Source organism: Panthera tigris, chromosome B2 (genome assembly GCF_018350195.1).
Source record: "Panthera tigris isolate Pti1 chromosome B2, P.tigris_Pti1_mat1.1, whole genome shotgun sequence".
Classification (NCBI taxonomy): domain Eukaryota; kingdom Metazoa; phylum Chordata; class Mammalia; order Carnivora; family Felidae; genus Panthera; species Panthera tigris.
The window spans coordinates 139,698,562-139,842,740 of record NC_056664.1 but is presented as its reverse complement, the minus strand read 5'-3'; the positions used below and the strand labels follow the sequence as shown (position 1 = coordinate 139,842,740).

The window sequence follows — 144,179 nt, the reverse complement described above, 5'->3', positions numbered from 1 at the left end:
GACTGGGCTCCCTTGTAGCTGTGGCACTGAAGTCTCCATTTCCTTGCTGGCGGTCAGTTGGGGGCTGCTGTTGGTTCCTAGGGGCCTTTCCCTGGTTCTTGCACTTGGCCCCTACATCTCAGAAACAGCAATGGTGTGTTGAAGGCTTTTGTGCTGAGAATTTCACCTGCTTCTCTCTTGCCTCCTCTTTCTGACTGGCTAGATAAGGGTCTCTGCTTTTAGGAGTATGTGATTAGACTGGGCCCGCCTGGATGTCCCAAGATAATCTCCCTGAGGTTTCCCACGGAGTGGTAGGGCCAGGCCTTACTTGTACACTCTATACCTGCAGAATCTAACGCCCAAAGCATTAGGGTGTAGATGCCCAGAGCCCAGGGTTTAGATGGGGAAGTCATTTAGCATGCAAGTGAGGGTCGTTCCTGAGGACATGTAGGGCATCCCTCTGGCTCCGTGTGTAGGGCAGACTCTTGGCCTCACTGCCTGACAGGTGGAGCCCAGCAGGGAGCGCTGGGTGGTCGGTCCCACGGTGGGGACACCTGAGACAGGCCTTTTCAGCCACACGTAGAGCTCGCTGTCCTTGGGCTCGTTCTCGCTGGGCACGGTTCTCAGCTCCCTTCTTTCCATTTCTCCAAAACTTATTTGCAAATTAAGATACTCTTCTGACATTCCTCACCATTTACCAGGCACCAGAGATATATCCCCTCTCAGAGAATGAGCCCCAGTCTTTCTGAGATAATAGTCTCAGTTACGGAAAACTGGGTGTCTTTGTTATGTAGAGCTTTATCACAGCCGCAGCAAGAATGAGTACAAAATACCATTAAATATCAGAATACAAAAGTGTTTCCTGGATTCATATTCTCCAACAAAACACAATTCTGTTCCTCCCTAAAATAGTGATACTTATTTTGTATCTTTTCTGAAATAGACTGTTTTGCATTTTTCCTTATCTAGAAAACAGCCAGTTTCTGTCTCCTGTGCCATTTGCTTAATCTAAGTGACCCACTGCTCTCTGGGAGTTTCAAATTGTGTGTGTGAATGGTATGTGTGTGCATGCGTGTGTTTATGGCTGGCTATCTCGGTGATCGGTGGGGGTCTGGAAACTGACCCTCTTTAAATGAGTTGTGTAACCCATGAAAACGCTGCCCCTCCCCATTGTCAGTTTGTGTCGTGTGGGGGTTATTCTAAGCCCCGACGTAGTGGCTGTCATTTAGCGTTTACACCTAACAATGCTCAAACACTTCCCCATCTCTAATAAGGCACAGCTCTACACATCATCCATGTGCGGAAGAGAAATGCACACATGCCCTTTTGGTTATAGGTGCGAGTTGTTTTTTTTTTTTTTAATGTTTTTATTTTTGAGACAGAGAGAGACAGAGCATGAGCAGGGAAGGGGCAGAGAGAGAGGGAGACACAGAATCGGAAGCAGGTTCCAGGCTCTGAGCTATCAGCACAGAGCCCGATGTGGGGCTCGAACTCACAGACTGTGAGATCGTGACCTGAGCTGAAGTCGGACGCTCAACCGACTGAGCCACCCAGGTGCCCCTAGGTGCGAGTTTTACCAACACCATGAACTTGCTGGGGTCCATCTCACACATCTACCTGAAGATGCACCTTAGAGACAGAAACTAAAATTCAGTGAACGCGGTCCTTTCGGTTCAGTGGTTTCATGAGCGGATTAATTCTGAGATGTATTTAACCGGCTTGGCGTATCAGAGATTTTGGTAGATAAGAATAGGAACTCTAAAAGGATCCTTTCAGGGGCGCCTGGGTGGCGCAGTCGGTTGGGCGTCCGACTTCAGCTCAGGTCACGATCTCGCGGTCCTTGAGTTCGAGCCCCGCGTCAGGCTCTGGGCTGATGGCTCAGAGCCTGGAGCCTGTTTCCGATTCTGTGTCTCCCTCTCTCTCTGCCCCTCCCCCGTTCATGCTCTGTCTCTCTCTGTCCCCAAAATAAATAAATGTTGAAAAAAAATATTAAAAAAAAAAAATAAAAGGATCCTTTCGTAAATGAAGATTGTTTTTGTCCTCCGACAGAGCCATTCATCCGCACGTTTAGGCTTCCACCTCCGTGGCCACACCATCCTTTGGATAGATTGCCTTATAGCACTTTGAAAATCCCAAGCACTGGGACTCAATGTGCTTTCTTCCCCCCTTTCGACCTGATTTGTCCTCAGAGCCGCCCCGACTGCTCTTCTCTCGCGCTGTGAAGAGCGATATGTGGAAGAGAAACTCCATCAGGCCAATGGGGATTTTTGCCCAGGGTCCCAAATGTTCCCGAGTAGAGACAATGCAGAGAATGCCAAGTGAATGATGTGTTTGTGGTTCGGTTTCTGTCGAGACGCATTTACGGACTTATTAGTGAATAGCCAGGTGCCCCCATCTTTGGGTGGAATGAATCTGGGGGGAGGGGGGCACCCTGGTGTGCTCAGCTGCCCTGTGCATGTCGCCTAATGTCCTGGGCTCTGCAGAACATTCAAAAAATTAACACGCTCACCAAATATGTTTTTCTTGCTCATTAACTCGATAAAGCCCACTGGTTTTTTAGAATCACAGCAGCAAGTTGTAAATGATGTATGAAATGAAAAATCTTTTCTCGCCCAGTGAGCAGGGAGAGACAACTGACAATGCTTTCTCACTGTGGCAGCTTACAATCACTTCTAAACACAGACATGGCCACATAGCAGCGGTGACCTCAGGAGGCGTCCAGGAGGAGCACGCAGTGAGCTCACGGTCAGACTCGTGCTCCCGCAGCATCCCCTCCTCCTTCGCATCCTCTGCTGGAGGTCAAAGGGAATGTGGTGGAAAGAAATCCAGAAAGTGACCTGCTTGTCTACCCTCTGAGGACAGGGACAGACCGGGTTCTGTTCAGAAGTCAGGACCGTCCCTGGTATTGGAGCCACTGGCATTGGAGGCCTTGGCTGTGGGCTTCCCATGTCAAGGCTCTTTGGTTTATGTCACGTGGCTGTAGTCAGCTGCAACGTGTAGTTTACTCACTTGATAATCTAACACCTACTTGTGAACTCCTACCCACAGCTGGGCCAGGCCTTGTGGAGGACAAAATGAACCTAAAACATAAATACAGAAAATATAAAAACTCAGCATTTGCCCTCAAACTGCCTGCCCTCAAAGTTCACAAGATGGGAAACTCACTTATTAACATTTCTCTCCCAAAGGAAATAGTTTTATTCTTTTTTTTATTAAAAAAAATTTTTTTTAATGTTTACTTATTTTTGAGACAGAGAGAGACAGAGCATGAACGGGGGAGGGGCAGAGAGAGAGGGAGACACGGAATCGGAAGCAGGCTCCAGGCTCTGAGCCGTCAGCCCAGAGCCCGACGCGGGGCTCGAACTCACTGACCGCGGGATCGTGACCTGAGCCGAAGTCAGACATCCAACCGACTGAGCCACCCAGGCTCCCCGAAATAACTTTATTCTTAATGTCGGCACTTTGTGGTGCTATCACAGTGACTCATATATAATAATTGGTAATGTGTTATATGTTGGCCCACTTTTGTAAATAGCCTGAGTTCATTGTTTTGAGAAACGGGCGAGGACTGAAAATGGAGGAAGAGAGTTGTCATCGGCTCTGTCTCCTGGGGATGGACACATATTCACCAAACTCAAAAAAGGCTGAATTATAGATCAGAATCCTAATTTACTGTTTTGAAATGTGCTTGTGACCTGTGAAGGCACATTACGGTGGAAAGATTGCGGCGAGCACGGACTTCTAACAAATGCCCAGGTCAAGGGATTTGAATGCTTACTGGCATCGGGTTCTGAGAGCCAGCTCTTGTCATTTCTCTCAGAGAAGCCGACCTGCCCTTGGGACTTGATATTGTGCCCCAGGGCCTGGCAGCCCTCCCCTCTCAGTCGAACCTCTAGCCAGTTCTCTCCATGTTTCTATGATTGTCCCTCCCTCCCGACTAATGCGTTTTGTCTTTGGACACTTAACCTAATCAACCAGATGACTGTCATGTCCTACAAAATGATGCTTCTTTCTTTCTCTAATTTTAGGAGGCTTTGTGATCTCTTTGGTTTATAGATATTAATTTTATCATTTGACTACAAGAGGCAAAGCTGTCTCCAAATTTGTGTGCACTATTTTGTCCCTGTTACCCTCTCTTGCATGGGAATGGTCACGGCTCATGCCCAGAGCTATAACAGAGTAGACAACGTCAACTTTGGAAGTCTAGAAGTCCACCAGCACCGGAAGACCAAAGAGCTATAGATTTTCAGTTTGGCTTTGGTATGGGCTTGGGGTTCATTTCGGGGAGTTTATCTTTATCCGTTTAATCTGGCTGCTTTAATGATGTCCACTGAATGGCTTGGGGGTACACAAGTGTGAACGTATTAATGTCTTTCTGGGGAAGGATACAGGGCACATCTCTGGAGCACAAGGACCAGGTCTTGGCTCGGCTCTCCTGGCCTTTCATCCATCTTAGTGACCACTGCGTATTGCTACACCATTAAGGGTTTTCATGGTGCTATCCTGTCTCTCAGTGATGGAAAAGTAGCTGAAATGCCTGGGTCGACTGCCGATGTTTATTTTGGTGGCTGTGTGTGTGTGTGTGTGTGTGTGTGTATATGTTTTGACTCCCTTTTTTATTTAAAAATTTTTTTAATGTGTATTCATTTTTGAGAGATGGAGAGAGACAGAGGGCATGAGTGGGGGAGGGGCAGAGAGAGAGACACACACACACACAGAATCCGAAGCAGGCTCCAGGCTCCGAGCTGTCAGCACAGAGCCCGACGCGGGGCCCAAACTCACGAACCGTGAGATCGTGACCTGAGCCGAAGTCAGGTGCTTAAGTGACTGAGCCACCCAGGCGCCCCTGTTCTGACTCCTCTTAATAAAAATATACTGATAGATTAAAAGCCCCCACCAGCTTTTGTCATTACATTGAATGTATACTGAGAAAGACTACCTTCTAGGTAGGGTGAGAGGTCCGTCACTGACGGCGGTCGCCCTGCAGATGCCAGGAAGGCAGTAATGTTGGGCATTAGGTGTACCCATATTTGCAGAAGACAGAATTTCCACATTTCAATATGCACAGAGATTACTCCATTGTCCCCCCCCCCCCACATACCAATGCTTTGGAGCCCATTTTATTTTGCACAAAGATTAGCAAACACCAGTCTGAATCCATGCAGACATTTATATAATTACCGCAAAAGAAATAGCATTTTTAGACAATGAAAATCTGGATAATCCTTAAAACGAAGTTACATCAGTAGCCGTAGACTTCAGGCAGCTTTGAAACACCGTGTTCACTGAGGATTTCGCAACGACAGATGGGGGAGGTTTAGGGAGGTAGAGAACCCGGAGGAAGAAAGAGGTGGGCACAGTGGCGGGGGCCAAAACAACACCCCTTCGCAACCTAAACACTTGAGGGAATGATGCGAACCTCTCTCGGGGTCCCTTTACAACCACAAGAAGAGTGCAAATGGAATGTGGGCTGTAGAGGCTTAAAGAATGTGGCAGAATGAATAGAAGACAAAAGTGATATGTCAGCTGTAGAAAAAAACCCTCAGATCTGACCAGCGGTTTATCCCTAGGAATGTCTGTGGTGTTTAGGTGGCTCCTATCACCTGAAATGGGTAGCTCCTGCATTTCCTTTTCCCTCTGGAAGAAATTCGGAACATCCTGTGTTCAGAATCTGCCTCTGTAGGCCGGGTCAGCCTGAGAAAAGCACATTGGATTTTGCTGTTTACATATCTTGACAAACCCAGCCTCGGAGGCGATGCATCTAGAAAGAGCTGTGAGGACATTAAAATGAAAAGCTGGCGTCTTCCCTGTTCACTGAAATATTCACTTCAAGGCAAACTCACCGCTCAGCCTGAATGTAAAAGCTGCTGCTTGAAAGCGGGTTGGAGTTAGTTTGAAAGTTAGTTCACTGCAGAATGCCCTGGAATCAAAGGGGACATTGCCCCTTAAATTTTGAGAGAGTCAGACATGCACCCCACCCAGCAGGATGAACTGATGACAGAGAATAAAATACACATGCATATTTATGACGCTTACCTAGTGTTTCTAGACAGCCTTTCTTTTAGGAACTCAAAAGCTTTACAAGTCTCACCTCAGGGACTTCTGGTGCTGGGGGAGTCCCCCAAGACCCCCCGGTTCACCTCTTTGCCTCCAGGCAGGCCTGATCTAGGCAGGTTCGAGCCTTTCCTCCTCCTGCAAGTCTCCTGGGGAAGGGAGCTCACAACCTTTATGAAAACCCATCTAATAATGAGATTCCTCCTGTTACCCTTGAAGCCCATTTGTTCTTCTTTAAAAGAGACTTTAATAGTCTGATCACAATTTATATACTCAGGCTGTTTTAAAGTCACCTTCTCAGCATGCTACGGCTCACTTAAATCTTACAAACCATTTTTCTCAGGTCCTATGTTTGTCTACTTGATTTCCTTGCTTCCCTCTACTTTGGGTTGGGGTCCGGGGTTGAGGGGCGGGTAGGAGATGGGTGTTTAAGGGGCAGGGCATCTGGGCTCAAACAGCCGTCAGTCTGAGTGTGTGAGTCTCAGCTCCAGTATTTCCTGGCTGTGATTTGGGACAAATTACTTGGGCCCTTTAAGCTTTGGTTTCTTCGTCTGCAAAATGGGGATGATGGAGTTGTGACTCCCTGAGTTGGTGACTGTCTGCGTGAGATGTTTGTGTCAGCCGTCATGCCATGTTGGGTGCAGAGCTGTTTCCTCGCCGTGTTATTTCAGACACGGTTTTCCTTATGCTCCGAAGCAGATGTGCTTTTGAGAAGCTGCATACAAGTTCCAGTTTGGTGAAGGCAGGACTGGAATATGGATCATTTGTGTCTGGCCCCTGTTCTGGTTGGCTTGATTTCTTTCTTTAAAAATTTTTTTTTTAATGTTTATTTATTTTTGAGAGAGAGAGAGAGAGAGAGAGAGAGAGAGAATCTGAAGGAGGCTTCAGGCTCTGAGCTGCCAGCACAGAGCCTGACGCGGGGCTTGAATTCATGAACCCCGAGATCATGACCTGAGCCGAAGTCGGATGCCTAACCGACTGAGCCACCCAGGTGCCCCTAAAATAGTAAATTTTGTGTTACGTGTATGTTACCACAATGAGAAAAGAATAGGTAGTGAGTAATTTCATTTCTGCAAAGAGAAACTCTTTTGATCCTGTAAGTGATGGGTTCTTGAGTTTTACGGAGGCACAGTTTCACATATTAGGCAATCCAGTAGCCAACCAAGAATGTATTTCATACTTTATCATACATAGGGTGTGTCAGAGAATCATAAAACTGCTGTAAGACCATTCTCTTGTCTGGTTGGGTTAAGGATACATTTAGACAAAGAGAAGGCACAATGGAAGTCGGTCTCTGTTACGTGATCGATCCCAAGGAAGAGGCAGGGGATGAATGCGCAGGAGGCAATGAGGGAGAAGTGGGGAAGAAAAGGAGGCCAGCAGGGCAGGGGGTGAGCTGTCTCACTGCCATGCGGAACCAAGTGGGAGAATTAGGGGCTTTCCCAGGGCCTTTTAAGCAAGGCACTGGCCTTCCGAGTTAAATCAGCAAGGAGCCAGTTTTAGAAACTGTTTTTTTAAAGTCCATTTATTTTTGAGAGAGGGAGAGAGCGGGCAGGAGAGGGGCAGAGACAGAGGGAGAGAGAGAATCCCAAGCAAACTCCACACCATCAGTGTGGAGCCCCATGTGGGGCTCGAACGCACGAACCGTGAGATCATGACCTGAGCCGAAACCAAGAGTCAGACGCTTAACCTACTGAGCCGCCCAGGCGCCCCAACAAGGAGCCAGTTTTAAACTGGAGAAAGCAAGCAGTGTTGAGGAAATGTTTGTCAGTGGCCAGGAATGGACTTGAGGGAAGGAACCAGAAATGCCAGCAGCCCATCTTGTTTTCTCTCCGTGGCTGCGTTGCTTTTCCGGACTGAAGCAATTCTTTTGTATAGATGGCCCCTACCCCGATTGGGGTTCCTGTGCCTGGAGAGCTTGCTCAGCCCACCTCCCCCCTCCACGTGGTTCCCCTCCCAACTTCCCTCCCTCTGTTTTGGCAACGCGTTTCAGACACACACACACTCGAAATACTAATGTTGTCTTGGCCTCCTGCCTTTCCCTCAATCTGCATATTGTAGACATCAAATCATTTTCCTTTTTTCTCTTGACGGAGGCCTGGTTACGAGGATAGGCAGGCTCATGCTATGGAAACTAAGGGGAATAGGAACTTAGAAGGAGCCGGCGGATTTGGCAATGAGGTGATCCCTGGCTACTCTTTCGGAATTGTTTTTAGTGTAATGGTTAACAGTGGGTCTGGGATTATAAACGGCCAAGTAGGGAATTTGGTAAGCAACACGTGGCTGGGAAGGTTATAGTGCCTTGCGTAGATTTGTTTCTGGTAGGAAGTATGTCCGTATTAAGGGCAAGAAACCCAGGAAGGTTCTTCTCATCCAAGCTTGCAGCCCAGAATCCTGGCCTTTCCCCTCATTCCTTTGGTTTTCCCTGGATGGTGGTGATGGGTGGCTTCACCCTCCCAAACTGTCTACAGTGGAGCAAAGCACACCTGCACTTCACCATTGCACGGAGAAATGTGTGCTACTGATCTGGCTGTAAGCCTAGCAGGAGTTTGGCGTTACACACACTCCAGATATAAAGAATAATGCAATTTCCCCCTCCATCCGAAGCCGGCTCCAGGCTCTGAGCTGTCAGCAAAGAGCCCAGCGCGGGGCCCAAACTCACATAGATGTGAGCTCATGACTTGAGCCCAAGTTGGTCGCTCAACCGACCGAGCCACCCAGGTGCCCCTAGATAATACACCTTCTTGAACGAAATAATTGATGACTTTTAAAGCATTACTGAGTTCACTATGTGTTTCTTTTTAGCCCGTTGTTATCAAAACCACAACTATTAATGACCCAAGAGAGTAAAAGAGAAAAACTAAAACTTGGATTTCTGTAAAATATAATTCGCATGGCTGTTTAGATGATCTGTTTTCGCTCAGTCCCTCCCTGCTGTTGGGCAGTGCACCAAAGGGAACCATTAACAACAGTGCCTCCTTTAGCCGAGTGCCCCCACCGCTCCATGTTTCCCCCCAATTTCTGTTCTTGCTCTGCTGAGCCTGGGCTGTGGGACTCATGGCTGCACACTGGGCCTCCCGAGGTTTGCCACCTTTGGCTTCTTGGGTAGAAGCTTCTGGTCACTCTGCTCTCCTATCCCTGGCGTTGGCCTTTCTCAGAGGTCTCCAGCCTGGTCTTGACCCAGAGAAAACCACCGTCTGGGCTGGGCCTTGCCTGGTTTTCTCTGGGTAGAAGGTGAAGGTCAGGATGTGGTGGGATTCAATCATTTATAGATGTGACATCATTTTTAAAAAATCAACAAAACCGAAGTCAGATTGTATAACTTACCGGCTTAGCATTGTTCCCAGGGACTCTCAGCTTCTCCTCTCTGAACTCCTTCATTCTTGTCACTCTGACTTGTTCTCAGTGGTCTAAGTCTGTCAGTCTGTTCCCTGTCACCATAGAACCTTTGCAAGCAACCACCCACCCCTGCTACCACCCTGGAAGGTCCCCAAAGCATGGAAGACCAGTGTAGAGGAAAGACATCACATGGGGCCAGACCATGCAATTCAGACTGATGAAGCCAACTGGTGTTCCAGAAGGACTGTTCCTGGGGAAGAGAACAAAGTCTGGGCCCAAGTATATGGCAGGGAGTCTGGTCTGGCCGCAAGAAGGATCTTAAAGATAAGCTCTAGGAATTGTTTCCCAAGTTTCCAGCCTTTGGCCACAGAACTCTGATGAGAGTGCTGCATTATCACAAGGGGTTTGTGAATCCATTCAAAACACTGCCTATAGAATGAAGAAGTGTTTCACACATAACTTTTTCAAATGTATATTGATATGGTCATTAATAACGTACATGCAAATATGGCTGAGTTCACAGTTGCTTTTTTTTTTAACATTATGGCGTCTTCTCTCATATAATGGCTACTAAAATGATAATTTCCAAGCAAGCGTATTCATATTTTCAGTAAATTAGGTTCAAATCCTAGCTTCAACCTTGTGTGATGTTTCTTAACCTTTTCTCTCCATTACTTCACCTACTGAATAAGGTTTATGATACCAGAATCATCACATTATTAAATGACATAATATATATGGCAGGTTATGAATATGCTCTACAACACTTGAATACAAGAAATATGTGAGGTTCCTTGCGTGTGTTTTAAATCTGTTTTTAAACAGATTTAGCAGAGAGGTGTACCTTGCACCAAAATTCAGTGAGAGAATTCGGTGCTATGCCTGCTGCCGGATGTTAAAAGCTGGAGCTCTGAGTATACTTTTGACTTTTGCTGGTCGATATTTTTATTTGCATGAATGAGTTACAGGACAGTAAAATAATGAAGATGTGTTTCAGAAGCGCACTAGTTTGTAAGGTCGCTAGATGTATCTCCTTTACTGAATTGGATAATAGTTCTAAATATTGGAAGAATATTTCTTTAATTTTTTACGCCACTTGCAAACACGACTACGGTCCACAGACACAACACATTTTTAAGCTTGATCTGCATTATTTGCATTTTCTCCATCGCTTTTTAAAAAACAGTGAGACGTAATTGACGTATACCATTATATTGGTTTCAGATGTTCAATATAATGAATGATTCACTATTTGAATATATTGTGAAATGATCACCACAATTCTCCATCACTTTCTTAAATCTGGATCAGGGGTCAGCACCATTTTTCTGTAAAGGAACAGATAATAAATATTTTAGGCTTTGCAGGTCATACAGTCTCTGTTTTCACTATTCTATCCCACCATCGTAGAGAGAAGGCAGCAAAGGCAGTAAAAACTTTCACGGCTAGGTAAGGCATACATGAATGGGCATGGTTGTGTTCAAGTAAAACTTTATAGAAACAGGTGGTGAACTATATTTGGCCCGTGGGCCACAGTTTGCTGACTCCTAGTCTAGAGCAATACATTGAGCCCTGATCTGTAGTGTTTGCCAATTTCTGTGGTATAAATACTCCCATCCAGGTATAGTGAACATAGATGCCTTCAAGATGCCATCGAGAACATAGATTATAGTAAAATGTAGTCAAATGGGTAGGAAATAGGGAGTTTTTAAAGCAAAAAAAAATTTAACGTTTATTTTTGAGAGAGAGAGAGAGAGAGAGAGAGAGAGAGCTCAAATAGGGGAGGGGCAGAGAGACAGAGGGAGACACAGAATCAGAAGCAGGCTCTAGGCTCCGACGCGGGTCTTGAACTCACCAACCGCGAGATCATGACCTGAGCCGAAGTCAGACGCTTAACCGACTGAGCCACCCAGTCGCCCCTATTTTTAACAATGACCGTGTTTCATAATTGGCTCACAAAATTCCTCAAAATTTAACAATCGACTCTTGTGAGCCAGTAGGCCGGCTGCAGCAGGATCCTGGTTGCCTTCCCCCATTAAAAACTCATATAAAATTCCACCATATAAGGTGCTAGAGAACAGAAGAGGAGTTTGTTCCAAGAAAAGCCTTCCACTCAACGTTGCCAATGATATATCCTGGCCCAGGCTGGCGGTTCCGTTCTCTTTACGGTCAGGGGAGCATAGAGATCTTACGCCAGCTCTTCAGGCATCCGCCTCTCCAGGACCTACGTTCAGCCCCATCGGAGTTGTGCACGGGCCCTGGCTCCTTATGGAATCCACCTTCTCAATCCTCTCCCCTTTCCCCTTACGTAGACCTTCCCCTGCCCCCCAGGTACAACCCCCTGTCTCCAGCTGCCTCACCTGGAGAGTCCTCTCCTCTCAGGCCTGCATTTGCAGATGAAAGCCTGGGAGCTGGGGGGCTCATTTGGACTTGTGTTTCTTTGTGCCTCAAACGGGAGGGATGTTAGAGCCCCCTGTACTCTACCCCCCTCCATGTCCAGGCAGACTGGAAAGAGGAAGGAAAAAATAATACCTCTCATTCTTTTGAGATTCCACCTGCAATGAGAATAAAAGAGGAATTACTCAAAGAATTCACTGGCTACCTGTTTCTCTTGTTTCGAGCAGTGTTAGCTATAATTGTTAACAAATGTTAGCTATCCACGGACACTTAGGTTGCTTCTGTATCTCGGCTGTTATAAGTAATTGCAATAAACAGAAGAGTATGGATACATTTCGAATTAGTGTTTTTGTTCTCTTTGGGTAAATACCCAGTAGTGGAATGATTGGATCATATGGTATTTCTATTTTCAATTAAAAAATTTTTAATGTTTATTTATTTTTGAGAGAGAGAGAGAATAAGGGGGGGGGAAGGGGCAGAGAGAGAGAGGAGACAGAATCTGAAGCAGGCTCCAGGCTCTGAGCTGTCAGCACAGAGCCGGATGCGGGTCTCGAACCCACAAACCACTCGAACTCGTGAACCCTGAAATCATGACCTGAGCCAGAGTTGGAGGCTTAACCGGCAGCCACCCAGGTGCCCTGGTGATGTATTGACAATGATGATGGCCTAGCCTATACAGCGTGTAAGAAAATCAGAAAACCAGTAGGCAGGTGACAGCCTTTTAAATTGCTGCCTTTTAGGGGCGCCTGGGTGGCTCAGTCGGTTGGGTGGCCGACTTCGGCTCAGGTCATGATCTCGTGGTCTGTGAGTTCGAGCCCCGCGTCGGGCTCTGTGCTGACAGCTCAGAGTCTGTTTCAGACTCTGTGTCTCCCTCTCTCTGACCCTCCCCGTTCATGCTCTGTCTCTCTCTGTCTCAAAAATAAATAAACGTTAAAAAAAAATAAATTGCTGCCTTTTAAATTTGGGGGATGTGGCAAAATTTGGTCTTCAACTTCACCAGTAAACAGGCATGTTCCTTATTTCATTTTTTGTCTCTTAATATAAGTATCGGTGTCTGGGCCAAAGGAAGGTAGGTATTAAGTCTGCAACTCTTCCAAATAACTTAGGGAGGCATAGTTTTTCTTCCTTTCTTCTGACGTGAGCTCATTGACGATTATCATTGCCCTATGAAAGGTGCACAGCAAAACAGCACCGCTCCTGGTTCTGAACATTTGCATCCCTGGGTCAGTGAACCAGCCTGGAGAACGTTATGTACAATGCACGGGGCGCCCAACTGCTAATCTTTGTGGCTTGCGTTGACCTTTAATACCCCAGCAACAGAGTTTTGCACTGTTTTTTCTTTCCTATCTGGATTCTTTCTTGGCGTCTAAGTTAAAATGACTTCCGTCTTACCTTTATTTTTAGAGCAGTTTTTGGTTTGTAGAAAAATCGAGTAGAGAGCCCCGAGCCCCCCTGTATGTTGCCTATTGTTATCTTGCTACAATCGACGAACCGATATGGGTACATTTTTATTAGTCAAGTCCACAGTTTGATTGGGGTTCCCTCTTTGTGTTGTGCAGTTCTGTGAATTTTGACAGAAGCACAATGTCTCACGTATCGGTGAGAATAATTTCATCTGTCCTCTATCCGTGTGGCCTCCCTTTTGCTTCCCTTTGCCTTTGTTTAATTCTATTTTTTGTTTTCTGGCTAGGTTCTTCCTGCTACTTGGAAAGGCCACTTTGTCTTACTTCGTTTGCCACCTCCATTCCAAAATTCAGTCCTCCACGAATTGGTTTCACTGTTACAAATTTAGTAGATAAGCCAGGGAGTTCTATATAGAGGAAAACACTTAAATCCTTTGAAATCTACTGTGGTTTTCTGTGCCTTTTAGGAAGCTTTTTCCTTAAATATCCCACAATTTCAATTAGGTCTGATACAGCATGTCCAAGTTGGGAGGCAGACCTGAATCAAATCTATTTTGCAAGCCCATTTTCTCCTTTAATTATCTTGAGCCAAATGTTTCTAGTGCCTAAATTATGCTCCTACTCCCCATAAATGTGGCCCTCTGGAAGATGTATTCTCTCTCTCTCTCTCTCTCTCTCTGAGGTTCCCAAAGTATTGTTTACTGTGCTACAGCTTTAGTTAATGGAAAGCATCTTACTTGGATCTTGGAGCTGACGGCTTATTCGACGCCCATCTGCCTAAAGTGAGTTATACTTAAAGGATAGCAGTCTGTAAGTGTGATTAAGTCGTATGTAAATAGCAGTAATCCCCTTTATTTGGGCTGTTAGATCTGGTGCAGTTGAGACTCCCAGTGAGAGTTCCTTACGTAAATATACAGTCTTGAGAGTAGCCACATAGACAGAAATGTTATATGAAGCAGTATGCCATATTTAATTTTGATATTAGTTTATGAGATTAGCAGTGATGAAATTTATCTTGGGAAAGAGAACTGACAAAGGTCACCCTAAAGGAAAAAAAAAATCTCTTTGATTTTCAAATTTTGCATAGAAAAGAATTCCCTCTTGTCTTTCTTCTTCCTTCCCTCCCTGCCGTCAGAGATCCCAGGTTCTCCCTTAAGCCCTTCTAGCTGGTGCCAGTTCTCTTTGAGACATACCCTGGGAATTGGCTTTCTTTATAAAGAAACAGAGTTCAGGAATGAAGTTCAAGATGTTTTGCCCATGACTATTACTTGGGGCATTTTTCGATCTCTATTGCCTTGTTCTCAGTCAATGGGACCTTAATCTCTCTCTTTAGAAATTTTTAACAGTACGTATTTTGTGTTTGGTAGGTATCCTGATGGAGTTCAATAAAGCCCTCAGATCTGAGAAACCAGATTGGCCTGGGGCATTTGTTTTTCCTTGCCTCGGTTGACCTCCAGTCTTATTTAATTCATTTATTTGCCATAGTTTTAACTGATCTTCTGTATTATAAGCACTGAAAATACAACTCCTATTACCATCATAGTGAATCCATTAAATAAACATCTCGTGTGCTTCTCCTGGTACGGCAAACCAGAGAAGTTTCTGGAATGTAACAGCATAACGCCACTGTCTATCCACACACATGGGAGCAAAACCCCACGAGTTATTTTCGGAGTTCAGATGGCTTCAGTCTCTTTCTTCCTTTGCCTCAGTGGGCTGGGGAGTTTCTGCTTTTGGTGGTGGTTCAAAATAAGTTAACTTAATGCACCGCATTCGTGAACCCTCGACCCGCTCTAGTTTCTAAGTGAGGTACCTTGGGAAGGTTGGTGTGAAAGTGCCGTAACGGTAAGCAGTTGAGCCCATTGGCTTTTATTTACAGTTTGCAAATACTTTCCCATACCTAGAAATGCAAGAGTACTGATTCTACAAAACACAATAACAACAACAAAAAAACACATGGTCACAACAAATCCATCTATTTTTAGGCTGAGAATATTATGTTGCTTCTTCCCACATAGCATCAAACATTTTCTCATCCTATTTATACCCCAACTCCAAGAAGATTTACAGCCTTGGTTGCTTGTGGAATTTGAAGTACAGGAAATGTTTTAGTGTATGTCTACAGTGTCTGGAAAGTGCTGTCATGGGCATGAATGATGTCGACTAAAATGTAACGGCGTGTCAGCTGTGTGCTAGGCTCTGGGTGTGCGGGCACCTGTTTCATTTACTGTAACAGTAACAATGGCTCGACATTAATGCCAACAGTGGTTAAATGTTCGTCCAGAGGGAGGAGGGTGGCTGGGTGGGAGAAGAAAATCTCCGTCAGGTCGCTGTTCACTAGCCTTCTTTCCCTGTTGCCGTGGCCATGTGGCAGTCCCCTGCGGGCTGAACCCTGTCCTTGACTTGGGAAACCATGCTGAGGGCCTGTGAAGAGCCCGATTCAGGCATCCAGATAAAACTCACCATCAGATCAAGTTGGATTTACTGCTCGTGATTCTTCAATCTTCTACCAAGTTCTGGTAACTAGGCCTCTGGGCTGGTCCTGTAACCACACCATGATGCCACGCCCAGATCTAGGGGCTGGACTCTCGTCATGACCCACATATCTGCATATCCTGCCAGGACCTGGCTTCCAACCATGACCTGGCTCCTGCCAGTACTCCTTCTCCCCCCGGAAGTGAGCCTACCTTCCTGTACTTCCCTCTATTTGCCTTCTCTCAGAGTCTTCAGGGTCCTGGCTGCAAGGCATTGTGATTCTTTGTTTATGTCTATCTCCTTGAATAGACTATGAGCTGCTTAAGGGCAGTTACTGGGCCATTTCTCCATCCATCCAGACATATGGCCACCCGTCCATCTGTCATCTGCATTTATTGAGCACCTATCATGTGGAAGGTGTTTAACACTAAGAACCAGGCAATGAGTAAGAGATCGTTTTCCTGTCCCCTTTGTAGCCTTAGCATCAAGCAGGACACTGTAACTAGTGACTGGTAAATAAACGTTGGTTGAATGAATGGATGAGCCGGGGACTTATTGGAAGTTACTCATGATGCAGTGATCTGGCTTCTTACATGGATTTCCTCTCCTTGTCTACAGCAGGGTGGGCTCCTTGGAGCTGGTGTCTCTACAGGGCATGCCCAGTTTCCTGTCTCTGTCTTTCTTGATCCGATGTGTCCAAGGTCAACAGAGTTCCAGAACTCTAGTTGGATCCAAATTTTGGTTGCAGCTCAGCCAGTGGATTGGCAGTGACTGGCATCTTAGAAGGTGATTTTGCTGTGGGTTAATGAAGGCGGGAGCAAAATCCCCCTCCCTCCTCTATCCCTCCACTGTTGTGCTGGTGCCCTTTGAGAACCTGAAGTGACGAGTGCTTGATGCAGAGAAGTGCTAGTCAATTTCTCCTCCTCCTCCTCTCCCTCCCCCCTTCTTCTTCTCCTCCTTCTTCTCTTTCTCCTCCTCCTCCCTCCTTCTTTCTTCTTTTTCCTCGTCCTTCTTCTTTTCCATCTCCTCTTCCCCCTTTACCTCCTTTTTTTTTTCTTTCTTTCTTAAACTGAGTGGCTCAGTTGGTTAAGCACCCGACTCTTGATTTCATGTAAGGTCATGACCTCATAGTTCCTGAGATTGAGCCCTGTGTCAGGCTCTGTGCTGGGATTCTCTCTTGGGATCTCTCTCTCCCTCTCCCTCCCTCTCCCCTTCTCCTGCTCGTGTACATGCACTCTCTCTCAAAATAAATAAAATAAACTTAAAAATAAACCCCCAAAAACCTCAGTGTAGAGGACTGGGTTTCCCTGGGACTCTTTCCAAGGGGTCCACAAAGTCCAGATCATTATCACAATAAAACTAAGATGTTACTTGCCATTTTCACTCTCATTCTCTCATGAATTGACAGTGGAATTTTCCAAAGGCTACATGGCATGTAACACTGAAGTAAATTAAGCACAAAAGCAGATATATAGGTATATAGTTCTTTTCTGTTAACCTAGACATGAAAAGATTTTCAGAAAGATAAAATAATACCATTTTTCTCACTACAATTTTTTTTTTTTTGGTTTTGGAAATAGAGTTATTTTAATAAAAGTGTATTATTTGTATTAACATGTAATGGGTTTTCATTGTTATTTTTAGATGAATTAAGCATTTCTCAGCTTTAAACATTATGAATGGTATTATTACATATATCAATAGCAATAATCTGCATAAACAACATTCCTTTGGGGGTTTCAATAGCGTAAAAGGATCCAATACCAGAAAGTTTGGTAATCTCTGATATGACTGATGGTTAAATGTGTACATTTGGCAATCACAGGGCCCGGGTTTGCCTACGTCACTTACAGCTTACTGGCCACACCAATTACTACTGCATGACCTTGGGTAAGTTACTAACCCTTCCCGGGCCTTCGATTTTTTTTTTTTTTAACGTTTATTCATTTTTGAGAGACACAGAGAGACAAAGCTTGAGTGGGGGAGGGGCAGAGAGAGAGGGAGACCACAGAATCCGAGGCAGGTTCCAGGCTGTGAGCTGTCAGCACAGAGCGGAGCCTGATGTGGGGCTCAAACTCACTGACCACGAGATCATGACCTGAGCCGAAGTCAGACGCTTAACCGACTGAGCCACCCAGGCGCCCCTCCTGGGCCTTAGATTTTGAATTGGTAAAATGAGAAGAATAACAATCATTATCTAGCTCGCAGATTTACTGAGAGAATTAAATGACATAATACATACTAGAGATTTTGAATAGCCCTTGGCACAGAGCAAGCACTGATTGGTTATTAACTCATGGTAGTGTTTTCAACGTAACATATATTTATTTCAGAAAATTTAGGAAATATGGCGAACTATTGGGGAAAAAGTGAAAGTCATCCATGATCCAACTACTCAGAAATAGCTGTTGTTTACCTTTTAGTGCATTTCTTTCCACTTAGTGTGTTTGTGTGTCTGTGTATTTCGTCTGCTTACAAAATTGCGTTCCATACACTGTGTAACATATTTTCAGCGATCCGTTATATAGTCTCATGAAGCATGAATTTTCACGGCTCTATTATATTACTTATATTCCATTATATCATCAATATGTGCCATAATACATTTAACTCTTCTCTGTTTAGACTGGGCCCAATTTTTCACCATTATAAATAATGCATAATTAACACTCCTATACATAAATCTCTGTCTATATCTGTGATTATTTTCTTAGGGTAAATTTGCAGAAGTGTAACTACTGGGCAAAAACTTTCCATGCATATTTCCAAGTTGCTATTTGGAAAGTTTGTATCCGTTACATTCTTTTCAACCGTGTATGAGAATGTCCGTTTTATGGCATGCGCATTGGCCAGCATTTAAAATTATTGTTTTATTTCACAATTAATTACTTTTTGCCAGCCTGATAGGGTAAAGTGGCACACAATTTGAAAATTTTTTGCATGCTCATTGATCACTAATGAGTATAGTTTTTGGAAATTTGAACTTGTTTTTTTTCCATGCAATGTTGATTTATCCCATGACTTGCGACACTAACTCTGACCACTTGGTAAATGTGGTGTCTGCCTGGCTTCCCCTATTTAAAAAAATTTAATTTTAATTTTTTTAAGGTATAATTGACGCACAACGTTATATTAGTTTCAGGCATACAACATAATGATTCTATATCTGTATACACTGTGAAATGACAACCACAATAAGTCTGGTTAACATCTGTCACCATACATAATTACAGAATTTTTTTTTCTTGTGATGAGAAATTTTAAGATCTACTCTCGGCAACTTTCAAATATGCAATATACTATTATTAACTATGGTTGCCATGCTGTACATTACGTCGTCATGACTTATTTATTTTGTAACTGGAAGTTTGGACTTTTCGACCCCTTCACCCATTTTCCCCCCTTCCCCCTCCCCCCCCCCCCCAGTAACCATTAGTCTATTCTCTATATTCATGAGCTTGTTTTTTTTGTTTTGTTTTGTTCTCTAGGTTTCACGTATAAGTGAGGTCATACAGTGTTTGTCTTTCATGTCTGGCTTATTCCCCTTAGCATAGTGCTTTTAAGATCCATCCATATTGCAAATGGCAAGATTTCCTTCTATTTTATGACAATATTCCATTGTGTGTGTAGGTGTGTATGTATGTATGTATGTATCTGTTCCACATCTTCTTTATCCACGCATCCACTGATGGACACTTAGGTTGTTTCCATGTCTTGGTTATTGTTAATAATCCTGCTATGAACATAGGCGTGCCGATATATTTTGAGTTACGGTTTTGCTTTCTTTGGTTAAATACCCAGAAATGGAATTGCTATATCATACGGTAGTTCTGTTTTTAATTTTTTTCAACGTTTATTTCTTTTTGAGAGAGAGAGAGAGAGAGAAAGGTAGAGAGAAAGAGGGAGACAGAGGATCTGAAGTGGCTCTCTGCTGACTGCAGAGAGACCCATGTGGGGCTCGAACCCATGAACCGTGAGATCATGACCTGAGCTGAAGTTGGACGCTCAACCGACTGAGCCACCCAAGCGCCCCACCTTTGTTGAAAATCAAATGACCATCTGTTCATGGGTTTATTTTGGGGCTTCCCATTCTATTTCATTAATTTATGTACCTGTTTTTACCACAATACTGTATTGTTTTAATTACTGTAGCTTTGTAACATATTTTGAAATCAGAAAGCATGATGCCACCAACTTTACTCTTCTTTCTCAAGATTGCTTAGAATGTTTCAGATCTTTTGTGGTTCCATATAAATGTTCGGAGTATGTGTTCTATTCCTGTGAAAAATGCCGTTGGAATTTTGACAGGGATTGCACCGAATCTGTATATTGCTTTGGGTAGTATGGACGTTTTAACAATATTAATTCTTCCGGCCCATGAGCACAGAATATCTTTCCATTTATTTGTGTCTTCTTCAACTTCTCTTGTCATTGTCTTTCAGTTTTCAGTGCACAGGTGTTTCATCTCCTTGGTTAAATTTATTCCTGGGTATCTTATTCTTTTTGATGCAAGTGTAAATATGATTGTTTTGTAAATTTCTCTTTCTGATAGCTCGTTATTGGTGTATACAAATGGAACGGATTTTTGTCTATTGATTTTATATCCTTCAATCTCACTGAAGTTTGAATTTTCATTCTATGACTTGCTGTTCATTTCCTTTGAATCTAAAAAAGGAATGCACTAGTATTTTTCCTACTGACTTTTAAGAGGTTTGCAACTTTTGTCTATTAAACTTGTGGGAAATTTTTTTCCTGGTTGGTTGATTGACATTTTTTTTCAGTTTAAAAATTATGCTGAAAATATTTTGTGAAAAGTTTTACATGGTTATAACTACTTACTTATAAATTTTTTCATTGCCTTTCTGTTTGACTTTAATGGCATTTGTGACTTCTGTTTTCTCATCTCTCCCCACCCTTTCCCCTGATTTTCTTTCCTTCTTTTCTCTTCTCTCCCTCTTTCTGTCGTAGTGACCTGCTACTCATTCAATTCTTTTATGTTTACCAGGGAAGGTTTGAATTTCCTTCACACAAACACTACACATCTGTTGTCACGATTATTTCTTGGATTTTTCTGTGAATGATTTTCCATTTCCTTTAGAGGCTCTGTTTATTGCTATTATGTACACAAGCTATTGATTGTATATTTATCAATATACAATAAGAGCTGTTATATTAACAGCTCTTGAGTGTTGCTATTTTCAGAGTTTACATAAGCATCTCTTGGTATATTTAGATGTGTAATCATATTATATCACTGTAATTTGTTAATTGTTTATTAATGTCATCTACTCTTATATAAAAACATTATCTATAACGTTATGTATTATGTTATACAAAATATCTATTATATTATATATTATTTGTTTTATGTCATATTGGTTAATTCGAATTTACAGCAGGCTGTTAAGTAGTTACCGTGGTAGCAGATGTTCGTATCTGGGGTCATCTAGTATTTTGCAGTTAAATGCTGGCTGATGATGTGAGACAACCAGTCTTTATTATAGTGGCTATATGTCCTTCCACTATTCCTCCTTCTCCCTTCCTCCCTGTCTCCCCCCACCGCGCCCCCATCCTTCTCTCCCTCCCTCCTTTCTTTCCTTTTTTTTTTTTTTCCTAATAAGACACAGGCAGGATCTTACCAAATGGCTTTTGGCATTGACTGTACTTAGTGAAGTTTTTCCTATGTGATCTCTTAAAAATTTTTGTAAATTAAAAAATATTTTTTATGTGATCTTTGATATGATGTGTCAACATCATGGAGTCCCTAATAGTAAGCCATCCTTGCATGGCCAGGGTAAACCCATCTGGCCAGGTTTTAATTCCTTCTGAGGTTGTAGGATTCCCTCATCTTCCAGAGATTAAAGATGAGGGAGTTTGACTAATTTTGTAGGTATTGGTAATACCTTTAAAGATGCTTTAAAGATGCAAGTGTTTACAAACTTTCTAAATTCAGTGGTAAAATTTATTCCAGAAATTACTTTTTAGGTTTGAAAATAATACCACCTTTTTTTTCCTGTGCAAAAGCCACTTTGTAAACGATATTTCTCACCAGTAAAGGTGTCCTTCCTCATCCTTTTCCCTCTTTTTCTTTTTAATTTGACTTGTACCTCACGTGTTAGCAGTAGTTTGAGAGTTGTAATCCTAATCCAATTACAGAAAATGGTTATACTGCATTAAAAATGCATTAAGGATTTCATTCCTTCATTATTTACGTCACTCTACAGAAAACAGGGACTATAGGGCTAAAATATGGGTGGTTGAGAGACCAAATGTGGAATAGATTAAAGTGTCTATAATAATAACTAAACTATAATACTTCAATTATTTAACATGAATATGTTGTTAGTGTATTGGAATTTAGAAACATTATTTTTCGCGCTACTGACTGAGATTACATTTATATCTCCAAAATAAAAAGGATTATAGTAGGTTACCTCAAAAGAATTTTTTCCCTCATTTTAGTCTTAGAAATTACTTTTTTTATTCTAGCTGCCAGTGGGATCAAAACCAAATAATTATGACTTCAATTAAAATTAGTGAACTATAAAAGAAGCCTCAAACTTTTAAAGAAAACACAGAATTGAGAAAGTTTCTTTCTAGTAGATTCACTTTTGGATTGGAGTCGGCTCGGCAGCCCTGAGTCATTTCTTCAGCCAAGTAAGGACGGTTGTCTAAGTGTTAAGTCTTGTTATCACCGCATTTAGAACATATGAGAACTGCTTTCACTGTCTCTACAACTTGTCAGGCTTCAGCTGGCTCCCGCGGACACTGGGGTGCTTAACTGCCCGGGTCCTCTCTCTCCAGGATGCAGGGTGGTCCCTCAATTCCCCCCATCTCAGCTTTGCCAAGGGGCATCACCTATCTTCAGGCGTTGGAGACGATTCCTCAAAGTGGCTCCCACAACCGCAGAATACTGGGCTTTGGTCCTCGGAAGGGGGTTTTAGTCGTGGTTCCATGAACAAGATCAACACTTGAATCCATTTGCTTCATACTGGCCCTAGAGGAAACTGGAAAGGAAAGTCCTGTCTCTGGCACCGCGTTAGCCCAGCTGAGGGGAGCGGGAGTGACTGAATGTCCCGAGTACTTGTCCGTGTAGATGCTGCCTATGTCTAATTGGACATTCACAGTTAAGTATTAAACTCCTACTATGGGCCAGGCACTGTGTTAGGCTCTGGGGCTAAAAACATCAGGGTGGCATTGTTCCTTAAAGTACCTAAAACATTGTTCTATGTTACTCACGTGCCTAAGAAATGCTTGTTGGGTATCTTCTGCATATTTGGAGTTTAAGGGAGGGCAGGCTATTGGTCAGATGGCAAGACATAACTGGGCTCCTTGGTTTTATGTAGAGGAGACCGTTGACAGGTCTGTGCCGACCTAAGTCAGACAGTTGGTCTGACAGTAAGTAACACGATTAATGTTACAGATTCAATTCCTTGGACGAAATGAGGATGAAAAGTAATTCCTAGTCAGCTTCGTGTCTGGCTCAGCAAAATAGTATGCTCAGTTTCAAAATTAATATTGCAGAAAATATCAAAGTGTGATTATTTATACTAATTGTTCAAAGCTATTAACCTTAAAAGATTATTTTTCTTGTTTTTATATCTCATGTTTATATCTTGGTTGTAGCAAAACCAAGATAATCAGCACTGGCAAGAGAGCCTAAAGGCTTTAAAATCATGGAGGGAAGAATCTATTTTTAGACTGTTAGCGAATATATTTGGTTTTGAATTTTCAATCGGACACACTTCATTAATATATATAGTGTAGCGATGTCAAGGAGCAGAGAGATGGGGTGGCTTTCGCTGTAACTCAGCATCTTGTTGGCTTGTTTTGAAGAATCTGTACAAGTGGCCTCCGCGGCTGGAGTCCCAGAGATGTCTAACGGTGTACATGGGACACGCCAGGGCTCTTCCGAGGGGCTTGCGCGTGGAAGCTGACCATTCCCGGCCATGCAGGCTTCGAAGTATCCTTTCCTTTTGGCATAACTGGAAAAGATGCTGGTAATGGGAAGGTGGCAGGATGGCGTGTCCGGGTTGGAGAGGGAGATGTAGATACAAAAAAATGCCCAAAGCACCTGTGTGCGGCCAGCAGGTGCACAGCATCCTGCCGGGGAAGAGCACAGGGGTGGTTCAGGAAAGCCCCACGGGGGGCAGGACCTCCAGGGTCTGGGATGCACTTCCTTCCACACACACCAGGAAGTCCTGGGAGGGCAACAGAGGGACTCTTGAGGGAACTGGGGTCGGGCTCCTTCTCTCCAGTGGCACAGCCACCGGGGTCAGAGGACTCACCCCCCTGGCGGGACTCCTCGAGCCCTCAGCCTTGTCACAGTGGCACCCTTCCCGGGTTTATCTCTCGGCCGATTCTTTGGGACCTCTGTAAGGTGCAACATGCCCCACACCACCACCCTCTAAAATCCACATTCTTCAGAAGGGCCTATAAGGACGTGAGCCCTGGGACGTAGCCCACTGGCTTTCTGCCAGCTCCGTGGAACAATGGGACTGGTACCACCTAGTGACCGCCTTGTGGGGAGTGAGTCCCAAACCGGCTTTGGGGAAGGTGGCAGAGCATTAGCAATGCAGCCAAGGCTGTTCTGAGGTGTTGTCTATGAGAAACAGTTAAGTTCAAGAACATCTGGGGGAGATTTGGGAATAGGTGAAAATGGGGAGATGGGGAGAGGGAAGGGGGAGGGGGGAGGGAGGAGAGAGGGAAAGAGGGAGAGAGAGATCGGTGGATCTAGGTCACAGCTGCTGAGGAGTTAGGAGGGACGAGACAGACACTCTGGCATCACGTTGCTTCGAAGTGAAATCGGGATCGGCCAAGACTGAACAGCCCTTTAAAGGGAAAAGAGACTCCAAACCAGTACTGTGATAGATCTGTTATTTTTAAGGAACATCCTTTAAATTTATGCACACACACAAATAGAGAGACAGGGAAATGATGAACATATACCCTTTCCTCAGTGAAATCAGGTTAGGAATTGTAACGCATTATCGTTTAACTGTTTAAAAAATATCCTTTATTGGTTATAAGCACTAAGAGTTTGAGAGGAAGTTTTATCGGGGTTCAGAATCTTGTCACCAAGTTGGAGTTTTGTCATTTAAAGACCCGAGAAGCTAAAATATTAGAATAGTTTATTAACTTCTGTTTCTTTTGCTCTAGATCTTTACCTATAAGAAGATGAGAAATAATTGTATTTTTATCCAGAGAACTCATATGCCTCGGGGGGGGAAAACCCCTTTCTGTTTCTAGGATGGGTTTGAAAGTCAGTTGGCACCGGGGGGTGGGAGCCGGGGCCTTGGCCGCCCTCCAGGGGCTCTCCGTGACGTAGACAGTTCCAGTGTGGGCCTGTCTGAGGTTCAAGGGGAAAGGAGTGAGGATAAATGGAGTTTTCCTTTGAAGTTAATAACCTCCTGCAAAGGCTTTTAGTAGAAGAGCAGACACCTGAAACAGCACTTAACGTCCCCCTTTCTTTCCCTGAGATGGTCAAACTCCGTTCGAGAACGCGTGGTCTTTGAGAGGTGGGTGTTGGCCAATCACCGGGTCTGTGTGCCAGGCACACCCTGGGCAGGACCCAGGACCGGGTGGTTTATGCCCCTTCTCAGCCTCACATGTGGCTTCTCCTCAGCTGGGGGCCCCGCACAGAACAAAGAAATGCTTGGCTCTCCTGAATGCCTCTTTCCCCCAGCCCAGGCAGGAAGGAAGCCAAGAGAAATGTCTGAGTGGCCGAGGTTTCTCTTTTCCGTTCTATTGTAGGAGGCAGGAGACCCTTTTTGAATTAGCTCGGTTTTCTTGTTCAAAGGCACACTCTCCAGACGGCATTTGCAGAAGTCTGTCTGTAACAGTCTGTGTCTTCTTATGCCTGGGACTTATTTGGGGAGTGAGAATCTTTCCAGGATGGATTCTGCTGGCCATTTTGGGCCACTTTTGAAAATGCTGTGGGGACACGTATTCTCAGATATGTTCCACCTGGGGCGACACGTGGATGCTTCACAAGGAGCACAACCAAACAAAACATCACGGTGACCTCACGCTCAGACAACACGCCAGTGGGGGCCGGACGTCGTGTGTACATGAGGGTGAAGTACATGCTGGTGGGGACGTAGGATGGGGGAAGATGAACTCTGAGCGTTTGTAGGCTGTCGCACGCGCATCATCTCATTCAATCTCCCCAAAGACCATTGTGCGGTGAGATATTTCAGACTCCTATTTTACCCATAAGGAGACAGAATCAGGGAGGTGAAGCCACTTGTCCGTATCATAGCTAGTATGTGCTATAGCTGGATGGGGTTTGTGCCCAGCTCCCAGCTCTGGTCACAGCTTCTCTGTGCTCCTTCCCTCCCTGTGGTTAGTGGTACAGGCGGTGGCCTGGAGGATGTCCCAGGGTCTCAGCCGGATTTAGGGTGGTTCGTTGGGTCCCCTCAGATTCAGATGCTTCTGCCGTAAGAACATCCAGATGGCACCCTTTAACCCAGAACTCTTGGAAGCAAAGTTCCAGAACAGAACCTGAGAACAATAGAAGGAGAACCAGAACAACAACCTGAGTTAACACGATGCAGGTTTCCTCGACAGCTACGTGAGAGAGTACAGAGAATCGGGCTTTGGTCACAGAGGACATAGGTTGGAATCTAATGGCATGATCTCGGCCAAGCTACACAACCTCTGAATTCAGTTCTCCTCTGGCTTATAATCGTTTGTACCTCAGAGAAGTGTGCGTGAAGGAGGTAATGCAAGGAAGTACTTAGCACAGTGCCTGATGCACCGTGAGAGCTATGTGGAGTGCGGTGTTAGCATTATGTATAACTAGTTGAGTTAATTGGACAGATCTGACTTTTTTCCAGTTGTCGCATCACTTGGGTTGGATTTTGTCTCACCACTGGTATCTAACAGGCCACCTTTCCATGTCAGTTCCTTTATTCTCACTCTAAGTACAAGCTTATGTGTTGATTATTCATAGGATATAGGAATCACCTGGATGGGTGTTAGAGGAAATAAATAAACTTCTGAAGAGAAAGCCCAGTGAAGAAAAGCATTCATTAGGCCCGCAGTAGTGTAAACGTGACCAAGTATTGCTGCATGGACCCATATTTATTTTCCAGTAAACATTGCCACTTGTAGTTTGGGGGTTTTAGGATCTTGGTATATTTATGCTATATCTCTCCTGTGGTTGGTTGGCTGTGGGTGTACAGGCTTCTCCTTAACGTGCCAATGCTCTGTGAAAGAAGACCTCAGCGTCAAGAGTGATCTCGGGGTATACAACACGGTTCTAATGTGGGCGTGTCTTGCTGTTTTCCCTAGCTTCGAAGGACTAATGTACTTACAGAGTATATATTCTGGTAGTCCACAAGCTTTTAAGAAACCATGCTTGGGGCGCCTGGGTGGCTCAGTCGGTTAGGCGGCCGACTTCGGCTCAGGTCATGATCTCGCGGTCCGTGAGTTCTAGCCCCGCGTCGGGCTCTGTGCTGACAGCTCAGAGCCTGGAGCCTGCTTCATATTCTGTGTCTCCCTCTCTTTGACCCTCCCCTGTTCATGCTCTGTCTCTCCCTGTCTCAAAAATAAATAACTGTTAAAAAAAATTAAAAAAAAAGAAACCATGCTTAAACCTGAGTTTAGAAAGTCTTAAAATCCCCACTGTCTTAGTTCTGGCTGCTGAAACAAAATACGTGGCTTATCAACAACAGAAACTTACTTATCGCCGTTCTGGGGGCTGGAAATCTGAGACCAGGGAGCCAGCGTGGTCAGGGTCTGGTGAGAGCCCACTTGCGGGTTGCAGACCCCTGACTTCCTGTTGTAGCCTCACCTGGAAAAGAGCAGAGAGGAAGTAAGCTCTCTGTGATTCCGAGAAGGGCGCTAATCCCAATCATAGGGGCTCCACCCTCGTGAACCATCCAACCCTGACCACCTCCCAAAGGTCCCACCCCCTAATACCATCACATGAAGAGGGGTTAGGGTTTCAACATACGAATTTGGGGGGAGGTACCAGCATTCCGTGTACAGCACCCACCCACGCCCTCTTGTTTCAGGCTGAGTCTGAAGGTCAGTTGCGATTTCTTGCTGACCCTGTGCTGCTTTTATCGGCAAGGAGTCTGCTTCACTCATCTGTTACCGCCCGTCCTCTGTGGGTAGTTACGTGGGTGACCTCCATTCTTGTCACCTCATCAGGCAAACCTCCTTTCTGACTTCCCTTTCGTATAACCCAACTGCCCTTTTCTGTATTCCCTCCCCTCCCGCCTGGATTACCGCTCGCGTTCTCTGGTGGATATCCCATCTCTTTCACTGGAAAAAAAAAATTCCGCTCTGGATTCCTCCACGGATCCTCCTGAAGTTTTCACTGACTAATCCTACATGGTTTCAGCCCTGCTGATTATTCCAACAGACACTCAACAAGGAGGGAGAGAGAGGAAAGAGAAAAAAATGATAAAACTAGTATTTATTGAATACTTAGTAGATAGCTGGAACTTTTAGGTTCTGTCGTTATCTTTTGAAAGCAGAAATTGAGGTTCAGAGAGGTCAGAGATCCCACAGTTTTATTTGTGGCAAAGTAGGACCTACATCTAGACCTGTCTGATTCAAAGGCTCACATTCTTTACATAATAATAGTGTTTATACCCTTTTTTCTGGGATTATGGTTGTCTTTTAACCTTGGTCATTGCAAAACAGAACACAGATAGAGAAAACCACATACAACAAATATGTAGCCTAGTGGAATTTTATGAAGTGAACAAACACCCTTGTAAATGCCTTGCAAGTCAAGAAATAGAACTTTGCCAGACACCCGAGGGGCCTTTATGTGCCTTATCTCTGTCACTGTCCACTCCCTCCCAAGGCAGCCACTACCCTGACTTTTTCTGCTTCTTCTTATTTTTTTTTAATGTTTATTTTATTTTGGGAGAGAGAGAGAGAGAGGGAGAGAGAGAATCTCAAGCAGGCTCCGTGCTGTTGGTGCAGAGCCTGATGTGGAGCCTGATCTCGCAAACCATGAGATCGTGACCTGAGCTGAAATCAAGAGTCAGAGGCTCAACGGACTGAGCCACACAGGCGCCCCTACCCTGACTTCTTTACAGTAGTCATTTCCTTGCATTTTAAAATGGTTTTGCCATTCAACTATGCATCCGAGACAGCATTTATTTGACATATATATTTTTAATTTTGTAATTATAGATTGCCCTATATCCCTTTATTTTCTTTAAAACTTATATGTTAAGGAACTTGGCCATTTGAATTTCCCAGAGTTAAGGTTTGGTGCTTGTAGATGCATGGGACGTTTTGATATGTGTTTCTATCCTGTGTGTTCTCTGCACATTGGCAGCTGAATACGGAGGCTGGTTGAGACTCTGGTTTGCTCTCTTCGACAAGACTATTGGTGACCTTGTGATTTTCATCAGGAGGAACACAATGCCCGCTTTTCACTTTTTTTTGATGTTAGCAACTGCTCATCTTCAATGCCTAGATCCATTAATTTATAGTGCTTGCCGAATGGTGGTGTTCTAATTCTACCATTTTATTTTTATATATTAGCTGGAATAATTTTATAGCATAACTCCCCCCATCCCAACTGCTATTGGTTACCCAGAGGTATCATTCAGACAGAGAAGACAGTATAAGTTCTTGATTTTGTCCTTTTATTTACCCAGTTTTTGAGATTATGCATTGGTTCTCTGCCATCTTCAGAAAGTGACCACTTAAAAAATTATTCTAATAGTGTGGATTTAAATATGTATGTTAAATTTCAATCCATTGCAATTCTAATTCTTACTAAAGCTCAAACAGGCCTTGAATGTATTCTTGATATCTGGTATGTTAGGATATACTAGACTTATCTTCTTATCCTTACATTTCTTGTCCCACCCACTGCCCCAAGAAGCCCTCCCCCCATCTTTTCATTTTTATTTTATTTTTTAATGTTTTTTTCTAACTGAAGTATAGTGGACTGATGATATTACATTGGTTTCAGGCACCCCTCCCCTTCCACTTTTTAAATGATGGGAAATGACATTTCAAGGCTGCCATCTAGGAACCCACAATACTCATTGTTACTGGATTGCTCATTTTTTCCCTAGGCTTTTCCAGTGGATAGATCTAGGAAATAAACACAAGCGTATGCATATTTAAAAATAAAATACCTCATGATTAAAAATAAAATACCACTGATACCTCCAATTCAAATTTAGTACTATGGGATTTTTACCTAAGCAGGATGTACATTGTATCTGTATCTTCTTTCTTTTATGTCAAGAAGGACACAGAATGAGGGAATTAGAAGATCCCATAATTACTTGTTTGCTTAATCTCATATCACCCACACACAAAGTATAGGAGTAACAATGCTAATAGTATGTCACCAATTTTTTTTTAATTAAAATTTTTTTTAAACGTTTATTCATTTTTGAGAGAGAGAGAGAGAGAGAGAGAGAGAGAGAGAGCACAAGCAGGGAAGGGGCAGAGAGAGACAGGGACACAGAACTCAAAGCGGGCTCCAGGCTCTGAGCTGTCAGCACAGAGCCTGACACAGGCCTCGAACTCATGAGCTATGAAATCATGACCTGGGCTTAAGTCAGATGCTAACCGACTGAGCCACCCAGGCACCCCAGTATATCACCAATTTTGATTAATAAAAATAAGTAAAATTATTAAAAGTAGGTAAAGTATTTTCTTAATGTTTATTTATTTTTGAGAGAGAGGGACAGAACACAGGTGGGAGAGGGGCAGAGAGAGACAGAGACAGAATCTGAAGCAGGCTCCAGGCTCTGAGCTGTCAGCACAAAGGCCAACACAGGGCTGGAACTCATAAGCCACGAGATCATGACCTGAGTTGAAGATGGATGCTTAACTGACTGAGTCACCCAGGTGCCCCAGTAGAAATATTAAATAAAGTTTTTATTAAAAAGAACAAAAAAAGCAGGCAGACATTGTATTCTTCCTAATGAAAGAATGGAAGAGCACCTATAATTTTTCAAAGGAATCAATCCTGAGTTTTCGCAGGTCTCTGAATGCAGAGACTTATAAATTTCTTCCAGTTTATAGGAAATATGCTATCTTCACTCCTCTCCCATTTTAAAAATGACTGTGCTATATCCATACTACCATATCATTTAGCTATTACATATTATAATCTCTCCCTTTTATTTTTTTTAGCCTTAGTTCTACAGTTAACTATGTATTTAATACTCATCACAATTCTTTTTGTTGATGCCCTTCTAGTCATTTTGTCTGTCTGAATTCATTAGAAATAATGGATTCCTTAGGATAGGTTCATGGAAACAAAGCTCTCTGAGTTTTGCATGTTAACAAGAGTTTGAGCACTTTTTACCTGAAGGCCAGGTGTGCTGGGTATAAAATTTTGAGCTCATATTTTCTTTCCCTGAGTATCTGAAATATATTTCCTTATTTTCTTTTGGAACAAGAGTTGGTATTTAATAGTCTACTGAAAACCCACTTTCATTCTTTTATAAATCACAAGTTCTTTTTATCCAATGTCCAAATGATTTTTTTTCTTTTTTCTTTAAAGTCCAGTATTTTTTTTAGAATACATGTTGGTGTTGATCATTCTGGGGTAGTCTCAAGGATACAAGAATTCAAAGAGCGCTTTCAATATGTGGTCTGACACTTTTTTTCTTTTAATTTGAGAAAAGTTTTGCTTTTCTTGTTTTTGTTTTTGTTTTTTTTTTTAGTTATAATTTTTATGATTTGTTCTGCTCCCTTGATTCAGTTTTCTTTTTCAGGGACTACTATATCGATATGTTAGATTTTCTTTGCTTATCTCCAATATTTGTCATTTTCTCTTGATCCTATTAAAATCTTTTTACAAATTTATTTTTTTAAATTCCTTCCTTTTTACTGTCTGAAGTCACTATGTTATTACCTTTATTTGCTCTTGTGTTCCTTATAATTTAGTCTTCTAGTGATTATTTTATGTGTAAGTTTTTCTTAAGTTTTGTCCCCACATTTTTGAGTTTTTCTAATTCTAATTCGTTGCTCTTTCCTGTCTCATATCATTTTCTTAAAGCCTTTAGTTTGTTTTGAAAGAGTATATTGCAAGGTTGTGTGTGTGTGTGTGTGTGTGTGTGTGTGTGTGTGTGTGTGTGTTTAATATGTCTTTCTGGGATGTTTTTGTTGTTTGTAGTGATGTTCTGATACATATTTTATTTTTTGATAGTCACTTTGTATGGGAATTGACCTATATATATTTTTTATTCCTCATTTTAATGCGAATTTAGTTCTCTTGAATTTTTAGATGGAGGCTGAGTTCATAGAGTTTTGCTTACTTTGTGGAGCTCCCTCTTATGGTGTTTTTATATAATGTTAAAAACACAGTGACAGCTTGCTTCCTGAGATTTCACAATTCTCTTCCCTTCATCTCTGTCCCACTTTTCTCTGTATCTTATCTTTTCTTTGCCTCTATCATCCCTATCCTGCTCAGTTTTGGTTACATTCCTGACTGTCTCCTCATGGGGCCCCTTCCTGGAAGGAGACTTTGTTAGTTTGCTAGTCAGTTTGGAGGGTTCAGAGGGACCAGATGGCTGGAGAATCTTCAACCTTCTAGTCACAGATTCAGCTGCTCTTCTCATATTTGTCCACCACACTTTCCCGGATACACCTGTCGGTTATTTTTGTTTTCACTTTCGTTTTTGTTTTCATTTTTGTTTTGTTTTGTTTTTCTTCTCCTGCTCACAGGCTTGCTCTAAATCCTTCCCTTGGATTCTACCTCGCAGTTGCCAGTAACGCTCAGGTATTGGGGCATTAAGTACTTTAGCAATATCCACTTATATTTTGGGACTTGTAAAGAAATCTTGTTGCCTACTTTTGTCACAGATGTGGTCCATGTGTTTCAGTTGTGCCATCTACATGCTCTGTTTTACGTCACAATTCTGGAAGGTCCAAAACTGTGCCATTGACACCACAGCCATCCTCCCAGAATTCCTCTACTAACTGGTTTCGCAGGACTTTACATCTGTGTTCCGTGTGATATTATACAAATTGGGCTGAGCCCACCAGTTGTTCCCCTGAGGCTGAAGGGCACCCAAGGACAGGAACCATGCTCTTCTTCCTTCTACTAATGCTTGTCACTGGACAGAATTGTGCTCTGAATGGTAACGATGGGCCTGCCTCCCCATGACCGCTTGTGTGGTAAGCAACAACTGGTTAACATTTCCTTATTCAAATTCAAGAGGAAACCAGCCTTTGTCCTTTCATTTTTCTCATATTCTCTAGAATTAGCAGTAACATCTGCAGCCGGATCCCTAGAATACGCCTTAACATGTCCACGTTTCTCTATTCTAACCCCAGAAGATGGACTGTGAGCCAAGATTTAGAGTTAACATTGACCCTCCCTTTTATTATTTTTTTTGGCCTATACAACATTTACTTGGTCTCCGTGTAAAATGTGCTGTTATAAAAGCACAAGGGCATACGTGTCTGAAATAACCTTAAGTGAAAAGAAGTAAATTAATTAGCATCCAGTAGATTCTTATTGTTAAGTGGGAATGTAGCCCTTCCTGTGGGGATTGCTGTTAAACAAGATGATTGATAAATTGTTATATTCGCACAGTGTCGCTCAGTGATATAATCATGCCTTTTGTAAATATTTAGTCAAGAGAGCAATCCAGCTGTTCCCAGTCAGGTTTCATCCAGTGTCAGCCAATGCTCTGTGCCTCTGATTTATCTCTCGTGCTGTTTAAGCATTGAGGAAGCTCACATTTTTATGAGCCTCTAAATACCCATAATAGTAAATAGTGAAAATGATGGCTACAATAGCAATAGCCCAAGTAATTATAAAGAAGGATATCTGTGATGGCCAGAAATAAGAATAAGGAAGAGGCTATTTTTTTTTCTTTCTTTGTGTAGAAATAAATGTCACTACCTCTACCTTTAGAGCCACTGTTAATACCAAGAAGCCCATCACCCCTCCTTAACAGGGTCATAAAAGACCCATGGATGAGACTAGAAAGTTCTGGTGAACTGAATTTCTAACCTTTGACCATTTGTTGGCTGAAGAATAGAAAAACGTTCTAGAATGTACTTTTCCATTGTCTTTTTTTGAGTTGTTCAGAACGAATCAGTGCTTGTTTTAGGAGTTTAGAGTGATGGCATTGGAAGAGGCAGAATTATTCTTCCTGAGCCCTTCAGGCTGCCCTGTGGAGGTGGGAGCAGAGAGGAAAGCCCCATATGGAGCAGGAGATGTCCTCTGCAGACACTTGTCCTACCAGAGGAGAGTGGGCTGGTGGGCTGGAGCCATGGTGGGAGAGGCCCCTGGAGGCAGGCACCTCACAAGTCTGGGAGTGTGAGGACTGAGATCTCCACCGCAGGCAGACACAAGAGTAACAGAATGCAGGAGGGTCAGGCAGTGGCTATCGCTGTATGAATTAGCAGATTTATTAGTCCAAGGGCCAACAGATGGAACAGAAGTAGAGGTGTAAGATACACCTATTGCTCATGTTGTCTCCTGCTGTATTTCATGATTTGTCCAATTCCCTGTCATTTGGAATCAAAGACATAAAGAACTTCAGAGGTACCGATATTGAGAGGCCTTGCATTTCATCACCATTGTTTTCTGGGTTATGGCAGCCAGTCGCTCTACTATAAAGGTAGAATTATGGCAATCAGGGTAACAACGGGGAAAAATACACTAAAAATATGCAAGTTACATTTTGTTTTTTTACCTAGAAAAGGTCTTTGTTGCATGAGCTTCAGTTAAAGCTTATATGGTTGACTATTATTTAAATTAAAAGAAAGAGTGTATTCATTTTTGAGAGAGAGAGAAAAAGAGAGAAAGAGAGGGGAAGAGAATGACTCTGAAGCAGGCTCCATGCTATCAGCGCAAAGCCCCAGGTAGTGCTCGAACCCCCGAACCATGAGATCATGACCCGAGTCAAAGTCGGTCACTCAACTGACTGAGCCACCCAGGCACCGCGTGCTTGATCATTATTTAGAGGTTTGGGCTATGTTTCCATTTATGCAGTGAGCCACTGAACTTAGTATCTACTTTTTTTCCTAGAGGCTAAACTGATTCATGGAGAGGCATCGAGAACCCCAGTAATAATTGTAATTCAGGTGGATGATATTAAAAGAGTCAGTGTTGTCGGTGTCTGCCCACCTCAGAGGAAAATCTTGTAAGAAATGTGAGCCAAAAGTGGAGCGGTTCACCATCAAATGAAAGGCCCACTACAAAAAGCTTTCCCAAAGATCCTGGCCAAGAGCTAGGCCATATTTTATGGGTGTGGTCAGCACAGTGGGAAGAATGGGGAAACTCAGCCGGGCCCATTATACATCTTACAACAGCCCCACCATTAATTAAGGATCTTTCTTGAAGGTAATATGACATTCTAAAGTCATAGCTTTAGAGAACCTTTTTAGAATTTGATAAGCGCTTCCTTGCCTAATGACTACCTTAGTTCCACAAGCAATAGGAACCGCAGTGAAAGACCCATTATTTACATTATTCCAATTGATATTTCCTCATAAATTACACTTTTGTTTTCCAGACCCATTACATTTCCTGTGTGGCTAATTATATTAGGCAGTTCCTTTAATTTACACACTGTTTCCTGCAATTTACACTCATTTCTCAGAAAATGCTGGGTAAGCATCCCCATTCTTTGCTTTCAAAGAGCAGACCAAGGTTATTGCAAGCATCCTACCAGTGTTTAACACCTTCCTTAAAGACCGATCACTTTCTTCTAACGTTTTCAGAAGGTGATCCAAGAGCAGATACTTTGATGTGACGGACTAATAAATAGGAACCGAGACTATGGGTAAATATGCAGATGTGAACAAATTGGGAGAGATAAAAAAAATAGCATTGATAAGGGGTGGTCTACCATAGGGGATGGGCAGGGCAGCCCGGGAACTTGTAGATAATTTATAAGGAGACAGCACGTTCTAGAAGAGATTTAAATTTCACACCCTGGTGGTTTTTTTGTTTTTCCTTTCCTCTGATCTTCTCTTGATGGTTTTGTCTATTCACTCCATACCTGAATTGATGAAGTGAGGACCTGGTTATCAGTGACACTGTGCTCTAAATCCTACAAAGATGCTTCTACGGAGCAGTGTTTCTCAAACTTCTACAGTGGAACCCCTTCTTATCAGAGTTCCCAGCAGAAGCATGAAAGAGAAAGGGTGGGTTGTTTGCTTGAAGCAGAGGTGTCTTGCCCCCGCCCTTCTAATTCTGGTCCTGGTTATTCAATTTATTGATTCACTAATAAGCATTTATGCTGCACAAATCATGACCAGGGTGCTATGGACAAGACTGGCTACAGGTTGTAAGCAACTTGGACGATCACCCAGGGCCCAGCACTTGGTTTATTGCTCTGCTGTCATGCTCTTGTAATTCTTAATTTTTGAACCAGCAGCCCTGTGTTTTCATTTTGAAGTGGGCCCTACATATGATTTATCTGGTCCTGATATAGCAGATACTAGAGGGGAAAAACACTAAACCCAATAGGGATCCTGACCCTAAGGAATTTACACTATACATCTGTTCTAGTTACTTAAAATCTAAGCCCTGTGGCTTTCCCTTCTGGAATATCCTCAAGAAAATTGCAAGGAGTATCATGGTGGTCCCAAGGCCGATGGTCATTGGGTTGATGTTGCTTAGCGATGGCCACTCTGGCGGGAAAGTCCCCTCCCTCTGGGCTGGAACATCAGTGGCTGCCACGTGATACAGAGGTTCCAAGAGCAGATTCTGGACACTCTTTGTTGGCCTCAAATGGGTAGAGTCTTTCTATATTTAGCCGTTGTTTGTGAATCAGACCGAAATTAGGACTGAGGGGTTCATCCAGTTTTCCCATGTCTAGGTTTTGGAAGCTGTTTTGATTTAACCAGGAAGCGTATACAAAGGCAACCTTCTCAGGTATTTACCGGATGATTGGCCTGGGCTGTGAATGGGAAGAGGGAAACATGACAGGATCATGAAACATTCCTGCTGCGCTCAGGGGACTGTTCGACTGGAAAATCCCTTTGCTGCTTGACTCAAAGCAACCAAAATAAGCAGACGCAACTCTCTTGGCCCTTCCGAGTTTCTCTCCCTGTGGCCTACAGAAAGAAGTCCATGATTTGGACTGTTGCCTAGCATGAGGGACTTTCCTCTGTTGTGAACAGGACATCAAGAAAGAAAAAGGAAACACAAGGAGACTCTGAAATAAGTAGCATGGTTGTGAGACCTCATTTCCTTACATTTCTTTCTTTTTTGCGGGCCAACAAGCTCTTTGTAGGATTGCATGAGGTTGACTAATTTCACCGGTGTAGTCCTGCAAGGCAGCTGGCTGGCTCTGGGGTGGGGTCAGTGCCCCACACTGTGTCACTTAGGAATCTTCGGTGGCCAATGACAGAAAGTGAACTCAAACTACCATAAACAAAATGGGGATTTATTGGAAAGGTTTTGACCGACTTTTGGGACCCAAGGAGAAGAACGTGGCTTATCTAAGGAAAACGGGGACAGGAGTCTTGAGCCTTCGGGATGCTCTTAGTCTGTTGCCTGGTGCCTCCCTGCCTTTCTATTTCTGTCTTCTCTCTCCTTGCTGGGGGTGGGGGCGTCCCCATGGCCCACATGGCTGAAAACATGGCAGGTCACAGTTTCCAAGCACCTTATCTTGGGCCCAGTCACCAAAGAGAGATTAGTCTCTCTGCCTCAGTTTTGGCCTTAACTCCTGTAGAAAAAATGCTATGGGCTCAGCTTGGGGCAGTTGACCAATTGGACTTAGAAGCTGAGGGTGTGGGATCACACTGACTGTGTGAAAACAATGGAAATGGCATGGGAGGGAGAGAGATAGTTTCCGGAAGGGGTTGGTAAGCCCATTCAGGAGTTTGCTCTATATACACAAACTGTAATTCAGTAATTCATATAGTGGTAAATTTCTTTCTTTTCCGGATAAGGTGACAAGACTTGATATATTTCAGGGCACTATTACGTGATAGGTCTGGACTTTATTAAGGGCTTTGACAAAGTTTCCTGTAATATTTGTGCAGATAAAATGAAGCTGTGAGGTGACAGACTAGCTTCAGGGAGAAGGGACGTCATAAGAGGGCAAAGGGAATAATGGAGGAAAGTCAGCTGGTTTCAGGGGAATCTATAGCAGGCAAGTTGGTCCTTTGGGATTGGAACCAGGAGCATCCAAGCTCAGAGGAAAGTCTGATGAGTGGGAGGGACGGCAGGCTTTAGTTGGAAGCGGGAATACCGACCAGGGCCCTTAAAGGGGAAGCCAGCCCATGAGGCGGGGGCCACAAAGCAGCAAAGGGGGCGGTAAAGTAGCCGATCCAGGGGGATTTTGCATAGTTTCTCTCTCTTGTCCTTCAAATAGCTATTGCCTGCAGCCGAGCCTAGAGCAGTGCCTGACCGGAAGCGTGTGAACTGAATACCAGCCGAAGAAATCCACTTCTCTTTGGATGACCAAAGGGAGTAGATCAATGAGCTAACACCAACCAGCGGGCACTCGCCATGGCCTGCTTTAGGGCTGTACTCTAGGCTCCAGTCCTTGAACTGATTAATACTTTGAAGGAAGGCACAGAAAGTCCGACTTAGACATCCAGGCAGGATAAACAGTGTGCTAGAAGGTAGAGTCAGGAGTCGTAACAACTTGGTAGGCTGAAGTCATGGGTGTGAATACAGAGAGCACTGAATATTTGTAAATGTGAAGTCCTTCACTGAGGTAATTAACGGCACAGGCACAGAATGGGGGTTTGGTGGCTGGAAAATCTGGCAGTGTCTGTGAAGTGACTTTGAGGAGGTCACTTGGAGTCCATGGTGTGAATGGAGATTCCCATCAAAGCAAGCAGAATAGTCTCCAGAAACTGGTCTCCAGAATAGTCTCCAGAAACTCCAGAACTAGTCTTAGCGTCTCATGACGTCAGATGGTATTTGGGATAATGTAAAAGTGAAGTGCTATTCTTCTGAGGGGTTGGACTCATCATCCAGAAACTTGCCTATGGAGACGCTACGGAGGGGATTCCTGTTCGAGGTGGAAGCTTCAGCTACGAAACCTCTCATCTTCCTCGTGACTAAGAATCCAGGAGACCAGGTTCCCTTCTGAGCCCTGCCAATAAACAGGCGAAGATTTGGGGTAAGTCACTTGCACTCTCCGAGCCCCCGTAAAATGGGGTTAATAATTCCTGCCCCCTCTCTCTCCGAGGATCGTCACAAAGTGCAAATGAGAGAAAAAGAAAAAAACCCAGGTGAAAGGAGATTGAAAAGTGGAAATCATTCTCCCCTTGTAAGATTTTATTTCGACTCTTCCCTTTGTGGAGTTTTCCACAGCTGCCAACCTCCACAAGCCCTGCTTCCTGCAACCTCGCTCTCTTGACGTTTCATCCTCTGGAAAGTTTTGTTCAGGGGTTTACACTCGTGGCTTTGAAGCCATCTATCAAAACTCCTCTGCCAGGAACTGCATTAAGATGTTGGCAGCAGGTGGCTTATTCTCCCCAAATGTGCTGCTTGTTCCAACGAAGGAACGTTGGAGAAGGGTGGAGAGTGGGTTTTCTCCTCCTTCTGCCAAACCACATATATTACGATGCCATCTAAAATCTAAAGAGGCGGCTTCTTCCTCAGGAACTTTCCACAAGATTAGAGTGGGCTAACTTCATCGCACTCATTATTACTTTCTCTTCTTTAATAAATACACGAGTTACCATTGAATGGGCACCCCCGCGACTACGGTGTCAGGTGGCCCTCACACTTCCCGCACTCACCCCTTCGGGAGGGCTCCCCAGGAGCAGAACAGTGATCTGTACGCAGCAAAGGACGAAGGCAGTTTGTAATTCCATAAAACACTTTGAGGCTTTCAGAGGGTGCTGTATACATCAATAAATAATAATAATTTTCACTCTCTCTTCTTTGTAATACTCCCTTAGAAGGTTGAAAATAAAATTTCTTTTGCTATTGATTTTGTCCTTCTACATTTGGCAAACATTGATTTTTCCCTTTCCTAATGGAGCAGAAGCCAACAGAGCTGTATTTCATTTACCTCGCTCTCTGAACTCGGCATCACGGCTGATGTGAGCAGGACCGCAAGCGGCAACCAGGGACACCAAAGGCACTTGTTTAACTGGAGGGCACGGGGTCTCAGAAGACGTCGCCTTGCGTATCGTGCGTAGTGAGTTCCTGGTAAATGCTTGACTTCAGTGTAAGCCGGAATATTGTGACTGATGCAGGAAGGAAAAGAGCTTTGAAACGTGGAGCTGCACGGGGGGGGGAATGTTGTTAGCAGCTGGAAAAAGAGGAATGCGGGGCTAGGACGGGGTAAGGTGGGTGGGAGATGAGAACGTGTCCGTCTTAGGCTGCTGGCGTTGCCATAACACAATACCACGGGCTGAGGGGCTCAGTCAACAGACACTTAGTTGTGACAGTTCTGGAGGCTGCAGGTTCAGGCTCAGGGCGCCAAGCATGGCCAGGTTCCTGGTTAGGGTCTCTTCCTGGCTTGCTGTGTCCTCACGTGGCAGAGATAGAGAACGAGTTCTCTGGCGTCTCTTCTTACAAGGGCGCTGATGCCACCCTGAGGGCCCCACCCCATGGTCTCATCTCAACCCGGTCACCTCGGCTGGCTCCCTAGCCATCGCACCGGGGATTAGGGCTGCCGCGTAGGAATTTGGGAAGACGCGTTTCGTTCCGTAGCGGTATCCTTCCCACATTGTCGATTTTGTGCCGGTCGTTTGGAGAGTTCTGCGCACAAGCATCACCTAATTTAATCCTCACGCCAGTGTCACTCCCCCTGCAGTGTGGCGAGCAGGTGCGCCTGGCACTTTGTGTTGCGTGCCAGATCTGTTAGGTGGAGGTGCGGGAGCCAGGTTCAGAGGTCCCGCTGTGTCTCAATGAGCTCCGTCCCAGCATGACCTGGGAGCCAGCTGCAGGTAAGAGAAATGCCCCGGGTGCCCATGTTTATTTCCATCTCACCGTGCTGAGCTAAGTAGGTTAAGCAGAGGATGCCAAGTTAGCAGGCGCACAGTCGATAGCGTTACCTAGAAATGGAGCTCTCGGTTTTCTGAGGGGAGGAAGGAGGGACTCAGGGTGAGGCTCGAGCAACTTCTCAGGAAGGGCAAAGTCCGGGGCAAGGAGCAAGTACATCAAGGTCAGGCTTTCAAGCGAGATCGTTGCTGAGGGTCCTTGCGGTGTGGTGACGGTGGTGATGGTCACCACTGCCTCTGGGACATGTGCCACGTGCCGGAGAATCTGCCCCCTGTGGCCACAGCTCAGGAGCGCGTAGGTGCCGGGAGACACAACCAGGAGCTGGGTGCTGTGCACACATTTGCTTAATTGAGAAGGCGAGCGCTGGGCTGCGAAACTCTTCTCATCAAACACTGAGCACAGTCCTGTGCTGAGCACTGGGAGAGAAAGTACATAATATGGGAAGACCCTCTAGGGTTATCGTTTTCTTCTCGCACACCGTTCAACCAACTTTTGTCTCTCTGGCGGGAAGAGGGAGGCGATTACCAGATTTATTCGGAAGAAAACAAAATACGCTCTAGCATGCGTGGAGGCAGTGGGCCCTGAATTCCCTAAAACTGACCTTTGGGTTTCCAAGAAAATCCAAGGGAGTCTGAGCGCACTGCCGGGTGATGTGACATCCCGGCATTAACGACTTCGGTAAAGATGTCTCTTTGGCGAACTCCTGTAAACTAAACTGTTAAGAATCAACATCGTCTTTTGAAGGCGTGCTCTTCACGTGCTCGCTTACTGTTTTGTGAAAGCCTGCTGCTTCCGAAAAAGGTTTGAGGAAGCTCCTTGCTCTGGGGATTGAAACTTTATGGTTTCCATGATATGTACAAAGGGTGGGGGTCAAGGCAATTATCCTGATAAGGAAGGTTAAAAAGCCTTTCTCCTGAAAACCCGGATAATTGAAACTATCGTCTATTTCGGCTTCGTAGGCCGGATAATAGCTTCAGGTCTATACTTTGCACACCTAGACTCTCCAAGCAGAAACTGACGCAGTTTACAGGTTGGAACATCAGGAAATCTGACTGCAGCGTTAATGACAGGCCGGCGGCTGCGCTGCCAACGAAGAGAAAAGGAACAAACACGGATCAACAGCCGTCTCATTCTTGTTCTTTTAAGCGATGTTAACCCACACGCTCAATGAAAACCGGAATGCACTGATGCAGAATTCCTGGAGCTCATGGAATTTTTGAGCAGTGTTTAACTTCTATATCCACTTTTCGGGAGGCGGTCTGGGGAGAAATTAACAAGCGAAAATTGCTCGGCTCTATAAACGTGAAGAAGTGGGCATGGGGGATGGATGGTCCTCATTTGCTAAATATACAGCTCCTTCCTCGGAGACATAAATAAGAACACCGCCTAAGTAGGTCAGATTTGAGCTTGGGTGGGCCTTTCAGAAGCCTTGAAAGCTGCACCGTGAATATGCACTTCAAAGCCAGAATCCATTTTTTGTGTGCACATTTTGTTCCCGAGAAGTTTTCCATCTGTTCTCATGTCATGGCTGTGCCACCGTGGCGTGTCCTCAGACTCTGAATTTCTGGCAAGCCACGGAGTTGATTTGCAAGCGTGGCAGGTAGAGGGGATCACTGGGAGACCCTCGCGGCCGGCGCGGGGAGGGTGGGGGCTTCCGAGGAACGAAGGGGAGGTGCGGATGCTCGCGGGGCAACATCGCTGTCAGGGTCTCTTTCTGGGCTGCAGGACGTTGGAAGAGAGGAGGGAGGGGTCGCAAATGCCTCCCCGGCGGGGGTGGGGGGTGGGGGTGGGGGGCTGCCTGGAATGCAAAAAAAAAAAACCCAAAAAAACAAAAAAAACCACCCAGCCTGACAAAGGTTAGTGAAGCTCTGCTGTTCTGAATTCGGGATTCTGACAGATTTAAACGCTTTTTCATCAGCGCCAGTGCTACGTGATCCGCCTGTCACTTTCCCAAGTGCCATCTCCCCGACTCCTTTTTCGAGGAGCCCCGCGAGGGGAGGGAACTTTCTCACTAACATGTCACTCAATCCACCCACCCAGACACCCACGGCTCGTGGAGACTGGCAAAAAAGAAAAAAAAAAATCTGGATTTTGTACCAACTTGAGAAAATGCTTCAAGCCTTCCTCCCATACGTGTGATTTATGGGATGTGACACGACTCTGTAGTATTGTTATCAAAAAGCTCGAGGTTTTAGGTGAGGGAGGGCATGAAGGAACTCTGTTATTTTCCCAAGCTATAGTCTCACGAATAAGAGGAGAATGCACGTTTCCGGTACCGGGATTGGCTGGCATCGGCAGAATTCTGATGGTGCTGTTAGGAGCCATGTATGAGAATTGCTTTTGTCTGCCCTTTGAAATGAAACAGTTTTCTCTGCTGGCCGCTCACTGGTTCCATCCACTGCCCATCAGCTTCCAGTGCCCATCTGATCTCTTGGTGTTGCAGCCAGTAGATCTCAAGTGGCACCCAGCCTCTCCCATTAGAAGGCACAGAACTCCAGGATCAGGTCCTACCAGCTCCCTCCAGCCAGGAGATCGTGACAATAAACGCCAGGGGAACAGAGGGCTTCCAACAGGGGAGCCACGGCTGAGGGAGCCCCTAGTAGCTTTGCAGCACCCACATCTTGGAACACAAGGGGATACCTGAACCAGAGGGCACAGGTTCTCCTCCCAGTCCCATGGCCTCTGAGATTACAGGCCCTGGCTTTGTTTCTTTATCTGTAAAAGGAGAAGGTTGAATTGATGGTGTCTCCTGACTCACAGAGTTCTGGGATGCTTTTATTCCGTGGGTAGATTTGGGGATAATTGGTATTCACAGAGTTAGAAGTGCCTTATTAGAATTCGTCTGGTTCAAGGGATATTAACTTGGGCTTTATGAATTGATAACAGGCTCGAAGATAACTTGGGTAGGTTAGATGGATCCCTTAGGAGTGTACATAACGCTTGAGGTGTTTGTGCATTATCTCTGGGAAGAGTGACCATAGCATGCGTTGGAGTTTTCAAAGGAGTCTAAAATCTGGAAAGGTCAAGATCTACCTTGAGCAGGATCCTCTGGTCCAAATTCCCTATTTTGCAGTGAGGAAAGAGGGTGGGAAGGTACATGGCTTGCATAAACTCTTGGTGCCACAGCTAGAAGTTAAACAGGGGTTTCTGCTTTCTGGTGTCTGCTCCCTCAGCCCTACTGTGGTGTGCTCTGGGGGATGGTGGCGGTGGTGGTGAGAAGGGACTTCTACGGTGACCAGGGCTCATCTACATCTGGCTGGGCATGTCCGAAAAGAGGTCCAAGAGATCACTTATAGCACCAAAGCCACAAAACACACTCAGAACCCAGAGTGGCCATCTTCTCCCACACCCGGGTCTAGTCTCGGTTGTCCTAACTAGCAGCTCGGAACCTCTTCCGCTGACGTGACCTTCCCTTTGGAGACAGCAATCCAAACTCTCACCTAATTTTTATAATTTAACCTTTCCCTTCACTGTCTGCTTGGGCTCATTTCAGCTGTCTCTTATTTTCCCTATAAAATGGAGCGGAAGGGAAGAGGCAGTCCAGGGAAAGAGGCAGGGCGAGAGAGAAGTAGGAGTGAATGTGTTGCATCCTGCCTAATTTGCTAAGTAGAAGGATACTGAACCTAATGTGGGGGGGGGGGATCGAAAGAGAACTAAAATTTGAATGGAAAACAGCACAGTTTGCTCCTTTTCTATGGCAAATTGAAATAGTTCGGATACTATAGGATGGAATATGAATATCATTGTTGGACTCTCCCAGGAGAAGAAGATGATTTGATGGCATTCTGCTCATCCCTCGGATTATAAGACCTGGAAAAAGGATCTCTCAACTCCACTGAAACATGCGATTTTTATGAGAAGTGTGGAGAAGGAAGTCTAGGATCTGTGCTGTCATTATTCTTATTTGTTCCTGATGTTCTGTGTGTCTCTCTGATCGTATTTATGGATGGATAATATGCAAGGTAATTGAGGCGTTTTTCTTTCAGTTTTGTGTGTGGCCCCTCTAAGGCCACCATTATACAACCACTATTTTCTGAGTAACCTAGCTTCAAACTCCATCTTCCCTCCAAGTGAGAGATAGTCTTTGGGTTGACGCCGAGAGGTGGTATAATATACTGGCAAGGGTCTAGATGCCGAGTTGGAAAATCTGGATTAGTGTTGACCCCACTACCTCTTTGGATTTCTATGTCATTCCTCTGTTGTTGGAACTGCCTCCCTTCCCAGTCTCTGCTGAAGGGTAGGCCTGGTCAGTCCACGGATCCTGGTCACGGTTGATTGTATCATACTTGACCTCTGGCCCCAAGATGAGCCAGTGAAATCCACAATTTGTAGACCGTGGAGAAGGTGGTTAGAAGGGGTTGGGCTTCGAAAGTGGAAGGTCATATGCAGGTGGGATCAGATTTGGGTACCATGGCAGCCCAAAGCCACATGCAAGCTGGAGTCACAAGGGACAGGAATGAAGACCGTGGCAGATATGAGAAGGGGGCAGACGTGTAGGAAGAAGCAGAAACAGGAGGCAGTGGCTTTCCATTTCCGGCAACCCCCCAACTGGATTCTGTGAGAGTCCCCTGGACTCTTATAATAATAAATCTCCCTTTACTGAATTAAGCTAGCCTTGAGCGGGTCTGTCTTTCTTGCAACGCAAGCTTCCCTTACCAAGAGATTGTGCTACCTAGTCAAGCCACTCTTCTTCTCTGGTCCCCGTTCCATCTTATGTAAAATGAAGTGGTTGAATTAGATAGCCTCTAAACTCCCTTTAGATTTCAGGAATCTGTACTTTTAATGATCTCTGCTGGCTGTGCATGAGGCTTTAAAAACCAGGGGTGCTGGGAAACTCTGCCCTTCTCTTTGTCCTGTGTAGGCTGGGTATGCGATGTACTTAGTCCAAAGTACCTTCCAGTGCCAATCAAGGTTATGTCTGAATGGAAAGGTGCTGGCTAGGGGGAGAGGCGCTCCTGCCAAATGGTACGTGATGGGCCGGATTAAAGGCTTCCTCGGGCCCAGCCTCTCCTGAGTCCCCAGTAGACTCAGGCACCGCGAGAAAGATGTTGGCAGCTCCTGAACATTCTCACTCTACATGAGCTGTATAAATAAGCACAGCCTTGTTGATTGTACATCAACTTGATGGACTAACTATGGAACAGTAATTAAGCCAAAGAGAACATTCAGAAGTACTTATTGCTATTTGCTGTCTGTTCAATCCCCAGAGTGCTGCAATAAATAGAACCATAAGTTTAATTAATACCTGCAGGTCTGATTACCCATTTAGGATAGGCTGTAGTGGACCAGAGGTTACAAAGACATCCCGCTGTGAGCGATGTTGAAAATGTCTGTCTTCGCCTGGAGAAGAAGTTTGCTGTGCCCTGCAGAGTCCTTCGGGGTCCAACGGAGGTGGCCCCCAGTCGAAAGGAGGAGACCACGATCAGGCAGTCCAGGACCGCAGCACCACCCGACTGGCTTCCACTGGGCTCTGAAGGCCTCGAGACTTTTCGTATCCTCCCCTGGTCTTCTGAGGTGGCGCCGCATTTCTGTTGGCGGATGTGAGGCCGCCGCGCCCCTCCCCAGTGCATCCCAAATCTAGGTTCCACAGGATGAAGCAGGTAGAGGGGCCTGCCAGGTGGCTGAGACAGCCACTGGCCCTGCAGTGGAGAAATGATAGCCGGGGGAGGACCATCTCCTCCGTCGTGACTGTGTCTGGCCCGCAGCCCGTGCTGGTCAGGGCTCAGCTATCTGGATTGTGGGTGTGAGTAGGATCTTCCTTGGAGCGCTGACTCGGGTGTTCATTTGTCTCCTTTCGAAGATGTGGATGATGGCACGTGGGGCCCGTAGCGTTGCCACGAGGCGATGCAGTGTAAGTGGTTCGCTCACTGCTTGGCACGTGGAAGTGTTCACTAAACAGCTGCCATACGCGGGTTCGTATTTGTCAGGCACCGTGCGAAGGGCTTCTCTTTAGCAATTGCCTCATTCAGTGTTTATTACAGCGACGATTATGATTATCCCCCTTTTACAGAAGAGGAAACTAAGACCCTGAGGATTTACGTAACTTGCTGAAGAGCACAGAGCTGGTTCCGGTGAGGTTTATCCGACCCTGGAGTCTATGCCCTTAACAATCATGCATAATGACTAGGAAGATTGGGAGTGTGTGAGGCTGATGCCCTTTGGGAGCTGAAGTGAGGGCCCAGGAACTGGGAAGTGCTCTCTCTTAGCAGGTAGAGGTGTGTTTGAATTACAGGAGGAGCATTCCTGGCTAGAGGCTGGTGACTTATAGAGCCTTTCTCCTCTCCTCTCCTCCCCTCCCCTCCCTTCCCCTCCCCTCTGCTCTCCTTTTCCCCCCTCCCCTCTCCTCTTCCCTCTTCTCTCCTCTCCTCCCCTCTTTGTCCCTTCCCTTCCCTTCCCTTCCCTTCCCTTCCCTTCCCTTCCCTTCCCTTCCCTTCCCTTCCCTTCCCTTCCTTTCCCTTCCCTTTCCTTCCTTTCCCTTCCCTTCCCTTCCTTTCCCTTCCCTTCTTTGTCTTTTATCCCTCCAGCTTTACTGAGATATAATCAACACATAAAATGGTGGGATATTTAAAGTTTACATGTTGACTTGAAATACATATACATTTGAAAGGATTCTCCCATTGATTCCATTCACACATCCAGAAGACCCCAAATAGCCAAGGCAATGTTTAGAAAAGCTGGAGGTATCACACTTGTTCATTTCAAATTTTACCACAAAGCTATAGTAATCAGAACAGTGTGGTATTGGCATAAAAGCAGACATATGGATCAGTGTAATAGAACAAAAAGCCCAGAAATAAGCCCACGCATATATGGCCAACTAATTTTCAGCAAAGGATCCAAGAACATAATGGAGAGAGAGAGCAGTCGCTTCAGGAAACGATCTTGGGAAAACTGGACCCCTATCTTACACCATACACAAAACTCAACCCCAAATGGATTGAAGGCTGGAATAGCCTTTCTGACGTAGAGCAAGGGGCTTGAGAGCTTTCTTATGTGTGGCAGGGTTTTGTTTCTAAAGAGAAAATTCAAGGAAAAATAGTATATTGAGGGTAACGAACAAAGAAGTAATAATTGAAAAGAAAAATAATGTGTTTATAATGAAAAGAAAGAAAGGTAGGAAATAAAGGAAAGACAAAAAAAAAAAGAAATGAAATTAAAAATAAATACAGACAGCGCGTCTGGGTGACTCAGTTGGTTAAGCATCCGACTTCAACTCAGGTCATGATCTCCCTGTTCATGAGTTCAAGCCCCACATGGGGTGCTCTGATGTCAGCACAGAGCCTGCTTCAGATCCTCTGTCTCCCTCTTTCTGCCTCTCCCCTGCTTGCTCTCTCGTGCACTCTCTCTCTCTCAAAAATAAACATTTAAAAATTAAAAAAAAATTCCTCATTTAACTCAGTTGCAAACCAAAAGGCTCTATAGTCCACATGAAACCAATTATACTATATAGTTTGATGAATAATGAGTTTGCATTATAATGGGGTCTTAAAAACGCAGTTAAGATTTCTTTTCTTTTCTTTTCTTTTCCTTTCCTTTCCTTTCCTTTCCTTTCCTTTCCTTTCCTTTCCTTTCCTTTCCTTTCTTTTCTTTTATTATTTTTCATGTTTATTTTTGAGAGAGAGAGCGAGAGAGCATGAGTGGGTGAGGCGCAGGGAGAGGGAGAGACAGAATCCGAAGCAGGCTCCAGGCTCTGAGCCGTCAGCACAGAACCTGACGTGGGGCTTTGAACTCACAAACTGTGACATCATGACCTGAGCCGAAGTCGGATGCTCAGCCATTTGAACTGCCCAGGCACCCCCAAAATAAATTAAAAAAAAATGGGGCCATAGGGGGCAATGAATAATGAGAAATTTAGGGTAAAGAAATAAGAGGTGAAAACTGTTGGACAGTGAATCCATCTACTGGACACAGACGCCGTGTAGACATTATCAGCATCAATATTTAAGAACTCAGCCCCCTGCTGGGCAGGCCTGATTCTGATTCAGGAATCACGCCATGTTTAATAAAGCCAGAGAAGGGACAGCAAGCCACGTCCTGCGTCTGGGTGAGAAGCGCTTGACATTCTATAAGAAATGCTTCTTCTGAGTCCACAGTGATGGCTGTGTTACAGAGAGGGAGTCTCTGGACCAGGCAGCTTTCCTGCTTATGTCTTGCGAGTGCTTAGTTAGTGAAGGAAAATTACTCAGAAACGATAACATGGGGATTTTCCATGAATTATATAGCAACAAGAGTGAAGAGATAGGGTGTAATATTTGTGACAACATTGAGCATTTAGAAACACTTTCACATAATGAGAATATCTACATCCCTCCTCAGAGACGTAAATGGATGCAAACAGGAATCTATGTTTTTTTGGGAGATTGGCTTGAAAAAAAATTCCTGATATACTCGTGGAAGCTAAGCTCACTAAATTGGGACAAGGCACGTGGTGGTGACTCAAAGCCATTTCTGAATCCAAGACCAAACTTCAGATACAGAATTTATAATGGGTCCAAGGCCAGTCAACTTTTTATTGGCTTTCAGAAGAAGCTTGTAAGCATTCTTACGTCATCTCGTGTCCAGTTTCTCCAAAATTAAGTTGAGATCTTACTGATTTATAAACAGACAGGCCAACCTTGTTAATAAAATATACTAGTTGGCGAGAATACTGCTCGTTGCTTTGAAATAACCGGGCCACCTGGCTCTGGCAGCTAGAGTGAAGGGAGCGGAGGTCAAAGCCAGTATGGCTGGTCCAGTCTTTTTTCTTTCTCTTTCTTAAGAAATCAGATCAATGCACGGTTGATACAGTTCAGCGTCACAGAATCAATTGAAAAATGAAGGCAAAGGCACAAATACCTTGTTGATCGTGCTATAGTGATATAGTTTCATTATGTAGATGTGGTCTGAGTCTGCACAAGTAAACGTAGTGAAAAGTGAGGAGGAAAATTGAGGCAATTTCATGAATTATTCAAGGAGAAAAAAATCCCTTTGCCTCAATTATCCATAGAGTACTTTCCTTTGAAAGTGAGAAAGTGGGAGAAAAAGGGAAGAGAAAAGAAAGCAAGCTTGATTGCCTTAATTCTCCATTTTGTAGATTAAGGCACATCCATAGATGTTATTATTCCTCCCTGTGCACTGCAGTTTACTTCTTGACAAAATATTTCTTTGCCATTGTGTTTATGCAGATTTTACGCACCCTTCATTTTTCTCTAGTTAAATGGTGAGAACTTGAACTGATTCTGTTCTTGTTTCCCATAAATGGGGTGCCTATTCAAAAGACTAATTTCCCAGTAATCCAACTTATTCCAAACATTCCACCCACAGGGCAACAAGTTATAGAACAGGATTCTGCCTGAAGACGTAAGTCATAATTACCATCAAAAGATTTATCCCACCTTCATTTCCTTGGTGATGGGAAATAACAGTGTTTGGACCTAGAGTAGAAATTTTTGTGCAAAAAATACAAATGTCCTCAAAGTTTATCTGCTAGGGGCCACCGTCTGTGGTTTGCATGGGCCAACTGGGAGCTGTGTGTGTGTATGTGTGTGTGTGTGTGTGTGTGTGTAAAATCTGCCAGTCGCATTACAGATATTATGCCGTTGTATATTAGGACAAATTTCTGTCAGCAGTAACTCGTCCCAACAAAACTAGTATTTGTGACAATTTTCCACGAGATGGAAGTAAAGTGTCTTGAGGAAGGTGTGCTTTCAAGTTCACATAAAGTCACCGTGTGGACTGATGGAAGCTCTGGTTGCCAATTATCTCAAGATTGAGAGAATGTGGAGAGGGTCTAGAGGAAAGCAGTGGAAATAATTAGTTTGGGAAATAAACCTTAGGAGGAGATGCTGCTGGAACAGGGTTACAGAACCAGGAAAAAAGAATGTTAAATAGGGAATTGGTATTGGTCTTCTAGAACAGGAGGACGTGACATGTACACATGGGCTAATGGCTCTTCTCGGTGTCTACCAAAGGGAATGTGAAATGGTGCGGGCTTAAATCGGATGGATTTAAAGTATATCTGGGGCGCCTGGGTGGCTCTGTCGATTAAGTGTCCGTCTCGTGATTTCGGCTCCGGTCATGATCTCACTCAGTTCGTGAGTTTGAGCCCCGCATTGGGTTCTGCGCTGACAGCACAGAGCCTCCTTGGGATTTTCTCTCTCCCTCCCTCTCTGCCTCTCTCTCTCTCTCTCAAATAAATAAACAAACTTAAAAAATAAAGTATATCTAACTTAAGTTAAATATAGTTGCTTGATTGGAGTTCGCTACGAAAAAGTTCCCGTGTGGCACTAATTTCATAACAAAGTACGTCCTTCTTAAAGGAGGGATTTTTACTGTTAGCATCTATGACCTGATGTACCTTGTAGGCTGTGAGACACTTGGAGAACAGCTCAGTGCACTCACCATGTGTGTGTGTGACCAGAGGCTTTTCAGCTGATTCTTGTTAGCTTGTAAAATGTGCTTCTTCAAGGGTGTGGTGAACTTGGGGCTCTCATTAACAATGCTGGTTTCTGCTTCCCACCTCTGGCTTGCTGAATCAGAATCCTTGGTGGGTGGGACCCTGGATGCTCCATTTTCTCATATATATTTGTTCTAGAATTACTAAGTTAAACAATGAGCTATTTGGTGACAGGCATCAGATATTATTCATTTTAAAATGCGCAGTATTTTGTGTTATCAGGCTCTCAAGAAATGAATCTCTTAATTGTTAATGCAATGCAATGAACTGTGCTAACAGTATAGCAAATGATAAGGTTATGATATTTAAATAATTTTACAGTAGCAACTCTGATTTTGTGAAGGTTTCAGGATTATTACATAAAATCACTTTGCGGGTTTCTGAAAGATTGGAAAATTATAAAGCTTATTAATAAAAATGTACTCTAACCTCTTGATGACTGTATTTAGCATAAACAAGTCTTAGTCTGGGTGAAACTGCGTGTGAAGTCTTACTTCCAAGCATTCTTTTCTTATGTTGATAAGTGCCTTTTCTATATCAAAATGGAAGGAAGGAATCAAGAGATTTGTCTGTAGGTAAATGAGACATACCGAGTCCCGGCAGGTGGTATACAGCTGATCAAAAATTCTGAACTTGTACTTGTGATAATATTAAAAAGGTAAAAAAAAATAATGTTTTAAAGTGGAATAAAATAATAGAGCCTATGTCAGCCACTGGCTGGAAGGAAGCTGCCTGCTTTCCTGCCTGTGTGCTCTCTCCTTCTCCTCTAATTAACTATCTAGAATAGAATTCAGCAGTGATCCACCAATTGGTGTTTTTTGCTGTAAAAGGAGAGGACAGATTTCATTATAACAAGAGCATCCCGAGAATGTATCCTGAACAAATTATGCAGGCTGTGTAATCTTGAACTTCTCTGTCCATCTCTCCCTGCCTTTCGCCACGTGACTCCATACAGATGTGCCATAACTTTGGTCCCGGTCTTTGCCCCCTCCTTTAGTTCTTTTCCCATCCATCGTGCAGTAGAAATGCACTTTGTTGATAATGTCAACCTTTGGCTGCATAGCCACAAGGCAGAGATGGCCAGGGTAATACATTCAATGAACCCTTGAATCTCTTGGTAATTCAACCATTCAACTGTCGCTCAACTAAAAGTTTCAACTGTGGTAGCCAAACCAATTGTCTAAAGTCTTTTCTAACTGGTTTCCTGGCTTCCTGTTCTCTGCTGATGGCCACAAACACCTGGGTGGGTCGGGAGAGGGGGAATCATGGAATTATTGCCAAGGGGTTTTGAACCAGCCGCTCGGTCATTTCCTCAGCCCACTCCCACTGCTGTGCAATGAGTCCTTACCCCGCACTGGCTCTGCGAAGGAAGCTGCCATTTTTGTACGTCAAAGGCAATTGTAGATAAGCAGTTTCCTATGACTCAGCCTAATAAGTGTTATCTTGCTTAATCTTTGAGGTAACTTTATGAGATGAGTATTACTACTCTCATTTTCCAGTTGAAGAAAGATGAGGCTCGGAGTGATCACAGTGACCCAGCCAGGATGTAGATAGAGTGTGGAATGATGCCGTCATCTGCCAGCTCCCTTGGGCCCCACCACTGGGCTGGCTGACTACTCTGTGTGCATCAAACATTGTTCATCATGTGAATTACTACATTTCTGGCATCAGACGTATGTTATCAATCTTGGATGTTTTGTGATTAATAAAATTTAAAGTATCTTCTAAATTCATGGTGTTGTTTTGAAATTAGGTATCTTGTCAATCAAAGGGTGTGCAGAAAGGGGTGCCTGGGTGGCTCAGTGGGTTAAGCGTCTAACTCTTGATTTCAGCTCAGGTCATGATCTTGCAGTTCGTGAGTTTGAACCCTTCATTGGGCTCTGTGCTGACAGTTCAGAGCCTGCTTGGGAATGTCTGTCATCTCTGTCTGACTCTCTCCCTCCCCCACTCATCTCATGCTTTCTTTCTCTCTCTCTCTCTCAAAAATAAATAACTTAAAAAAATGTGTTCAGAGAAATTGCCCCAGTGTTCCATGGGTATACAACATTGATTCTGCTTCAAATCTAACCCTCCGAATAATCATTAAGCCCTTTCTTTCTTGGGAGGAGTTTGGAACTTGTTCCCTGGACCCCATTTACCAAGGTGTGTCAGCTCATACCTCTCAATGTCTTCCTTCCCTTTGAGCTGCTTTGAGTCTTTGTACCGTTGAAAAGATTCTGAGGTGTGGACATAATCCATATGGAGAGATCGGTGACACGCTCAGCCCAATGCCTGTAACAGAGTAAACACTTGGTGAATGAACATTGTTGTTAGTGTTATGTGGGCATTCTCATGACTCAAGAGCTCAATCTGTCAATACTTTTGAGTTGACTTGTAATATATTTAGGCTTTTTGATTCTTCTTTTAGCCATGTGCCTCTCATCTGTTAATTCCATCTAAAAATATTTCTAGATATTATCTATTATCCATCTATCCATCTTTCAGTCAATCTTTATCATCATCATCATCATCATCATCATCATCTATATCTTCCATCATCCCTCCTTCCCTCCCTCCCTCCCTCCCTCCCTCCCTCTCTCCCTCCATTCATCTATCTATCTATCTATCTATCTATCTATCTATCTGTCATCTATCATCTATCTATCTATCTATCTATCTATCTCATCTATATCTTCTATCATCCACTCCAATCTTATAGGCTTAACCTGCATATCACTTTCAAGTTCTCTTATTCTAGGTCCCCTTCTCTAATTTTGTTCTAGACTGGAGTTATATCATTTTTACAAGTGCCATGCTTAGATGTGTCAAAAATGGCAAGAGGTTGTATGTGTGCAGTGGGCAGATTACGGATGTACAGTTTTGTTAATAAACATATCAGTTTACATATGTTGCTTCCAAGCATTTGAGGAGGGCTTTCAGGTACTGACCCAAGCCACTGAGGCTGAGCACCTAAAGGAGGCAACAGGGCATCGTGGCGTGATGGCTATTTTGTGATACTAGAATCACAGGCTCTGAGTAGTTTGCTTGAGAGTGGGTAGAAGGAAGTATTAATTATCAGGTTTCAGTTTCTACCATTCGAGGAGAAATGGAAATAGATGTGAAATAACTTGCAGGTATTGCCAGTGTAAAGTGAATGATGGCAGTCAGTTGATTTTATAATATGGTGGCATTTGAATTGGATATGCTAGCATTGAATCACCCAAAATATGTATTTATGCATGAGATTGGTTCAAAATTCATGGTGCAGTTTTATTTTTAACAAGAAATAAATGGTGCTTCTGACTTTTGTCCTTAGGTTGTTCATGACAGTGATTCAGTGTGGCCCTGTACTAAATGGGATTCAGGTAGGAGATAAACACACTTAGAAACTAGTTTGAAAGAAGCCATTCATTGAGGCAAGAAAAAACAAACCCTGCTTGAATAGACAGGACTTATTACGTTTCATCACCCTCAGCAAAGATTTATACAGCACCTACTATGTGCTTAGTTATAATTCAAGTAACTTTGGTATGGGCTTAGCAAGGAAATGGTTTTAGTCGAATGTTAAAATGAAGGGCCATTTATGGATCGTGTTCATTATGTACACTTATGGGGAGTGTATTATTTGTCCCTGTTCATAGGTTATTGGCTATTATATATGTATTTATGTGTTCGGTTGTGCTTTATGTATTGAACATGTTTCAAATAGCCGTGTGCATAACTTTTTAGTCAACTAAACTGGAAGTTTTCTCAAGAGAGTTCTCGCTGCCATATGAGTTTTGTGTAGCACCTGTGCACAAATACTTAATGTTTTCCTTCAGAAACTGCACTTCCGTGAGGGAATTAGCTCATGGCATTAAGTGGAGCCAAAACTCAATGAGGATAGTGTTTTAGACACCTGTAATTTCAGTTTTTAAAGGGTGTTATGTACACTCGTTAATCATCGGATGGCATCGACTGCGCTTTTGCTAAATGGAACGTATTATTCTGGCAACCTCATCGAATCCTGTCAGTCACCCTACGTGGAAGGCACCGTTGTCACCCTCATTTCACAGATGAGGAAACTGAAGCATCCAGGTGCTGAGCGGAAGAGCCAGGATTTGAATTCGGGTGTTTCGGCTATAGAGCTGCTGGTCTCGATTCTTCCGCTGTTCTTGCTCCCACTTAGCTTGGTTTTAAAGATTGGCACTGAGTGTAGTTTATTCTTTGAAGGCTGAAGGTAGAATGCAGGAGAGCAGAGCAGCACAGAAATGGAGCAAACAGCTGGGTTATCTGTCTAATGTTCATCCGACTGTGTTAATGCAACCTAACGGCCCTATTTGCAGGAACCATCCAGCATTGCTTTCTTCTCCTTCCCTCCCCCCGCTTCAGCCCAGGCCCCCCCTCCCCTTTCCCGGATTCATTTCCCCTCATCCTCTACTTCATTCCTTTGAATTGCCCCTTTCCACACCACTCCGAATATTTCCCAACACTCAGCAGTCTATCAGTCCATGCATACCCGGTCTATTGCAGTCTGAACTTGGTCAGAGGGTGACAAAGATGTGATTTGATGTGTTGGGGGTGTAGTTCAAATACTGTCAGTCCTTGTTTTATTTTATTTTATTTTATTTTATTTTATTTTATTTTATTTTATTTTATTTTATTTTATTTTATTTTATTTATTTATTTATTTATTTATTTATTTATTTATGACTTTCCCAGTCCTATCCCTTAATTGCATAATTGCATCCTGGGCAGATTTCTTGGATTTCTGATCTCTTTCAGTTAAGAATCCACACTAGTTCATTTGAGACCGTGTTCTTCCCCCTCTCTCTCATCTAAGCCCTATGCCCCCTCAGCCTAGGCCCAGCGTTTTCAGTGGGCAGGGGTGGGGCCCCTCTGGCACTCTTGTGACCCCCTTCCTCTGGAATGGGGGTGGAGGAAGACAGGAGAGCCCTCAAGGGCCCTCTTGGATTTCTGGCTCTGCTGGTCTGGGCTACTGCTGATCCCACAGGCTAAAACTGGCTTTTTTTTTTTTTTTTCTAACCCTGTGTGCTCCCTTTAGGGGTGTGTATTCTGCAGACAGCTCTGCCCCCACTGCACAGATTTTTGGAGGTCATTTCTTTCTTGACCCCTTAGAGCCCTCCCTCAGCTCCTGCCTCCGTGGAACACCCCACGGTGTCTGGCTGAGAGTGGAAGTCGCCTGGGTGGTCAGGCTAGCCCCTCGCACGTCGCATCTGCAGTGTGGCTCAGGTGTGTCCCCTTCTCTGGGGCCAGGACAGGGAGAATCATGCATCCACCCACACACACTGGTGGGGAACAGATTGCCCCTCTGGCTGGTCCCACTTCTTGCCTTGCTGTTGTCTTTCCAATTCTTGCCCCACCCACAGAGGGCAGCTTGGTGAACTCACTGCATGAACAGATGCCCAACCAGGGTAAGATGAAGCCTGTTTTCCCCTTTTGAAGGCAAACCCAACATTAATGAGACATTATCTTGGTCCCCTTTTTTTATGGAGGGAATAGTCATGGTACTCTTCCAACCTAGGTAGACTATGCATTTCTTTCTCAGCCTTCTCTACCCTCACTAGTCTTTTATTTTATTTTATTTTATTTTATTTTTTATTATTATAATTTTTTTCTTGACAGAAAAAGTGTGTGTGCTCATGTGAGCAGGGGAGGGGTGGGGGGAGAGAGAGAGAGAGAGAGAGAGAGAGAGAGAGAGAAAGAGAAAGAGAGAGAATATCTCAAGCAGGCTCCCCAATGTCAGTGCAGAGCCCAACACGGGGCCCAAACTTGGGAATCATGAGATCATGACCTGAGCTGAAATCAAGAGTCTGACACTCAACCGACGAGACACCCAGGCGTCCCTATTTTATTTTTATTTTTAAAAAAACTAGGCTGACTGATTCTAAATAAGCCCTGAGGATTTATCTGGTTCAATTTCAGCTCTGTGTGTGTGTGTGTGTGTGTGTGTGTGTGTGTGTGTGTGTGTGGCTTATCTTTGTCCTTAGCCTTAAGTCCAGCAAAAGTCATTTAAAATACCTACTACCTTGACAATTACATGTTTAACATACATTAACATGCATTGAATGTAGTGCAGTACTCTGTAATCCGTTTCTTCTTGAGTTGCTGTAGGTGAGAAGTGTGGGATGGGAGTGTAATCAACAGGAAGGCAACACTGATTGAAGTGTCAGGGATAACATGGTTTAAGCCAGATTACAGAGATCACCACCATTTGCCCCATACCTTCAGTATTCCATTTTTGGTGGAAGGTGTTTGTGAGGAATAAATAATATGCGGAGTATTTGTAAATATGATGGGATACATAAAACCTTGGATTGTGAGTAACTTGTTCCGTGAGTGTTCCGCAAAATGAACAAACTTTTTTTTTTAATTTTTATTTATTTGTTTGTTTTGAGAGAGAGAGAGAGAGCGAGGGAGGGGCAGAGAGAGGGAGTGAGAGAATCCCAAGCAGGCTCCGCACTGTCAGCGCGGAGCCCAGTGTGGGGCTGAAACTCACGAACTGTGAGATCATGACCTGAGCCGAAACCGAGAGTTGGACACGTAACCGATTGACCCATCCAGGTGCCCAGATGAACAAACGTTTCTAATAAATTTTAATTCGATACATGAGCGGTGTCTTGCAATACAAGTGGTAGGTGATGCCGAATGTCAGTCACTTGATCACAGCTGAGCCAATGGTTCTTGAAATTCACTTTGATATACAAGAGCTTTGGATTACAAGCTTGTTTCTGGAATGAATTATGCTCACAAACCAAGGTTTTACTGTACTTTATGCCAGAATTAACTATCAGTTAGCTACTGGGATAGGGTAAAAACAGAATGAATACATAAAATCAATATGTTACCATAAAATTAAAATATCTAATATTTTCAATTCCTATTCATGTCAAACTCCTTAGTAAAATTCCAATAATTATGTTTAATTTCCTTTCCCTTTTTTCTGCCCATATTCTGGGAACTGTCCTATTAATAATGAAATGGGAGATAGTAGAAAGATAAGAGAATCAAAAGGGTTGCTTATTCTTTCCTTAATTCTTTCCTTTGATTAATCAAGGAGTCATTAATAATATTTGAAGAATATAATATAATGTCATTAACAACAAAATATTAGAAATATGTGTAGCAAACCAATATATGCAAAAGTTTCTTCATTAGGAAAGAGTTTAGACTTCACACTTAAGATTAAAGTTCGCTGAATTTAAATTATAGTACAAAAAGAGATTAATTCCATTAATATTTTTGCAGAAATTTCCAGGGCTTAAACATAGTGTGGCAGTTTTCATCTATGCCATTAGGTCCTTCCTCCACATATGATACTGCCCCTTTCTCCCTGGCGTCCCCCGTTCCCCAACTGCACTCCTGCAAAATGATTCTTTTCCTCCCCACTCCACCCCAAATCATCAATGTGAATTAGCCATAGTGAATTTCACAAATAATCAAGCTACAGGCTGGGATCCATTATGGAACAATGCAAAATATTGGCAATTGTCCTAGGGTATTTCTCCTTGGCTGTGTAGAGGTCTCTGGTGATGTGGGGAAATGTTGTCGAACTCTGAAGACAATTCCTCGTCAATATAACTTGTTTGTTTTTAAAATTTTAATTCTTTTCTGCATCTAAATTTAAGGAACATTAACTTAATTCAACTTAATATTTATTAACGGCGACCTTAAAAGCAGCGAGGATGCTCCGTTAAAAAAAATATACCTTGAATTAATTTATTTTTAAAAAATTGTTTATAACGTAGAGGGTGCCTAGGTGGCTCAGTTGGTTAAGCGTCCGACTTCGGCTCAGGTCATGATCTTGTGGTTTGTGAGTTCAAGCCCTGCGTCGGGCTCTGTTGCTGACAGCTGGGGACCTAGAGCCTGCTTTGTGGATTCTGTCTCCCTCTCTCTTTGCCCCTCCCCTGCTCGTACTCTGTCTCTCTCTTTCTTTAAAAAATAAATAAAGCATTAAAAAATTTTTTTTTTAATTATGATAGATTTCAAGCACACACACACATGATAGGAGTTAGTGTAAAGAATACATATATACCTGTCACACGTCTTTATTAAGCCTTAATGTTATATTACTTACTGCAGATATATTTTTCAGTTATATAAAACATTAAGATGAACACTGGGTGTTGTACATAAGTGATGAATCACTGAATTCTACATCTGAAAGTAATAATACACTCTATGTTAACTAACGGGAATTTAAATAAAAACTTGAGAAAGAAAAAAAAAAGATACAGTTGAGCCCCCTTATAAACTCCTCCTTAATCTTATTTCTTTTCCTTCCTAAACTATTATCATGAATTCAGGATTTATCATTTCCCTGCATATGTTTGTACTTTTACTATAGTATAATAATAAAACATATGATACTATTTAGCATAGTATAGTATTGTTTTCAAAAGTTTAAATGTTTTTTTAGTGGTATAATACTCTACTTATTCTTCTGCAAACTGGTTTTTTTGTTCGACATTATGTTGTTAAGAATTATTCATGTTGATGGATATAGCTTTAGTTCATTCAGCATTAAATGCTTGTCTATTGTTGCATTGAATGAATGTACATTATTTTATTTATCCATTCTCCTGTTGACAGACATTTGGATCATTTCCAATTTGTTTGTTATACAAATAATGCAGAACCGATTATGCCTGCTGGTTCACATGCATGAGTTTTCCTAGGGCAGAGGTTCTCAAAGTGTGGTCCGTGGGCACCCTGGGCTCCATGTTACCTTTTTCAGGGGGTCTTCAAGGTTGAAACCATTTTCATAATAATACAGAGATGTTATTTGCCTTTTTGACTGTGTGGATGTGTGCACTGGTGGGGGAAAAGCGATGATTGGTCAAACCATTGAAACCTTAGCACGAATCAAAATAATGGCACACACAGCTATTTTCTTCTTCACTCCCATACCTTTGCAGAAAGAAGCCATTCATTTAAGAATGTCTTTAGTGAAGGACTTAGTAAGTGCTTAATAAAATGATTTTAACATTTAAGAAAATTTTGGTTACATTTCAACTCGAGTACACGTCTTCTTAAATTTACGTGTGGCACAACGGGGAGTGTACAGGAAGCACTTCTGTGAGATACAGTTTAAGTTACAAACTGAACTAGCTACATTTTCATGGAACACCATTTTTACTTGAAAGAATGATGGGAAGATAAACTATTGGGAATCTAGTAGACATTTCCTCAAAAATGAATGAAGCAATCCTTTTACTTCAAGGAAAACAACTGGCCATGTTTGTTTTCAATGATACAATTTTAGTTTGCAAGCAACAATTAGGATTTTGGAAAATTTGTGACAATGAGCTTAACATTTCCTAATAGCTAAAGACTTAGGAGATTGGTGATCATGTTAACAAAGAACATTATTTTTTGATGTTGTGTAATGAAGTATGACCACATTTGGAAGATCTGTGTAACTCGGCACACCAGTATTTTCCAAATGATCAACCCACGATGTTGCAAAATTATTCATGGATAAATGATTTATTCTAAGTGCAAGGCTAAAATTTCTATGCATATTTCAACCAAAACAATGTAATTGTATGGACCGTGCAGAAGAAAATCTGAGAATCCAGCTATGCTAAGCCAGATACTAAAGAGATTTGCAGAAATCTGACTAATATTTTCTGGTTTTGGAAAATATAGTTAATAGGTATGTTATTGAAGAATTAATAAATATTGAAAATTTTATCATTTATATTTTCTAAACATTTATAGATATAACACATATATAAAAGCTCTTGGGACCTTCGACAATTTTAAGAATGTAAAGGGGTTCTGAGGTAAACAAAAATTTGGGCACTACTATTTATTTTAGGGCATAGCTATAAGTGGGATTTCTGGGTCATGGGTGTGGATATCCTCAAAGGTGGATAAGAATTTACATTCTCACCAGTAGAATATGAGAGCCCCGTTTTCCCACATCCTCACCAGAATTTTGTTTGTCAGACTAAAATGTCTGCCAATCTGAGGTATGTGAGATGATATCAATGTTATTTTTATTTTGTATCCCTCTGACGACTAGTGAGTTTGACATGATTATACACATTTATCGGCCTTTTGGTTTTCTTCTCTGTGAATTACCTATTCATATCCTTTGTTCAGTTTCCATTCCTAACATCCCATTAAATTGTCTTTTTTTTAATTTGTTTTCTTAACGAATTTTTAGGAGTTCTTTATATTTGTTAGTTTCTCATCATCTGTCAGTTATATGTTGCAAATGTTTTCTCTCACACTGTGGCTTGTCTTTTAATTTCGCTTATCATGTCATGGTTTTGTTGAACAGAAGTTTTAATTTTAATACAATTGGGTATGTCAGTTTTTTGATTCATTCTTTTGGTTTTGTATTAAAATTTTTTTTTTAACGTTTTTATGTTTGAGAGAGAGACACACAGAGTACGAGTGGGGGAGGGACAGAGAGAGAGAGGGAAACACAGAATCCAAAGCAGGCTCCAGGCTCTGAACTGTCAGCACAGAGCCGGACCTGAGACTTGAACTCATGAACCATGAGATCACAACTTGAGCCGAAGTTGGACGCTTAACTGACTGAGCCACCAAAGTGCCCCTGGTTTTGTATTTTTTATGTTGTCTAAGAAATTCTTCTCTACCCCGAGCCCATGCATGTCTCCATGTAATAAATGACTTTGATATATATATTTTTTGATGGTGAACAAATCAATGAATTGTCTGCTATTGAGCCATCTTTGAATTCTTGGAATTAAATCTAACTGGACATGATACTTTAAAAATTATTAATAATTATTTTATATGCTGCTGAAATTTATTTTTGGATATTTTATTTGGGATTTTGCCACCCATGCTTATTGAAGTGATTAATTTATAACTTTCATTTTTATGGTAACTTACCAGTTTGGTATTCTGATCTTACCAACTTTATAAAAAATGTTGGATAATTTGCTCTCCTTTTCTGTTTTCAGTATCTGCTTGGATGATAAAGCTATTGTTGTTTCCTTGTTCTTTGAAAGTTTGAATAAATTCACTTGTAAAATATTCTGGCTCTAGTGTCTTTATTTGAGGGACTTTTGATTACCAATTCAATTTCTCCAGTTATTATTTGTTTATTCGTCTTTTTTGTTCCCTCTTGGGCCAGTTTTAGAAATTTATATTTTTCTAAAATATGTTTCTTTTAAGTTTTCAAATTCATTACATAATATTCATAGCATTCTTTTATGATGTTTAACTTCTACTGTATATTTTTGTGTACCTTTTTATTGCTTTCTTCTTTTATTTTTGATCAGGTTTGCTAAAACTCTCCCTACTTATTAGTTTTCTTTAAAAGAATCTCCTTTCGGGGCGCCTGGGTGGCTCAGTTGGTTGAGTGTCCGACTTCAGCTCAGGTCAAGATCTCACAGTCCGTGAGTTCAAGCCCCACGTCGGGCTCTGGGCTGATGGCTCAGAGCCTGGAGCCTGCTTCCGATTCTGTGTCTTCCTCTCTCTCTGCCCCTCCCCTGTTCATGCTCTGTCTCTCTCTGTCTCAAAAATAAATAAACGTTTAAAAAAAAATTAAAAAAAAAAATAAAAGAATCTCCTTTCAATTTTATCCTTTCTATTGTTGCTTTGTTTCTGTTTCTTTATGACAATCTTATTTTCTTATTATTATTTTCTTTAGGCTTACTTTTCAGTTATTCTAGATTCTTGAATTGAACACTTATTTTACTCTTTCAGTTTTCTAGTAAATGGATTTAATGCTATAAATTTGTCTCTGAAGAGTGATTTAGCTTCATCCACATGTTTGATATGTAGCAATTTCTTGTTAACTCAGGCTTTATTTGATAATTCACTTTAAGATATCTAAACATATACATTTGTTATGTTTTTGCTGCTTTGCAACATTGCTTTCAAATTTAATGAACCACAATCAGAAGAGATGGTATGAATGATATTTGTTCTTTAAAATCCTGGTATCATGCCAATATTTGGAAACGTTCTATGTTTTCATGATAGATGATATAGTCTTTCTGTGGTGTGGGGTTCTCTCTATACCTAGTTAAGCAAGCTAGTTAATTTTGTTTTTCCAAGCTGCTGTTTTCCAACTGGTACTAATTTCCCTCGATGATCCTAAATTTACCGGTTTTTTCATTTAAGTTTGCCAATTTCTGCTTTATATATTTTAAAGCTACGATGAATACTAATTTCATGTTTGTTATCTTCATGTTGAATTGTGTCTTTTATTATTATATACTGTATTTATTTTTATTAATTCTTTTCAAACTTTAAATATATTTGTCTGATATTAATATTGTTACATCAACTTTATTTGTCTAGTATTTAAAGGCTATATCTTTTTCTAGCCCTTCATCTTCATTCTCCTGCGTGTTTTTTTTCCTAGATGTTTCTCTTCTGAGCAGCATATGGCTTGATTAAAAAATCAGTATGATAACCTCTTAGTTGATGAACTTAATTAATTTACAATTATGATTACTTGTATATTTGAACTTAGTTCTACTATCTTGTGTATTCTGTTCACTATTTTTTTCTTTATTTCTCCTTTCCCTTCCCTGCCTTTTGTTGCAATGACACAGTTTTTAATATTCTATTCAGATGATTTGGAAGCTGCAAACTGCATTGATAGTGTTTAGAGGTTACTTTTAATCTTAAAGGTTCTTACTTATCCACATTTTAAGAAAACCAAAGTCTGTAGTTATTCAGTATTTCCTTCTTCCAATGACAGTGAGTCTTAGCATAGGTACCTACTGGGTTGTCGTTGACTGTTATCGTAATTTTGAGTTATTATTTGCTGTTTTTATAGCCAATATTTAATCGGATTATTAACTTTTTAAAAAAGTTCTACATTTGTCTCAAATTCCGCATGTTCTTTGTTCACTTTTTTTCCTGCTAAATTCCTGTTTTTAAAAAACACCAGTTCCTTGAGTGATACATTCCTAGTCTTTATATGCCTTCAAGTGTCTTTATGTTGTCTTTACTCTTAAATGATAATTTGGATGAATATCAATTTTTTGGTTGTCACTTTTCTTTCCGTATGTCAAAGATATTATTCTACTGCTGTTGCCATCTACTTTTAGAAAGAAATCTGATTTATTTCTTTAGTTAAGTGGTAACTATCTCTAGTAACTCAGTTTGACAATTTTGGACACTGAAAGAAGTTGGATTTGCAGGGTGAGCCCCACTGGGGCCCACGGTTTCCTCTTTGGCATCATGTCTGTGTCAACTTACTGATGGATCTTTTTGTGCAGTGCTGAGATCGATTGGTACAGGAATGTTCGAGACTCAAAATATTTGTCATGAATATCCATGATATTTTTTCAAAAGAAACTTCTAAAAATATTTAAAACATTGCACACATATGAATTAGATGCATTTCTCTATTCATAATAAGAAAAAATAGGCTCTTGAACAAGTTATGAAGAGATCCCTTTGCAAGCAGAGTTGTGTTACAGGTAAAATGCTGAAGCAGGACTTTGAGGCACTGACTTCTAATTCTGGGTTCTACTTGCATGACAGTGGGCATGTTGCTGAGTCAATCAATCAATCAATCAATCATTCTTTCTCTCTTCAGTTGGAGAGTGAAAGTGTTGGACCAGATTAGTGGTTTTCCAACTGTGTTCTGTGGAGTCAACTTGGAGGTCTTTGAAATGGTTGGAGCCACGCACGTGAGCTCTGGGCCTTCCGTTCTTGCCTGGACTGTTCTTTTCTTTTTCACTAGTGTCTTGTCATGGTGTTTTGTGTAAGGTTTCTTCTAAAGAAAGCATTCTGGTAGCTACAATAATCAAGCCACTAAACTATGTAATCTGAAAAGCCATTTCTAGCTCTGAGGCAGTTTTCATACAGATACATAAGGATGACCACTCACTTGTCTCACATGTTTTCAATTACTGCTTGCTTTGTTAAAGTTAAATTCCAGTTTTAAACCTTTACTCACCTCAGGGTTTCCGGGCATCATAAAGCAATTTTTGTGTCATCTCTTCTCGAGTTCCATGTGCTTCTGGAAAGCCTTCAAGATAGTTTAGAGCCAAAGTCACAGCCCTTACTTCTTTGTTCCTGTCTTCACACAGGACGAAGGATACCTTCCTTACTCCTTCTGCAGTAAGTTCTTCCAAGGAGCTTGAATCGCTGCCCCCTTTTTCCTATATCCGATGTGGAGGCCCTGACATATGAACTCAGGGAAATCATGATTATTCTCCCTCCCGCCAGTCTTCTCTGCACCTTCTTCTTAGGACAGTTTCAGCTGGATGACTAAATTACAGATCCGAGGGGATTTACTTCCATTGTGATTTGCAGAGTTTTAGCACCAAATGGAATGAAATGTCTCTGGGCTGCAGTTCTAGGGTTTCACACATTTCTACTGACGGCTATTTTATATATACATTTTTAAAAAAGGATTAAACTTTTTAAAAGCATGTTTAGCATAGTAATAGTTTTTGAATGTAATTTTTTTTTTTTTTTTTTTTTTTATACCAAGAGAGAAGATCTTTCTTCTACGCCAAATGATCTTGATTTGGTATGAGGTCCCGACACTACACTGGCACCTTCCATTTGTAGAATCCACTTGCAAGTTGCTCCTGTTTGGAGAACCCAGTTGAATGAGAGGTCGTGGTAAAACATCGGAGACTCTTAAGTACGGAGAACCAACTGAGGGTTGCTGGCAGGGGGATGGGCTAAATGGGTAATGAGCATCAAGGAAGACACTCGTTGGGATGAGCATTGGGCGTTATACATGGGGGATAAATCACTGGAATCTACTCCTGAAATCGTGATTGCACTATATGCCGACTAACTTGGATGTGAACTAAAAGGTAAATCAATTAGTTACTTTACAAAATGAGAGGTCATGGTGTCATTCAAGAGGTGCTAGAGAGCTTTCCTTGCTTGTGTGAATATTTAAAATGAAACCTTTCACTACTTGTAAAAATTCAGCAAGTGTTGATACCAAGGTTTTGTTGTTTGTAAACCCTAGGTTGTATACATACACAGGGTCCATGGATATTATAAATATTTTTCATCGAGTGGATTAGTGTTTGTAGACTGATCCTTGAAAATTCTGAATAGCAAAGTTTCATGTGCAACTAACTTTTGTCTGAACAGGTAATACGTATTGGAGTGGCCATGCATTTTTCATGAGTTTCCATTTCTCTTGTTTCTTTTATGGTTGCTCGTACTAGTCGAGTTCTTAACTTTTCTGGGTTAATTCTTTTCTTCCGTGATAATTGAATATGTTCCAATTTGCTCTTTTTTGTGGGTTTATAGTGTCCCTTCTAATGGGATATATTGGATTTAGACATTTTTAAAAAATTTACTCCGGTGTCGTATTCCAATGGTGAGATGAACTATCTATCATGTCAGCTTCAAGATTTCACTGCAGTCCGTTGGGAATGCAAGGCAATAAAAAGGTACAGTTTCTTAACTGTAATCAAGGAACATTCCACATGTTGTTTGCAGGAGCATGGGATTGTAGGAGAAAAACAAGCAAGCGGATCCTGTCAATTTAGTCTAATCACACCTTCCTGTCAGTGTTATCATTGTGGTCTAGCCTACATACAGAGCTTGTGTTTCTGTTGGGGTCTCTATTCTGGGAACTCTTTCTTTCTTTTTTGTTTTTTTAAACTGTTTAATTTTTGGAACTAGTATTGAGGGAGCAGCGGGTGGTAAAAATGTATATTTTGCTTGGTGGTTTTTACATGGAAAAGGAAAGAATAACATCATATTTTGGAATATAATTTAAACTTAAATTTCAGTTTAAATCTGAGTTAATGACCCTTCCCCTAAGATTGTGTTTATAATTCTTAATAGCACAAGTACTATTCAAAAACTGGGATAGAGTCAGTTCTTTAATATCTGTGTAAACACTGATATTATCATCCCTTTCAAACAGCTAATCAATGAATGGAAAACAATTTTAATATTATCCAGATCAGAACCCAAGTTTAGCAATACCCCAAATATGATATAAAATACCTTCTACCCATAGGTATTTTGAGGAACACTCACACCCCTCGTGTGATTTTAGAGGCAGCCATGGCCTCGTTTGGCATGACTATGGGGAAACAGTTCCCCTCTAGCCTTTTGGGAAGGCAATTAGTCAATATACCTCTAAACCCGTAAGGTTTATCATAAGGCATTTACAAAATTTATGTTCAAGAATCTCAGTATAAAGCCACTTAAAATAGCAATAAATTAAAGGAGAAAAAAACCACTCTGTATGGACTGAATGTTTACGTCCTCCCCAAATTCATAGGTTGAATTCCTAACTCCCACGGTGATGGTGTTAGGAGATGGAACGTTTGGGAAGTGATTAGGTCATGAGAGTGGGGGCCTTATGAATGGGATTAGTGCTTTATAAAAGAGACCCCAGAATGCTCTTTCCCTCTCTTCCATGTGAGGACACAATGAAAAAGAAAGCCATCTGCAACACCGAAGAAGGCTGTCTCCACAACCCCTCCCCCCCCAAACTGTGAGAAATACATTTCTATTGTTTAAAAGCTACCCAGTCTGTGGCATTCTGTCAGGGTAGCCCAGGTTAATAAAGACACCTTCCAAAAGCTCCGTAAATATGAGAACGGTTACATAAATTCAGATAGATTTGTATATTGGAATAATATGCCGCCATGAAAACCTTATACCCGTATAGCATTAATTAAAAATAGTGGAAGCCGAGGTTGTACAGAGAATGTGGTTCCTGTTTTATGCTCGAAACAACGCCAGGCCCACATACGTGCATTGAAAGAAGATAGTTCCTTAGGGTAGTGGGGTTTATTGAAGAAAATGTCCGGAACATGTCCCGTGAGGAGCAGCGTAGCGTAATGGTAAAGAGCAGGGAATAGGAAGTCCCATTGCCTGGCTTCAGGTTCAGGTCAACCATTCATTATCAGCAAGGCCTTGGACAAATAATTGAACATTGTGTGCCTCAGTTTCCTCGCCTGTAAGATGGGAATAATGGTAGCCTTACGTTATGAGCTTCGTTGTAGGATTAAATGAGTTATTGGTACTGAAGGAGTTATACCTGTTTGGTAGAGAGGGAGTGCTGCATAAATTCTCTTCCTCTCATTTCTGCACCGAGTGCTGAGTGTCCACTGATAATCGGAAAGCAAGGCCTCAGCCATAGAAGACTCATAATCTGGAGGGGGATACAAATATCCCCCCAATAATCCAATAGGTCGATAACTAAAAAGTATGATAAGTACCATAAAGAAAAGTAGTGTTTTTAGACAGAATAATGGGGGGAGAACCCAGTTAAACTGGAAGGTCTACAAGTGTCTCCAGATGGAAGTGACATTCAGTAAGAGAGATGAGCCATGGTTGTGCGGGGAGCAGAGAGGAACAGCATATATATGAAGTTCTGAGTCACATTCATGAAGGCGGGGAGCCGGCTGAGGCAGAGGATGAGGGCCAGGCTGCTGGAGTCTGGTGAGTGCCGTGGCCAGCGACGCAGGGAAGGTGGAAGGGTGGGCCTGGCCTGATCAGAGGTGCCTGGCGGCATTTATCCCCCGTGGACAAGCAGTCCTTGGAAGAATCTAAACAAGGGAAGGACGTGACCCGGTTTCCTGTTGAAAAACACTCTGATTGTGGAGTGAGTACAGAGTTGGAGGTGAGGGAGAGTGAACGTAGGGTCATTTGGGGGCCTCTGGAGCAGGACAGGCAGGAGACAGAGGTGAGGGGGGTGAGGTGGACTGGGATGCTGGCAATGGTCGAGCAAGAAGAGAACAGACGCCAGACATTTTGGAGGAAGAAGCAATTTAGGCTTGGAGATGTGGGATTAGGCACAAGAAAGGGTCTATGTTGACTTCCAGAATGATCTCCTGAGTAGTTGGGTAGCTGGACGCCCCTTTGGAGGGACCAGCGGGAAGAGGGCAGTGGGTTAAGAGGCAACGATTTTTCCTTGCACTTTTCTATGTTGTACATATTTTATCTCAAAAACAAGTTAGGACACCATTTAGTTTAGAATCATTTAGCCGTAGGACAACTTAAAACTATTTGCTGACAAAAGTACAGAAAAGGAACAGAGCAGGAAAAAGAAAATGCAGCAAGGAAATAGGTGTCAAAGAATGCATGCAATTTGCTGGGACTGTGCTTTTTGGTGTTTATGAATAGACTACTTTTTGAAAAAGAAAATCAGATCACATAATACAGGCTGATGAGTAACGTGTTTTTGATTCACTATAAATGTATCTTGAGCATTGTCTCAAGTCACCAGATATGCTTGCAGACGTATTTTAATAGCTGCATAGTATCTAGTTGTGTGGGTGTGAACTATTTTATTTCATTCATTGTTAGTCACTTATGTTATTTTCCGTTTTTCTCTGTTATAATGAGGTAGGTAGCCATGATCATTACTGCAGCTCTCTCTCTGCATCCATCATAATTACTTAAGGTGAGTTATTAGAAATGGAATTATTCTTTCAAAAGTTTTTAGTCTTCTTGAGTTCTTTCACATGATATTAGCATCAAGTGTCCTGCATATATGTATGTATATAAATATATTTATGTATATATACGTATATATATGTATAATTTATATATGTATATATATTTATGTTATATATATATACATATATATATATATGTATATATGTATGTATATACATATACATATACATATACATATACATATACATATACATATACATATACATATATATGTATATGTATATGTATATATATATAACTTTGCCCTGATACCTCTTTGCATATTCTGAACTTTTTTGGAGGACGTTTTGCTTTATGTTACCTCCTCCCTTGCCCTTCTCTCACTCTGTCTTTCCCGATCTTTACCCAGCCAGTTTTTAGCTCATTGGAGAGTTTAATGCATTTAAACTTATCGGTATATGCAGTGTATTTGGTTTGTATGTTATTTTGTGCTTCCTTTGCTGCTTTCTTTGATTTTTATGTTTTAGATGTAAACTATGTTTTCATTTCTTGGAAAGTTTGGCAACGTTTGTATCTTTCTAGTTCATGCTGAGCACCTAGTCATAGCGGGCACTCAGCAAACACTTTGGAAAAACAAACAGATTCTACTTATGGTTCTACTAGGTTTTGGCATTTCCGTTGCTGTTTTCAGGAGCATTGTGGGACATGTTTCTGTAAGTGTTCTAGGCTAAGGTGAACGGTCCCCCTCGGCTTGTCTCCCCACTTCCAAGAGAAGGGGCACAGCAGTACCCTTTTCTCTTCTTGCCTCTATTTGCCTTTGTTCCATTTATTTTGTTACATTCTAAGCATTAAGATTCCCTTTGTTCCTATTCTCTTTATTGTACACAGAAGCTTATTTTATTTGTACTCAATTTTTTAAATGTTTGTTTATTTTTGAGAGAGAGAGAGAGAGAGAGCAGGGGAGGGGAAGAGAGAGAAAATTCCAAGCAGGCTCTGCACTGCCTGACACGGGACTCGAACCCATGAACCGCGAGATCGTGACCTGAGCTGAAATCAAGAGTCGGACGCTTAACTGACTGAGCCACCCAGGTGCCCCTTCTTTGTACTCTGTGGGGCGCAAAAAGACTTTTCTAAAAATTTTCAGGATCCTGCAGTAGATCATTTTCACAGAGCTCTCTTCCACTGAACGTCTTGAGTGTGGATCCTGCTTATTGCTGTTTTCCTGTCATTACTCATCCTTGAATCGTGTCCAGACCCAGTTTTTGTCCACAGACAGGAGCCTTAGATGTGCTTGGTCTCTTCCCTGCCTTCGTGTGTGATATTGAATCTTCTTTTCAGAGTCACAGCTAAAGAGATGGTTGTCCGTCTCTCGGTCTGAGGTTTGGTGCCCAGCAGGGTTCTGTCCAGAGCATGTCTGCCCTAGCAAGGGGGATTTTTCTCCTCTCCTTTACTCCTGAGGATTAGGATGTAGACCTATTATTCCTTTGGGGCCGCCGTTCAGTCCACTCGCTACACACAGGTTTTGAAGAGATTGGATGTAGACCAATTAATTCTGCATACCTAAACCCCACAAGTGACTTTTTTTTATTGAGCACATATTACAGCAATTCCAAGGCTTGAGTGTTCATGAGAATGCAGACAAAGGTTGTACCTAGATCAACCCCTATTTTTTTTTTTTTTTTTTTTAAGCCAGGGTTTAAAGTCAGCAAGTATAAGGTCCCCTTACTGTGACGGTGAGTGACTGGGCTGTCATTGTTTTTCTACCCTCCTTTTCAGCAGGGTACCCAGCCCAAAGGCACGCTGCAGAAGAGCCTGGGAACACGTAACTCTAGTGTCCAGTCCTTGAGTGAGAGTTTGTGGCGACTGGCTAGAGGAGACGGAATTGAGGAGTGTTGGTCGTGGAGAAAAGCAGGTGCTTCTCTCTTCTTAGAGGAGAATCTAGAACCACAAGGGGTGTGCCAGACCTCTTTGGGCTTCTCAGGACGTAGAAAAGATGAAGAGATGATGGTGAGGTGATCAAAGAGGAAAGAGGTCTTAAATATCAGAAATGATTCAGTCTGCCGTCAAGGATAGCTGGGGAGGGAGGTCAGCAAATCAGGAATATTCCGTATTCCCTGCTGCGCCCCCCCCCCCTCGCCCTCAGGAGGCAGGAAATAGGTGATGATCAAGCAGAATAACTTGCATTTTAAAGTACCTTTCTCTAAGGACTTCAAAGTAATTGTTGATTTTAAAAAGCATTCATCTTGCAGAGTTAGCTCCTGTTTCATTTTTAACTTGCGAGACCTCAGCTCACAAATGCCAGGGTTACACAGGAAATTAATTTGAAGGTCTCCAGGCTCACATGGGACCATTTTTCACCATCGCATCACCTGATCTATCTCGGCAACATTGACCTCTGGCCCCCCGGGTTCCTGGAAAGGGGGGCAGTGCTGAAGGTTACCTCCAGGAATCAGGAGCTGCTGGAAGGAAGACCTCACACATTGAGACCAGAGAAGGCTCATTTTTCTTAATGTTCACACAAGCCACCTTGGCTTCCTTGATTGCTATTACAAGAAGAAAAAGGGGAGGGGGAGGGACGAACCCTACTTAGGTTGTTCCTATGTGCCAGGCGTTGCATAGTTACCCTTCTCAAGTGATAAAACTATTACTGCTGCTGTTTTGATAGAAACAGGGGAAAAAAGGTTTCTGAGAGTTTCGGGCACGTGACTGAGGTCCCTGAGAGGCTCTGAAATGGCTTTGATCCCGTGTAGGTGAAGCTCTTGCTCCTCTCTGTGCGGGATCTGCCCGGCCTCCTTTTCCCCCTTAGCCTGTTTCACTGTCCCTTTGCCGGCATTGCTGCAGCCACACGGGTGGCTTTTCGGTTTGTTGAACACACCAGGCCATTTCTGGTCTTAGTTCCTCTGCTGTCCTTTCTGGAATGTTTTCCCTCGAATCTTGGCCTCCATGGCTTTTCCTCATTTTTCAGCTTTCAGTGCAATAGCATTTATTCAGCAGACCCTTCTCTGACGCCCCCCTCCCACCATTGAAGCTGCCACTCCATCCGGTTTTCTTCATGTCGGGTGTCCTGTCCACCCCACTGGAATGAAAGCACCATGAGGGCAGGGTTCTTTTTTCTTTTCTTTTTTTTTTTAAATATGAAATTTCTTGTCAAATTGGTTTCCATACAACACCCAGGGCTCATCCCCACAGGTGCCCTCCTCAATACCCGTCCGCCACCCTCCCCTCCCTCCCACCCCCCATCAACCCTCAGTTTGTTCTCAGTTTTTAAGAGTCTCCTATGCTTTGGCTCATGAGGGCAGGGTTCTTAATCAGCTCCCCCATCCACTGGCCTGGCATGTAGTAAGTCTTCAGAATACACGCATCGAATGAATGAATGGATGAATGAATGAATATGCTAACTTCCTAGTGAAATTTGCTAGACATTTTGGCACCATTTTCCTCCATGATCCACGTGGGCCAACCTTAAGGCTAATTGTGATGTCGTTTCCTTTGGACCTGAGAAATTATCTCCAACATAGTCTGTGTATCATGTACATGTCCAAAACTAAAGCAGAGGAAGTATCAGTATCTACACTAAATTGTAAAAAAAAAAAACAACAAAAAAAACCTAGATTGAGCAATGTAAATAATCGATCCTCGATTTCTGGGAAAATCCAGACAATCTCCCTGTCTGCAGGTAGGCTGAAGAAACCACACAGATGATGGGAGATGTATTTTACGTAATGGAGGTGTGTAAGAGAATAATCTCTTGTCTTCAGTTGACTAAGTAGCCCAATAGCAGTCGATTGTGGAACCCAGGAATTAATATTAAGAGTTGGAAGCCATTCACAACTCTCAGTACAGTAGTGAGGGAAAGGTCCCAAACTGAACCCGTTTTTTTTCCTCTGAAAATGTTTCTCCTCCAGGATTCCCAGTCTTAGTGATGGCACCCAACTACTTTGTTACCCAAGCCATACGCTGAGTGGAGAGGGGTCATGCTTAACTTCTTATCCCTTTAAAACCCAAAGCGAGAAGTCCTGTGGAGGCCCCTTCTCTGCTTATCTTTTCAGTTCTGTCTCTTGTTAGCAACTGCATTACCTCCTTCCACTTGCTAACCCCCGGGTCACGCTAAACATGAAAATTCCATAGCGCATCACATTATCTAAAAGTTAAATAATGTGCTCAGTTAAATAACTCTGCTCAGACTCCGCCTAGAATGTCTCCTCATTTTGTCCACCCCCTCGACACCCACTGCATTTCCATTACTCAAGTCAAGTGTCCTCTTCCCATTCACATTCTTTTCTGTTTCTTTCTACCAGTAGAATTAGCCCCTCCTATCTGGGAGCCCGGTATACCTTTTGCACACTTAATTCATCTTTCTTTGTGGTGCCTGACATAGCACCTTTTCGAAAGTACTCCATGCCTGCTTAATGAATGAAGATTAAGATCCATAGGCAGTTGGGGGCAGTTGGGTTGCTTCCTTCTGCACCAAAATCTCTAGTGTTGTGAGGAATTTCACACTACATCCCCTAAGTCTGTCTGGTTGAAAAGTAGGAGAGCCTAGGATTTAGAAATTCACAACGAATGCTCTACAAAGCGTGTCAGGGATAATCTTTACATGAATAATTGATAGTTGACTGTAGTGTCATCAATTAGTAATGGAGGTCAGTCTTATTTCATTAGAATGTAACTTCCTGGAGGTACAGCTTTTGTTCATGTAGGTCCTAATTTCTTAAAAGTACAGTGTCAAAAATAGTGTGGGCGCTCAAAAAGTTGGAGATCAATTAATCAAGTATATCAGGTTCCAGAGTGACCAAAGGAGAGGCTGATATTCAGGAGACCCATTTGTTCTCATTAATAAAACAATCTTATCCATATTAATAAAACGATCTTATCCATGTTAAAGTAACAGAAGGTGGAGGATAGGAAAAGGATCTATTAGTGTGGTCCAGCTGGGGACCTCTGAGATCATTCCTTCCTTCCCGGAGCTCATGAATAATAAAATAAATCGGTGTGACACCAGGGAATAAGCTGTAAAGTGTCACAAAATGCCAGGAACAAAATCCATCCAAAGTGCTCTTTTTCTTCCTGAGGAAAAACCTAAAAGAACTTTTCTGATTACCTGACAGTCCATTTAATCCCCAGGAAACATTCCTTTGTTATAGTTTCAAGGAGAATTACTTGAAATAATCCTTTGTACAATGTGCCTGGTTCTATTTTAGTTTTAAGTCGTGTCCCTTTTCTTTTTGAATTTGTTAAAAAAAAAAAAGACATCTAATCAATGCCCAAGTGGAAGTGGTGTGGCCAAGTCGGAGTTTCTTTTTCTCCAGGATGAAGTTACCTTTTGTGTAGAGGCCTTTTAAAAAGAGACTTAAAAGACTCTAGGAGCTGAGAAAGAATAATAAAAAAAAATCCTGAATGTTATAATTAAACTGGACAGACTTAACCATCTCTCTTGAGTATTATTGGAGAGGAGCATGCTTTTGGACCAGCCCCACTTATGGATGTTCACAGTGACCCAGATTTTAGGGGACTTGGACATTTCTTGGCTAAGTACCCAGGAGGATTCATCTGTAGCATTTGGTCAAGGGGAAGACACAGCCCTGGCAGTAGATAGGCCAACTGGTCAACTGTGTATCACTTGAAAAGTGGGATGAAAAAGGATAGGGAAAGGAAGAAAAGGAGTCCAATATCCTGTGTGTCTTTGAGACTTTCCCATATTTTGGTTTGGAAATACATCAAAGCAACAAGAATAAAAAGGAAAAAAAAATCAGAGGGATTTTAATTTAGAAAATAAGGTACTATGTAGGTCCATGCACATGGATTCTGTCTAAGAGAGAAAGGTAAACCACTTTGGGTGAACTTCTGGTGGTGACCCATTGTAAGGTCATCAGCCAGGAATTATTCTGTGTTTTTCTTATCTTCCTCAGTCTCCTCCTTCCTCTTGCCACTCTCCAACGTGGGGAAGAAGATTGGGGTAGGGGACGAGTGTAATTCCTGATGAAGTTCTAACATTTCCCAAACTCATTCCACCCAATGGCTCAATCCAAGTTCAAAATGCAAAATGAATTAACAGTTAACATGGATGCAATAATTCAGTTCACTGCACAGGTACTTTGTTGTTTGTCTTTCAAAAATGTATTGCTTTTTTCTTTCTCTAGAGGCAGTTTCTTTTTGATCTTTAAATAGTAACTTAAGGTTAAACCACAGAATAATGTTTTTAAGAATGAAAACTGTTCCGATAATTTTAGGGTAGCTGGTTGGGAGAAAGATTCATGAAAAATTCAGGTGGAAACTTTTCTTCACTCTTTTGTTTAGAGGTCTTCAAGTTTTTCTTAGAGCTCTTTTTTTCCTTTTCTTTTATCTTAGAGGAAAAATGGTAGATTCCATGACTGCGTTTTAAAACAAATGCTTAGTTAAAAATAATATCCAATTTGGCCTTAACTAGTGCATAGCAGAAATAACAAAAGGCAGTTAATGTGGTAGGAACTAAATGCCCATGTCAAGTTGCCAGCGCATTATCTTTGTGTCTTTTACAAGGAGGACTTCACTTGCTGAAATGGCTCTTGACAAAGTTAAGTGGGCCCAGATATTGTTTGGGAAATTGCCCTTATTTTGTGTGCTTCTTGTTCCAGTAATGGAACCCATGAGCAGTAGATAATTGTAGCGGCCTCATCTATCAAATAATATTAGAAGTCAACAGCTATAATCTGAGCCACTTGCTTTACACAGCTTTTCTCTATATTTTCTGTTCAAATTGTCAGTTGTTACCTGTAAGTGTCCCCATTCCCTGTGGTTGATGGAAGCAAAAAGATTTAAGTAAATCAGGAGGTGAGTTGTGTGTGGGCTTGGGCCCAGGCTCCACAGCCAGCTTACCCCAGCAGATGATAACAGCTCCCTGAATAGGGAAAAATCATGGTTCTTTGTACTACATTATATGTTACTATGACTGGTGCAGAGGCTGGGAGAAAGGGTGTTTTTTAGAGATAGTCTGGGCTGTTAAAAACTGAGTTTAAGAGGGTCAGAATGAAACCTCTCATTACAGGAGGGTAAATCCACATAGCGTTTCAGCATTCTGACCTACTTTTGTTCATTTCTTAGACCCCTTCGCTAAAAGCAAAGTTGCCTAAAAAGAGAATTGTGCAAGCTTGGTGGTAGGTACGTGGGTATTTATTATACTTTTCCAAAAGCTCATTTGTAGGCATAAAATATTTCATAATCAAAAGGACAATGTTTTGTGGGCATAGTCATTATAACCATGTTTGGGCTCTTTATTTATCAAAGAAAAATCAGCAAAATACCAAAGCAATAGAGTAAACACATGAATGCACTTCATCCAGTGGTTGACATTTTTTAATGCATATAAACATTTATATATGTTTATATACGTGTATATATATATGTTTATATGCATTAAAAATATATGTGTGTGTATATATATATATGTTTACATATATACAACTGTCTATATGTATGAATTACAGGATCACATTGTATCTGCTTGCAGTAGCCTGTGGTTTTCCCACTTAATATATTGTAAGCATATTTCTATGTTCATAAATATTCATTTGCTCTACTATATTTGTTGGTTGCCTTATATTCTATTATTATTCTATTATTATATTCTATGCAGTATCTATTATTAGATACTTAGGATATTTTCAGGTTCTCACTATTGTCAACAGTGCTTCGAAGAATATCCTTGCATCTAAGACCTTATCTACACCTATGACAACTTCTTTAAGTGAAATTATTAGAAGGGTATTGAATAGTTAAACAGTTTGCATGAAAGAGGGCAAAATGCTTGCTATTATTTTAAGCAGTACATGAACGATCCTGCCTTGCTTTTTCTCCTCAATGTCAACTAGGCACAGATGCTTCATAGATGTTTATAGTCATGGAGACATGTTCTATGGAGGCGGGGGTGGGGTCTGCATGTCCTAGAGCATCTGTGGATAACGGTGATCAGGGACAGCTCCAGTAAGGAGAAACTTCAAACACATCCATGATGGGGGTCCTAACAAAGGAATGGGGGCACCCATGGTTGGGGACCGATACGGTCAAAGACACAAGGTGGCATGAAAGCCCAGAAACAAGCAGACTGACAAATGCAGCTGTCTGGGTAGGTGGCCCCTGATGTTTTTGCCACCAGCCTCTCCTTTCTCTGAACCCCCTACAGAATGTAAGTTTATATCGTCTACTTTAACAGGGCACAATCATCTCCTCACATTGTTCTGTCACTGAATATTTGCTATCATTGCTCTCCCAATGGGATTGTAAAGTATTTGGGGGCAAGGAGCAACACCAGCCCCTCAGAGGCCCCAGCTGCTGTGAACAGAGAAAGTAATGAGCAGAGATCTGGAAACCTGTTCCATGGTCTGAACTGGCCCTTTCTGTCCTTGAATACCAATAGTTCTGCTTGTTTCATTTTTCCCTCTTATGCATGATTCTGTTTCAGAGAGAGGGCTGGGATTATTAAACATACCCCTCCCTCCCAACACGCACACTTTTTCTTTTTCCTAACAAACTTTTTTTTCAACCATTCCAAATGATCAAACTTGTGATTTCAGTTTTCTATTTTTAGTGGTATTATTATTTTGGGGCATTTCCTTGACCATCGTTTTCTCAACCTGAGTATTTTGTCACCCAGTCACTAAGTGTTGCACACCAGGTTTGTCATTGTAACCCATGGGTGCTGAGAAAACAGGAAGGGAAAATCAGCATCTTTAGGTAGCCTTTATCTAGTGGGGTGGTAGAAAATAATTTACTCTCCAGGGCTATCCTTCTATAGCTTCTCGCACTGAGCTGCACCAAATGAAGCACAAAGTCAGGTTAAAAAAGCCACTGATGGTTTTCAGTGGAGCTCAATGAAAAGATACTTGCTTCAGTAGAAGTTTCTGTGTTGGGGACTCTGGCCCAGCAGCAGCTGTGTTTTTCAGCCTTTGATTGCTGCAGAATCACCTTTCTGGCTAACGGAGAGGCTGTGTTTCTATTTCCATTACTAAATAACAGCACAGGGCCAGGGCCATGAGCGCTTTCCTACCCAGAGCCAATATTTCAGCCCCGATGTCCTGAGGCAGTCATTTACATTCCTAACATGTAATAATTTTTCGTATACGGTATTTCAACAAAATGTTTATATAGTTCAACAGTTGTTCATGGCACAAATGAAGGAAAAAAAGGTGATAATTTATACAACTGTGTGATGAAGAATTGCCAGTTGCCATTAGAAATGTGCCATGTAATTAACACCAATCCTTTGCAAACTCTTCTAAAAAATCAAAGAGTACAGAACACTGCTAAAATCATTTTATGAGGCCAGCATTATCTTCATATCACACCCAAACAAGACCTACTAGAAAAGAAAACTACAGGCCATATCCTTTATTAATATAGATGCAAAGATTCTCAATAAAATAGTGCAAAATAAATTCAGTAGCACATTTAAAGGATCGTTCATCATGATCAAATGGGATTTATATCTGGAACGCAAGGATGCTTCAAAATACGCAAATAAATCAATGCAATACATCAAATTAATAGAATGAAAGAAAATGAAAATAGAATGAAAGAAAATTAATAGAATGATCATCTCAACAGATACAGAGAAAGCATTTGACAAAATTCAACATCCATTTGTGATAAAAACTCCTAGCAAAGAAGGAACATATGTGAATATAATAAAGGCCGTATATGACAAGCCCCCAGCTAACATCATACTCAGTGGTGAAGGGTTGAAAGCTTTTTCTCTAAGATCAGGAACAAGACAAAGATGACGGCTCTCACTATTCCTTTTAAGTGTGGTACTGGAAGTCCTAGCTAGAATAATCAGGCCAGAAAACAAAAACAAAAACAAAAATGTCAGAATTGGAAAGAAAGAAGTGAAATTGTCTCTATTTGTAGATGACATGATTTTATATCTAGAAAATCCTGAAGACTCAACCAAAAAACTTTTAGATCTAATCAAGGAATTCAGTAAGGTTGCAGGATACAGAGTCAATGTATAAAATCAGTAGTATTTCTACACAGTAGCAAGAACTTTTTTGAAAAAGAAATAAAGATATCTATCCCATTTACAATAGCATCAAAAACAATAAATTATTTAAGGAATAACCAAGGAAGTAAAAGAGCTTTACTCTGAACATCACAAGACCTTGATGAAAGAAATTGAAGCCACATATAAATGGAAAGGTATCCCATGTTCATGGATTAGAAGAATTAACATTGTTGAAATGTCAATGTTATCAAAAGCCATCTATAGATTCAATGCAATCTCTGTTAAAATTACAATGGCACTTTTTTTTTACATAAGTGGAAAACAATCTTAAAACTTATATGGAAGCACAAAGACCCCAAATAGTAAAAAATAAATCCCAAGAAAGAAGAACAAAGCCAGAGGCATCACAATTCCTGATTTCAAGCTATACTATAAAGCTATAGTCATCAAAACAGTATAGCACTGGCATAAAGACAGACAAGTAGACCAATGGGACAGAAATTGATAGCCCAGAAATAAACCCAAGCATATATGATCAACTAATATTTGACAAGAGAGCCAAGAATACTCAATGGAGAAAAGACAGTCTCTTCAAAAAATGGTGCTGGGATAGTTGGATATTCATGTTCAAAAGTATGAAACTGGACTCCTATCTTACACCACTCACAAAAATTAATTCAGATTGAAGACGTAAATGTAAGACCTGAAACCATGGAAGTCCTAGAAGAAAACAGAGGAACAAAGCTTCCTGACATGGGTCTTGGTGATGATTTCTTGGTTATGACACCTAACACACAGGCAACAAAACAAAAAATAAGCAAGTGGGACTGCACTAGTCTAAATAGCTTATGTACAGCCAAAGAAACCATTAACAAAGTGAAAAGACAATGGAATGGGAAAAATATTTGCAAATCATATAGCTAAATGCAAATTAAAAACTAGTCATGCCTGTTAAAATGGCCATCATCAGAGAGATAAGAGATGACATATGCTACTATGGAAAAAGTATGGAGGATCCTCAAAAAATTAAAAATAGAACTACTATATGATCCAGAAATTCCACCTCTGGGTATTTATCTGAAGGAAATGAAAATACTAACTTGAAAAGATATGTGCACCCTCATGTTCATGGCAGCATTATTTACAATGGCCAAGGCATGGAAACGATTAAGTGTCCAGTGATAGATGAATGTATAAAGAAATTGTGGTGTGTGTGTGTGTGTGTGTGTGTGTGTGTGTATTAATGGGTGTGTGTACATCCAATGAAATATTATTCAGCCATAAATAAGGAAATTCTACCATTTGTGACATGTATGGACCTTGCAGGCGTGTTATGTTAAGTGAAGTAAGTCAGACAGAGAAAGACAAATACAGTAAGATCTCACTTATATGTGGAATCTAAACAAAACAAAACAAAACCCAAAACAAATAACTCATCCCCCCCAAAGCCATACTCATAGAGAAAGAGATCAGCCTTGTGGTTATCAGAGGTAGAGGGTCGGGAAGTAGGAATTGGAGGCAGGTGGTCAAAAGGTACAAACTTGTAGTTATAAATAAGTCTTAGGGATGTGATGTATACCATGATGAGTAGGTTACACTGTTATATGACATGTAGGACAATTTGAGAGTAAATCCTAAGAGTTCTGATCACAAGGAGAAAATTCTTTTTTTTTTTAATTTTTTAAAAAAATTATTTATTTCTGAGAGAGAGACAGAGACAAAGCATGGGGGAGGAGTGGTGGAGAGAGAGGGAGAAAGAGAATCCGAGGCAGGCTCCAGGCTCTGAGCTGTCAGCACGGAGCATGACTTGGGACTTGAACCCACAAACCATGAGACCATGACTTGAGCCAAAGTCTGATGCCCAACCGACTGAACCACCCAGGCGCCCCGAAAATTCTTTTTTTTTTCTTCTTCCTTTTCTTTTTATTGTATCTATATGAGATCATGGATGTTGGCTGCAGCTATTGTGGTACTCGTTTCACAATCTGCGTAAATCAAATCATCATGCTGTCCCCCTTAAAATTATACAGTGAAGTGTGTCAATTATTTCTCAATAAAACTGGTAAAAGAAGAGGCGTGCCATGTGACTCTTCCCCAATGCATGCTGCCTAAAAAGCAACAACAAGCAACATCGGCAACAACAACAACAACAACAACAAAAGAAGCAGTAGAAATTTAAAATGGTGCAGCCGTGTTGAAAGTTGTGGCAATACTAGCAGATAATAGAATGTGCTCCTGAGATGCTGAGCTGTGGGTGGCTGACCCGGGATTTTGAAGCGATCCTCTGATACTTGAAATCATTTCAAGGTTAAATGGAAACCGTGAGCTCGGATTATCTGAATCCTCCTGCACCTGGATAACGTATAAAGAGGGAGTGAGAAACGTAACCTGTGCGAGTGTCGCTGTTAGTGCGCCGTTCTCCAGGACGTATTTCCATTGCTAGAGAGCAGCCTGACCATTCACTTCTTTAAGTTAGCTGCTCTGAATCTCAACATCATCATTTTTGTACTAAGCGGGGATTATGAAGGACTGACCTTGTTTTGAAATGTTTATGTTAATTTACCAGTCTTTAGAACATTTAGTGTATGGACAAAGTCCTACATATCCTGAAAATAAAGATGGGAACACTCTATTCAGAGACTACTCCAACGTCTGTTATTATATTCTCACAACAACACTGCTAGGTGCTTGTAATTAATCTCATTTTACAGATGAATAAACAGAGGCCCGGAGAGGTGAAATGAAAAAGCTAATAAGTGGTAAAGGTGTGAATCAAACACAGGTCGATCTGATCTCCAAGCCAGCGTGCTCAGTCACTCGGCTCTCCCAAATACTTCATACTAGAACCCCTTTCGTGTTTCTGACACAGAAACTTCTCTGACCTGGAGGGCTTAAAAATGACTGTGTTGATTACAAGATAACAATATTTCATTCCACTCGATTTCATTTCTTTAAAGGAGAAAAAAATCATCCATTTGCAGCTGATTGCTTTGCCCTTTTGTGCATCTATTTTGTGTGTGAAGGTTTATAGCAATGTATTGACTTTCTTCATTATCTAAATTTTATGCACCTAATGATACTTGTTAGTGTGCTTAGTGACCTTCTTTAAAATTTTTGCAATAAGAACGCACCCCAAACAACTCACGTGAGTAGCTTTTAGTTGGTAAAATGCTTTCAGTGACCAAGCTAAAGCCATATATACTCATTTGTGTGAATGCTATTCTTGCAATTACTGTTGGACTGACGGTTTCTCTGAGGGATTTGAAGGATGCAACTTGTTCAAGTTTAATGCCATCTATTATGAACTCTGCTGCATGCTGTTAATAGCTGGAAGGCATTGATTTTGTTTTCTGCTCTCTTATCTCAAGCCCATACATTTTGCTTGCATTATTGACTGTTCTGATCATTTCATGCACCACCTCTTTAGAAGATGTATGAATCAATGTCAGCCATGAAACTTAAGTTGTTTATTAGGCTGCCACGTAGGTTTACACCTTCGTGAAAATCATCTAATGTGGTCGGTGTCAGACGTTTCAAACAATTGTTGACCAGGTCTGATGAAAGAGGACAGCCTCGGAACATGTCACCCCTGGAGGAGGAAAGTTCACTCAATTATTTATTTGGGTCACATGTTATACTTGACTGGATGCACTTTTTAATGATGTTAATTAACTTCTTCAGGGTGTTAAATTAGTTTAGAACTGCTATGATTATAGCATGACATAAATTGGACTCTCTATTCGAAGAGACGCATTTGAGTTTTACACACCGAAAGGATATTTTGTACCGAATGAGTGCAAATGAAGCTGCATTGCTTACATTCGAGCCTACTTGATAGACGACCCGCACCGACTTCAGATCAATTTCACACTTAAATCACAGAGTCAAAAAAACAAGTTCAGGAGCCTGAAAGCCTGTCCATCATTTTATACAATTACTGAGTTCTTTAGCCAGCACCCAAAGAGCATCAAATTGCACCTCTAATCCAATAAAAAGTGTTTTCCATAATTAAGGCAATTATGAAATGCCCTACAAAATCCATTCTTAGGGTTCAGCTTCTAAGTGCTTCCTGTGCATACAGCAAATTTTGGATTAGTATAGGCTAGATTTTCTTCCCTAATTTTTACAATGCTTTTGATTCATGTGGCTTGCTTAGTATTTTGTGGGGCATTTTTCAAATATGGAGAGCAGTTCTCCTGTCGGTATAGGAGGCGAAGGGTTGCACAGGGTTGCATTACTCACGGCCGATTTCTGGGACAGCCATGGATCCAGTAATATCATGTGACTGGTTCTTCTACACATGTGGTGGGAGGGGGTTTTGGGAAAGTCTCCCTCGGCAATCAGTCACCCGGACCTGGACATAATGTGAAAACCCTGCTGACTAGTTAAAAATTAAATTCATAAAAATGGTAATCAAATTGTCGTTAAGAATTTATTGCTCAGATGTTTTTTGATACAATTCTTAATCAAATAGAAGTACAAGGACAATTTATTTTAAATATTATACATTTATGGGAGAGATGCCCTGTAGAGGCTTGAACTGTGTCCCCCTCCCCCCAAAGTATGGCCACCATGAACTTGAGAATGTAACTTATTGGTATAAGAATCTTTGCAGAGGTAAGGATCTTGAGATGAGATAATTCTGGGTTAGAGAAGGTCCTAAATCCAATGATAAGTCCTGAGACGAGAAGAGAGGGAAGAGAAGAGAGGAGAGGGAAGGGAAGAGGAGGGGAGAGATGAGAACCATTTGAGATGGAGGCAGGGGCTGGACTGGATGCCAAGGAACGCTGGGGCTCAGCCGCCAGCAGACCCAGGAGAGAGGCAGGAAAGAATTCTCCTGCAGAGCCTCCAGAGCGGACTGACCCTCTGGCGCCTTGCTTTTGGACTTTTAGCTTCTTGAGCCACGAGAAAATACATTTGTGTTGTTTTAAGCCGCCAAGTTGGTGGTAATTTGTTATGGGGGCCCGAGGACGCTAATACCTGCTCCCAGCTACTTCCTGAGTCCGATACGCCGGTGTTACTCGCTTCCTCCTTCCCATTAAGGAGTCTCCTCACCACTGCCCCTCCACTGGAACGCCATTTGCTGCCACTTCTGTCTGCTGAGATCCCTCAAGCTTCCAAGGCCAGCTCACGTAGCCCCTCATCTGCCGGGTTCCGGTACCTCTCTCTTCTCTGGATGTCCATAGCACGTGTCTCTATTTCCAGGGCCCTGCTGCCCACGTCCGCCTTATATTATGCTGAACGTATTTGTTTCCTCCCTTGATGTTTGGAAACATGCCTTGTTCAGCTTTAAATACGCTAGAATGCTTAGCACAGACCTTCGTCTATAGTCAGGTTTCAAAATATGTTGAATCTAATTGCATGGCATCCTTTGCCATGAGAAAAATTCTGTTTTTGTTTCACAATTTGGGTATCAAATTGTGTATGCAGAAGAAATTGAAGCCATGGGAGAAGTAATTTCAACAAAGCCAAAATTCGATGATTCTAAAAGCAAGCGTTGTAAGAACTGCTTATATTTCAATATGTTTTTGAATGAAAATATGTTGTTCAATGGATAATTCCAAGTCCAAATATTTTCCTGGGGAATATGATGTTGAATCATACTTACAGTTGGGGATAGTTAATTCACTGTGTTAATCAGTATGCATTTGACTTCTCTATTTTTAGTCATATTAGTTACTGAGATATTCTTCTGAAATATATTATGCCTGCATAATAAAAATATTGAGCTAAATCTCTTTATTCAAGACTTTAAAAGCACCTTATTTACTGCTAGTTGATTTCTGACCAGTTCGTTTAGCGATTCAAACAAGACGATGTGTTTTGAACAACACAATGTACTTTTAGAACTGCCGTGCGTAACATACTAATTGTGAAGTTTAAAAAGCAGTGCTCACCTCTGAATCGCCAAATCCAAATAAGCGCTCAACATTTAACCTTGGTTCAGATCACCTTTCCATACTATCTTTGTTTGGTACATGCTTTCTTTCTTTCTTTCTTTTTAAATTTCTTAATGTTTATTTAGTTTTGAGGGAGACACAGTGTGAGCAGGGGAGGGGCAGAGAGAGCGAGCGAGAGAGAGAGAGACACAGAATCCGAAGCAGGCTTCAGGCTCCGGGCTGTCAGCACAGAGCCCGACGCGGGGCAAGAACCCACAAACCGTGAGCACATGACCTGAGTTAAAGTCAGATGCTCAACCCATTGAGCCGCCCAGGTGCCCTGGTACATGCTTTCTGGATTTAAGTTCTTTCATGCCATGTCTATGTGTGATGTGGTCTTGCCGTTGCTTCCATTCTCATGATGTTAGGCTTTGGCAGGGTGTGGTGTGGCTGAGAGGAGCAAGCAAGGTCCTTGGCTTGAGGGAGACTCAGATGTGTATACTGGGTCACCTTTCAGCCAGTTGTGTGCCTGTCACCAAACCACTTAGCTCAACTGAGCCACAGTTTTATCATCTGTGAACATGACTAATGATAACTCCGTCGTAACACTGTCATGAGAATTAAAGTGAATAAAATAATATCTGTAAAGTGTTTAAGCCAGGTCTTGGCACATACAAGGTGCTTAATAAAGAAATGTTCAATGTGGTGTTGTTGTAGATGATCAAGAGTTCAACCATCTGAATTTAATTCTTTTAATAATATCTACTGTTGTAGGTCCTGGCAATTTAACAAAGGTGATTCACAGGGTCTGCCTTTCCAGGGAGGAAGCAGATATTTAAATAGGAAATTCAAGGCTGAGGGTAGCCCGAGAGATGGTCCGGACACTATATTTGGCCCACATTATCACCCAGGCCATTCAAGGTTCAACTTGACCTTTTCTGGGTAAACATGGCAGAATATGTAGCTCTTTTCCCTCCCCGAATCCAATTAAAATGGCCGCAAAGGAAGAAAAATGAATAAACACACAAGCAGAAGGTGAGTGGAGACCCCAGTAAATAAAAGAACGTTTCCAGAAGCTTGGAGTGGCCGCTGACTGAGCAGAGCAGAGGAAATAACAATCCCATGGGCCTCCTCCATGGGGGAGAGTGTGAGAAATTAGCTGATCCACTCCGCAGAACCTAGAGAGCGGGGGCACGTTGAGGATCCAGGTGATGTGGATGGCAGGCAGTGGGGAGGCATCGGGCTGAAAATAGGAGATTGGCACACAGTCTGTACATGACCTGGTTGAACCCCATGCATCAGCTGGCTACCCCCACAGGTGGTTTACATCGTGGACAAATGAAATCAAGAAAAGAATTCGGATTTAGCCACAAGGAGGCACAGCAAAGGGTAGAGATAGAGCGGAGAATGAAATTCAAGGGATGAAGTGAATGTCTCTGTAACTGACCTCTAGTTGCCCTTTCCCTACTCTGCTGCCAAGATACTGGATGTTAAGAATTTTATCCTGATCTCGTCTCCTCCCGCCGCCCCCCCCGCCACCCCCGCCACGTACATCAAACAGGGCAGAGTATTGATAGATTGTTTTTTTGGAGAAACAGTATGACCATAAAGAAAAGACCTTTACGTATTCAGAGATGATTCATATTTGCTTTAGCTGGATGCTTGGGCAGGATGGGTAGCCTGGGGTGCCTTTAAAATGAAAGTCTTGGTTTTCCAGAATGCCAGATAGTATAATTTTGAAATACATGCTTATCCGAGGGGTCTTCATTGTGAAGGCCGATTCAGAGGGGAGATTTTTTTCATTTTTTTTTTTCTTCAAGATTTGAGACATGATCCTCCTTGTGATCTCCTGGAGAGTGGACGATGTATTTTTGGTTTATCCTTATTGAGACTATGGCCTTTTGGGATTGTAGCTTGTGGTGGAATGGAGTGTGTATCTCCTATTTTACATTCCATCTTTAGGCGTTGTCTGCTGTGCCTTGTGCCCCTTTGAGGCCTTGAAGACCAAGTTCAAGTTCATCTGGTTTGGTGAATGACTTCAGATGAGAGTCAGCTTTGGGGCTCTGCTGTTCATTCTTAGACTGGCTTTTACCTGGATTTTGCCATCTGAGTATTCTTTTCATTTATTTGTTTTCTGTCGGCTCAATGATGCAGGCTAAAAGATAGCTTTTAGACTTCATTAGGCATTTTTAGTTGTTTATGGCAAATAGTGTGGTTAGAGTATATAGTTTACTATACCACCGGAAATAGAAGGCAGTAACTCTTTTCAAGTATATCAAACAATATTCTTACACTTAAAATCACCAATTCATTCTTTTTAGAGAACTGAACAAAAGAAAATGTGTCTAAACTATAAAGAGTCCAGTCAAATTGCCACGACTGAAAGGCTGATTGGATACTGATCAAGTAACTAAGAGAAACCGAAATATCTTCGGATGTTTAAAAAACACAAAGCAAAACAAAACCACACACCGGGTCATTTATCTCGTCGGGCGGAATGCTCCTTTGCCCGAGGCAGGGGGCTGGGGAAGATGACCTGTGAATGCCCCTTCAGTTCTGTCATTTTATGATATTTGTGAGGAAAAAAGCTAGACTTTCAGAACAGTTTTTCCCTGTGAGTTTGTGAAGTGATATTATGAAACTGGTCTAGTTTCTGTCTGTCAATTTCAACTTCCTGCAGTGAAATTTCCAGGTACTGAGTTTTACTCTGCAGGACACAAATTTCTTTTTCTTGTGATTTGTCCGTTTTATTAGGCCTTCCAAATCACATACAAAAATGTGTAAAGAATGGTTCCCTCCATCTGTGTCCGTAGGGATTCCCTTTGACTTCTCCGCGGATAAGATAGACTGAGCAGCAAAAATAACGAAATCAATTTTCCATTAATAGCTGATAGAGTAATGAATGTAAAGATGAAAGGAAGCGGAAATACTTTTAGTATTCAGAGAGATTTTGTCATTGTTGTAAGTCACCAGGGTCTTTTGTGAGATGACTGACATAGAAATATGCTCATCAGGGGTTATTCATTGATGTAGAATTTGATGTCTGGTGCCTTATTGGTTCCCCAAAGTTTACCACCATGTGACAGTGCCTGTCCCTTTCAGTTCTGCCTAATTAGGACATTCTATGGCCATTAATATCTCCTACATCTCTGATACTGATGGTGGAAAGTAAATTGGCCTGCATGAAATCTTTAACTTATATTAAGTATATAATAATATAAATAAAAATAAAGCAAAAATATAATCTTATATTAAAGAGTTAAAAAAAGACACCTCAGAACACAGCTGTATGTTTTGCAAAGTATTTGCATATTTCCTTTTTCTACCTGGTTTGTCTAACACCCTCACGAGGCAGGAGGGCAGACATAATTGTGACCATTTTGAAGACCCTCCTGTGTCCTTTTGCCTAGGGAAACTGCCTTTCCCCATTAGTAGGCTAAGTTCCACTTACCTCCCATTCCCCTCACCCACCACCAAGAAATTAAATTTAACAACAGTACAAAGAAAAAAAAAATCAAATACCCATGTCCCACCATCCTGAATTAACAACCATTAATATCTGGCTTTCTTTTTAAGGAATTAACACATTGTAGGTATGTTGACGTCTCTTAATGATTTCCCTTTGTCACTCTCCTTCTGAGAAGAAATCACTAATATGTCGATTCAACCAACCCCGCAATCACCTCCTCCAAGAAGGCTTCCCTGGTTGTTGGGTGCCTGCCCCTGAGCTCTGCCCCCACTGAGCCCTGCTGGCCTGCCAAGCATGGCTTATATTGACTATCAGACCCTGTATTTGAGCCGTCTTGTCCCAGAGGACCATCGCTGGGTTCGTTTTTGTGTTCCTTATGCCTGCCATGGGGCCTGGCCTAGAGCTGGGGCCACTGAGTGTGCGTGTTAAAGAAATAAATGAGACGAGGGAATCCTAGACAGTTTAATTTGATTTGTCCAATTTCACCGTTTCCAATTTCTTCACTGTTATATTTTTACAAAGAGATATCGGCTTTGTCCTGGGGAGCAGTAAAGTGCTTCATTTAATCGGCACCTACTGAATGCCTGCTGGGGTCAATGGATGAGTGCGCTCCCACCCTCAGGGGCCCTGCATCCCCACAGAGCCCAGGCCTCTTCTTCCCAAGCTACTGGTTAGCCGAAGCAGGTAGGCGAGCATGGTAATAGTCTTGATGACGTCTGCAGCAGGCTCTTTTTTTTTTTTTTTTTTTTTTTTAAGATTCTTGACTCTGTAGTAAAACACTATTACAGGTAACTTTTTATATTTTTATCTTTATTTTTTGTGGTAGCTATATATTATTTTATAAGAAAAAAAGTTCAAAAGAATTAGTTAAAAAGAAAAGATAATGCTAACTCGTACCTTACTTTGGGGAAAGGGAAAGGCTAAACTGTGGACCTGTGCGTTCCGTGAATCAAACTCCCGGGTCAGTTTGGCATTTTCTGTTTGTTTTCTGGAGTTTACCCGTTTTGGGGGAAGAATCACTCTGGGCCTATTCAGTGATTTCACTTGCTCATCTCCTAAGATTTCTGAACATGGGGTGAACAATGTTATACCACGGATGACTCTGTATCTTTACGGAATCCAGTGGCCTTGAATTCTTTTCAGATGTGGAGTCCATTACAGAGAAGTTTGATGGGGGGGTGGGGTGCACACAGTAGGACCTCATGCTGCCTGGTGACAGCACGTGATGGGTGGTTGCATGTGGCTGCTGTGGTGTTCTGGGCTAGCCTGGGGGTAGAGTCTGACTGCTCTCCTCGTCTGTAAAACCATTCGACCCACACTTCTCACTTCTGGTTATTTATTTTACTTACAAATGATGTCTAAGTATCACTGTCCTAATGTGTTTTATTTGTTGTAAAACATATACAAAAATAGGGCACCTGGTGGCTCAGTCGGTTAAGCGGCCGACTTCGGCGCAGGTCATGATCTCGCGGTCCGTGGGTTTGAGCCCCGCGTCAGGCTCTGTGCTGACTGCTCCGAGCCTGGAGCCCGCTTCGGATTCTGTGTCTCCTTCTCTCTCTGCCCCTCCCCCACTCGTGCTCTGGCTCTCTCTCTGTGTCTCAAAAATAAATATTGAAAAAAAATACGAAAATACAAAAATAAAGTTACCATAGGATGAGGGAACAAGATATATAGAATGTAAAATTTTCTTCCACATTCTACTGGATTAATGTAGTCCCCACCTTGTGGGGGACGCCAAGTAGAGGATATTGAAAGACCTGAAAAGGATGTCAGAGCAACTTCTATGTGGGAGAAGAAACAGGTGTTAGCCCCAATGGAATTTTCTGGGCAGGTATAGACAGCTGCTGCTCTAGACAGAGGAGAAAATGCATGCTATTTGCCAGCCTCCAATACTTTGGGTTACCATGTCGGTTGGTAGCAAACAGTATCAGAGAGAGGGGAAATGAGGAGACACCTAAATTATGATAAAAGGGAAGTAAGAGTCTCCCTAATTAATTGTGTCCATCTGTAGAGATCGCAGGGAAGGAAATGAAAGGCGGTAGCAGCCAGCAAGGCAAAAATCTTGCAAATTCTTCAAATGTGAATAAGATTCTGTGATAAACCCTCACTTTCTGGTAAGCATTTTAATGGATCCTTTAATTAGCTTTTCTGGAAAGTTCACTGATGATGTGCTGGAATAATGATCCCCTGTGCTCTAAAGTGTCTAGTCATTAGCTCACAAGGTGACTGAACATACTAATGCATTTGCCTTTTAGACAGTTTAAGCCTATGTTCCTAATAAGGGCCTTGCTTTGTTTTGAGTCAGCCACGGAAAGGAGTGTATGGGCTGGGCCGTCTCCCAAACGGTAATGACAGTGAGCCAGACCCAACTTTCTCCCAGTCCCCGTGTAACTGTAGCTCCTGCAAGGAGATCCTTGGGGCAGATCTTTCTGGAACTGTTCGCGCGCTGCCTGCCACCTCTGTGGAGAAGTTTTGGCTCAGCATCGACAGGCACCCCGAGATTTGGAATCCATTCTAGGGGAGGGAACCGGTTGTGTCTTATCACCCACATCGGTAGCATCTTTCGGAGGACGCACCCCCCCCCCCCGCCCCCATCGATGTGTATTTATTTTTCCTTCCAAATGGTGCGTTATGATTCCATTTTATTTCCCGGGCGTGCTTTCCACCCTTTCCAGGTGCAGGTCGGTCCAGTGAGTGGTAGGTTAAGCAAGGCGTGTGGGTGGAGACTGGGACGTTGCCTCTGCTCACAGCTGAGCCAGGGACGTGGCCCCGCACCAAGCCGATAGCAAACTGGGCTCGGGATCCGATGTGATGCTCCCAGTCGGGTTTGGTTCCAGCATGCTGGTACATGCTAGCCTACACAGTCTTTTGCATTGCATAACTTCTCGTGCCCCTGGCTGAGAAAAGCTAAACTGCAGATAATGTATTCAGCATAAATTATTGCTAACCTTAGCTGGAATAGCACAGGCTTTTGGTCCTCTTCAGATGTGGAGCCAATGGGGAATTGTCTGGCTGCAACGTTTCCCTCCGCATCTTACGGTTCCATCAAATTCCAAATCTTGGGGACATCTGGTATTCCTCAAAGACATTAAATCTATAGAACTGGGGCCTGAATCATAAGCTAGGAAGTGTAATTCACAGTTTGTTTTGTGAGTGTGAGCTATCAGTAACATTTTAAACGTCTAATTACATTTTTCATTTAATAATTCATTCTTGTATAATTCGCGACGTAAGCTATGCAACACGCTTATGTTACAAGACGCAGACGTTTTCCTTGAGTGTTTTTACACCGACGTCTATGAGACGGAGCAAAACACCAAATGCATATTGTTACAAATTTAACGTTCTGGCGACACAAGTCTTGTTATTTGGTCTGGCCCACCCGCTAGGCGACGTTGGTCAGGTGTATTCCGAGTGGTAATAAAATCTCCCACCTGCCCAAACTATATATTCTTCACCAGGCTGTTTCGGAGAAATCTTCCCACCTTATTTGCTTTTAAGTTCCCTATGGATAGATTTTTACCCCCAAAGTATGGTTGCTCAAGTCAGCAAGCAACCTTATCAGGGGATTTTGCACCAACCAGTTGAAATGTGTGTGTTTTGTCCTACAAAAACCAAGGCTCCCATGGCTCCACATTATACTCGGTGAGAACAGACGCCAGAAGGCAAGTATTGCCCACCAGTCATACCGTGGAGTTGGCGAATGTTGATCATGATCATGTGGAAAAAAATTATCTAGTTTTTAAATTGAAAATGTAATACTCCAAAGCGATAAAAAATAATTCAAGCAGTGCAAAAGGGTATACAGCGAAAATAGATTCCCTTCCCACCAGATCCCAATCTCTAATTGTGTTTCCCATGGGCAACCACTCTTCCCACGTTCTTACGAATCTTTTCTGAAATAGTCTGTGCATCGACAAGGTTTATACGTATGCCTCTCCTTATTTTAACAATACCCAAAGGGTGTCCTACCTGTAGTAGTTAGCATCTTATTCATTCCACTTACCGGTTTATCTTGGTGAGGTTCCAAATCATCCGTACGATTATTTTCATGGCTGCATAGTAATCTACTCTTAGGAAGCACCATACTTTATTTTAACCCATCCCTACGGCTGGACATTTGGCCAGTATTAAAAATAGCGGATACAGGTGTGGATATCGATCTAGAGCATAAATGACTTGAAGCAGATTTGTATTATCAGAAGGGATCTACACTTTACTTTTCAGAGACATTGAAAAATTGTCTCCCCCAAAAGATCACACGGTGTGAGATTGTAAGAAAAGTAGACTCTTGTCACTGGAGGAGGATACGTGCAGAAACTCGTGCGTCCCCAGGTCTCAGAATAACAACAGCTGAGTGAGGAGGCTGGGGTGAGCAGGGCTCACTCATTGGTTGCCTGGCTCTACCCCTCATGTCGGTCTTGTGGCACATGTGATTTAAAGTCCTATAAAATGCTTCCCACATATTGTCTTCTCAAATCCTCAAGGCACACCTATGAAGCAGATATTATTATCTCATTATAAATCACTACACGACACTGATATTGGGGATCAATCAAAAAGAAAAGAAAATGTGATTGTTCAACGTGTGCTTGCCAAGAGTGTCTTTGTAATTGAAATAGTGCACGCTGCTTACAAAGACTATTCTAGGACCTCTGTGAAGCGTAAGTAAATTCCATCATTATGTGTCTCTGTCATACTCGAAATGAAAGGATTAAAAGAGGCACACTTGTCTTTTAGTGCTATTTGAGGATGTGATAGACACAAGAGTGTTTAAGTTGAAGCCACTTAGGTTACAGTTCGGGCTCAATACAAATTTGTGACCTATTCAATTTCCCTTTATTTAAAGATAGCAGAGCGTATTCGAACAAGAAGAACAAAATGCACGATTAATTCCAAAGTCTGTAAGAAAAGACTCTATCCAGCGGGGCTTCCTATTTACTTATTTGGTGAGTTATTAGGAACAATTCATATCAAATTAGAATAACTGAATATCGAAAAGTCTAAAATGCACTGCGTAACAACGAATGTATGAAAACTCCTGCCGTGCGTGGATGTGTACTGTGTATCATGAGGATGAGAGGTCAGGAAATGCTTAATGGAAATATCGTGTAACCTTTGAAATCCTCCCGGGGACCCCCAAAATCACACAACGCCTTCATTGCCACAAAAGGCACCTATTAATTTGCTTGCTTATTATCTGAGACACGTAAGTCACGGGCCTTGTGTACTCGTTCCTGCTTTATCTCTATGTGGGTTCTCATCCTGGACCACAGGCATGTGGATTGCTTACCCCACGCACCCTGGCTGGTCCATGAATGTCTGGCTGCCGTTGTAGAGTTGACACTGTATTATTTCCTGGTCGGGGGGGATGCATTTGAGAACCAGAACATGTGGATTTGAATCTTGGCCAGTCACTATCTGTGTCTCTGGGCTTCAGTTGCCTCTTCTGTAAAATGGGATCTTGGCATAAACAATCTCACAGGGTTTTGGCAAATGTTAAATGAATTCATTATGTAGAGCTCTCAGAGCTCAGGCCCATCACTTAAAACAGGTTGTTTAAAAAGCCAGCTGTTGTTATTATTTTATGCCATCCCTTTTATGTTCAAAGCACTGTACTCAGTACTGTGAGGTAAACAAAAATTTAAGAATGGGAACATCCTTGTCATCTGTTTGCTCATTATGTAATGATGAGAACAAACCACGCGTTATGAGGGAATAAGGAAAGGACTTAACCTAAATAATAAAAGACTTGAAGTTTTCACCATGGGGAAAAGGGCATCCAAATAGAAGCTAAGTGCCTGGGCGCATGTAACTCACACATTTAGCTAGTCATTACTGGCTACCTGTGATTATGTGCTAGGTAACGCAATAAGTACAGTGATACTTGTTAAAAAAAAAAAAAAGTAGGTCCCTGCCTACATGGGGCTTATCATTGAGACGACCAAACTGAGTGATGTGTTTGTGCCTCCGTCAAGAAAGGAGGTCCAAGAGGAAGAGGTGCATGCCATACTTGGCTTTGTGCGTTATTGTATATGGCTGTGATATAATGGTTGATTTATAAAAAGTGAAATAAGGATCACAATTTGTCATAGAGCAAGCCGATAGCAGTGGAGCCGGTTAATTGTCAGGAATCATTTCAAGTGAAATGGAAGAGACTGAAATTGTCATGTATTTTTTAAAACGGAAAAGAATATTGAAAACAATCTTAACCTAGACTAATTTTAGTTTTTATTTATTTATTTTTATTTTTTTATTTTTTTATTATTTTTTATTTTTTTCAATATATGAAATTTATTGTCACATTGGTTTCCATACAACACCCAGGGCTCATCCCAACAGGTGCCCTCCTCCATACCCATCCCCCACCCTCCCCTCCCTCCCACCCCCCCATCAGCCCTCAGTTTGTTCTCAGTTTTTAAGAGTCTCTTATGCTTTGGTTCTCTCCAACCTAGACTAATTTTATATGTCAATAGCTCAAATCACATTTGGAATGATTTCTTTTAGGGTGTGCTTGTGGTTTTCTTCCGCTTACATCATTCGTTCAACAAACACTACGGAGTCTCTCCTGTCACAGGTAGAACAGGTAACAGGAAACAGCATTGACGTAGATAGCATCTTTGTTCTTTTTTAATTTTTATTTGTTTATATTTATTTTTTTATTTATTTTTTGAGAGACAGGGACAGAGCATGAGCTGGGGGGGGGGGTGGGGGACAGAGAGAGAGGGGGAGTCACAGATTCCGAAGCAGTCTCAGGCTCCGAGCTGCCAGCACAGAGCCCGACGTGGGGCTCGAACTCATGAACCACGGGATCATGACCTGAGCTGAAGTCGGATGCTTCACCGACTGAGCCACCCAGGCGCCCCGATAGAATCTTTGTTCTTACCGGGTTTATGTGTTACTGAACCAAGTTAATATAACACTAAATAATGAAATAAATAAAGAAACCACCACACACAGTGTGCTCAGAGCTTAGGTATTCTACCTAAATGAACCAGTTGGATTCTCAAAGGTAAGTGTGGAGATGATGGGATAACCAGTGCATGGTGTAAACAGTAGGAAAGATCTGCGGCTCACGGGGGCAGTGGGTATGATGACGGTTAAGATGAAGGGTCAGCTCTAACCAGCGGTTTGTACGGGAGTAGGTACAGCACCATGGTCAAGGTGAGGAAGGGAGGCTTTCTTCCCCTCCAGATTGTGCCATCCACTTTGGAGTATAGAATGGCGAGAGAGAGTGAGAGAGAGAGAGAGAGAGAGGGAGAGAGAGAGAGAGAAATGAAAACTGAGGCCATCGTGGTGGGTGTGCTGGCTGGTTGTGTGGTTGTTCAATTATTGCTCTCAGCTCCAGACCCACCCTTTGTGCTTTGCTTGTAAGTGGAGTATAGAATGGGCACGAGGAAGGACCATCAGGCTTTGCTGTCGGCTTCCCAATTTGCTGCTGCTCCTTTGACTTTCCCACCCAAAGGCATTTGAGTCCAGGACCAACATTCTAGCCCACAGAGCATTTCTAAGGGTGGCTGCAGCTTCTTGCCGCCTTGAGAAGAACTAGAAGTCAAGTTAGTCTGAGATATTTGCTCCGGGGAGGAACTGTTAGTCCTAGAAGGACTCAGAACTGGCTGGAGTCAACCATTTGCCCTCGATTCAGGGCCACGTGTGGGCTGCTGGAATGTGAGCAGTCTCCACGCCTGCCTGTCTTGTGGTTAGGGAATGGGAAGTGTTTTCATATTTCGGATTTTATTTTAATTGTGGCTCAGCGACAGAAGGCCCGGGAGGGCTTTTGACCACCATGGGTAGAGATCGAGGAGCACAAAGCCAGAAGGAAACCCTTTTGTGAAACACTGGAAAACTATTCCCCAGCGGGATCCAACGGCAGAGTGATCTGGAAGAAACTTATTTAGAGTTCTTTCCGATTATCCGCTTTTCTAGGCAGGGAAACGTTTGTCTTCTTGTTCAGTGAGTGCCCACCCAATGAATATATCATTAACTAAGAAGCCCAATGCACATCGAATGATGCTGACGTTTTATGTCTAGAGCTAATGGCAATCTTAATATGACAACCCTCTGTGGCATCCAGGGGTACCCCGCACAGCAGCACCCTCAAGATTTCGCAAACAAGCAGCAGAGGTCTCTGAAAATTTGCCGTTATAATCAAGAGTTTATGGTTGCTTGCATTTGAAACAAAAATGTTTTCGGGCTGCGGGGATTAGCTTGGGCGTGCCAGTGACCTATTTTGTAACGCCGAGCTTACATCCAAGACCCTCCCAGGAATCGTGAGTCATGTGAGTGGAGCAGGAGACTAAAAACATGAAACAATTCCAGAAACAATTTCAAGTTTCAGATAAATTATAACGTAATTTGGTGTGTCTTTGAAGATGAAAGTTGTCGAAGGTTTTTATTGTGGCCCGTTGCGCTTTTTAAAGTCGTTAGAAACAAAGCAAAGATTCTAGCTTTTTTTGGCTGATAATAATAGACCGCTCATAAAAGTGCCGGCAGAGAGGGGGTCAGCAGGTGCAGAGGTGCAGGCAGATAGAGGTGTGGAGTCCGGGCAATGGCAGGACTTCTTGGGCTGGGAGTTCTTGTTCCTCCTAACCCGATGGGGCTGTATTTGTGTTCATTCCAAGAATTTCTGAGAAGTAAAGATCCAACGGTCACAACGCATGAAGCCCACGTATCTACACAGAGTGAGTAAATAAAGATGCCTAAACTGCTCTCAAGTAAATCCTGAGGGATATTTTGGCTCAGTACTTTTTTTTTTGAGTAAATGGGAGAGATAATAAAGTGATTTCCAGGAGAGACACACAGAGAAATTTCCAAGGGAGGGCGGGGGATGAGGCCAGGAGTCCCGGACTTCTCCACCTCAGGTCTGGGAGAGATGGCCCTAGTTCTTAGAGCAAGTCTTCTGTTGAAATGCCTGTCTCTAAGGCATGTATTTGTTCTTCTGGGTTAGACGCATAGGGGAATAAAATCACCCGAATGCAAAGCTCATATTTGCTCAAATAAGATTTTTTTTTTGCCACAAGGTAACTGAGCCGTGCGGTACCAAGAGACAGCAGGTGGAGACGAAACTTGCCATGTAGCTCATTGTACTAAGCTGCGGAGGAACCCTGCACGCACAACACGCACCTCATTGGCTCCTGGGCCCCAGGTCACCTGTGCGCACCGTCCCGGGAGTGTGTACCACGCTCTTCCCCTGCGTGTGCATGTTTTGGTGATCAGATTATTTAATACAATGATCTGGTTATAAAAGTTCAAGTAGTGAGCATAAAGGGAGGGTCTTAGGTATCGAGGGGAAACTGAAAATAACAAAATGCTTTAAAAGATACGAGAAGGGGAGAGGAGGTAGGAGGGCCAAAGGAGTCCTCATTAGAGACAGTGCTGGAGGGAGAAAGAGAGAGAAAGGAAAGCTGAGGCCATCGTGGTGGGTGTGCTGGCTGGTTGCGTGGTTGTTAAACTATTGCTCTCAGCTCCAGACCCACCCTTTGTGCTTTGCTTGTAGAGCAAACTACGTTTTCACTTTGCCCTTTGGTGACTGCTCCTCGTTAGGCCCACACCAATCGAAGGTGCTAGAGAAAGATTTAAAGTCGGAAGAACGGCAGTTGGTTCCGGTCTCCGGTCATCTTGCTGTCCTGGCACCTGGCCCGTTTTACCAGTTCAGAGGTACCAGTTCCTCCTGATCAGAGAGCTGAGTTCCAGCTCTGGGGAGGAGGGGGCCCCTTCTCTAAGTTCCCGAGGCATCACCACCAGCCAGGCATCCCTCCTTCCTCTAGGACGAACAACCATCTGGTCTCCCTGGGACTCTCTTGGTTTTAGCATGAAAAATCGGTGTCCCAGAGCAACTGGGATGGTTGGTCACCCTACTTCTCTTCAGAGGTCTGGTCCCACCAAGTGATGCTCCCACTTCATTTCTTTTTCCATCTCAGAAGATGCTTCCAGAAGTTGCCTGAGACTTCCCCCTTTGGCTTTTTAGTCATCCATCACCTGCTTCACCAATCCCTTGTATTAAATTCTCACTCTTAAAATAACTTGTGTGGTAGTTATCAGCTACTTTAAAGGTGTTTTAGAAGCACCTTCAGGGGACCGAAGATCATGGCTTAATGCCAAACCACAAATACAAATACAACAAACTAGCACTTTGTGTCACAAAAAGAGGGAACGGGCCCAAACCCAAAAGCTGGATTTCTAATTTAAGTCAGCGTAGAAGTAAGAAGTACAGAACGTCGAGCCATGGCTATCCACCGTGGGTGTCGCAACATTTCGTCTTAAAAATTAGGATGGCCTTCTTCCAGCCCTTCCTCGTAATTCAGAAGCCAGACTAGCTCACCTACGTCCTTCCACTAAACGAAATTTATGCAATTTGTCAAGGAAATGTGTCAAATAATGCGTTATTTTAAAACATGTATTAAGAATCCAAGATGTTTACAACTCTGGTAGCATTTTAATTGTGCTATCGCTTCTCTTTCTTCTTTGTCTGCTTTGTCTGGTGCATCACTGAGGAGACATAAAGGGTCTGAGTGCCTGGCCCAGTCCTATTATCCCATAACCCTGTATCATTTGGGGGGTTCCCAAGAAGAAGACCCTGAGGCCAGAATTCAAGTGCAAGTAGTTTAATTGAAAGGTGAAGGAAATGCTGGAAAGGAGGCAGGGAAGAGAAGCCAGCTGACGAAGGTGTCTGGAGACAATTACAACTGTGGGCCACAGGCACATAGACCCCTTGGGGAAACGCAAGGAGCCCGTGTAAGACACGCTCTGAGTTATCCCACCTGAGGGGTAAGGGAGCTGGAGCCTTTACACCCCAACTGCTGTTGGACGTTGGTCAGAGCTGCTCCGGGGAGGCATTAATTCCCCAGCATCCCTAGTCCTCTGTGTGGGCAGGCAGAGAAAACTCTAGAGGCCAGACAGACCCGCGTCCAAAGGAATACAGTCGTGGGGCTTGTTGCGGGAAGTCTGGCCCACATGCAACCAAGGGATGAGCGTGAGGGCCTATGGTTGAGGCTCTTGGCAGCGTCTGCTGTCGTTAGTATTTTTATTGCATGAAATCCCATAACGTGAAGAGATTTAGGAGCACATGTTCATTGTTATAGGAGAAATCCTGTAATTTGATTTGTCAACCCACAATCAATTCCTAGGGCTTGGGAACCTCTAATTCTTGTGTTGAGGGGCTCATTTCTAGCAGATGCTAGATCCCTCGGGGGCATATTTAGAATCAGGGGCAGTGTTGCATGTGGGATCTTGGCTTTCCCAAATTTATCTGGCGAAATTTCCAAATGCTAAATGATGGAAGATTTTAAAGGGGTGCAAGAGTTCTAAGAAATTTTAAACAATAGGGCAACTCCTTTCCTTTGTTCAGATGGGAAGATCGAGGAGAGAGAGAGGGGAGTGGAGACAATGGAGAAATCGGACACGGGAGAGGACCAAGGGTGGCAACCCGGATAAAAATAGAGTGGGCAGAGTGGAGCGGATACGAAGGTGGCCTAGGAATCAAGAAAGACAAGTAAAGGGGGAAGACGGATGACTCGTGTTTTCACTAAATATTAAATCATAACTGGTTCACACAAATGAAAGAGACGCCAAGCCTACCTTCTGTCTTTCGGGAAGGTGTGGTAAATTTTGCATGCTAATTTACAGTCAGGAACAGGTGCCAGTGGGCATGAGGACAGCAGTCCCTGAAATCCGTGGATCGTCGTCTGTTGCACCCAAATTCCCATGCCAGGTTTTGTGGTCTCAGGCCACACGACGTAAAATATATTTTGGTGGAATCTCTGAAGTTGTAGTGTCAGTTTGCATAGGTCTCCAAAGCAGTACCCACGCCACCTTGCTTCTCCCCTCGGGGTGTCGTAAGAATACAACTTTCAGTAAGATCCAGCTGTTGTCTGCTTGCAGCCTGAATTCAAATGGCGTGGGGAACCCTTTCAGTCCCGTGTCCCTGCTTGTGCTCCAGAAACGTAACAAGGAGAGAACCAGGCTGCTAGTGTTTTCTCCGGAGAGGATTTGGAACCATCAGTAGTTGATGGCGTTTGTTATGGTTTTTCATACCCTCCCAATCAGATAAAAGTATCACATCGTCTGTCCTCTTTGCCAAACCTGGGAGAAACTATTCGGGGGGAACGTCTTGATGGGGACATTTACTACTGAGCAGTAATGGTAGCCATGAACTTTTCATAACGGAGTGAAAAAAAAAATCCGTTCCTTTCTTACTTGCAGACATCACCTAGGCGGTGCGATTTGACTTGTTTGTTTTTATTTATTACCTAGAGGTTCCCTGTGACAAATGCCGGGCCTTCAGGTTTAAGCAGACTTGATTTAACAACATCTCCAGATAAAATTCAAAACAGCTATAGAAGAAAATGAATTGACTTTACAGCCTGCTAGGATGTCGACAATGGCTCAGGACGTACACAACTCAGAAAAAGAAAAGGGGGGGGGGACTGCGGAAGGAATCCCCTTTTCAGAGACTGAGCACGTTGGTTTGGAGTAGGTTATAAGTAAAATGGAATGACGTCCACGTTAAGCTTCCATCGGTGATGATCAGGCGCTGGAATGTTCGCGCCTGGGCTCATCTGAGCATTACTAATTCAGGACAGTTCTGTTTGTATGGAATTATTTGCATTTATGTTTTGCCCGAGTTAAGAAAGGGTACCCTCAGGTCTTGCTCAGAGCGTGGGGGATTAAACACGCAGCTCTCATTAACAAGCCTGCGAAATGTGCAAGCCTGCTCCACTCCCTAAACGCTTTGCAGGAAGTGTTCTTTCTGCCAGCGTGCGGTCTACAGCAGCACCTTCCAGATTGGAAAGCTTAGCAGAGTGGTATAGCACTGAGGAACAAGCCACCATACGGGAGGTCTGTCACCCAAAAGGTGGCTTGGGAGCCAGACGTTTTCGTGGGACCAAGCCAAACAAGGAAGTTCGGGCAGGTGAGAGCTGGCCAGCGCCGTGCCTAAGTTCACCAGTTGGACTTTGCTCGAAGGGACCCTCTCACGGCTGACAGAGGGCCTCGGAACTCTTGGGTCCCCTTCGTGTGAACGCGCGGCAGCTGTGGTGTGTCAGGAAGGAGTCCCCTTTGCCACAGAGACGATGCCACAGTTCAAAGCGTGGCCTTGAACGTCAGACAGATTTGGGTCCCCTGCTCCCCAGCTGATTGACCTCGGGGATGCTGTTCCGCCCTTTGAAGCTTTGGTTTCTCCCACTGCAAGATGGGTATAAAAACATGACAACTTGCCTCATGGCTTGTGGTGAAGCATCTTAACATAAGAAATGCCTAGCGCACAGTAACCACTCAAGAAATTTTGGCTTTTTTTTTTTTTTTCCTCAAACTCTCGGAGCCCAGGGATCAGTCCATGTGGGAAGCAATTTCCTCAGCACTTGCAGTTGCTATAAATCAATGGGCAGATTGCCTGGATTTGGGGTGGAAGGCAACTTAATTCCAGTGTCTCTACTGTTTGCTTTGTTTTGCTCTGAATTCAGGCCGTAAAAGGTAAGTTGGCATCAGCAGTCAGCTGTTGCCACCTACATCTGAATGCCAATGTCCTCTCATCTATTGACACAAGAAGAGAGGAAATAAGGTAATGTCCCCGGAATTTTCTTTACACTAAACGTGTAATTAGCCACTTACCCATGATGAGTGAAATTTAATTTCAGCTAAGTGAAAAGGAATGCCGATTAGATTTATTTTATTATCTGTTTACTTTCTGGGAAGAGGGCAGCTGGATAAAATATCTTCTTGACTCTACTTTTAATGTCCTGCAGTGTTGACCACTGAAACGTGCAGAAACTTGAAGCCACTGCACGCATAAATGCAAATATTCATTTTATTGGCATTTTCCTTCTTTTTATTAGTTGGAGTGGAGGTGAGCATGACCCCCTAGCTTCTGTCTGCCCGAATGCAGAGGCGAGAGGGGCGGGAGGCAAGCCTGGGAGAGAGGCAGAGACAAGTTAGGGCAGGGCCAGCCCTGTACAACACTGCTTGAAGGGGCTTCTCTCCTCTGCTTTCACTGTTTCTCTCTTTCCGGTGACCTTGCCTCCCCTTTGGCAGCCCAGAGCCCCTGCCGGGGCCCCTTTCCTGGACTCCCTTACCCCAGGATTCCTGGCTGTTCCTGAACCATTGTTCTCATAGCCCTATTTCATCAAGACCCCTTTTCCAAAGGCTCTCCGCGAACAGTTGTAAGGAAAGAAAGAGTATACATTTCTGCGAAGGTTTTTATTTTTTTAATTTATTTTTATGCTTATTTAGTTTTTGAGAGAGACAGAGGACGAGTGGCGGAGGGGCAGAGAGAGAGGGAGACACAGAATTGGGAGCAAGCTCCAGGCTCTGAGCTGTCAGCACAGAGCCGGATGCGGGGCTCAAACACACAGACCGTGAGATCATGACCTGAGCCGAAGTCGGATGCTCAACCTACTGAGCCACCTGGCGCCCCTCTGTGAAGGTTTTTGTAAACGATAGTAGCTTCATGGGTTTCCTTGCTGATGTCGTATTTTTGTGGAGTACACACTTTAAGAGATCAGTATTTAAACCTTAGGGAATGAATCAGAAATGTTGGAGTTTCAGGAAGGACTTTCTAATTGCCCTTCCAAAAATTTTTTTAATGTTTACTTATTTGAGAGAGACAGAGAGAGACACAGAGGGAGAGAACATGAGCAGGGGAGGGGCAGAGAGAGGGAGGGAGACAGAGAATCCAAGCAGTCTCTGAGCTGTCAGTGCAAAGCCTGATGTGGATCTTGAACCCACGAACCACGAGATCATGACCTGAGCCGGAGTCAGACGCTCAACCGACTGAGCCACCCAGGCGTCCCTCCTTTCAGATGTAACAAGAAAAACAAACCTGTCCATTTCTACAGTCTTAAGACACTCCTGTTAACCAGTATCAACCCGTTCCTAGAAAAAGAGACCGGAGAACATCCAGAGAGCAAGTCTATGAATTCCACCCCCTCGTTTCAGGGATAATTACGACATTGTTTACCATCGGGGCTCCATAAGCTACACTTGATAGAATATTCTCATTCTATTTTGTTTCAGGCTATGCGTAAATGTGGGGATGACGGATGACTTTTCCCCATTCTTCCTGTCTTTGTGGTTTCCCGGTCATAGAATTTGAATGAAAAGCTTTTGATCGTTGAATTTTTTATTTGTTACTGAAATAACTGTTCCGCTTACATTTAGGCAGCTCTGGGAATGGCCATTGGAAGAGCGCACTTTAAATACTTCCGCTGGCGCCACCATACTTCGGCCATCTGTCTAGGTTTCCAAGTACATGGCCTTCCTCGGGACCTCACTGGGGTGATACTTGGGGGGTGACTGTGGAGCATCTGTGAGCATCTAGGTCTTGACATGACCCCATCAAGATGCTCTGGCCTCTGTTCTCACAATCTTAGCTGTTCACTTTGAACTGGGTGTCTAGGTGCCCTTTTCTTTATAAGTGCTGTCAGCCCAGGTTGGCTTTGCCACAGCCTGACGTGACTTTCTTTGGGTCTGATGATCTACTGGAGAGGAAGGCAATTCTTCCTTTTAAAGCGGGCGGATTTTCAAACTGGGGTGTGCTCTGCAGAACTGCCATGAATCTGCCTATGGCTGTGACTTTGAAAAAAAAAAAGCTACTTTAACCTTGAAGGTCATCGAGGACCGGAAGTGCGTGCTGGGGACGTCACCGGATGTGCCACTTTCCTGGCCCTGGATGGCCACTCTCTCCACTCATCCCCTTTGCTTCTGGACCGTGGAAATCGGGGTCAAGGGGTAAAGGTATAGGATTGGAGGCGAGTGAGTTAAAGTCACGTGGTCAGCGAAAGGTGACTCCTTCCTACAGTGATAACCAGACTATTTACTCGAATGGGCAGCAGAAGCAACATTTGTATCTCCTTTTGAAAGACGGCTTACTGCTGAATTAAAATGATCTCAAACTTTGGGAATGGTGCCGCTGAGCACGTGGAAGAGGCCCAGGAAACACTGTCCCCTCCCCTAAAGATACTGTATTTATTATTTTCTAATGTGCTGTCTCTTCCCAGTGTGGCTACGGTTGAATTTTAAACTTGTCATCGTGTGCAGTTAAATGTGAAGGGGTGAAGTGTCAGAAGCATTCACCTGCTTCCCTCCTCCCCCTGCTCCCTGCTCTCCAGCTTACCTTTTGAAAAGCGGATCATCAATGGCTTATTTATTTAAAGAGGTGTTAGGGCTATTAATAAATATTTTGGTAGCACCGTATACTTTAATAGGGCTGAACAGTAAACAAATCTGTGCCAAAAGAAAAAAAGAACAAAATCTCCTTCGCCCCAGGAGTAGAAAACTTCCTTTTATTGGCCGTTGCCACCTGTTCTGATAGATGCATTTTGACTGCGGCTCATCTCGTCTCTGTTACTTAGACAAGGGACGCACCTGTTGTCTGTCTCTGGGGACGTGACGAGATGCTTCATACCCGGTCTTTGCTAGGACCGAGAGGGAAGGAGAACTTTGAGTGTGGGTCAGAGTTCCTGTCTTAGGAATTTCAATTCCTTCTGATTCAAACACTGAGTAAATGAAGTCGATAGGAGTTTCCCACCTATTGAATATTAGCTCAGGCGAGGTGTTTCAAATAAATGACTTTTCTATCGTTATTATCAAAATCTTTTTAAAGATATACACACTCACTTGCCTTTCATCATAAGGGATAAGGAACGTATCTTTTGAAAATAATTTATTGTAATCACCGTGGCTGTCACCTAGCCTAGTGGCTGTATTTCAGGGTGACAATTCCAGGGACTCTTGTTTGCCATACTCTTTTACCCTGTCTGCTTTCCATAGCCAATTCCTTCTTTCGTTGAGCAAATATTTATTGAGCGCTCACTATATTTGAGGGAGCACAGGTATGAAGCTATGCTCAAGGGCGTCTCTGCCATTAGGAGCTGTGGAGTGTGGCTGGAGAGGTAGACGCATCAAGATCTACGTTCAATTCATCGGTACAAGTGTGCAGACGTGTAATGGAAGGTTTCACACAGAAGGGGCCATCTGGGTTGGGTGTTGAAAGATAAGTAGGTGGTTGAGGCCCAGAGACCCTAGGAAGGAGCATCCCAGGTACTGAACCCAGCACGGGCAAAGGTAGGTGACTGTGAAAGTACATTGCATAGGACATCAGGGTGCCTGAAGGGGTGGGTGTGCAGGAGATTCCCGGAGATGAAAACTGTCCACTGCCCCCAGGGCTCTAATTTGTTTGCTGTCACTTTGCCTGCCTCGATCCTCTTCTCCTTCCTGCCATGACAGACCTTCATCTTTCATTGGCTGTGAAACTCGATACCTAACCTGGTTGTGTTTAAAATGAGAGTAATCAGCTTTCAGGGGAGCGCTTCCTCTATGAACAAAGGGTGAGGGCTCTGATGCATCCATTTCGGCTATTCAGGGACTTCCTGGCTCTCATTTGCATATTGGATGATGAAGGAGGGTAGAGAGGTCACGTTCAGAAAAACAAGGCGTCTTGCTAACTGTTTTTCTAAAGGCCAGAGACATAAACAGTTAAAATGGAACTCACTTGTGATGGAGGATGAATGAATCAGTGTGTGCAAAGCATGTGGTTATCTTTCTATGAAGGGTGAGGTTGGATGCAGGAACACTGTTATTCCAAGAATGATGGATGGTGGCAAATCTCTTTGAGATAAATCGTGTCAGCTCCCACCAACATCCTTCCAACTGTATGAACTCTGCCCTTTGATTCTTGGATAACCCCCTGCTCACTGTAGATGTGAGACCTTGATAGGTATCAAAGCACCAGGGAAAAATAATATCATAAAAATAACCAACATCAATAGAGCAGGGAACAAGAATTACCTCCACTCCGTGGGCAGCAGCCAGCGAGGGACACAAAAAAGAAATGATTGACATCGGCATACAAACATACACCCTGATGAGACCTGGCTATGTAGTTCAACAAGAAAGCTATAGCCCATGACAACAGGAATGGACGTGGGCTTGAAAAGTGAAACACTTTGTGGATACATCCCCCCACCCCCCAGTGCATTGCAGCTGGCCTCTGAGGAGCCATATTGTCAGTTCACTGACCCCATCCCTGCTTCTCAACTCTACAGCTCTGGAGTCAGGTTCAAACAAGGTTGAATGTTGGGCTTCCTGGCGGGGACTATCCTTTCTGTAGGCCTTATAAATGGAGCCTAGGTGCAGGCATGCTTTGCAACATGCCCTCCTCCCTTGGCCCTAATCTTTCCTGGAGCTCTCCTGAAGATCCCAGGTTATATGACATCACTTGCTAAAGGAGTGGTGTTGCCACTTGAGTCGGACCCAAGCACAGGGACACTGTTGAGGGAGAGTGCAGCTCCCAGTTGTCCTGAAGTTTTGTTGAGAAAGCAATCGTTTTATTAATACGTACTATCTACAAAGCACCGTTAGGTACTATTTGAGGTATTAAAAAATAAAAAGACAGGGTTATTTTAGAAGATTTGATAGTCCTGTTGGGGGAGAAAATACATAAATACAAAGATTGACATATCATCTCATGTACTCTGGTTGAATGGAGATTGGGTTTATCTGACAAAGCTTGCTAGACAGGCACGTTCTTATCTAATGCGGGAGGAAGCAGAACAGGCTTCATGGGCATGGGACCTATGGAGTCACACGTGGCCATACTTAGAAGGGCCCCCGTGCTTGGTTTACTGCTCTGCTGTTGCATGTTAGATTCTTAATCATTTTTGAACAAGGGGATCCACAGTTTAGTTTTGCCATGGGCCCCGCAAATTACGCAGTTGGTTGGGGGAAGGGGGATATTTGTGACATGGCTGCCTCAGTCACCAAAGTGATATCTTGCAGAGGAACAGCTAATAGATTGGCTTGGTTGAGCTGAAAAGCCCACGTGTAAGAAGCGTGGAAAGGGAAGGCTTTGATGGGGGAAGGCGAGATACTTGATGGTAGTATGGGATTTCAGGAAGGAGTTGCCAACCATGGCCAACACTTTCTTTTTTATGCATTTGCACATAACTTGTATTAGCATATGCTGTCCTGAGGGGTGGAAAGGGTTAGAAAAGGCTTAGGTTCGCTGTTTCCCATCTGTCCCCATCAAGGATGTCGTGTGGACTGTTACATCCTTGCTTGTACCTCGGTGTTGGGAACCAGGCTCTGTGGGGCTTTCCCCGAAGGAAGTTCATGCCAAATATCTTGGAAACCCCTTTGCTTACCCTCACCACTTTTCTACCAGGAGGACTTAGGTAGATCAAAATTCATTCCATTTAATTTATGAGGTGTGAGGATCAAATAACCCATAAAAATTTTTAATTGTGTTTTAAGATGTCTAATTGAGATTGAAATTCATCTGGTTAAATTCCAAATAAACTGACTCCCTTAAAGTCTCCCCGGAGTCACTCTCAGGTTCGCTTGTGATCATGGTTAATGTTCTGAGGCTGGGTCAGGAGAGGCAATGAAAGGGGCTTCCCTAAACCCCAAGCCCATGTGATGATTTGAAATGAAGTGAAGGGATGAACTAATTCATTTCTCCGAGCCACTTTTTTGGGGAGCTGTGTGCTTGGAGAACTGCACTTGGCATTGAAGATCACGCAATGTGAGCTGAAGACCAAATCTCTGATGATGCTGTGTGTCCTTGGGCAAGCTCCTTGGTTACCAACTCATTTCTACTTTCTTCCTCTAGCGTACTGAGACGTTATGAGGTTCAGCTGTGACTTGCATGGCATTCTTGGAAAGCAATTCATTATATAAACATGAGGTATTTTCATTAGCTATGTCAGATCTTTGAGAGGATTTCATACAGCCATGCTAGCTTCTCAAAACATGTAAATGTTAATGGAGTCAGATTCCCTAGCCAAAAAATAAAAATAAAAATAAATTCCATGACCTTCATTCTCTCTGTACATTTCCTTCTCTTCCTCTTGGTCACTTTTCTCATATCAACTCATGTGACATCTTGGGGATCTCAAAGTTAGTCCTAAGTGGTGGTTGTTCATGGGTATCGTGCAGCATTTTATAAAGGGAGAGCAAGTCTTAGCAACAGGAAGAATTGAAACTGGACAGAATAGGTAGTTCCATGGCGTCAGGTCCACTCTGGTCACTATTAAATCTGTCCCCTGTCTGTGGGAAATTACCTGGTGGCATAAGAGGATTTTTGTAAGTAGCAAGAAAGTGTAAATGGGTAGAACTCTTAAATTAACCAGGTTGTTTTCTGATCACACTTTATAATCAGATATAATTAAACCCACAGCAAAGGCCTAGAAGAGTTCGTAGAACTTCTTATGTCCTTAGGGGTTGGGTTCACGTCGTAGAAACTTCTCATGTCCTTAGGGGTTGGGTTATAGAGGCTTCACCTTTTTTGTCAGGTGGGTCATCGACTCAGGAGGTATCCAAGTGGTGGAACTAATAATATTTTTGAGACCTACTTGGTGAAGTGGGCATCTCTAAAGAAAGTGTTATATGCTTGTTAGAAGCCTAGTAAGAAACTTGTCTTTCCTTCAAGGCCAATTACTGGCACCAAGAGAGATATTTGTTGAGGATTTAGGAGAAATGACCACAAATTACAAAAAACATAGCATCGATTATAATATGCATTATATCAGTAGAAAAAAGGTAATGGGCCTGAAGAAAAAGATGTAAATTGTGAGGAAATAGAAATAGTGACCTTGTGAAAGAGGGATTCACTGTGGTGCTTTGCTGGGCATCCCCTTCACCTTGTAGGAAGGCAGCAGCGGCCTGGAAATCTTGACTCCAGGTGGGTAGGGTTGTGGCCATCCTGCTGTACTTCATGGCAAAGTGGCCCTTGTAAGAATAACTCCCAAACCAAAATGTTTTCTCAACCGAGTTCACATCGTTGCTTCTCTGGGTAACGTTGTGGTTACCACTCCAATGGTGCAAGGATCTGTGGGCTTCTCTTCAAGACTGAGTAGAGACCACCTTTTCTTCTTTCTCCTCTTTTGGCAGCTTCCCATCTTCACCTGGACAATGGCAGTGTGGGGCTCATGATGGTTTGTGCCTCTGCTCATCTGTGTAGTATTAGTTTCCCTTATCTGACTGTAAGCTCTGTGACTGTAGGAACTATGTTTGTTGTGTTACCAGCTTAGTCACCCAGAAACGCAGGCTGGTTGTGGATGTTGTCATCTGTTACTCTCAGTGTTTCCATGTGGGAATTCTTTCTTGGCATTCCTTGGGAAATGTACATGTTTTTCTGAATGGTGAATCTCGAGAAAAATCAGTTACAAAATTGGGAAAATTGGGCAACAGACCTACTTTTGTAAGAACAAACACTTAACAGAGACTGTCACGGGTTCTAAGGCATCCCCTGAAGTCAAGTAGAAAGCAAGAGCCGAAAATATCGATACATGGATACAAATATAAAGGTCAACATTTGTAGGAATGAGGATGGGAACACATAGGAGAATATTGGCCACAATCTAATCAGTCATCCTTGGTTAGCTGCTGCCATGTTTTAAGTATGTTCTTGTGGCTCTGTCTGCTTCAAATGGTGAGTCTTTATTGAAAATAAAATAAATACGAATGTCTATATGGAGAGTATGTTTTTCACAAATCCTATAAGTGGTGCTCCAAGAATAACATGTTTTAGAAGCAAAATAAACCCTTCAATAGGCTATTCAGGCACATGATTCTTTTAGTACTTGCTACGAGATCTAAATGTTACATTTATTTGAACACGACCCAATAGTGTTTACTGACATTTTCCAGTGTTTGAATATCCTCTATAGGCTATAGCTCTTTGAAGATACTACTAAATGTGATATTTCTTACGTATTAAAACTTTGAAAGCTATCCATAATAATGAGTAAAAATTATGACGAATGTTGGCAGTATTAAAAATAACTTCTAATTCCCAGGAATTCAAAATTCCTATTCCCAAATCCTAAAGATTAATATCTGTCGTGATTTTAGAAACACAAAGCTGCATAACAAACCACCCCACAAACCAGCCCCTTAAAACAACACCGATTAATTTATCATAGTTCTCTGGGCTGACTGAGCTCAGCCGGGTGGTACTTCTATATCTCATGTTGTTGGCGGGATCTGCAGTCATTTGGGGCTGTTTTGGCTGGGATGACTCATTTGCAAGGTTGGCAGTTGATGATGGCTGCCAGCTGGGGTCTTAGCTGTGCCTTTTGGTCCTATTCTCATGGTTCCCTTCTAGGTATCCTTTTCATGTGGCTTTAGCTTTCAATGTGGAGACTGGGTTCTGAGAGGGGGTGACCCAAGGGTAAGCTTTCTAAGAAGAGAAGAGAAGCTGCAGATTCCTTTAAAACCTGGGCCTGGTGGCCCCAGGGTGTCACTTATGCTGCTTTCTGTTAGTTAAAGCAATCACAGAGCTATGCCACTTTTAAGGGAGTAAAATTAAGCCCTATTTGCTGGTATGAGGAATGGCGCATGTGCTCAAGGAGGAGAGGAATTCTGGGGCCATCTTTGGAGACTGCCAACCATAGTCTGTCCACTGATTACAAACATTTGTGTCACTCTTACTTCCCAAGGTCTCCCAAAGACTTGTCTCTGCTCTCTTTATGTCCACAGAGACTGCATTATCCTGGATGTTTTCTTCACTCGTATGCTGATATTGTAGCAAATGGGGCTCCAGGGTGGCCAGACTTCTGGGTCCTTGGTTCTTCCTCTCAGCTGGCCCCTCAGTTGTCTCCATTTCACCTCAGGGCCTCTCCTCTACGTGATTTCTCCACCACGTCATGGGATGTTTTACATGGCAACTCAGGACTCCCAAGAGAGAGCACTCTGAGATAAGCCTTTGTAGCATATGTGTATCATGATTGCCCCTGTCCTACTGGCCCCAGCCGGCCACAGCGCCGAGCCCAAAATCAAGATGGGAGGGCCCCACAGAGCTGGGAGGAGTGGCTCATCTGGGACCACCAAATTCATAGGGTGCTGTGGATGCTCGGTAATGGTATGAATGAATGAATACATGAATGAATGCTCTAGTTCAGTCACTTCCAAATCCCATTTTGGAAAAGTCAGGATATTTCTCTGAAGGGGAACACACTTCGTGTTTAGTCCCCTCCGTACCACGCATCTCAGCTCCTGAGCCATCTGACTAGACTGATCATGAGACGTGTTCGTGGAGATGGGAGCCCTCCCTTGATTCTAAGCCCCTACAGATTTACTCGGGCTCTGCAGAAAATCACTTACCTCCTTCCTCTACTCCTGGTGTTTGCTTTCTAGTCTTTTTCCACTTTTTTTTAGTTTAATCACGATCTCCTTTGTCACTACCCACCTCACCCATGCCTCTCCAATTGTAGGTCATTTCTACCATGGGCATTAGCTTCGAAAATCTAACACGGGCATATCTCATTTTATTGTGCTTTGCTTTATTGCACTTCACAGATACTGCATTTTTTACAAATTGAAAGTTTGTGGTAACCTGTGTCAAATGGGTCTGTTGGTGTCATTTTTCCAACAGCATTTGTTCACCTCGTGCCTCTGTGTCGCGTTTTGGTAATTCTTGCAGTATTTCAAACGTTTTCATGATTATATGTATTATGGTGATCTGTGATCAGTGATTTTTGGTGTTACTATTGCAACTGTTTGGGGGTGCCACGAACGGCACCCATATAAGACAGTGAACTTAATAAATATATGTGTTTTGACTGCTCCATTGACTGGCCATGCCATCATCCCTCTCCCTCTCCTCAGGCTTCCCAATCCCAAGACACAATATTGAAATCAGGCCAATTTAATAACCCTGTAGTGGCCTCTGAGCGTTCAAGGAAGAGTTGCCCGTCTCTCACTTTAAGTCACAAACTAGAAACGATGAAGCATGAGGAAGGCATGTTGAAAGCCACCATAGGCCAAAAGCCAAGTGGTGAATAAAAATTCTTGAAGGTGTGAAAAGTGCTACTCTGGCGAACACATGAATGGTAAGAAAGTGAGCAGCCTATTGCTGATATGGAGAAAGGTTTAGTGGTCTAGAGAGAAGACCAAACTAGCCACAATATTCCCTTAAGCCAAAGCCTGATCCAGAGCCAGGCCATAACTCTCTTCAGTTCTCTGAAGGCTGAGACAGCGTCTAGAACTTCATAGCTAGAGAAGAGAAGTCAATGACTGCCTTCAAACTTCAATGAACAGGCTGACTCTTTCGTTAGGGGCTAATGCAGCTGGTAGCTTTAAGTTGAAGCCAGTGCTCATTTGCCATTCCAAAAATTCTAGGGCTCTTAAGAGTTATGCTAAATCTACTCTGCCTGTGCTCTATAAACGGAACAACAAAGCCGGGATGACAGCACATCTGCTCACAGCATGGTTTACTGACTATTTTAAGCCCACTGTTGGGAATTGCTGGTCAGAAAAAAAGATTTCTTTTAAAATATTACTGCTCATTGACAATGCATCCAGTCATCCAGGAGCTCTGAGGGAGATGTACAATGAGATTACTGTTGTTTGTATGCCTGCTAATACAACATCCATTCTGTGGCTCACGGATCAGGGAGTCATTTTGAGTTTCAAGTCGTATTATTGAAAAAATACTTATCTTAAGGTTATAGCTGCCATAGATCATGATTCCTCAGATGGATCTGGGCAAAGTAAATCGAAAAGCTTCCGGAAAGGATCCACCGTTCTAGATGCCATTAAGAACATCTGTGATTCATGAAAGGAGGTAAAAATTTCAACATGGGGTCCTTTAGGGAAGGGGAGAAGTTGATTCCAGCCTTCATGGATGACTTTGGGGGTTCAAGACTCCAGTGGAGAAAGTCACTGCAGATGCGGTGGAAATAGCGAGAGAACTAGAGTTGGAAGCAGAGCCTGAAGACGGAACCGGGTTGTTGCAATTTCATTATCAAACCTGAACGGATGAGGAGTTGCTTCTTATGGGTGAGCAAAGAAAGCGGTTTCTCAAGATAAAATCTACTCCTGGTGGAGATGCTGTGACGATTGTTGAAAAGATAACAAAGGATTTAGAATATGACATAAACTTAGTTGATAAGGGTGGCAGGATCTGAGAGGATTGACCTCAACTTTGAAAGAGGTTGATTAAATGTGGATTAAATGCTATCATATAACATTGCAAGCTACAGACAAATCGTTCATGAAAGGAAGAGTCAAAGTATTTTTAAATTAAGGAATGTATATTTTTTAGACATAATGCGGTTGCATACTTAAGAGTCTTATATAGACTATATTATAGGTTATAGTATGGTACGGTATAAATGTAACTTTTGTATGCACTGGGAAACCAAAAAATTCATTTGACTTGCTTTATTGAGGTATCTGCTTTCTTGTGATGGCCTGGAACCAAATCCATAATAGCTCTGAGGTATGCTTACTTGTGTGCTTCTTAAATCACACACACACACACACACACACACACACACACACAGATACAGACACAGACACACACACACACAGACACACACACACACACACACACCCCTAAACCCATAATTCCTTCTCTCTTCTTCCCCCAAACTGCTTTCTCCAGAAGGGCCGGGCAATATTTCATTTTTGTATTCGAGCTTGGGCTGTATTGAAACTTCCCTTCTGTATTTAAACTTTGGCTCATCTCTTATAGACTAGAGATCAAGAGCCAATTTGAGGTATGGATTTGCTCTTTCGGACATGTAATCCCAAGGGGGATGAATTATTATCACTCCCATCATTTCAGATGTAATAAAAACCTTAATCATGCAGGGGGCTTGGTTTCTGAACTCCTTGACTTTTTAAAAATATTTTTTTTGCAAGCTTAAATAATGTCAACAAATCCTGAATGGAAGGGGTTGTTCAAAGATTATAACCAAGCAGTAATGAGGACATTAGGCAGGGAAATGTAGATGAGTATTATGCCTTCTTTTATCTCATCGAGTAAAATCTTTTTAAGAGAAATTTTGAGCTTTGTTACCCTGGAAAACATAACTGCTTATAGGGAGAGATGAGATCATGGTTTTTTATTGCACTGAGGAAACTTAATTATTAGAAATTCCAGACTTTCTAGGGGACTCTGACTCATGTTTTGAGACCACATTTTATCCAGCAAACCGTAACATTCACATGACCATTTCTCTCTCAGTTGAAGCATCCGGTGCAACATTATGCCTGAAAATGTTTACAACATTTTTCGTAGGGTAGAATCCTGCATTTGTCCCTGCCATATTTCTTTTACCTCCCACCCACATTGTCGGCCTCAGAGATGGAGGTACAAAGTGCATATTAATATTCTTCACTCCCTTCAACCAGTGGGCTGCAGAATAAACTCATGCTCTCTAGTCAAAGATGGGAAGATTTTATTATAACTTTGGTTCTACCTCATGGTCTTTGACCTAAGTCTCCTTCTCCCCAGTAAAAATTCAGATCTGACATGCTTTGGGTCAACCCTGGACACAGACTTATCTCTTAAATAAATAGTCACACTCACACATTTGTTTATCTGTTTAATAAGTATGTGTTGAGGATCTCCTGTGTGTCTGGTACTGTTCTATGCCCAGGAAGTAGAGCGGTGAGCAAAACAGGCAAAATCCCTGTCCTCATGCCGTTTACTTGGAGGGTGGGAATACGGGCTGTAAACAAGATAAATAAGTGTCATGTAATATGTTACCTACATGTAATTAGAATGTTAGCGTTAAGAATTAGTTGGTGATAAGGACTCTGAGGCAAGTGCATCAGGGAAGGGGATAAGAGGTGGCTGGAGCAAAGGTTGCAATTTTATTTTATTTTTTCAAATTTAATGAGGAGTAATTGACAAAGTAATTGTATACATTTAAAGTGTCCAATGCAGTGGTTTGAGATACATATACCCTGTGGAATGATTACCAAGACCAAGATAATTAAGGCATCTACCACGTGTGTGTGTGTGTGTGTGTGTGTGTGTGTGTGTGGTGAATGCTTAAGATCTATACTCAGTGGCTCTCAAGCATACAATGTTGTGTTATTAACTATAGTTGCCATGCTGCACATTAGAAACTCAGAACTTCTTTTTCTCAAATGTTTATTTTGTGAGAGAGAGAGAGAGAGAGAGAGCAAGAGCGCAAGGGGCAAGGGAGAGGCAGAGAGAGAGAGGAAGCAAGCTCAGCACTGACAGCAGAGAGCCCAGTGCGAGGCTTGAACTCACAAACCGCAAGACATGACCTGAGCCGAAGTTGAAGACTTAACCGACTGAGCCACCCAGGCGCCCCTTCTTAAAAGTTTGTGTACTTTGGCCAACAGCTCCCCATTTCCTCCTCCTTGCAGTCTGTATTTTTTTGACTCACATTTAAGTGATATCGTATAGTATTTGTCTTTCCCTGACTTATTTCATTTAGCATCACACACTCCAGGTCCATCCATATTGTTGCACAGGGCAGGATTTCCTTCTTTTTTATGGCTGAATAATATTCCATTTTACACACACATATACACACCACATAGATAGATGAACACATATATGTCTATGCACTGACACACACACACACACACACAAATATATATATACACATCACGCCTTTTTTTTTTTTTACCCATTCATCCATTAAAGGATTAAAAGACATTCAGGTTGTTTCTGTATCTTACTATTGTGAATAATGCTGCACTGAACATGGGAGTGCAGATATCTCTTTGAGATATTAATTTAATTTCCTTTGGATATATACCCAGATATATACTATTACTGAATCATGTGGTATTTCTATTTTTAATTTTTGAGGAATCGCTAAACTGTTTCCCATAGTAACTGTACCAATTTACATTCCTTTTCTGGATATCCTCACCCCCATTTGTTACCTCTTGTCTTTTTGACATTAGCCATCTTAACAGGTGTGAGGTGATGTGAGCTATTTCCCTGATAATTAGTGATGTCAAGCACCTTTTTGTTTATCGGCCATTTGTATGTCTTCTTTAGAAAAATAGCTATTTAAATCCATTGCCCATTTTTAAATTGGATTGTTTGCTTTTTTTGCTATGGAATTACAGGAGTTCTTTATATATTCTGTATATTAACCCTTTAAGAGATATGGCTTGCAAATATTTTTGTCCCATTCCATAGGTTGCCTTTTTAATTTATCTTCTCCCATTCAGTAGGTTGTCTTTTAGTTTATTGATTATTTCCTTTGCTGTGCAGGGTTTCTACTGATGGTTTTATTGGGGTTCCTTTGTATTTGATGAGTCTCTTTTTCTCTTGCTGCTTTAAAAATTCTGTCTTTGATTTTAGAGAATTTGATTATAATGTGTCTTGGTGAAGATCTCTTTGGGTTGAAAATGTTGGGGGAGCTTTAAGCTTCATGTATTTTGGTGGCTATATTTCTCCCCAGACTTGGGTAGTTTCTTTCTTTCTTTCTTTCTTTCTTTCTTTCTTTCTTTCTTTCTTCTTTCTTTCTTTTTTTAAATTTTTTTAATGTTTATTTTTGAGAGGGAGAGAGACAGAGCTTGAGTGCGGGAGGGATGGAGAGAGAGAGAGAGAGGGACACACAGAATCCGAAGCAGGCTCCAGGCTTCGAGCTGTCAGCACAGAGCCTGACGCAGGGCTTGAACTCACAAACCATGAGATCATGACCTGAGCCAAAGTCAGACACTTAACTGAGCCATCCAGCTGCCTCTCAGCCATTATTTTCTTAAATAATTCTTTCTTTCTTTCTTTCTTTCTTTCTTTCTTTCTTTCTTTCTTTCTTTCTTCTCTCTTTTGTCTTCTAGGACTTTCAGTATGCAAATACTGTTGTGCTTGGCATTATCCCATAATCAACATAGGCTTTTTTCACTCTTTAAAAACACTTTTTTAAGCTTATTTATTTATTTTGCCAAAGAAAGAGAGAGATGGGGGAGGGGCAGAGAGAGAGGGAGAGAGAGAATCCCAGGGAGGATCCATGCTCAGTGTGGAACCCAACGTGGGGCTGGATCTCACAACTGCGAGCTCATGACCTGAGATGGAATCAAGTGTCGGATGCCTGACTAAGCCACCCAGGGGCCCCCTTTTTCACTCTTATTTCTTTCTTCTCCTCTGAATGGATAATATCAAGAGATCTGTTCTCAAATTTGCAGATTCCGTCTTCTACTTGAGCCTGCTATTGAAATCCATATTGCATTTTTCATTTCATTCATTGTATTGCTTCGGTTTCAGAATTTCTGGGTTTTTTTTTTTTTTTAACGATTTCTATCTTTTTGTCGAACTTCTTGTTTTGTTCACACACTGTTCTCTTGAATTCATTGAATTGGCTGTGTTCCCTTGAATTAAACTGAGATTCCTTAAAGTAATTACTTTGAATTCTTTTTCAGATCTCTATTTCTTTGAGGTCAGTAACTAAAAACTTATTGTGTCCTTTTGGTGGTGTTATGTTTCCTCACGTTTTCTGAGTTTCCAATGGCTTTGCATTGATGTCTGTGCCTTTGTGGGAGGAGTCACCTCCTCCAGGCTTTTTCGACATGGCTTTGGTGGAGAAAGACTTTCACCTAAAGGTAGATGTGGGTGTGCTAGCTAGGCACAGTGTAGCATCTCTCATTCCTGGGAGGGCACAATAGCATAGTCTCCATGTAACTCCATCAGCTTAGGTCAGTGTCAACGAAGACGGTGAGTTCTTCTGTGACCAAGACTACAAAGATCCCAGTGGTGGCTAGGGCTATTGGGGTCCTTGAAGGTAAAGGTTGCTGGAGTCCTCCTGTTCTCCTTCTTTGCCTGTGGGAGAAAGTTCGAATGGAGGGGGTTCCTCTTGGTTCTGGGTCTTGTGTGTCTGCACTCAGAATGGCAGTAGACCCAGGGTTCTGGGGTCAGATGCGCTCTGAACTACTACAGTGCCTGCACTTGTTGTCCCTGGTGTCCGACGTGTAGGTATGTGTGGGTCTTTCATGGAACTGGGCCCTGGGTCTCTGGGACTCACTGCAGTGACTAAGGCTCCAGAGGAGGGTCGTGCCTTAGTAGCATGGGTCTGGGATGACAGAGTGCACTGGTGGTTTGGGCTCAGGAAGCAAGGTGCATACCATGGGGACGGTAGCTTAAAGCCCTGACTCATTGCGGGGGATGGTTAACATCAACAGCATGGCCCTGGTGATGAACCATTAAAGCCATATGTTGAACTGTCGGAGCGGTGGCAGCTCTCCAGTCCTATAGATTGTGAGGCACTATGACATCCCAATGCCAGAGTGCCAGAGAGTGGGGCAGAGCAGTGACTGGGGTTCTCGGGGCAGGTCTCACCACCGCAATAGCTCCAGCTGTGGGGAAAAGATGTAGCAACAGGGACTCTGGGCGGCTCCATTAGCTGGCTTCAGGGTTGGTAGGGGTCCTCAGCAGCCAAGCTTGTTATCATCCGTGGCTATGAGGCTTTATTTTAAAAGCACCGCTCTGGCTGCCGGGTTAAGAACAGATGGTAGGGGGCTAAGAGCAAAAGCGAGGAGAGTAATTTGGAGTCTGCTGCTATGACTAAGAGAGCAACAATGCTGGCTGGCAGTGGGGTGGGGAAAAGTGCGGGTGGGAAGCGAGAGAAAGAGGAGAGTTGAGGTGGTAGTTGATGGGAAGGACAGAAGTGCCTCTAACTGAGCTGGGAAGGCTTTACAGGAGCAGGCAAGGAGGGGGTCATGTGGAGCTCAGTTCTGGACATGTTCCACTGAGACGGCTGCTAGATGTCCAGTGTGGATGTTGAGTGCACCTGTGACTCCATGAGTCCAGAGTTGCCGGGGTGGGGGGGTGGGGGGAGGTGGGAATGCTGTAACTGGACATATAAATCCTCTCTTCTTCCTCAGATTAGACCCTGAGCTCAGCCCATGTGTCTGAGGCCTGCTTACTGCCCGGTTCAGGCCTTCTGGCCCCCTGGAGGCCCTCCGTCCCAACCCGGTTTCCTAGAATAACCCAGCCCTGCTGGCTCTGGGACACTGATTGTGTCCTTGTCCATTCTCTCACCTTCTCTCATTTATTGTGGACCTAATTCAGAGTTCAGAGTCCTTCGCTACACCCCAACTCCTGTGATGATTCTTGGCAATCTCAGCTCCCAGGTGGATGGTCTACACCACATCCTGGCCTCTCAGTTTTTCACCTTCTCGTCGGCAGTGTTTTGCTTTTTTCAATGTTGGCTAGCCACCCCCTCCCATGGCCACATCTTAGATTCCTTCACCATAACAGCTTTAGAAGAATCCCCTAAATATATGAAATGGTAATATCGTGCTCCTACTAAAGGTTTTTGTCCTTCTAGCTAACTGTTCAAGGAACCCCCAGTATAATCATCCCTTGACCTCATTGTGGTCCACTGAACCCCCTAATTGCATTAACTCCCTTCAGCTTCCCTTCATTTTTTGTCTAGCCTAGGCCCCTTGCTCAATCAGTATGAAGGTCTTGCAGACATTTTCTTCTTCTGGCTATCCTACTCTCTTTTCGAAGCCTGTAACCAAAGCACTTTAACCACACCAGAGAGCCTTCAAAATTACCTATGCCTGGGCCCCACTGTGGAACAACAGAATCAGTCTTTGAAGGAGGAGGCTGAGTCTCAGTATTTTTTTTTATAAGCTCCTAGATGGTTCTCATGCCCAGGCAAGTCTGAGAACCACTGCCCTGATGAACCCAGCTATCTGCCTTGTTCTGCTTGCATCTGAGTTCTAGAGCCTAGTCAGAGGAAAGCACAACTGAGCAGACTGAGTTCCTTTGAAATTTTTGGTTTCAGACCTCAGGAAGGTTCCCTCTCCTGGGCCATCTGAACACACTTCTCTGCAAGCTCCGTGTCCCCTTAAGGGATGGGTTTCTCTGTCTCCGCTCTTCTCTCCCACCTCTCTCCAGTGCACACTTAGTTGGTGACTTTACCTCACACCTCACCGGAAAAATGCAAGTCATCAGATGGGAACACCTTGAACTCCTCATTATTTCCCTTTCATGTGCTGGGTGTGGCCACTTTAGTTCAAAACACCTTGTTTGTGTTCTTATTTATTGCCTTTCTCCTATAAGACTGTGAAATGTGAGGGGGTCTTCTGAGGGGGGCCTTGTTGCTTGTTTACCAATGTATACAATTGGTAATGTATACAACATCTAGCATAGGGTCTAGATCCCACCTAGAGAGAGGAACACTCTAAAATTGTCTGCATCATTAAGGAAGCCAAATCTGGATCCTATGAGTTAAAGCAAAGACATAGAAATATTTTCAGTGTTTTTTTTGTGGCTAGGAAAAAAGTTAGAGATCATTCTAGTTGAGCAATCTTGCTTTCTAAAGGCCCAAACTGAAGCAGGTCAAATGCTCCTCCTAACCAGACAGATGTTTGTAGAGATGGGACCAGAAATCTTACCTAGACCAACCTGTATGGTCAACCACAGTGAGTGGACGAGTCAAATGCCATTTTCCTATTTTCATTGGGCTTTGGCATGCAGGGTCTTATTTCTTAGGGAAGAAGAGTTTCCTCTGTGGCGATGTTGGGTTTAAGCCAGTAAACTGGCTTGTGTTTCCATAGCGCGGACTGATAGAGATGGGGATGGCCCCAGGAAGGAGCTGGCCGTGGAAAGAGGCCAGCCTTACAGAGCACAGAACTGAATTGTTCTCACCCATGCATTCGATACTTTTGCCTCCAAATCCTCTTCTTAAAAGCACTTTACTAAAAATAAAGTTTCTAAGATATTGAGTAACTTTAAGGAAAAAGTACCTATAAGGACTTACATTGTGCTTGTCACTGGGTAATCGCACACATTTTGACAAAGGTACCGTTGAAACAAGAAATAGTAGAAAGAGAAGCAAAGATATCTCCTTCTTCCACATTGAACTTGTTAAAAAAAGAAAAAAAAATCCTAGGTTGAATCAGGTAAAGATTATTGCCAAACAGAGTGTTTTCTTGCGCGATTTGGCCGACTTGTCTAACAGTGAGTGCCCGGATGTGGACTGGCTGTGGAGTGAGAGTTTGTTAGTGAGAAGGTTGAACACCTTAATTGGAAAAGTCATCCGTTTTAGAGTGTGTAGAGTAGGGGACTTTCCTGAATGCACTCAACCTCAGAGAGGACCATTAGGAGGTAGTAGCTGTCTGCCCAGCTCCAAACCCAATGAGTGTCCTCATGTGTTGGTACCATGCTCCCCTTCTAGGGTGACCAACCATCCTGGTTTGCATGGGACTGATGGATTTCTCAGGATGCAGGACTTCCAGTGCCAAACTGGGAGAGTTTTAGGAGAGCTAAAATGTCTGGTCACTCTAAATACTGGTACTTGTTGGGGAACGACTTTTCTCTCCATGGTAAGAAAATCCACCCCCCCTTTTTATTAAGTTTTGTCCATAGAAAAGGGCGCATGAATCCAGACCCTGCTTTCTAGCCTGCCCACCGTGATTCTATCCTCCTTTGGAAATTGAAATCGGTTGTAGATGCTCTGCCTTCAGAATAGTGTTAGCTGTCCTGCAACCTGAAAACCCCAGCTAGTTTTCAGTTCTTATCTTGAATTTTCTGAAGAAGCCCTGGACCTACCCAGGGCCTTTTCCTACCAGGAAGATTATTGCAATATTACATGATCCAGGGTTGTAGCCCACCCTTCCTCCACCCCCTACCCAGTGTGGAGTTAGACCAGCAACGAGGGCGAGTTTGCCACTTATGATGGGGAAGCCGCCTGAAATCTCTAGTCCTTCATTTCCACATTTGAAAATGAAAGCGTGGTATTTCCCACATTTAAACCATCTCAAGCTATAATATTCGGAGACTCCAAGATTCTCTGTGAGAATGTATAGTAAATAGGATAAAAAATTCTCCCATAAATATTTCCAAAATTCATATAAAATTAGGTTGTCAAGTTCCTGTCTATTCATCTTTTCAAACTTGCTTGCTACATCCTGACACGGGGAAGAGTTGTCAAAATAAATAGAAATCTCACCGTTTGAAACATGCATTAATGATATTAGATGAGAAGGATTTTCCAGACAGTTTTGAACTCTTGTTACAGTGTGATTTATGTTGAAGTGTTTGAAAAGTTGTCCCGAAGTTTGGCACATGATCACAAATTACCTGGTATTATTTAGCTCTTTATGACTGTTTAATTTTTATGAGCGTGTGCCTTGCTTTCCCAATTACGTTGTAAGACACTGGGGCCAGGAAGGAAGGGCCATACTTCCAGAAATTCTCCACAGTGGGTAGCACAGAGCTGTGCACACAGTAAGCGGGAAGGCTGTGTGCGCCGTCATTCAGTGAGGGCATCGTATTTCTCCAAGTATTGGCATTTGTGTTGGTTGGTGGATGGCCGGTCAGCAGAGTGGCCTTGGAGAGTGAATTATGTGTGGAAATAGCTCTAGGTTATGTGAAGAACATCCATTCATTCATTAGGTTGTAATTAACCCTACAGGTTCCCACCGTGTTGTTACGTTGAATAAAAACAGAGACAAGATGAAAAGCTCTTTCATGTTGACACAAACTTGAATAGGCCAGCTATTAGCCACTGATGTTGAGCTATATTTTGTCAAGATAATTCATGCCTCACTTCGAGGGGAATCTAATACTAGGACCATTTCCTCTACTGCTCAGCTCATAACCCACCTTCCGGTAATAAGGTACCATATCCTAAGATAAGCTGTGGGAGAAACATCAGAGTCATCACTTTACTTATTTTTAAATGCCAAATGAAATGGATCTTGTGCCGTTCGTTTCTGATGAAAACGAAGCTTTCTTGTCCTATATTTCTCATCCTGTTTAAAACGGCAACAATTCTGTTTGTGGCTATGGAGACTTGAGATATTTAGATATATCATGCCACAGAGGTATACAGTATAATTATTGGCATTAATGAATTTTCCCAGTGAATCTTAAAACAGTTGGAATCATTGCATCCCCTTAAAAAGGGAAATCGCACATCATATAGTGATGGAGGCTGCTATGAATAATTTTGACCCACTCTGACAGGGAGGGAGACAGGTTTCATCTTAACTGTCCCCTCTAATCTGTTGGTAGGAAGTTAACTAGGGCCCTGGGGTAAGGATCACGAGGCTACCAGGAGCCAGGAAATTGTTTTTACAAATGATCGTATGGTAAATATTTTCGACTTTTAGAACCATGGAGTCTCTGTTGCACTTATTCAACTTTGCTGTTGTAGCATAAAAGTAATAGGTAAACCAAAGGGTGTGGGTGTGTTCCAATAAAACTTTATTTACAAAAATGAATAGTAGCTGGAAATGGCCCACCGGCCATAATTTGCCAAACCCCTGCTCCAGACTCAGAAAAAGCAGTGGCTAATTAGTTTTGTCTGCTGTGGGCATGAGCGCAAGTAATGATACGGATACCCTTCTTCCCTTTTCTGCAAGTGCCCATAGCTTTCAGTGAAAAAGAGTTCTGATCATCATTCTGGCTATGGATCATGTGTATAACCTAGTTATATCAATGGAAGTTTTAGATAAGAGTTAGCCCATTGTTCTCTACAAAAATTAATACAGTCCATAATTCCTTATTCATAATTCTAAAATCCTAAAAGCTCTGAAAACCCAAAGTGTTTTGTTGCAGGCTGCAAAATCCGAGCTGACCTGAACTCATTGGGCAGCAAAACCTGGCCAGAGTGGACATAAGGCCCTTCATCATCTTTATTTATCCTGCTTAATGCGACAATTCATGCGTCTTGCCGTTTGATTACAGAATGCCTTCCCAGATCCTGCTAGGACTGTCACATACTGAAAGGTATATGTACCAAATTACCCTTCTCAAGTCCCAAGATTTCTGAATCTCAAAACCATCTGACACTGGTTTTGAGTCTCTGACGAGGGAGTTTCTGATGAATTTCTAATGAGGGACTGTGGACTTACAAACACAAGCTCTCCTTTTTTTGGTGCTGTGTGTAAGAAATACATGTCAGAATAATGACAATAAATTAGTCTCATCAAGCCATCTGACCGATTACTGGTTATAACGGTGCGATCAGCTTAATCACCTGTGTTAATGAAGAGTTAAGCTTCCGATTTTTAAACCCAAGCAAAGCCAGGAAAATCAACATTAATCTTTCCCATAATGACCTTTTCTCTGCTTCTTTTGTGTGTAAATGCATGTCGGAAGTACTGTTTGCAGCACCTCTATCCATGCAAAACTGTGCAGATCTTTTTGGCCAATAATTGGCTTCTACAAACTTGGGTTACCGCAGCAGGCGTAACCAAGTGTGGTACGTTGCGGTGAATGTCAAGGCGATGCGTGAGCCGTTGAGTCACATTAGATCTCAGGACCCATTAGAGCCAGAAGTTAGGACTGGACCCAGTCTTGCCCTTCCACTGGCTGTGTCATAGGTTTGTTCTAGTTAATCCATAAAACAGGACTGGAAGAGTCCTGTGCTGTGTGGAACAGCACATCTCTCATTGTCTTTATTGTTTCTTATTGCCACCTTTTATCCACTTCTCTGCCGGCGTTTACTATTTTCCCCTTTCCATGGGACCATAATTTCCTTGAGAGTCAGAAAATATGTTTTGTTCCTTTTATATCTTCAGTCTTTAGCATAGAAGTGAAGATGTTTGTTGACTGACTGAACATTTTTAGACTCAAGGACTCAAGACTAAGGGGGACCTCAGAAACCATCTTAGCCAAAACATGAGGAAACTGATATCTGAAAGGGTTTATTAGACCCTCTCGTGTACTGGACACCATGATCAAGCACTGTGCTGGCACTTCATTAATCCAGCAACAGTCGTGTGACTTAGGTGCGTCACCAATCCTTTCACAAACAAGGCAACTGAATCTCAGAAAGGGTCGGCAACCTGGTAGAAAGCAGTGAAGATTCGACCCAGGGTCTGTCATGCTTCCAAGTGTGTGTTTTCCCCCATTATATCGTAGGATCATCCCTCACTATTGTCTGACCATCCCAGACTGATAGATGCTTCTAGATCCTTCTAGGATAGTCAACTCATTTTGATTCATACCCACTAAAGGGTATTAAGGTGAGCTAAACATGATCCCTGCCTGCTAACAGTTTACAATCGAGGAGAAGCAGATGTGTGCAAACCTGGAGTATTGCCATAGCTTCTTCCCCCAGTTTCCAGCCTTACTGAGGTATAATTGACAAAATTGTAACATGTTTAAAGTGTACGATGTGGCGAATTGATATGCATATACATAGTGAAATGAATACAATAATCAAGTCAGTTAATATATCTATCATCTTACATACTTGTGTGTGTGTGTGGGGGGGGGTAAGAACTCTCAAGGTCTAGTCTCTTAGCAAATTTCAAGTATACAATACAGTATTATTAGCTGTAATTAACATACTGTACATTAGATGCTCAGAACTTATTCACTTAAAATTGGAAGTTTGTACTCTTTGACTGACATCTCCCCTTACCCCCCACCCCTCACTTTCCTAGGCCCTGGCAACTACTGTTCTACTCTGCTTCTACAAATTCAACTTAAAAAAATTTTTTTTTAGATTCCCCATATAAATGATACCATCCTGTGTTTATTTTTCTCCGTTTGGCTTATGTCACTTAGCATAATGCCCTCCAAGTTCAACCCTGTTGTTGCAAATGGCAGGATTTCCTTGTATATATATCACAAATATAAATGTCAGATTTTCTTTCCGTGGATAGACACTTGAGTTGTTTCTATATGTAAGTGGTTTTAAATAATGGTGCAGTAAACACAGAGATACAGATATCTCTTTGGGAAATGACTTCATTTCCTTTGGTTATATACTTACAAGTGATATTGTTCTATTATTAATTTTTTGAGGAAACTCCATACTGTTTTCTATAATAGCTATACCAATTCACATTCCTACCAGCAGTATAAAAGGGTTCCCTTTTCTCTATATCCTCGACAAGACTTGTTAACTTTTATGTTTTTCATTTTAACAGCTATGGGGTGCTATCTCATTGTGGTTTTGATTTGCATTTCCCTGATGCTTTGTGATGTTGAGCATCTTTTCATGTGCCTAATGGCCATTTCTATCTTCTTTGGAAAAAAATGTCTATTCAGGTCCTTGGTCCATTTTTTAACTGTGAGATCTATATCTGTATCTATATCTATATTTATATCTATATCTATATCTATCTATCATCTATCTATATAGCTATTGAGATGCAAGAGTTTCTTGCATACTTTGGACATTAACCCCTTATTGGGTGGACAAAAAGCTTACTTTTTGTCTATTTTTGTACTTTATACAAATGGAGTCATGTTGTATGTACTGTTTTATATGTGGTTTATTTTGCTTCTTGTTTTTGAGCTCTGTCTATACTATTTTGTCTATCAGCTGATAGATGATATACATTCTTATGTATTGCCAAGTAGTATTTCTTTATACACGTGTTGTTTATCCATTCTCCTGTTGATGGACTTTTTGGGTTATTTCCAGTTCTTGGCTATTCTTATGAATAATGCTGCTATTATCAGCCTTATATATGTCTTTTTGTGGAAATACATTTTAATTTTGCTTGAGTAAATATCTAGGAGTTGAATTTCTAGGTCACAGGGTAAATTTACGTTGAACTTTATTAGAAGCTGTCAGTTGTGTTTTTTCTTTCTCTCTTTATTGTCAGTCACACTAGGGATAAATCAATTTTACTAATATTTTTATCTTTACTATTTATTTACTTATTTTGAGAAAGAGAGGGAGAGCGCATGAGCAGGGGAGGGGCAGAGAGAGAGACTGGGAGAGAGAGAGAATCCCAAGCAGGTTCCACACTGTCAGCATGGAGCTTGAGGCGAGGCTCAAACTCACAAACTTGGAGATCATGCCCTGAGCTGAAAGCAAGGGTCAGTTGCTTAACTGACTAAACGACCCAGGTGCCCCTTACTAATATTCTTAAAGAAAAAACCTTTTGATTTTGTTAGTTTTTCTACTGTTTTTCATTTTATTTATTTATGCTCTGATCTTTATGATTTTATCCTATTTATCTTGGGTTTAAATTCCTCATTGCTTTCTGGATTCTTAAGGTGAAAATCTAAATCACTAATTTTAAACCTTTCTTCTTTTATCATATAAGCATCTAAAGCTATAGTTTTTCCTCTAAGCACTGCTTTAGCTGTATCTCATACAATTCAATATGTTAGATTTACGTTAATGTTCAATATGAAATGTTTTCTAATTCCCTTGTGATTTCTTCTTTGACTCATTGGTTGCTTAGAAGTATATCGCACTAAGTCCAAACACTTGAGGGACTTCTCGCTTTTTAAAACTGATTTAAGATTAATTGTTTTGTGGTTAGAGAACATACTTTGTACGATTTGAATCCTTTGAAAGTTATTGATATTTGTTTTCTCCATTTATTTTTTGTTCCATTTTTGCTCTTTCTTGCCCTTTGAAAGTTAATATTTTTCATATCCCATTTTATCTCTTCTATTCGCTTTTCAGCTTAATTACTGTTTTAATTTCCTATTGCTGATATAGCAAATTACAATAGATGTAGTGGCCTAAAACAATGTAAATTTATTTTATAGTTTTAGAAGTCAAAAGTCTAAAATTAAGATGGCTACATTTCTTCTGTAGACTTGAGGGGAGAACCCACATTCTTGCATTTTCCAGCTTTTTGAGGCTGCCCAGATTCTGTGGATCATTGCTCCTTTGCATCTACAAAACCAGCTATTATGTCACTCTGACCTCTGCTTCCATTACCACATCTCATTTTCTGGCCCTCTTTCACTTATAAGGACCTTTGGGATTGCATTAGGTCCACCTAGATAAAACGCGATAATTTCCTGATCTCCACATCTTTAATTTAATCGTTATCTGCTAAGTCACCTTTTCCATGAGAGATTACGTATTCACAGGTTCTGGGGATTAGGGTCTGTACATCTTTTGGGAGCTGTTATTTCACCTATCACAATGACTTTGTTCTATCTATTAGTATTTGCTGAAGGGATTATAATACACATCTTTTATTTATCATCGTCTAGCTTGCATTAATATTTAATCACTTTGTGTGTCATTATGTGTTATGTAAGAACTTAACAACCATATAGTTTTATACCCTCCAATCCTTTGTGATACTGTTCCCACACATCTTACTTTTCTGTGTGGTATGCCTCCCAGAGGCATGTGGTATGCCAATAACTTTGTTATTATTTTTTCTTTAAACAGGAAATTTTCATTTAAAGGAATTAAGAGACAATAAAGAGTCTTTTATATTTAACCATATATTTACAATTTCTGGCATTCTTCCTTCCATCAGGTAAACCTGTTTCTGTCTTATACAATTTTCCTGTAGCCTGAAGAAATTCCTTTAATCCCATTATGGAGGTCTCCTGTTAACTAATTCTTTCAGGTTTTGTTTAGCTCATAAGGTCTTTATTTCGCTTTCATTTTTGAAGAACATTTATGCTGAATGTAGATTTCTAGTTTAATAACTTTTTTCCCTTTACCACTTTAAAGATGCCATCGTATTGTCTTCCTGCTTTGCATGTCTGATGAGACTGCATTCATTCTTTTTGTTGTTCTTTTGTATAGAAGGTGTCTTTTTTTTTTTTCTTTTTGGTTTGTCTGCATTTGTGATTTTCTCTTACTTTTGGTTTCCAGCATTTTGAATATTATGTATCTTTGTGTGGAATTTTTGTGTGAGTTATTGGGTTTCACTGATTTTTTTTGGTTCTGTACATTTGAAATTTGGAAAAAAAAAATGGAAAAAATTCTGCCATATTTTCTTAATTTTTTGGTATCTCAATTTTTCCTTCATTGTTTTAAGTTCCAATTACATATATGTTAGATTTTTTGATATTATTCCACATACTATAAGGGTCTGTTCATTTTTATTTAGTCCATTTTCTCTCTGTGCTTCAGTTTCCTTGGTTCCATATTTGTCTTCAAGTTCACCAATATATTCTGCAATGTCAAATCTGCTTTTAATTCCATGCAATGAATATTTGACTTCAGATCTTTTATTTTTTAGTTCTGGAAATTCCATTTAATTGTTTCAAATATTTTCCCTTTCTCAGTTTAGATCCCTTATCCATGGAGTCATTTGTTCATATTTTCTTTTAAATATCTCAACATATTTAAAAACCTGTTTTACAATTTTTATCTGATAATTCTAATAGCTATGTCATCTCTGAGACTGTTTATATCAATGTTTTTTTTCTACCAAGGATTATGAATCACATTTTCTTGCATTTCCATATATCTAGTGCTTTTTGATTATCTGCTGGGCATTGTATATGCTAACCTATCGATAGTGTGGATTATGTCCTTTACTTATAAGGAATATTAGCTTTTGTTCTGTCAAGCAGTGAGTTAAGAGGCTTAGTTTAATACAGAGCAGAAGCGCTCTTAAAGTGTGAACTTTCATAAGTGAATGCCCAGGGTGTCCATCTTGGGATCTCCACTTTGCTCGGTCAATGTCCCATGTCATACCATGATAAAACCTCCAGAATCTTGGTTGGACCTCCCCATATGCTAGGCTTTCTGAAGTCTTTCAGTGAGCACGCACTGCATCGTTTTGTTTGAAGACTCACAGTGACCCCATGCAGATTTCTGGGAATCCTTCACTTTTCGCCTTCTCCTGACCTGCAAATTCTGGCAGCCGCAGTAACCCCAAGCAGATATCTGTTTCCTTTTTCCAGTGAGACCACCAATCTCTGTTTTGGTTTTACTTTCATGTGCTGCACTTTGTCAAGTGCTTCCAGGCAGAAAACTGGGGTAGATGTGAAGTTGATCTCTTGTACTTCCCTTTTTTCATGGATCACAGCCTTGTGATTTGTAGTGCCAATGTTTGAAATTATTTGCTTCATACAATTTGTGAAGTTTAGTGGCTGTTTACAGTGGCTGAGTAAGTCTGATACTCATTCCTCTATCACGGCCCAAACTGGAAGTCTATCATCAAAGCTATTTGAGTTTAATTCCAATTATGAAAACCTGCTAGTTCGCTTCTTGGTGGCTAAACCACCACAAGGTGCAGAGTTGACTAACAGTGGTCTGGCTATGTTGTATGTCATGTATCTATAGACAGATCTTATTTCATATGTGATTTAGTGATGGGCCTAATAGTGTAATCTCAAACTATTGTTGAGTATAAATATTAAGACATCTGCAATAACTGTGATGGGATTCTTATTGATGATAAGATCACAGGCATTGCTAATATTACTTGACTTATAATTTCTATTTGGCCTAGTTTCAGGTTCATTGATCTTTTCTTCTTCAGTGTCCAATTTGCTATTAAGGCTATCCAGTGAATTTTTAATTTCAGATATTGTATTTTTCAGTTTTAGAAATTCCAATTCTTTTTTTGCCCCCCACTCTCTGTTTTTATTAAGATTCCCTATCTTCTAATGCTACTGTGGTTTGCCGTCTACATTGATGGTTAAAGGAAGTGCAAAATTTCAGTAAGGGTACATAGATGTATTTTTTTTTCCTCTCCAAATTCACGGGTCGCCTGGGATCTAAAATATTAGTAACGGTTACCTCTGGGTGAGGATTATGGGAGATTGTTTTTTTCTTCTTTGTTATTTTCTGTTTTTCTCTCCTAACATTTCTTCAATGAGCACGTATTACTTTGTAATTATAAAGAACAAATGTAGCTGAAAATCTATTAACACTTAAGTGGCATGTAATATTCTTTTCAATAATGTTAATGTGAATTGAAAATATACTGTATAATTTTTTCATTATTATATTCTATTTAAGGTGAAATGATTAAACAGACATGTCAAAATGATGGTGATTTTTCTTAAGGATGGAAAACATAGAAAAAAGCAATATGATTAAGATCATATTGATATCTTTTGTAACTGTTTTTTCAATTTTAACATATTTCATATCCTCTAATAAATTCATTTCATATATAGAAAAACCATTACTTTAAAAATGATAATTTATATGACCAGTATAACTGCAAATACTATGTGGTATATATGTGCATCTTTAGTCTATTACATTTTATTTTTCAGTGTTGGAATTCATAATAATTATGTCTTGTCATTGAGAGGAGATAGTTACTTGATTATTCATTACAGTTAACCACAAGTATCTAACCGGATTATTTAAAGGTATGAGTTATGTCGTGGGAGTAGGTTAAACTCTTGAGAAGTGAGTATTTTTTCCTTCAGGATATGTATTAAATCACTATTATGTGAACTGAGGTCATAAGCCAGTACTGATTAACTTCCAAATAATCATTTTAAGCAATCATTACTTAATATAAAATGATGCCACTTTCCTTTAGCTGTGTGTCTAATCCTGCTAGGCTTGGGCAGTGGCATAGACAGAATAGATGCTGAAGGAAGTGGCGTTTCTAGATAAATAGTGAACTCTATTTAAAAGGTGACCTATTTACAGATTTAAAAACACGAGACAGGTGACTGTTAAGTGAACCATCCCGTGGGACTTTAATAAAAGCACCAAGTCCTTTCTCTGAAGGTGAGCCCTCTTACAACTTGGGGTCTGGGGCAGTCCGTGGGATTCCAGCAGGTTCCTCAAACACTGCCCTTCATGGGGGAAAAGGTGCCCGAACTCTGGATTTTGTCTGCCTCTCCAGTGCTTCACTGCCGTGTTCTGGGTGCCATTACTAACATTACTCGGTTGTACATGGCTAAGTGATCCAGCCCGGGACCATTAGTGCATTTCCCTTAGCGCATCTGGCATACAGATTCATTTCTAGGGGTATGGAAACAGCACTCCATCTTGAGCCCAAGCCCCAGTGATTTGTAGTACATTCTGTATTAATTGCTCACTATTCTGGGAACTTCACATATCAATTTGACTCTGTCATATAGTGCGATCATTCACCACAAATGTGTTGGAAATATATCCTTGCAGCAGCAACTGCTGAAATGAACAGATATTCCTTTTTATCGTAAAATGAGTTATATCCTAGGCCCTCAGGCTTGAAAGGGGGTGTGTGCAGCCACCTACATCAATAACAAGGGAAAGAGAGACCTTCATGTATAAGTTTAGGTGAAACATCTGGCAAGTGGGCGATATTTAGACTGTAGGAAACATAGATGCTTGGCATCTTCCACGGCGGAGACGGTCAGGTCCTCCAGAAGCACAGTCGGCTCACAAAATGTGGTCGGGAAGCGTGCTCTCTGCTCGTCTCAGGAGAGGCCCCAGGACAGTGAGGGTGGCTGGGAGATTCCTGGGGCTTCGCATCACTTTTACATCAAAATGAAGAGCAGTGAGAACAGGTTCCATCACTATTTTCCTCTCCAAGGCACTCCAGTTGCAAGAACTTTCTGGAATTTCTGTCAGGGCACAAATTCCCAGAATTGCATTTGGGCCCCTCACCTGTACTTCCTCTCTCTCCGCTGACCTCAGAACGCAGGTACCTCTTTATTCTGGGTCCTCCACAAAAGAGGATACGCCGTCTACTACTCTTAATTATTCAGACTCCCCTTTCTTGAGTATATAAAGCTGTTGGCAGGGGTGCTTGGGTGGCTCAGTCGGATGAGCATCAGACTCAATTTTGGCTCAGGTCGTGATCCCCACATCAGGCTCTGTGCTGAGTGTGGAGTCTGCTTAAGATTCTCTCTCTCTCTCTCTCTCTCTCTCTCTCTCTCTCTCTCTCTCTTTCTCCCCCCTACTTGTGCTCACACACTCTCTCTTTAAAAAAATAATAAATAAAAGCTGTTGTCTTGCTGATAACTACAGGGAGAGAGCTAGGTATAGTATAAAATGACAAATCAGAGAGCTCGTAAGAAATCTAAAAAAAAGTAGAGTAATGGTCCCCCCTTCTCTCCTGGTCTACACAGAAATAAAAAGTGAGGCAGGATATCTCTTAGGGCTCGCCTATTTCTTTGCGTGTTCCTTCCAAGTTATCTCCGTCCACACCCCTCCCTTCTATTCTTTAGGATGAGGTGAATCCTGATTTTGCCCGACCGCACAGAACACAGCTTGCCGAACCACCCAATTATAGGAGATAACCGAAGCTCTGGGCAAAAATATGGATCGAAAGGCCCCACTCATGAGGTAAAACGTCAGCCTTTTCAGAGGAGAGAGTCTGCTTGTCTGTGTTTTAAATAATTGCTCAGGTAATTTATATTATCAGAGAAACTTGGGAAACATGGTAGAGACCGGCTCTTAGCACCAAGTAAAAGTCCCTCTCCACTTTTCTATACACTTCTGGACTTCACACGGAGTGGGGGAAAGGTAAGGCTGCACAAGCTGGTGTGCAGGGCACCTGGGCGGCTCAGGCGGTTCAGCGTCCGACTTCGGCTCAGGTCACGATCTTGCAGTTTGTGGGTTCAGGCCCCGCGTCGGGCTCTGTGCTGACAGCTCGGAGCCCGGATCCTGTTTTGGATTCTGTGTCTCCCTTTCTCTCTGCTCCTCCCCCACTCATGCTCTGTCACTCTCTCTCAAAAAGAAAATAAACATTAAAAAAAAAAAAAAAAAGGAAGAGTAGGCCTGGTGTGATCTCCTGTCGTATGTGTGGAAATTGACAGAAACGTCCGTGAGAACACAGCCCCCTGTCACTGGGGTGAGGAATGGGTTTGGGTTTTGGTCTATGCAGTTCAGTCTTTGATGGTCTTCTACCCATATGTTGCAATACACAATAAATATTGTCCCTATTTTTAGAACTAATAAGAGCTTTTAAAAAAGACAGTCGCCTTTCTCAGCAACAGCCTGTTAAGCTTTCTCCACCTTCAGGAGGCCAGCACAGCCATTTGCGACTGATCACAGACAGCAGCTGAGGCCACCCCTCTGTGAACTGAATTTGATTGACGCTTTCATTCCTGTGTCTGGTTCCTTTTTGGCCATGATTAGATTTTCTGAGCCTCTTTTTTTCCTGTGGCCTTTTCAGGGAGCTCTGCAGAGGCCCCTGCTTCTCAGGAGAGCCATTCAGGGAGCCTGGAGATGGGCCGGAGCAGGGCTGCATGAAAAAAAAAAACAAAAAAAACAACAACAACAGAAAAAACCCAAACGCCAAACTGCATAAGAAAACAATCTTCCTGCCATCCAGCAAGTAGCAAAGTGCTCTTTTAATTGTAGCCATTGCTATAATTTAAACGGAAAGTATTTTACATCCATTTTTCTCAAACTGCTCTAATCATAGTAGTTTTCGTTTTGCCTTAATGTAGCAAATACATCCGACTACTTAATTTTGCTCCTTTAGAAGATCGCACTTTACAATTAAGCGTCGCAGGCTGCTCTTGTGTGTTTCCAGAGTAGAAATAGACTGAGACATCTCCCTTAGTTATGCTATGACTTTAAAAAATTAAACTGTACTTCCAAATGACTTACTTCATTCAACTCCAAATGAAATAATGGCTTTAGATGTCTCTTGTATTTTAAATTTAGATAATTAAATTCAACACAAATCACATCGGGTATATAATAGTCAAATATCATTTTAAGAGATTATTATTTGAATGGATCATTTTCTCAGGGGCTACTATTTGTAGCTAAGTGAATAACACTGGATTCTGCCTATCCTTATTAATGCCTGGGTATCTTTTCTTGTTTTCAATCCTACAGATAAAAATCTTTTTCCAAAGACAGATATATAGGGAGAGACAAAAATTCCCACGGGGATATTGTACTTTTTTTTTTCTCCTAGGATAGATAAATTTCTCCATACACTTATCTTGAAATATTAGCTTACCCATTGTCCAGAGAGTGGCACTAGATTAAATGATTTTAAGTGCACTTTGAGATTATAATTTTTCCTGTAAACATTGTGTTTCAGGTTAATCAGCATCATGGGTGGGTCCTCAAATGATCGCAGATCCCGTGCGCCGTGGGGGGGGGGGGGGGGAGGGGCCGGGGCAGAAGTAAGCAATCACGTTGGACGGGAGTCTGAACTTGATAATGTTAACCTCTCAAACTTGATGCAGTCCTCTTCCGATTATTCTCTTGCCAAATCTGGACCAAGAGCCTGAAGAAGTGTAGCAAACCTGCCACAGAACAGAAGACTTGTCTACAGGTGTCGGTCACGGTCGGCCACGTCGTCTTGTAACTTTTGCGATAACCTTACGCTGCTTGACGTGACTAGTTTACCTGTCTGTTCTCACTCTTTTCCTTTGAATTAAAATTTATGAAATGCACGAAGAGTATAATTAAGAGACGTTAGCACCATTGGGCACAGATGTCAGCCTCAGGCCAAAGAAAGGACTCATACCTGAAGGTAGAAGGTCTACACTTTTTCATTTTTCTGTGCTCATTGCGATCTGGGGAAAGGCACTGAACATTTCAGGGCTATGTCCTCCTCGTCTGCAAAGTGGAGATATGCTGGTGTGGCCCACGATGGACTTCACCTCTACCTTCACATCGAGCTAGATCACTTTTCCAACTGTGGTTCCCCCTCATTGTGTCCTACCGTGAATTGTTGTTTAAACATATGAAACAAGTCTAAAAGCGTCTTTAAATATCTATCGAATGCAAAGCATTGCCTTTAAGAGATTTGACATAGATCTTGGCCATCTTAAAAAAGATAGGATTTCGAGGCAGGATTCTGACATGAAGAGGGGAGAGGCAGTTATTTTTGGAAATCCTAAAAATTAAGCCTTATCTTTCCTGAAGAGAGAAAAATAGCTCTTAAATTTATGTTGACATGAATATTAAAAAAAAACCAAATTCCTCCTTTGGTTCTGCAGGCAGGCCTCAGATGGACTAGGGCTGATAGGCAGTTTGCGGCAAAGGCTTTCATCTGTAGCTTGGCTTAACTTTTTCTGAATTACATTAAAAAAAAATCGCTAAGCAGGTAACAAATTTCCTTAACTGGTTGGATGCAGCTTTTGCCTGTATTTAGGGTGTGTGATGCCTATTTTTAAAAAGCAGGACATAAATAAAAGATATAAATAAAATATCATTTCACTAACGTTTTTCTTTTTCTTTTTTCCTCCGGCTTTTTCCAAGGGTGTTGAAATCTGCTGAGATTTATTTTGATGAAGGTAAGTCGCTTCTCGTTATCAGGCAGTAAAGATGTTCTGTTATTGTTTACTGTTTCAGCAGCTCTGAAAGGTGCCATCTGAACACTTGTGGTTATAATAGGCAGAAACAATGAAAAGCCATTTTTTTGCTGGTTATGTCCAAAGCTTTGATTTACCTCTTCAGAAGGTGAAAGATCTATTACTGACACCTAAGGTGGTTTTGAAAGATAACGGGTCACGGAGCCTCGTGAGAGACTTTCGAGGTTTGATCTTGGGAACAATGGTTAGTAGATGGAGGACGGTTTTCAGAGATGTAGATCATGGTCACGGACGCTGTGAGGCTTGTGCGGACCAGGCGACCGCTAGGTATAGTAATCCAGGTCAAGCAGAGAAGGTATAAAGTCATCACCTTGAGTTGCTTCTCGGAAAATGCCATGTGTTAAAGGGAGCACGTGTGTCTCAAGGGCAGTAATGCGGCCTGATCGTGTCCGTATATAACAGACAACCCTAGACTGGGGAACAAGAGGACCTACCTGGGTCTGATGCTGGCCATGTATGTGATCTTGAGCAAGTTGTCTGCATTTTCTGGAACCCAACCCGGACTAGATCGATGACCAGGGAGCTCAAATCCCCCAAATGAATTCATTTTATTTAAATATGCATTTGTTGAATATCTAGATGTTAGGCATCTAAATGTGAATAAAACTCGGTTCTGGTGGTGGTGTTGAGCTAGATACAAAGGTGAATATGGACAGTGCAGTGTAGTGAGAGACATATTGGAGAATGGATATGGAATGACAGACACACAAATTTGGAAGCCATTTCTTTAGGGGTAAAAGGACTATTCAGGGGAAGTGAGGTTGCTTCTGGACGTCCTACGTGATGGTTCAGAGAAAACAGGCTAACAGGGAAACAAAAGTGTTTCCCATAAAGGGCCAGACAGTAAATGTTTTTGGCTTTGCAGGCCACTTGGTTTCTGTGACAACCACTCTACTCCGACATAGCACACAGGCAGCAATGGTAAGCGAACATACGTGACCGTGTTCGGATAAAACTTTATGGAAACAGGCCAGCTTTGGCTGGCTTGCAGTCTTTAGTTTGATGACTCCTGCTACACAAAGATGATTTGCAAAGATGAACTTCATCAAACACCCTGGTTAACTCATTGTGGCGCTTTTTCCCATCTTTGGGATTTTTACGAACGTGACTTCACAGACTTGTATATGGGGGTGTATGTCTAAACCTGGGCACGTGCATCAGGAAACTGCTCATATCCTTGCAGCACTTACAATTTCTAGGCGTGGGAGCCCCGCTTCCCTCTCCCACACTTGCAGCTCATTGTCTGCCAGAGCTATGAGGCCATGCATGGGGAGCGGGGCAGGCGTGACTCTCCCCTCCCCTAGGTTCTCAGTCAGTGACTGACTAGACGTGGCGGAGGAGTGTCTGGGCTCCTGCCCCCTGGGGGGCGGGTTCCCTCTCAGCATGGGCTCCATGGACTGTGTCTGAGCTCTCCAGTGGGATTAAGTCCAATGGCCCGCTGTTGTACCTTGCGTCACAACACGCTCTTATTGGCTTATTTCCTCCCCTGCGTCCCGTACCTCCTTCGCCTATACGTCCACGCTTATCTCCTAAAGCACCACCTTGTACTCAAACCCATACATTGACATTCGTTTCTGGAGGAATGCAAACCAAGACGGTATTTGGGACATGAAGGACATAAACTCACCTCTATGTGATTACTTAGAAACTCCTCATTTAAGCGAAGCTGTGGGAAAACAACAACAACAACGACGACAACAACAACAACAAACGGTTCATGAGTTCAAGCCCTGTGTTGGGCTCCGTGCTGACTGCTCAGAGCCTGGAGCCTGCTTTGGATTCTGTGACTCCCTCTCTCTGTGCCCCTCTCCTGCTCATTCTCTGTCTCTCAAAAAATAAATAAATGTTAAACAAAAATTTTGTTTTAAGAGATGGTGTGGAAAGCCCTTCTCCAAGTAGGGTCGTCGCAGTGCCATTATTGAAGATTTTATTTGGATGCAGAGACCCAATATTTTTCTTAACGATTGACAGATTTCCCTACTTATTGGTTAGGGTCAGTAGCAGAGGCCGTTGATCTCCCTCTTGATGACCCCCACCCCTGCCTGTGGCTGATGATAGTACCCCTCCTGCCCCTCTCTCAGGCACCTACATTCATCTCTTTTCCTCCTTCTTTAGGGCCAGGCACAGGTGCATCCTGGATATGTTGAGTGATCAGGGTTGGAGGAGGTTTGGAGAGATGGGGCTTACTGGGACGGCTTGGGAGGAGGTGAGGCCGGACACACTGCAGAGGAGGGGTGTGGCCGTGATGGGCCCCGAATGACTGGCTGAAGAACTTGGATTTCATCTTGCACCCAAGTTGAGCTACTGGCCATCTTTGAGGACAGTGGCAAGAGAGCTCAATAACATTCAATAAGTACTTGTCGATGACCGACATACGCTACAAATAGTGAACAGGTGCAGCAGCGAGGACAGGGAGATGCTGAAGCGTCATCTTAAAAGTCACTTTAGGAAACCCCTCCTGATCCTGCAGGTAGACGGCACCCCTCTGCATCCCACTGTTCCTTCTAATATGGCACCTCCCTCACTTTGGTGCATTTATGAAATACCACCCGTCTCCACCCCTACAGCCTGTCTTATCCACTTCCGCATTGAGCTTTGTGCTACAGTTAGCCATAATTAATGGGCTTCCCCAACTTTTTTTTTTCCTTTATGTGTCACTAGGTTAATAAAAACATTGAGCTCAGCCTCTAGGGAGAGAGAAGTCATAATCAGTCAACACGCTTCCTGAGAGGGGTAGTCTTCTTGCCCAAAGATCATCGATCATCTTTACCCTAATGCCCGAGACCTCAGGGCTCTTTAAGTGGAGCTTAGTTAGTGAGCTGTCTCTTTCTCCCTCCGCCAGATAAACGCCCAGGAAACTCTTAGACCCCTGGTTTATGGATCTGCAACCTTTTTGAGTAAGGGGAACTCCATTAAGTATTCATTGTGAAGATTTTCAAACATACACGAATGTCTTAATAATGAGAACAGTAATAATGAATCCTCATATGCCCTTGACTCAGATTCAGTTGTCCAGAGTTTCCCTTTCTTGTTTCCTCCATTCACTTCTTTTCATTTTTGCTTAAGTGTTTTAAAATAAATCCCAGCCAGTTCTCATTTCACCCATACATACGTGAATATGCAGCTCTTAAAAACATGGCCATTTTCGGGGTGCCTGGATGGCTCAGTTGGTTGAAGGTCTGACTCCTGGTTTTGGCTCAGGTCATGATCTCACAGTTCCTTGAGTTTGAGACCCATGTCGGGCTCGACCCTGACAGTGCAGAGCCTGCTTGGGATTGCCTCTCTCTCCCTCTCTCTCTGCCCCTCCCACACATTCAGTCTCTCTCTCAAAATAAATGAACTTAAACAAAAAAGAAACAATGGCCATTTTCTCTCATGTTACTAACAAAATTAAAAAATTAACCATAATGGGTATCATCTAATGCCCAGTACTACACTTGTTTCCCTGATTTTTTTTTTCTTTCCTTTTTTAAAGTTTGAATCGGGAATTAAATGAAATCCACATGTCATTTCCTTGTGTTTTCCTCAATTTCCCCTCTGTGAACTCAGCGTTCTCTGCGATGTGACCTTACTTCTGCTGGGGACATCTAGACTTGTGACAATCCTCTGTGACAGTTTTTCTCCACCTCCTCTTTCTTTTTGCCCTTTCTTAGTAGCAGAAAATTAGGCTGAATGTAGATCGTTTGGGCGGGGTACTGAATTTGAACCTGTGTTTTTATGTTAGAATGCTGGTTCTCGTCTTTGAAGATTTGGCCGGAAGGTTAAAGCATCGTGAAAAATAAAACTACAGGTGTAAACCTGTAGTCTTTTTACCCCTTACAGCTTTGGCCTTATTACCTCAAGCAATAAGTCTGACCCTTTTTCCTCGGTGTATTGAAACTAAAGAGTAAGTAGTTGATCCCCACTGTTCTTCCCACAAGTTTTCAGCAGGGTGAGGCCAATTCACTGCTTGTTTTAGGCTTAAAACTGCTCCTGACATGTAGGGATGAAAGGTGGTGTGTAATTGAAGTCGCTGGGTATTGTGTGCCTAAGATGGGAGAGTGAGTTGAATTTCATGGGCTTTTCTGAAGCTTGCTCTCTTAACTGAAAATGTTGGCATTTTCTGCGAAGTCCGCTGTATGTTTATGGAGAAAGAGAGACTTCTCTTCAAGCACGGTGTGACATTTCTACAAAAATCAATGATTTAGAGGCAGGTAACCGAAATGAAATGTGCAACTTCACTTTCCATCTGTTGGAAAGCCTGCTGGGCTGGTTTTGAAATCTTCATATATGTTTGGTGTCCCTTCGGGGGGTAAAAATTATATTGACTCTGCACTTCGGAACATGTAACAAATATCTTTCGGAATGTGGCAAGAAATAGAACAGCCACCTAGTCCTATGTTTTCCAAAATGGATTTTGTAGTAATGTCTTAATTAAACGAACAAACAAACAAACAGAAAAACACCCACTTTTAGGACTAGGGTTTGCTTTTTCCTTTCTTCTTGAAAGATTTTCATCTTTATTAAACCTGATTACCTAATCCAGTGGAGGGGACGGTCATGAATGTGGCTCAGCACTGCCTTATCCGTGTGTCAAGCCGAAACTTGCTCTTTGATTATTAGAGGTAGTGAAGCTTATAGGAGCATGATGATGTTTTAATTTGAATTTTGAAAATTAAAAAAGCCAGGCGTAACTATTGACACAATGAACAGGGAGAGCTCAAGCCGCTTTGAAATCCAGCCCCTCCCCCAGGATCCTCGAGAGGTTTTATATCTTCTTTAAAGTCCTTAAAATATAAAAGGATTAACTTCTAAAGTGACTGATAAAGCCAGAGAGAAAAATACGGAAGAGTATGGAAAGGGTCTAATGAAAACTCAGCACAGGGCTGGCACTTAATTCCATCTCACAATAATAAGAGAAAAAGCATAATGGAGAGTGAGAAGCAGAGCCATTTACATAATAACTTCCTAGCAACAGCTGTAATGAACAAATACGGGCAGATGAGTCAATTCTCCAAGACACCACCTCACATCAGAGCTTAGAAAAAAGGGGGAAAGGAAGGCACGAGTAAATATGGGAGAGCCCCTGAATTCGGGTTCTTTTCTATGCAGTTGCAGACCGGATCGCTTGCTCTTTGCTATTGTGGCTTAAAACCCGTTTGGCAAAGGAGAAGCAATCTGGTGAGAGAGAGAGAGAGAGAGAGAGAGAGAGAGAGAGAGAGAGAGCGCGAGCTCCTGAGGCCATCCAGGCCCAGCTGCGGGGGACGGGAGCTTCTGGGGGAGGTCAACCTTTGCTGCGAGTGGGTGTTTAGGGCTGATGGCTGTGAATTTCCTGGCTTGGCTCCAGGGGCACTAACATCAAAATCCTCCCCCTCCTCCTCCCCCCTCATCTCAATCCTCAGCATCACAACCATCATGTGCTGAACACTTCCTCGCTCGGTCAGGCACGGGCGCTCCACGCTCCACGTCTGTTTCTTGCAGACCTCGCAGTGCTCCTGTAAACGTACATATGATCGTCGCCACTTTACAGATAAGGAAGGGGAAGCTCAGAGCAGGAAAAGCGATTGATAGTGAAGTAAAAATAGTTCACTTTCATGGAGCGTGTCCTGACCCGATGTGCCCGGCACCGTGCCGAGCGCTTTCCACGGGCTGTGGGATGCGACCGAGCTCAGATCGTAGATGAGGAAGGAGAGACCCCGGGAGGGCAGATGATTTGCCTGCGGTCGCATAGCTGCTCCGGTGAGAGAGCCGAACTCGAATTCAAGCGGTTGAGTCAGGAGGGGGCAATGTTAGGAGTCAGACCTAAGGGTGCCTGATGCCGGAGCTGGCGCTGGTGCAGCCGCTCACGGGCGTGCACTCACATTTGGAGAGTGCAGCAGCCAACGATCAGACTGGATGTCCTCATGGCCGCGCCAGCGGATGGGACAAGATTATGAGCGGGCAACCTGGGCTTCTGACATCTAAGTCCAATCCTGGCCAAAATCGTAGATTGTGCGTGTCTCAAAGTGTGGGGTGTGTGTGTGTGTGTGTGTGTGTGTGTGCTTCTTTTGGTGGCACTCCAACTAGACAGTATCTCTCGCCCCGGGACTTACCGTCAATACGTACTTAACTCACTTACCTGTGCCTCGTTCGAGTAACTGGCCGGATACCCCGAGAAAACTCTTTGTGCCACAACTTTAACAACTAAGAATGGATCAAAGGATTCTCCTTCCAAAGTAGCACACACATTCTTTTTTTTTTTTAGATGCAGATGTTTTCAGTGCTTTAACCAAAGATATGAACTTCAGGCCCTTGACGGGGAGCAGGGGATATCTTGGTGTGTGTGTGCAGATGCACAGGGGGAATGGCTCAGAAAGGATTTTCCGGGCAAAAGAGAGACCTGAGTCTCTCTCTGTCTCAAAAAACTGTCAAGCAGGCCCCTGTTGCTTATTCCGTCTACGTTGTGATCCCCAGACCTACTCTTTTCTCCCTATTGGTTAACAGGAAGATTCAGCGAGGGGCAGGGATCTGGGGAGATGTAGCCCAAGGAAAGTGGGTCAGTAGGCTGAGAGACAGGGGACAAATCCCTATTCAATTTCCTAGATTGTGCCCTTTGTCAGAGTTGCCTACAGATACGTTGCCTGTGTTCCAATTTTGCAGAATTACCTTCCCTGGTTAGCACCTACCCCCCAACCGCAGGCTCTGCAGAAATCCTCCTGACCTACACCCTCTTCCCTTCCCCTCTCCTTCAAGCGGTTCATCCTCCTCCGGCTCTGCCCGCGATTTGGGGTATCTGAGGAATTCGCCGTTTACCGAGCAGGTCCTTAAGCACAGGTGAATGTCTCCACTGCCTTATTTTAAGCTGGCTCCTTGTCCCAGGGCACCTCTGAGTTCTCTTCACACAGGCAGGCTCCTCGGCCTCCCCGCCACCTGGAGGTGGGGGGTGGGGACTGGGGCGCAGTCAGCAGCCTGGGCGCGGGGCCCTGGCGCGCAGGGACCACCGGCACCCGGCTCCCTGTGATCTCGGCCGGGCCAACGCTACTCCACGGGGCTCGCTGGTACTCACACCTGAGGCCATTAAAAAAGGCCTAAGGCTTAACTGGCTGGCGCGCGGGGGGGATGAATTACCCAGTAACCTCAGGCGCCGGGGCTGCGCAGAGACAACAGAGAAAACTGGGACAGCGGAGGTGGGCGGTGGCGACGTCCCCCGTGGAGTTCACCTGGCGTGTGGGCACCACCTCCTGGCAGCCTTCCCCTCGCATCCGGGGCGGGTGGAGGCGCTCCCCCTGCGGGCTGCAGTCCTGGGGTGCGGGGACGCGGGGGTGACAGCCGCCGACTCCGTTCTCCAGCGCTGGTGTCTGAAGGTCGTGAGCTAGACTCTCTTAAACATGTTTTTCTTTTTTTCTCTCCCTCACGTTTTCGCTCTCGGTTCCTCGCTAATCCTGGGATTGGAAACATTCTTTGATTTCTAGCCTTGAAATGGTCGGGGTGGCGGGGGTGGGGGGTGGGGTGGGGGGAGACCCATCAGGCTTGTTTTTCCAGCTTTTGTTTGGGGTCCATAGGAAAGGTTTTGCATCGACAGAATGGTGCCCTGGCAAATTTCTTCTTTCTTCTTTCCCAGGTGGGGAAAAAAAAAAAAAGTGCAGTTTACCTTCACAGTGAGAAACCCCCCCCCCCCTCTTTTGGAGAATTTCATTCACAGCCACCAGCATCCTATATTAATAGACCAGAAAGGGCTACATTTCCCACCATGGAGGTTTCCCTCCGAAGCGACAGTCCCGTTGGGAGACTGTGGTGGGGGCTTAAACTGAGCACCTAAGGTCCTGGGCCGGCAAGCATTTCCCCACCTCTCATCTTTTTCCCTGAAACCTTTCAATGGAACTTACGCTTCTCTGGGTAGGAGCAGGGCTTCCAGTTGGAGTTCCATGGCTTAGTTCGGTTCTTTA

The 144,179-nt window shown here is 42.7% G+C and overlaps 1 long non-coding RNA gene across 8 annotated transcripts; it reads left to right on the top strand.

Moving 5' to 3' along the window:
• The first annotated feature begins 26,102 nt into the window (after positions 1-26,102).
• On the top strand, positions 26,103-138,017 carry LOC122238790. 8 transcript variants are annotated; one of them, XR_006217964.1, is made up of 9 exons: positions 26,103-26,368; positions 65,397-65,730; positions 75,208-75,388; positions 76,379-76,435; positions 93,472-93,571; positions 97,244-97,303; positions 97,643-97,792; positions 98,119-98,279; positions 98,543-98,976. It is a non-coding gene; the product is annotated as an uncharacterized LOC122238790 (long non-coding RNA). The 8 variants fall into 8 exon arrangements; XR_006217965.1 differs by lacking the exon at positions 98,543-98,976 and having other exon boundaries at positions 98,119-98,375; XR_006217971.1 differs by lacking the exons at positions 97,244-97,303; positions 97,643-97,792; positions 98,119-98,279; positions 98,543-98,976 and adding exons at positions 136,163-136,197; positions 137,921-138,017 and having other exon boundaries at positions 26,105-26,368.
• Positions 138,018-144,179: the final 6,162 nt, after the last annotated feature.